The 144,179-nt window shown below is 42.8% G+C and overlaps 1 protein-coding gene across 1 annotated transcript; it reads left to right on the forward strand.

The window, feature by feature from the left end:
- Positions 1–9,634: 9,634 nt before the first annotated feature.
- Positions 9,635–96,815, forward strand: LOC142681683 (uncharacterized). The gene is made up of 4 exons (XM_075847298.1): positions 9,635–10,055; positions 87,604–87,842; positions 96,458–96,666; positions 96,750–96,815. The coding sequence occupies exons 1-4, from the start codon at positions 9,850–9,852 to the stop codon at positions 96,813–96,815; spliced, it is 720 nt and encodes a 239-aa protein (XP_075703413.1). The 5' UTR covers positions 9,635–9,849.
- Positions 96,816–144,179: the final 47,364 nt, after the last annotated feature.

The following is a 144,179-nucleotide window of genomic DNA, read 5'->3' on the forward strand; positions in this document are numbered from 1 at the left end:
GTCGAGTATGCAGTACAGAAGGACAATCCTAAAACGTAGTCAGGGGCTAAATGGGTCAAAACAACAAGGCAAGTTCAAAGCAAGATATATCAACCAGGTAGGGAAGAGAAACTAACACCTATAACTGGCATAGAGGCTAGTGTACCAAACTGCACACCTATCGCTCTTGTTGGTGAGACAGCCGCGTGCTCTGCTGTTCCGACGTGGTTGACAAATTGCTTGTTAATAGCCACGTGTTGTTGCAGGTAAAACTGTTTATCTACAAAATCCTGCGGCCATTAACCCCTTCCCGACATTTGAAGTATCCATACGCCAAAGTCGGGCAGGGGAAGTATGGAGCGGGCTCACGGAGTTTAATAGACGCCTGTCAGAATCACGATATACTGCAATACATTAGTATTGCAGTATATCGTGCAAGCGATCTGACGATCGCTGATTGAAGTCCCCTAGGTGGACTAATAAAAAAAGTAAAAATGAGTTAACGTTTTTTTTGGTGAAAAAAAAAAATATATATTAAAAGTTAAAAAAATAAACCCTTTTCCCATTTTCCCCCTAGAGCATAGTAAATTTTTTTTATAAATAAACATAATTGGTATCGCCGCGTCCGTAAAAGTCTGAACTATTACAATATATCATTATTTAACCCGTACAGTGAACGCCGTAAAAAAAAGAAATTGTAAACACCAGAATCTCTATTTTTTGGTCACCTAATCTCCAACACAAAATTAAATAAAAAGTGATCAAACCGTCGCATGTACACCAAAATGGTATTATTAAATACTACAGCTTATCCCGCAAAAAATAAGCCCTCATACCACTTAATCGACGAAAAAATGAAAAAGTTATGTCTCTCGGAATTTGGCGACACAAAATAAATTTTCTTTTTTACACTTAGGTTTTTACTTGTAAAAGTAGTAAAATATAGAAAAAAACTATATATATTTGGTATCGCCGTAATCGGATTGACCCACAGAATAAAGTTAACATGTTGTTTTAATTGCACAGTGAATTTCGTAAAAATGGCGTGCAAAAAACAATGGAGGAATCGCTGTTTTTTCATTTTCTACCCCACAAATAATTTTTTTCCCGTTTCCTAGTACATTATATGGCAAAATAAATTGTGCTACGAAAAACTACAACTCGTCCCGCAAAAATCAAGCCCTCATAGGACTATATCTACGGAAAAAGACGTTATGGCTTTTGGAAGGTGGGGAGGAAAAAACAAAAATCAAAATCTGAAAAAGGGCTGCAGCGGGAAGGGGTTAATAAAGAGATACAACAATTTTGCAGGAAACCAGCAGTTTTATGCGCAACACCACGAGGCCATTAACAAGCAATTTGACACATTAAAATAAGCCTAAGGGCTCGTTTACACGAGCGTGTGCGTTTTGCGCAAGCAAAAAACGCGGCGTTTTGCGTGCGCAAAAGGCACTTAACAGCTCCGTGTGTCATCCCCGTATGATGCGCGGCTGCATGATTTTCGCACAGCCACCATCATTATGACACTTCGTTTGGATGTTTGTAAACAGAAAAGCACGTGGTGCTTTTCTGTTTTCATTCATAGTTTGACAGCTGTTGCGCGAATCACGCTCGTCCCATGGAAGTGCTTCCGTGAGGCATGCGTGATTTTCACCCACCTATTGACTTCAATGGGTGCATGATGCGCGAACAACGCACAAATATAGGACATGTCGTGAGTTTTTCGCAGCGGACTCACGCTGCGCAAAAATCACGGACTGTCTGCACTGCCCCGTACAACACGCGTGAAAATCACGCGCGTTGCACGGATGTATATCACGCTCGTGTAAACGAGCCCTTATGCTGTTCTTGCAGCCTGATCATATTTAGACCTCCAACTACGATAATGGGGAACAATGCACTGAGTGGAATGCTGCACTTAGTAATAGACCAGGCTGCACCCACCATTGAGATGGCATGACCATTGCTCCTGGACTTCAGCAGCTGTCGTGTCAGCCCTGGGTGTGCAAGCTCTGACATTCCACTTTAGCTATAATTCAAACTCCCTTAATATTTACATATATAAATTTGTATATATAAATATTTATATATATCAATTTATATATATAAATATATATATAATAATAATAATCTTTATTTATATATATAGCGGCAACATATTACGCAGCACTTTACAATTTAGAGGGAACATAAACAGACAATATCAGACATTACATAGTGACAAATCTAAATTACAATTCAGAGAGGAGGATTGAGGACCCTGCTCGCAAGAGCTTACAATATACACTACCGTTCAAAAGTTTGGGGTCACTAAAAACAATTTTGTGTTTTCCATGAAAACTCACACTTATATTTATCAAATTAGTTGCAAAATGACTAGAAAATATAGTCAAGACATTGACAAGGTTAGAAATAATGATTTTTATTTGAAATAATAATTTTCTCCTTCAAACTTTGCTTTCGTCAAAGAATGCTCCATTTGCAGCAATTACAGCATTGCAGAGCTTTGGCATTCTAGCTATTAATTTGCTGAGGTAATCGGGAGAAATTTCACCCCATGCTTCCGGAAGCCCCTCCCACAAGTTGGCTTGGCTTGATGGGCACTTCTTGCGTACCATACGGTCAAGCTGCTCCCACAACAGCTCTATGGGGTTGAGATCTGGTGACTGTGCTGGCCACTCCATTACAGATAGAATACCAGCTGCCTGCTTCTTCCCTAAATAGTTCTTGCATCATTTGGAGGTGTGCTTTGGGTCATTGTCCTGTTGTAGAATGAAATTGGCTCCAATCAAGCGCTGTCCACAGGGTATGGCACGGCGTTGCAAAATGGAGTGATAGCCTTCCTTATTCAAAATCCCTTTTACCTTGTACAAATCTCCCACTTTACCAGCACCAAAGCAACCCCAGACCATCACTTTACCTTTATTAAAGTTTTCGTGTAACACAAAGGTAATCAATACGGAAATATATCTCCAAGCCGGTCAACAGTGCAAAGATATATACATAACATACACGCCAAGTATAATGTACAATTCGTGTCACGAGATTTACATTTGAGATATAAAGCCAGGCAGTTGCAGTACATTTGCAGTTCACATCAGTGGATTACACAACGAGAAAGTAAAATAATAGGGAAAAGAAAACAAAAAGAAGAATCAAGAAGAACAACAAACATCGTCCATCCAGAGCTAAAAAAATGTTAGACTTGTTGCACGCCTGTGGAGGAGGCAAAAAAAAACAAAAAAACATGATCTCAACCAATGCAGTTCGTGCCCAGGTATCTTAGTGTCAGAGTACAACTAGTCACACCACCGCAGCGAAGCCCCCGTACCTCAGATGAGAATCTCCAGTAGCTACTTGTAACGGGATCAGATTATGGAACATATAAGAGTCCCTGAGAGAGAGCTCAGGGTTGAGGAGGTCAGATAGGTCTGCCAGGGTTCCCAAAATTTTCGAATTTTAGGCAAGCGGTGTGTCCGCAACGCGTACATGCGTTCCATTGTAAAAGAGACACTCACCAGATTGATAAGTTCAGGAATGGGAATAGTATCATTGCGTTTCCATGACCTAGCAATCAGCAAACGGGCCGCTATAATAATATGACTAGACACCACTCTGGCTAGCGCCGGGATCTCTGACATTTCTAAAAAACACAGAGCCATGGCCGGATTCGGATTAACAATACAGGAGGACACCTGGGATATCATATCGAATACCTTTACCCAAAAAGAGTGAACCTCGGGGCATTGCCACCACATGTGAAAATAAGAACCCTTACATCCACATCCCCTCCAGCATGCCTCTGAGTGAGTACGGTCAGATCTCGCAATCTGCGAAGGGGTCATATACCAACGTAGTAGTAGTTTTTGAGACGATTCCCAGTGCTTCACCCCTTTAGAGATTTTCCTAGTCCAAGTAAAGGCCGAACCCCAATCCTTCACAGTGAAGGAAGAGTGTAATTCTCCCTCCCATTTTTCATAATAAGGAGGCCTGCTGGAGAGAAGGCGAGCGCACAGATCTTCATAAAACATAGAAATACCCTTTTTTTTATTTACAGGACCAAAATAATACTTTTGAGCTACAGAGGGAAATAAGGGCACGTTAACATTCAGAGAGGTGAAGAGATGCCTAATGCATAAGTACTTATAGAAGTCCCTATTCGGGATAGAGTACATCGACACTAGGTCAGAGAATTTCCAACAAAGAGTCACCGGTGAACAGCTTATGTATATGAGATATTCCAGAGGATATCCAATTGTCCAGAGACACCCCCGGCAACTCAGATATCAGAAACCTCAACGGTAAATTTTTTATGGATGTAAGAGCCGTTGGGGGGAGATATGTTGAATAATGCTTCCAAACTTTAATCGAAGCAATAATAGGGGGGGACATCGCCCCAGAAGGCTTAATGTTGACCTTGGGGTTTGCCCTTATAAGTGATAGGAGAGGTTGGTCTACTGTGGCCTGTTCTATATGGGCCCATTATTTTGAGGGCGGGGAAGTGCACCAGAACTGTAGCTGATCAAGGACAGCTGCTCGGTAGTATCTCTGTACATCCGGCACCCCCATCCCACCCCTCCTCCAGTGTCTGTACATCGTATGTATCCTGATTCTGGGCTTTTTGTGTGCCCAAATGAAGTTGTTCAATAACCTTTGGAGGTCTCGCAAATACGAGTTAGGGAGAGGTATTATCACCGTGCGAAATTGGTACAAAATTATGGGTAAAATCATCATTTTAATGACCGCTATCCTGCCCGCCGAGGATGTACTAGCATGGGAGTATGATGCCAACAGTTGTGGAATGGTTTGCATTAGTGGGCTAAAGTTATGTTTAAAAAGGAGATTAGTGGATGTAGTAAGAGAAATACCTAGATACGAAATTTTAAGGGGATTCCATTGAAAGGGGAAGGAGCTCTGTATAGAAATCTGGACATGCAAGGGAAGACCTACAGTCAACAAGTGGGATTTACTGCAGTTTACCTTGTAGTATGACACCTCCCAACATTTTTCCAGAGTCTTCTGAGCTTCTGCCAGAGAAGCTAAGGGGTTCGTTAAGGAGAGGATCACATCGTCAGCGTATAGCCCTATTTTATGAAGGGCATGACCAACTTGAACACCCTGTATAGCAGAGTTTTGTCGGATTGCCTCCGCCAGTGGCTCCATTACCATAGCAAATATTAGAGGGGAGAGTGGGCAGCCCTGTCGAGTACCAATGCTGATGGGGAATGGAGTGGAAAGAAAACCAGAGGCTAGGACTAGGGCGGAAGGGTTAGAATACAACGCGAGGATCGCAGATTTAATCCATCCTGTAAACCCAAATTTGGTGATGATCGCATCCAGATACCCCCAATGAACCCTATCGAATGCATTCTCCACGTCCAGGGCAAGGAGCACAGAAGGTACTCGCCGTTTTTTAGCCCAGTCAATCAGATTAATGTACCGCCTTGTGCCGTCAGGCGCCTGTCTACCTGCAATAAATCCCACTTGATCTTCATGTATAATGGTGGGGAGTAAGTTAACCAATCTATTGGATAATACCTTGGCATAGAGTTTAATATCCACATTCAAAAGTGAAATAGGGCGGAAGTTTGCCGGGGAGTCTGGGGATTTCCCTGGTTTTGGGAGCGTGACTACAGTAGCAGACATCTCTCTTGGGAAAGAGCCAGTCGCTGCTGCTGTATTGAACACACTCACCAAGTATGGAGACAGCACATTCGAATATTTTTTATAATAGTAATTAGTGAACCCGTCAGGGCCCGGGGCCTTATGCTGCTGCAGACTTTTAATGGCTCGGGATAGCTCTATTACCGTAAAGGGTGCTTGTAGGGCAGAACCATCCGTTTCTGAGAGGGAAGGGAGATTCAGGCCGCCCAAGAAGTTGTTTATTTCTTCCGTGGAAGGTTGATGAGTCGATTGATCAGCTTTCAGATTATATAAACTATAATAATAGTTCCTGAATTGTTCACTTATCTCCTGAGGGTGGGTGATACGACCCCCCTGGCGATCTAATAAAAACACAGTTCTCTGTTTAGCATTACGCTTTTTGATCATTTTGGCTAGTAAGGCTCCAGGTCTATTACCCTGGGTATAAAACCCCAACTGCATAGATTTGGACATAGTCAAATATCGTGACATAAGCACACTTTGGAGTTGGCCTCTAAGATCTTTGATACGGAGGGAAATGTCCGGAGTTACTTGTTTTTTATTAAGGGACTCTAAATTGCGTAGTTGGGAGAGAATATCTGCAGTCGTTTTTTCCCAATGCTTTTTTAGTCTGGACGCGGGCTGAATCCCCATTCCCCTCATGTACGCCTTGTGAGCGTTCCATAAAGAGTAGCAGTTATTGGAAGAGGGAGAATTCACCTCGAAGTATAACTTGAGGTGGTCATTCATAAGATCCTTAGTCATTGGGTGATCTAGTACCAGATCGTTTAGCTTCCAGGAAGAAAAGGGAGGGGAGGGGGATGTATCTGAGACTACCACAGTAATCGGGGCGTGGTCAGACCACGATATAGTTCCAATCTGTGATGTGGACATATATCGCAGGCTACGTTTACACACCAGGAGCATATCAATTCTAGAGTACACTTTGCGTGATGCAGAAAAATATGTGAAATCACGCTCGTTCCCGTGTTGTCATATAGCTCCTCCCCATGTACTGTGTTGTGCAATTGGGAGCGTGGCCTAAGCACGTTCGAGGAATCAATTGTAGGGTGCATTGCCTCATTAAAATCGCCGCCGATAATTAGTAATCCCTTCTCCACTTTCCGAACTTTACGAAGAATTTTATGAAAGGCCCTGAGTTGGTGAGTTCGGGAGATATAGGTTTACCAAGGTATACGTTATATGGTTAATATCACATATAAGGATTAGCCTTCTAACACAGTTAGCAAACACAATGTACCATTAGAACACTGGAGTGATGGTTGCTGGAAATGGGCCTCTATACACCTATGTAGATATTGCATTAAAAAACAGATGTTTGCAGCTAGAATAGTCATTTAGCACATTAACAATGTATAGAGTGTATTTCTGATTAATTTAATGTTATATTCATTGAAAAAAACTGTGCTTTTCTTGCAAGAATAAGGAAATTTCTAAGTGACCCTAAACTTTTGAACGGTAGTGTATATATATATATATATATATATATATATATATATATATAAAAATATATTTATGTATATAAATTTATGCTGCGTTTTAGTTGATTTTCCGTTGCGGGTTTTCCCCATTGAATTCAATGGGGATGCAAATCCCGCAACAGAAAGCCAAGTGTTGCAACTTTTGTGGTGTATTCACAGCGATTACGCCGCAAAAATCGCAACTACGGAAAGATACCATACTTACCCAGAAGTCTGTGTTTCTTCGTCCAGTCTGGCCTCCTGGGATGACGTTGCATCCCATGTGACCACTGCTGCAGCCAATCACAGGCTGCAGCCCAGAGTGGACTGCACAGGAGGGATGCGTCGCCATAACAACAGCCTAGGTAATTATGAGCATTTTTTACCGCAGCTTTCCGCAGCAGACAATCCGTCCGAAAAAGAAAGCACCACATTGTGCGATTTTTCAGACAGAATGTACTGCGGGTTCCAGGTCGGACACGCTGCGCGATTTTTACGCAGCGTATCCGCCGCGTAGGAACCCGGTCTTATAAGGTTTCTTTAGACGTTGCGGATTTGTCCATTTGATTGACAGCTGTCACACGTGGTAATGGCCAGGATCTGAGAAAACTCAGATCCTGGCCAATTTACCCATATGATGCCATGATCAATAGCGATTGCAGCAACACAAATGAGGGACAACATTTGTTCCCTGATCGTCAAGCCCGGCAATAGCGATTGACTGGGCTGATGGTGTTAAGGGACAGCCCTGGGTCTAACAAAGTCTCCCAGGGTTGTCTTAAGTTATGGCAAACAGCTGTTTGCAAATTTAATATTCACAGACAGTAATGCATAGGTATTCCAATGCATTATAAGGAAAAAATTTAATGTAAAAGTAAGTGACCCCTTGTGGGACAAAAAAACCAATTAAGTAAAGTTTAAAATAATTTGTTTAAAAAAAACATAAAAATTGACATGAAGAACAAAGAATTAACATGAATATTTTTAATAAAAGCTATTGTTATTAAATAAAAGTCACAAAAAAAAATACATAAATTATATGTGCAATAAATGTAAATCATAATAATTTAGTGTTCAGAGAATGTTGATAACAAAAAAAAAACACAAAAAACAATGGCGGAATACATCTTTTTCATATCAGTTTAAGAAAAAATCTATATACTCAGTAAATTAAATGCAAATTTTTATGTACCAAACGTTATATATAAAAAAAAATACACTTCGATATGAAAAAAAAAAACAGCAATGCCAGTGAAAAAGATAGAAAAGGGCCTCAGGAGGCAGTGAGGCAAAAACTGAAAAATGACCAGCGCCCTTAAGGGGTTAATACAGATAACATCTTATAAAATGTCCATTTAATTTGGGATATGCTAAACTTACAGAGGGAAATAGGGCATATTATCGAGAGCTGAAAGCTGCACTAAAGGGGCTGTCTCAAGATGACAAACCCTGTCCATACGTCCTATGGGGACTTCCCTCTATTAGGCTCTGTTCACATCAGGTTTCAGCTGCTTTTTGATGTAAAAAATAATGTAGCCTGCAGCGGTATTCTTGCTGCAAACAAAATAAAAAATAATAGTAGCCCGATGATCCCATATGTTAGGCTCTGTTCACATCTGCGTTGGAGGCGACGTTAGGGGCCTCTGTCGCAGATCCGGCAGAAATTACCAAAACCACGGACAGAAAGCTGACAGAACCCATTAAATGGGTTTCGTCGGGCGCGGTTTTCTCGGTTGTTCAACAAAATCTGCACTTCTGGCATTTTCGTTGCTCTGCTCCTCTGACGGAGCAGAACAACAGAATGCGCAGATGTGAATAGGGCCTAAGTCCATGGAATCTGTAATTATTTTTTCAAAACGGATCCGTCAAAGCTGTCATGACTCCATTACGACTAGAAGACAAGACTCTAATGTGAATAGAGACAGAGAGGAAAGCCGCTGAATGATCCACTCCTCTGGCGGACTTGCAATAATTTTCACTATGTTGATACTGGACTTCTGGACTTCTGTAGCGAACAGTTTTGCAACTTGATATAATAAATATTATTTATGTGCATTGCTACATTTTCTCATATGATAACTCATATTGGATATTACAATGATAGCATTTAGGCCTCATGCACACGACCGTGATTTTCGGCTCGGACGGCCGCGGAGTTTCAGAATTGTGGCTGCAAAAACACGTTCGTGAGTTTTCTCAACTTGCCAACCCCCGTCCATATACATTATTAGGGTATATACGCGTCATAGTGGGGGTCACCTCTACGACAAACACATTTCATAGGAAGCTAGTAGATCATCAGTAGATTTTGTAGTGTGGAAGGAAACTAATGGACCCAATGAAACTACACTCTCCCCTATAGGGCCGGGCACCCAGCTTTCCTACAGTCCTGAATGGCAATTTTGCCTAGTTATGCAGCCACATCCCATAACGTTGGGTGCCAGTGGTTGTTATCCAGCTTTTGCAGAATCAGATATGAAATGGCTGAATAAGAAGTCATGCACTTGACTTGTATGTAATGAGGATTTCGTGCGCTTTCAGGGGGATGCTCTCTTGCCAGTAGACGTATATGGGTGACAGGCTACTCCCTGACCTCGAGTACCCGCCATGAACTTCTTCTCTCCCTTCGTCACAAGCGAAACAGTTCACCTCAGCGGGAGAGCACAGGGAACGAGAGAGGGTGTGGGAGGGAACCACGGAGGGGACAGCCCCCGAGAGCGAGTAGTGCTGGGCGGGGAACCGGTGGATGTGTCCGCAGCTGGCTCCGGGCTGTTCCACATCTAGCAGTGGGCAGTCTCTGGACGCCCAGTCGTGCACTATGGCGGCTGCTGTGGAAGTAACTGGGAGCAGCAGCTGTAGCGGGAGCAGCGACACCTCGAGCACCGGAGAAGAGGAGAGGATGAGGCGCCTCTTCCAGACCTGCGACGGGGACGGTGACGGCTACATCAGCAGGTAAGGGCGGCAGGAGGGACGAGCAGCTATAACTTTCCAAGTTACTGCTGAAAAGTTGTCTGCAGGGAGGGCATTCATCTCTGTGTGACTGCGGCAGGCCGGGCTGTGAAGCCTCCTGCGGGGCACTGCAACTCTTTGCTGCACTAGTTCGGGCCCTGGGGACATTCTGCAGGGGTCACTGACCATCCCCAGAAATGAGCCAGGAGTTGCAGAGCACATGTGCCCGGTGTGCTGCCCTGCCCACCGCTCCTGGGTATAGGATGGATGGAGAGAATGGTAACTTTCCTGACAGGGTCCAGTTCTCAGGGTAATGTGGCACTGAGTGTCAGCTGCTCCCAGGTGTTGAGTGTAAGAGACAAGCCAGATCTATGGGTAATGATTTTGGGACATTTGTATCAATGTGTTACCATCTAAGCTGCAATACGTACGTCAGTATAAATGGCACGTGGAACGTGCGCCACATTTATAATCATATGACGTTACAAGGCTCTGTTCACACTGGAGTCATTGGTTCTGTTGTTAGAGGATACATGGTGGATATGACGGATCCTGTAAACTGTTAAATTGACGTACGTTTTCTGCCTGGAAAAAAAATAGAAAGGAAAACTTATTGAAGCCTGACCTTATACTGGTGTGAGCCTAAGGGCTTGTCCACACGCACTATTTACGGATGTAATTCAGGCGTTTTACGCCTGGAATTACGGCCGAAAATACTGCTTGAAAGCGTCGGCAAACATCTGCCCATTCATTTGAATGGGTTTTACGACGTACTGTGCAGACGGTCATTTTTTTTACGCGCCACTGTCGAAAGACGGCGCGTAAAAAAGATGCCCGCGTCAAAGAAGTGCAGAACACTTCTTGGGACGTAATTGGAGCTGTTTTCCATTGACTCCATAGAAAAACCGCTCCAATTACGTCCGTAATGGACGCTGCGAAAAACGCCTGCACCTGCCACTGCGTCTGAAATTCAGGAGCTGTTTTCGCCTGAAAACAGCTCCGTAATTCCAGCCGTAACGGATGTGCACGTATGAACATACGCTTAGGCTGGATTCACACGAGCACATTACGTCCGTAATGGACGGAACGTATTTCGGCTGCAAGTCCCGGACCGAACACAGTGCAGGGAGCCGGGCTCCTAGCATCATAGTTATATACGACGCTAGGAGTCCCTGCCTCTCCGTGGAACTACTGTCCCGTACTGAAAACATGATAACAGTACGGGACAGTTGTCCCGCAGCGAGGCAGGGACTCCTAGCGTCGTACATAACTATGATGCTAGGAGCCCGGCTCCCTGCACTGTGTTCGGTCCGGGACTTGCAGCCGAAATACGTTCCGTCCATTACGGACGTAATGTGCTCGTGTGAATCCAGCCTTAGGGTTTGTCCACATGTAGCGGAATTGCTGCGTATTTTCTGTCCGGAATTGCGGAGGGAAAATACGCAGCAGAGTAAAGTAGCAGTACAGTGGGTGTGATTTAACAAATGTCGTCCACACGCCGCGTAAAATCTCTGACCAGAAATTGATCGGTGGTGCATATTTTTTTGTACCGCGGCGTGCCAATTCCTGCTGCAGAAAGTAGACAATTGCTGCGTTTTTCAGAGGAGATGTCACCATCCCCCAGCATTGAGAAAAACGCAGGAAATGGTGCGTTTTTTTTCCACAGCGGAAAGTCTGCTACTTTCAACCAGATTGCTGCAAAAAATTTCTGCTGCAAATCCGTTCCGTCTGGACAATGCCTATAGCTGGCCACATAGTTGTTAGTTTTTTTTTTTTAGTAAAATGGTACATACGTTTTTTGCTAAAAGTGTGGTTTACTATTTTTATTAGGTGATGTTTTTCACATAACAGATCATGTGACGCAAAGATTTATTTTTGCAACATATTCTCTCTTTTCTGAAAACAATGCCGTAAAGAAGGCAACGCAAATTGACGCTTGGGTTTGTTTTAAAGAGGGGGGGGGGGGGGGGAAATGTATGGAGGTCTATGGGACAAAATTGCCACTAAATGATGGAATTAAATGCCAAAGCCAGGCCTGCTGTGATATTGAAAAAAATGCCATTGACTCAAAAAATGCAAGTTAGGCCTTATTCACATGAACGTGTATTACGTCCGTGATACGCGCGTGAAAATCAAGTGCGTCGCACAGACCTATGTTAGTGAATGGGGCTGTTCAGACAGTCCGTGATTTTCACGCAGCGTATGTCCGCTGCTTAAAACTCACGACATGTCCTATACTTGGCCGTTTTTCGCGCATCACGCACCCATTGCAGTCAGTGGGTGTGTGATCGCGCACGGCACACGGAAGCACTTTTGTGTGTCGCGTGTGATTCGCGCAACAGTAAATAAAGAAATGAAGGGGGAAAAAAAGCACTTCCTTCATTTCCTTTTCTAAACTTCAAAACCGCGTGTCATAAGCATGGCATATGCGTGAAAATCACGCAGCCATGCACCATTCACTGATAACACACGGAAGTGCAACGCGCGCGCTCGTGTGAATAAGGCCTTAAAGTTAAAAAAAAAGAGATGTTTGTATGACGTTTTATTTCTCCCCATTGACTTCAAGCTGACATGGGCTAAAAACGTGTCGTTTTTCCTAAAAACGCTCTGTGTAATTCCACCTCTAAAGGGTTATTCCCAACTCAGACGTTTATGGCATATCTGTATGATATGCCATAAATGTCAGATAGATGCCCAGTTCTGGGACCACCACCTATGTTGGGAACAGGGGTCTTGCCTGGTGAGAAAGCTGCTGGCTGTCGATTTCAGGCAGGCACTGGAATTGGCAGCCAGCGACATGGGAGCTATCAGACATGTAGGGCATATCCTGTGGGTATCATCTGAGTTGGGATCTGGTCACACTGTGTTGGGGTGATTCTGAATTATTTCTCATTTGGCCATTTTTTCAATTTGCATATAGAAATAATATATGCAAAAAGTTTTAGTAATGTCGTGAATCTGCATTGTAAGGCTGGGTTCACACGGAGGTTTTTGCAGGAGGAGAATCTGCCTCAAAATTCAGTTTGGAGTTTTGAGGCAGATTTTCCTCTACCTGCACGCCGATTTTCGTAGCGTTTTTCGCCCCGCGGCCATTCTGCGCCACGGGCATAAAACTCTGCGAAATACGCTTTCTCTGCCTCCCATTGATGTCAGAGGCGTAAACGCCCGAAGATGGGACATGTGCCTTTTTTTCCTCTAGCGGGAAAAAACCGCCTCCCATTCAAATTAATGGGAGACGTTTTGCGGCGCAGTTTCCACATCAAAAAACTCATTGTGAACCCAGCCTAATACTTGTTATTTATTTACTGATTCTGACAGCCTGCTTTTAGGCCCCCTGCACACATTCATTGCAGGCCCGTATTCATTGCAGATTTTCCACCCGGAAATTCCACATTGTTTCTGCAACCTAAATTGACATGCTGCAAAATCAGAATCCGCACCGCAGGTCAATTTCCGCACATCTTTTCTGCTAACTTTTTCTGCAGCGTGGGCATAAGATTTGTTAAGATCCCATTCACTTTTCTGCTATTGTAATTCACTGCGGAATTTCAGCACAGAAATTCCACATCAAATATGCAACATGTGCAGGAGACCTTATAGTCCAAAGCTGCATTCACAAATCTGCTGGCTTCAGAGCTGAACTCTTCCATCATTTCTTGCTGCTAACTTTGGTGATTTGCATTCTGGAAAGTGTTTAGTCTTTATGCCAGGCATAAAGTAATAATATTAATAGTAATTTGTTGTGGGAAAAACCTGTCTGTTGTGTTATAGGAGCTCGGCTAAGCTAGTAAAGACTATGTAAGGCCTCATGCACACGACCGTAGCCGTGTGCACGGCCTTGATTTTCGGGTCGGCCGGCTGCGGACTGTCAGCCGCGGGCCGCCCGCAAATCGTAGGACATGCACATGGCCGCCGTCATTGTTTTCAATGAGTCCGGACCGCAGAAGACGGCCTAATAGGACATGCCCGTTCTTTCTGCGGTGCGGGTTCCCGGGCCGTGCAAAGACCGCAAAAACTACGGTCATGTGCATGGCCGCAATTCTCCCGTGGAATTGCGGCCGCAAAAACACGTTCGTGTGAATGTGGCCTTAACCTTGGAAAGCAATCATTATTTTTTTTTAAAAATTAAATCTGTGTGTTTTGTTCAACTTTCTAAATAGTTTCCCTAAAAAAATATTTTTACTTTTTGAGATACAGCTTCTCTGTTTTCTCTATACAGAGCAGCTATATCATGTGCTAAGACCTGAATCTGTCAGGTCCGCGGGACTGACTGGTTTAGGCTGGGTTCACGCGACCTATTTTCAGGCATAAACGAGGCGTATTATGCCTCGTTTTACGCCTGAAAATAGGGGTACAATACGTCGGCAAACATCTGCCCATTCATTTGAATGGGTTTGCCGACGTACTGTGCAGACGACCTGTAATTTACGCGTCGTTTGACAGCTGTCAAACGACGACGCGTAAATTGACTGCCTCGGCAAAGAAGTGCAGGACACTTCTTTGCCACGTAATTTGAGCCGTTCTTCATTGAACTCCAATGAAGAGCAGCTCAAGATTTACGAGCGTCACAAACTCCTCGTATATTACGAGGAGGAGCATTTACGTGTGAAACGAGGCAGCTGTTTTCTCTTGAAAACAGTCTGTCTTTTAACACGTAAATGCCTGCTATCGTGTGCACATACCCTTAGTGTCAGCGGGTCTGTAATCGATCACATCTAAGTTATGAACTTAGATTTGATGGATAGTAGGTGGATCCTGCCCGCCAGAGACACGCAGGACCCGCTGACACTAAACCCATCAGTCCCGCGGACCTGAAGGGTACAGGATTCAGCGTAATATTACAAAACACACTGATTGACCTTTTTAATTTAACCCCTTAATGACCGCCTATACGTGTTTTCACTGCGGCCATTAAGGGTACTTATGCCAGAGCGCCGCCTTTTCACGGTGAAACTTTGGCATAAGATATCGCCCCCAGGAGGCGGTTAAACTCTGTGTACTCAGCGATTAGAGCTGCAAGTCTAAATGTCCCTTTGTGGGAGGAGTAAAAAATAATAAATTTTTTTTTTTTTTTAAAGTGTAAAAATAAGTTATAAGTTACATAAACAAAAAATGCTTTTTTTCCTATAATAAAAAATTACACACATTTGGTATCACTGCGTTCGTAATGACCTCAACTATAAAACTATAATATTATTTTTCCTGCACGATGAACACCGCAACGCAAAAAAATAAGTAAAAAAAACAATGCTGGAATCACTATTTTTTTGGTCACTACCCCTCCCAAAATATACAATAAAAAGTGATCAAAAAGTCGCATGTACGCCAAAATATTACCAATAAAAACGACAACATATCCTGCAAAAACAACAAGCCCTTAGGCCTCATGCACACGAATGTATTTTTGTCCTCCCGTAAATACTGGCGTAAATATGGGTCCTTGGTCACACGTATTCGACCCGTATTGCACCCGTATTTACGGGCACGTTTTCGCTGCAAAATTGCACTGCACTAATCGGCAGCCCTTCTTTATCAGTGCAGGATAGAGAGAAGGGACTGCCCTTTCCGCAGTAAAAGTAAAAGAAATTCATACTTACCCGGCCGTTGTCTTGGTGACATGTCCCTCTCTTGACATCCAGTCCGACCTCCCTGGATGACGCGGCAGTCCATGTGACCGCTGCAGCCTGTGATTGGCTGCAGCGGTCACATGGGCTGAAACGTCATCCCGGGAGGCCGGACTGGAGAAAGAAGAAGATTAAAGGGAATGTTTCGCTAGAAATGTTTTTTGTTTTTTTTCCAGTTAAACAGTTAGTATTTAAGTGATTAAACATTGTTTTAATTTTTTCACAAGTCAGGAAATATTATAAATTAGATTCTAATTTATAACATTTCCATGTGCTGGTCACTAGAGGGAGCAGTTCCGAAAATTGCAGCATTGCAATGTGGTAAAGCAACCTCATTGCTATATGCTGCAAATTTGGTGTAGACACACACGGTCTAGTGAGCTCACACAATCCCCCGTCCCTTATCCTGGCTAGTGCCAGGAGAAGGAGGTGGTTGAATCTTCTAAACCTCCTACACTGTGCATTCGCTCAGAAAATGGCGGCACACAGTGTAGGAGGATTAGATACAGTGGTAATCAGACAGTATAACACGAACATAATACACACATCACATACACAAACATAACTTACCTGCTCCTGCCGCCGCTGCTGCCTCCGATCCTACTCCTCGCGTCTTTGCTGCCTGGAACATATGTCCGGAAGCCGCGACCGGAAGTAGTCATCTTACTGTCCGGCTGCGGCTTCCGGTCCACATGAAAATGGCGCCGGATGTCGCTCTGCTGAAGACCTATCTTTTGGACTGTGTGGGAGCGGCCCCCATAGAGAAGTAAAAGAAAGAAAAAAGTACAACACAAATAAATAAAATGTATTTTAATACCATACTAAAAGCAAATTTATATAAAAAAAAAATTTTCGCGACACCTTCCCTTTAACTTTTAATACTATTAACTCCAGCGGTAGTCACTGTCCCGGGTGCTGAGAGTTACTGCCGATCGTTCAACTCTTTCAGCACCCTGGACAGTCACTATCCCCTGACATCGCCTAGCAACGCTCCCGTAATTACGGGTGCGCACACGTAGCCACCCATAATTACGGGAGCCCCATAGACTTCTATGGGCCTGCCCGTGCCGTTATTACGGCCTGAAATAGGACATGTTCTATATTTTTCAACGGCACGGGCACCTTCCCGTAAGCATACGGGAAGGTATCCGTGGCCAATAGAAGTCTATGGGCCCGTAATTACAGGCGTTTTTACGTTTGTGTGCATGAGTTCTTACACAGCTTTTTTGACTGAAAAATAAAAAAAGTAATGGCTCTCAGAATATGGTGACACAAAAAAGAAATAATTTTATAAATAAGTGATTTTATTGTGCAAACAATGCAAAACCTAAAAAAACGATATACATATGGTATCGCCGTAATCGTATCGACCTGCAGAATAAAGTAAAATGGTCATTTATAGCCCAGGGTGAACGCCGTAAAAAAAAAAAAAACAAAGAATAAAAAACATTGTCAGAATTTATGGTTTTTGGTCACCTTGCTTGCCAAAAAAATTGAATAAAAAGTGATCATAAAAACGACATGTACGCCAAAATGGTACCAATGAAAACCGCATATTGTCCCGCAAAAAATAAGCCCTCACCCAGCTCCGGTGGAGAAAAAATAAAGAAGTTCTGGCTCTCACAATATGGCGATGCAAAATGTGCTGTGTTCCAAAAGCGGATAAGATTGGGCACCGTTTATCAGTGCGACACTGGCCACATATCTGCGGATTATTATTGATTTACCCCATTATTATACCCTCTTATGTCCGGATGTTCTCCGCACAGATTACATATGCCCCCACATTATAAACTGAAATATCAGCAAAACGCCAAACAGAACTACTACCAAGCTAAATCTGCGCTCCAAATGCCACTCCTTCCCTTCTGAGCCGTACAGCGTGCCCAAACAGCAGTGGCATGTAAAACGGCATATCCGTGGAAAATTGCAATTTTCACTCTGCACCATCCGCAGCGCATTAACCCCTTCGCGCACCACGACTTAATAGCATGTCGTGGTGTGGGGGTAATGTATGGAGCGTGCTCACGCGCTGAGCCAGTGCCATACGTTGGGGGTGTCAGCTGTGTATTACAGCTGACACCTGGGACTAACGGACAGGAACCGCGATCGCGCTGTTACAGGAGCCTGTAAAAATGACAATGTACTGCAATACATTAGTATTGTACCAGTGATCTACTGATTGCTGGTTCAAGTCCCCTAGGGGGACTAATAAAATGTGTTTAAACAAAAGTAAATTATTATTAGTGAAAAAAATTGAATAAATATTTAAATTCCCCAAAAAAAACTTTTCACATTTTTTTGTCTAAAGTAATGTAAAAAAAATAATAAAATACACAAAATTGATATTGCTGTGTCTGTAAAAGTCCAAACTATTACAATATACCATTATTTAACTCGCACAGTGAACGCCGTGAAAAATAAAGAATTTTTAAAAAAATGTAATAAAAAGTGCTCAAAAAGTTGTATGTACCAATAAAAACTACAGCCCGTTCCACAAAAAAATAAGCCCTCACACCACTCTGACGGAAAAATAAAAAAAGTTATGGCTTTTGGAAAGCGGGGAGGGAAAAATTGATCCGTCCGAAAAGGGTTGATTACTTTCTAATGAAAAAACATTTATGACCACATGTGGGGTATTGCTGTACTCGGGAGAAATTGCTTTACGAATGTTGGGGTGCTTTTTTTTCCTCTTATCTTTTGTGAAATTGAAAAAATTCAAAATTTTAGTGGAAATAATGTTGATATTCATTTTCACAGCCTAATTCTAATTCTGCAGAAGACCTGTTGGGTCTAAGTGCTCACTATACCCCTAGATCGATTTCTTAAGTGGTGTAGTTTCCCAAATGGGGTCACTTTTGTGTGGTTTCCACTGTTTTGGTCTCTCAGGGGCTTTGCAAATTCTACATGGCACCCGTAAACCATTTCAGTTAAATTTGAGCTCCAAAAGCCAATTAGCGCTCCTTCCCTTCTAAGCCCCTCTGTGGGTCCAAACAGCAGTTTACTACCACATATGGCATATTTATGTTATCGGGAGAAATTGTTTTACAAATGTTGGGGTCCTTTTTCTCCTTTATTCCTTGTAAAAATTAAAAATGGCTTAAATTCCTTGAGGGGCGTAGTTTCCAAAATGGGGGTCACTTTTGGGGGTTCAAAACAGCATCAATTCTTCTAGGTACACTTGCACAAAGTCATGGATTTTGTAGGATTATAGTCAGGTGTATGAGTAACCAATTATACCAAACAAGCGATAATGATCATCATTTTCATATGTAGGTTGAAACACAGTCATTAACTGTAACAGAAACAGCTGTGTAGGAGGCTTAGGCCCCATGCACATGAACGTGCTTTTGCGGCCATAAGGCTGGGTTCACACGACCTATTTTCAGACGTATTGGAGGCATTTTACGCCATGAATTACGCCTCCAATACGTCGGCAAACATCTGCCCATTACTTTCAATGGGTCTTACGATGTACTGTGCCGACGACCTGTCATTTTACGCATCGCTGTCAAAAGACGGCGCGTAAAATAACAGCCTCGTCAAAGAAGTGCAGGACACTTCTTGAGACGTAATTGGAGCCGTTTTTCATTGACTTCAATGAAGAACAGCTCCAAATTGCGTCTGTAAAAGACGTGGCGAAAAACGCCAGTACATGCATTTACGTCTGAAATTCAGGAGCTGTTTTCTCCTGAAAACAGCTCCGTAATTTCAGACGTAATTGCAGTTATCGTGTGCACATACCCTAATTCCCCCGAAAAATCCACAGGAGAATTACGGCCCCATTCATTTCTATGGGGCCATGTACATGACCGTGGTTTCCACGGTTCGTGCATGGCCCAGTAGCCTGGAACGCAGAAAGAACGGGTATGTTTTATTACGGCCGTGTTCTGCGATCCAGGCTCATAGAAAATAATGGACACGGCCATGTGCACGGCCCGCGAATTGCGGGCGGCTCGCGGATGACACTCCTCTGCCGGCCAACCCAAAAATCACGGCCGTGCACATGGCTACGGTTGTGTGCATGAGGCCTTAACTGGGTAATGAACAGCCAAACTGCTACAAAGGTGAGGTTGTGGAAGACCATTTTATGTCACAGGTCCACCATGGCAAGACATAGCACAGCAACAAGACACAAGGTAGTAATACTGCATCAGCAAGATCTCTCCCAGGTAAGATTTCAAAACAGACCGGGATTTCAAAATGTGCTGTTAAAGCTCTTGTGAAGAAGCACAAAGAAACGGGCAACATTGAGAACCATAGACGCAGTTGTGGGCCAAGGAAATTTAGTGCAGCAGATCAGACACATCATGCTCGCTTCCCTTCGGAAGATGTCCAGCAGTGCCATCAGCTCAGAACTGGCAAAAACCAGTGGGACCCAGGTACACCCATCTACTGTTCAGAGAAGTCTGGCCAGAAGGGGTCTTCCTGAAAGAATTGTGGAAAAAAAGCCATCCCTTCAATGTGGAAACAAGGCCAAGCGACTCAACTATGGAGCTAGGGGGCAGGAAAATGGCAGCAGGTGCTCTGGACTGATGAGTCAAAATTTTAAATATTTGGCTGTAACAGAAGGCAGTTTGTTTGCCAAAGGGCTGGAAAGCGGTACAGTAATGAGCATCTACAGGCAACAATGAGGCATGGTGTAGGTTCCTTTCAAGTTTGGGGCTGCATTTCAGCAAATGGAGTTGGGTTTTGGTCAGGATTAAAGGTGTCCTCAATGCTGAGAAATACAGGCAGATACTTCTCCATCATGCAATACCATCAGGGAGGCGTCTGATTGGCTCCAACTTTATTATGCAGCAACGACCCCAAACATACAGCCAATGTCATTAAGAATGATCTTCCCCGTAAAAAAGAACAAGGAGCCCTAGAAGTGATGATATGGTCCCCTACAAAGCCCTGATCTCAACATCATCCAGTTTGTCTGGGATTACACGAAGAGACAGAAGGATTTGAGGAAGTCTACATCTACAGAAGATCTGTGGTTAGTTCTCCAAGATGTTTGGAACAAACTCCCTGCCGAGGTTGTTCAAGTGCACCTACTTTGATGTTGTTTTGAAGGCAAAGGGTGGTCACACCAACTATGGACTTGACTTAGATTTCTCCTATGTTCATTCACTTTGCATATTATGAATTGATAAAAAAAAAATATTAACACTTCTATTTTTGAAAGCATTTTTACTTTGCAGCATTTTTCCACAACTGCCTAAAACTTTTGCATAGTACTGTGTATTTTTTTTTTTTACAATATGTCACATGCAAATAGTACATGCAAGCACTTTAGTTTTTATTAATTTTTTCTTCTTTTCCTATATATTGTTGATCCTGCCCTGAATTTCTCTTCAATGTATTCTTCAGGTCGATGAATGGATGTTACTTGTGCATCTAAAAATAATGTATACAGAATGTTTTTTTTGCTTGTTTCTCGTTATGTTCACATCAGATTTAACCCATTTCAATGTAAAAGGGGTGAAAATCGCAGTACGCAACACGTGCGAAAATGCTGTAGAAAATTCGCAACAAATCCTTTGTGTGTGGGTATCCATAATCATTTCCTTTACAGGGAATGTAGCTAGAATTTTTTTTTATTTTTTTTTTTCAGTTAAACAATTCGTATTTAAGTGATTTACACATTTGTTTTAATTTTTTTTTAATTTTTTCACAAGTCAGGAAATATTATAAATTAGATTCTAATTTATAACATTTCCATGTGCTGGCCACTAGAGGGAGCAGTTTCCAAAATTGCAGCATGGTCCCTGTGGTAAAGCAACCTCATTGATTTATGCTGCAAATTTGGGGTGGGCACACTCCTCTAGTGTCCTCACACAATCCCGCCCCCCTCCATTCTTCTGGCTAGTGCCAGGAGAAGGAGGGGTTTGAATGTCTTCAAACCTCCTACACTGTGTGCCGCCATTTTCTGAGCGAATGCACAGTGTAGGAGGATTAGATACAGGGCTCAGCAGACAGTATAACCCGAACATCCACAAACATAATACACACATCACATACGCAAACATAAATTACCTGCTCCTGCTGCCTCCGCTGGTCTACGCGCCTTCCTTGCGCCTTCGCTTTGTTGAACATATGGCCAGAAGCCGCGGCTGGAAGTCGTCATCTTACTGTCCGGCAGCAGCTTCCGGTCCACATGAAAATGGCGCCGGATTTCGCTCTACGAACTAGCTTCGTTTTGGTCTGTACGCTTCTGAGAATGGTGCCTGGAGAAGGTGGTGGTTGAATCTTCTAATCCTCCTACACTGTGCATTCGCTCAGAAAATGGCGGCACACAGTGTAGGAGGATTAGATACAGTGGTAATCAGACAGTATAACACGAGCATAATACACACATCACAAACATAACTTACCTGCTCCTGCCGCCGCTGCTGCCTCCGATCCTACTCCTCGCGTCTTCACTGCCTGGAACATATGTCCGGAAGCCGCGACCGGAAGTACTGTCCAGCCGCGGCTTCCGGTCCACATGAAAATGGCGCCGGGTGTCGCTCTGCCAAAGACCTTCCTTTTGGACTGTGTGAGAGCGACGCATGCGCCGTTCCCACACAGACGGCGTACACTATAGAGAATGGAACGGCTCCCGTTCGCATTCTCTGTGGGGTTGTATGTGCCGTATTCTATCTCTGTATGTGTCGATTAACGACCCAGAGGTTAAAAAAATAAATAAATGGCAGCCCCCATAGAGAAGTAAAAATACATTAAAAAGTAAAAATGAGAACACCATTAAATAAAATTTTTGTTAATATATTAAAAGCAATATAATAAAAAAAATAAGTAAATCATGACACCTTCCCTTTAAAGGCTTTGGACACCTTTCGACATGGAAAAAAATATTTTTTAAATGGCAGTGGTTAACTGAGGTTAATGGCGCAATTATCCCCAAGTTCTGGCGTAAATGGTTAATGTCGCACAGTAAAATGCAACCTAAAGAAGGCACATATACATTCATAAATGTGGGCCAAATGTTTAGCTTAGAGCCTATGCTTCAGTATTATTTGAGAATCGGATCATGTCTGCTAACATTAACCCCTTCCCGCAATAGGGCGTAGTCACGCCCTGTAGATAAAGCGTGCACAGGAGCTGTGCGCGTTTTATCTTCAGCGGCTGTCATACACAGCTGACATCCCGCTGCAATGGCCGTTACCGCAGATCGCAGCCATTTAACCCCTTCAATGCGGCTGTAAATGACGTCCGCCGCATTGAAGTGGTTGACAGAGGGAGGGAGCTCCCTCTGTGCCCCCCTGGCGATGGATAGTTGGTGGCGATGGTTGCTATGGCAACCTGGAAGCCGTTGCTAGGCTTCCTGGTTGCCCAGGTACGGTAGCCTATTAGGTCCTGCCCGAAGCATGACGTAATAGGCTAACTGTCAAATGAAGAATGACCGTTACAATACACTGCACTACATAAGTAGTGCAGTGTATTGTACCGGGGATCAGAAGACCAGATCTTCAAGTCCCCAGGTAAGTGTATAAAGAAAAAAGTGAAAAAAAATGTTAAAGGAACAGTGTCATGGCAAATAATTTTTTTTATATGTTAAAGATGTTAGTGCTTTAATAAAAACGTTTTTATTCATTTGTGTGTTTGTGTTTTACTTTTTCTTATTTTTACACTTTTTCTTCCCTATGGGGGCTGCCATTTTTTGTTCCATTTCTGTGTGTGTCGATTAACGACACACACAGACATGGAGTACGGCAGCCACAGTCCCATAGGGACTGTGAACGGCTCCCGTCCCATTCACGTCCGTGTACGGCGTCTGTGTGGGAACTGCGCATGCGCCGCTCCCACACAGTCCTATTCGAAATTGGCGCCGTCCGGCGCCATTTTCCTGTGGACCGGAAGTCGCGGCCGGACTGTAATATTACTACTTCCGGTCGCGGCTTCCGGACTTGTGCACATGGAACAGCGGCAGCAAACGGAGCGGACGGGCCAGAGGGAGCCGCGGCGGCAGGAGCAGGTAAGAGATTTCAATGTATGTTAGTGTTTGTGTGTGTTTACTACTATATGTAAACCTACTACACTGTGGGTTACCTCAAAAAATGGCGACACGCAGTGTAGCAGGTTAAACCTTTCAAACCCCTCGTTTATCCCGGCACTAGCCAGGATAAAGGAGGGGGGGATGCTGAGAGCTCACTAGAGCGAGGGCTTTTAACCCAATGTTGCAATGCTGCAATTTTGGGAACAGCCCCATCTAGTGGCCAAAAATGGGTAGTATTATAAATTAGAAATAATTTATAATATTACATGGCTCGTGCCAAAAAAAAAAAAAAAAAATTTGAACAATGTTTAATCACCCACACACTAAATGTTTAATTTTTTTAAAAAAAACATGTTTTTAGGGCAACACCATGCCTTTAAAGGAAAATAAATACAAGTTTTAAAGGGATCCTGTCATCAACATCTTACCTGTTAAACTCGCCTGACCCCTCAATGGCCGCAGCTGTACAGAGTTCGTTCCTGTTCTCTTCTTTCCTGAAGTCCTCCTCTGGCGGTAAATATAGTAGTTTAAACTCTTCCCGCCTTTTTATGGTAATTATTTTTCCCTCTGGGATGCAGCTTCTTAACCCCGCCCACCGCCGCCACCTGTCCGGCCCTGACTGGCTAAGGAGCTGTCAATCAAAAAGGAGGTGGAGTCCACTCTGAGACGATGGAGGAATGAAAATCTGACTCTTTTCGGATGAAGATTTGACTCTTTTCTGCTCATTTGCATACGGCGCGGGACCACTGAAAATACTAAAGCTACAGAGCTTACTTAGAACATATTTATAGCTTAGATGACAATGATTTTTCACCCACTTTCACCAGGTATTGCTGGCTTTATAGCTAAAATGCTGGTGACAGGTTCCCTTTAACCGCTTCCCGACCGCCCACTGTATATTCACGTCGGCATTTGCTGGGCTCTGTGCAGCGCCAACGTGAATTCACGGTGGGTGTTAAAAGCACGATCCGGGTGTCTCAGAGTAGCGCTGACACCCGGATCGCGCTGTTAACCCCTGCCTCTGGTCCCGGAGACATGACCGGGACCTAATTGGTTCAGGTCCCGGTCATGTGATCGCAGGGAAAGCTTGTTGTAGCAACAAACTGTAAAGTTTGTTGCTACAACAAACTTTCCCGGGGACCGATTGCAGGTGCTGCAATCGGTTATAAGGCAGAACCGGAGGCCATACAACGGCCCCCGGGTCTGCCATGCACGGCAGCCTATGAGAACCAGCCGGAGGCCGGTCCTCATAAGCTTCCTGTCAGTGTGACTCTGTAACAGTTTCTAATACGTTACACTACCTATGTAGTGTAATGTATTATAGCAGCGATCAGTGCTGCCAGTCTTCAAGTAAAAAATAAAGTCATAACTTGTTTTTACATTTTTATAAAACATTTTTATTAAAGTTAGAAAAACAAAAAATGCTTTTTTTTCCTAATAATAAGTCTTTTATTATAGGGAAAAAAATGAAAATATTAAAGTACACATATTTGGTATCGCCGCGTTCGTAACGACCCAAACTATAAAACTATAATATTATTTTTCCCGCACGGTGAACAGCGCAAAAAAAATTATTAAAAAACTATGTCAGAATCACTATTTTTTTGGTCCTCAACCCTCCAAAAATATAGAATAAAAAGTGATCAAAAAGTTGCATGTACCCTAAAATAGTACCAATAAAAACGACAACCCGTCCCGCAAAAAACAAGCCCTTACACAGCTTTTTTGACTGAAAAATAAAAAAGCTATGGCTCAGAATATGGTGACACAAAAAATAAATAATTTTATCAAAGTGATTTTATTGCGCAAATGTCACAAAACATAAAAAAAACTATATACATCTGGTATCGCCGTAATCGTATCAACCCGCAGAATGAAGTAAAATTTCATTTATAGCGCACGGTGAAAAGTGTAAAAAAAGACAAAAATCATTGTCAGAATTCGTTTTTCTGTCACTTTGCTTGCCAAAAAAATCGAATAAGTGATAAAAAAAATCACATGTACCCTAAAATGGTACCAATGAAAACTACAGATTGTCCCGCAACAAATAAGTCCTTGCACGGCTCCGGTGAAGAAAAAATAAAAAAAGTTCTGGCTCTCAGAATATAGCGACAGAAATTGTGCAGTGTCCAAAAGCTGATAAGGTTGGGCGCCATTTATCAGTGCGACATTGCCCACATATCTGCGGATTATTATTTATTTACCTAATTATTATACCCTCTTATGTCCTGATGTACTATGCCCAATTTACACATACCCCCACATTATAAACTGAAATACCAGCAAAACCCCAAACAGAACAGTTACCAAGCAAACTCTGCGCTCCAAAAGCCAAATGGCGCTCCCTCCCTTCCGAGCCCCACAGCGTGCCCAAACACCAGCTTACGTCCACATATATGATATTTTATATCCGGGAGAACCTGCTCAACATTGCATGAGGTATTTGTCTTCAGTGGCACAAACTGGGCACAACATATTGTGCGTTAAAATGGCATATCAGTGGAAAATTAATTTTCACTTTGCACCATCCGCTGCGCACCACGACTTAATAGCATGTCGTGGTGCGGGGGGTTATATATGGAGCGGGCTCATGCGCTGCGCCCCCGCCATATTCTGCAGGTGTCCGCTGTGTATTACAGCTGACACCCGGGACTAATGGACAGGAACAGCGATCGCGCTGTTACAGGAGCCAGTTCAAATGATATTATACTGCTATATATTAGCACTGCAGTGTATTGTACCAGCGACCTAATGATCGCTCGTTCCAATCCCCTAAAGGGACTTTTGGGAGGTTTCCACTGTTTTGGTACCTCAGGGACTTTGCAAATGCGACATGACACCCGAAAACCATTCCAGCTAAATTTGAGCTCCAAAAGCCAAATATTGTTCCTTCCCTTCTGAGTCTTGCCGTGGGTCCAAACAGCAGTTTATTACCACATATGGCGTATTGCTGTAATCAGGACAAATTGCTTTACAAATTTTGGGGTGATTTTTCTCCTTTATTCATTGTAAAAACGAAACATTTCTATGTTTTTTCAGAAAAACGTAGATTTTCATTTTCACGGCCTAATTCCACTAAATTCAGCAAAAAAACTGTGGGGTCAAAATGCTAACTATACCCCTAGAAAAATTCCTTGAGGGGTGTAGTCTACAAAATGGGGTTTCCACCGTTTTGCTCCCTCCAGGGCGTTGCAAAAGCGAAATGGCACTGAAAACCAATCCAGCAAAATCTGCGCTTCAAAATCCAAATGGCGCTCCTTCCCTTCTGAGCTCTGCTTTGGGTCCAAACAGCAGTTAAGTTCCACATATGTTGTATTGCTGTAATCGGGAGAAGTAGCTTTACAAGTTTTTGGGTGCTTTTTATTCTTTATTCCTTGCAAATATATATATATATATTTTTATTTTTTTTTAAGAAAAAGAGTAGATTTTCACTTTCACAGGCAAACTCCAATAAATATAGCAGAAGACCTGTGGGGTCAAGATGCTAACTATACCCCTAGATAAATTCCTTGAGGGGTGCAGTTTCCAAAACAGTGTCACTTTTGGGGGATTTCCACTGTTTTGGCACTACAAGACCTCTTCAAACCCGACATGGTGCCTAAAATATATTCTAAAAAAAGGAGGCCACAAAATCCACTATTTGCTCCTTTGCTTCTGAGGCCTGTATTTCAGTCCATTATCGCACTATGGCCACATGTGGGATATTTCTAAAAACTGCAGAATCTGGGCAATAAATATTGTGTTGCGTTTCTCTGGTAAAACCTTCTTTCTTACAGAAAAAAATGTATTACAAATGAATTGCAGCAAAAAAAATAAAATTTGTCAATTTCCCCTCTACATTGCTTTAATTCCTGTGAAACGCCTAAAGGATTAAGAAACTTTCTGAATGCTTTTTTGAATACTTTGAGGGGTGCAGTTTTTAATATGGGGTGATTTATGGGGTCTATCTAGTACATAAGGCCCTCAAAGCCGCTTTAGAACTGAACTGGTCCCTGTAAAAATCGCCTTTTGACATTTTCTTGAAAAATGTGAGAAATTGCTGCTAAAGTTCTAAGCCTTGTAACGTCCTAGAAAAATAAAATAATGTTCAAAAAACAATGCAAATATAAAGTAGACATATGGAATATGTGAAATAGTAACTATTTTGTGTGGTATTACTATCTGTTCTACAAGCAGATACATTTAAAATTAGAAAAATCATAATTTTTGCAAATTTTCTCAATTTAGGTGTTTTTCACAAATAAGCAATGAATTTATTGACAAAATTTTTCCACTAATGTACAATATGTCACGAGAAAACAATCTCAGAATCGCTTGGATAGGCAAAAGCATTCCGGAGTTATTACCACATAAACTAACACATGTCAGATTTGAAAAAATGGGGCTGGTCCTGAAGGCCAAAATGAGCTCAGGCTTGAAAGGGTTAACTAATAAAAAAAAAAAAAAAAAAAAAAAAAAACACTTGCCCTGTTTCCCTCATCAACTCCTTTATAATTAGATAAAAAATGAAAACCTGAAAAAAAACTATACATAATAGGTATCACCGCATTTGGAACGGCCTGATCTATAAAAATATCACATTATTTTTACCGCATGGTGAACACCGTAAAAAAATGTAAAGGACCAGTGTCACGTAAAAATTTTTTTTTAGATCAATTTGACCTATGGGGGCTGCCATTTTTTTTTTCCCATTTCTGTATGTGTCGATTAACGACACATACAGACATGGAATACGGCAGCTACAGTCCCATAGTGAACGCGAACGGGGCCCACACAGTCCAAGTCGAAATGTGCGACGTCCGGCACCATTTTCCTGTGGACCGGAAGTCGCGGCCGGACAGTAAGATTACTACTTCCGGTCGTGGCTTCCGGACTTGTGCACTTGGAGCGGCGGTAGCAGACGGAGCGGACGGACCGGAGGGAGCGGCAGGAGCAGGTAAGTTATTTCTATGTATGTTCGTGTTTCAGCGTGTGTTTACTACTGTATGTTAACCTACTACACTGTGTGTTAGCTCAAAAAATGGCGACACACAGTGTAGGAGGTTTGACCGTTCAATCCCCTCGTTTCTCCCGGCACTAGCCAGGATAAAGGAGGGGGGGGTTCTGAGAGCTCACTAGAGCGAGTGAGTTTTCTCAAATTTTGCAGCATAAAGCAATGTGGTTGCTTTACCACATGCAATGCTGCAATTTTGGGAATTGCTCCATCTAGTGACCAGCGCTGGGAAATACTTAAAATTAGAATCTAATTTATAATATTTCCTGACTCGTGAAAAAAATAAAAAAATTAGAACAATGTCTAATCACCTATACACTAACTATTTAACAAAAAAAAATGTTCTTCTAGCGACACATTACCTTTAATAAAAAACGACAGCATTTTATTTTTTGGTCATCTTGTCTCAAAAATTTTTTAATAAAAAGTGATCAAAAAGTTGCAAGTAATGCAAAATGGTACCAATAGAAACTACAGTTCGTCACGCATAAAACAAGCCCTCCCGCAGCGATATGAACTAAAAAGTTATGGCCGTCAGAAAATGGTGACACTAAAACATGATCTTTTTTTTTTTTTTAGAGAAGAGTATTTTTATTGTGGGAACGTAGTGAAACGTAAAAAAAACGATATAAATTTGGTGTCGCTGTAATCGTATCGACCGGTAGAATAAAGTTGACATGTTGTTTATACTGCACGGTGAACACTAAAAAAAATAAAAAAACAAAACTGCGATCATTGCTGTTTTTTGGTTTCCTCCTCTCCCAAAAAATGGAATAAATAGTGATGAAAAAAATCGCATGTACCCCAAAATGGAACCAACAAAAATTACAGCTCGTTCCACAAAAAACGCACCCTCACACAGCTCTGTTAACGGAAAAATAACACGTTCTGACTCGTAAAACGCAATGATGCTAAATGACGGCCCAGACAAATTTTTTAGGTCCAGTAGAATTTCACTAAATACCCCACATCGTCATTTGCTGGACCCCACAGTTGGACCCTGTAGATGCAGCTGAGATGAGGAAACTTTAGGGCCTTGTGCTGCTTATAGAGCTAGTGAAGAAGTCAAAGATTAGGCAATACTGGAGCGCAGATATTTTGTATAATACCCAATAAACCCGGCCTGTGCATAAAGGATTGGTTCAAAGCATGTACACCAATCCAGGGATTATTCATTCACCCCATTATTACATCATCCTATTATGCACTCCGCCCAGCCTACATATACCCTGATGTATTCTGCCCAGCTTACATATACCCTGATGTACTCCGCCCAGCTCACATATGCCCCCACATTATAAGCTGAAATACCACTAATACACCAAGCCAAATCTGCGCTTCAAAAGCCAAATGGTGGTCCAACTGAGCCTGGCAGTGTGCCCAAACGGCAATTTATGACCACATATGGGGTATTACTGTATTCTGGAGAACCCACTTAACAATTTATGGGATGTCTACGGTGGTACAAGCTGGGCACAACACATTGGGCACTGAAATGGCATATCTGTGGAAAACGGCAATTTTCAATCTGCAACATCTATTGTTTACTCATTTTTGCAAAACACTTGTGCGGTCAAAATGCTCACTACCCCCTAGATAAATTCTTTGAGGGATCTAGTTTCCAAAATGGGGTAATTTCTCAGGGGTACCACTGTACTGGTACTATAGTTCAATGCAACATGGTGTGAAAAAACGAATCTTGTAAAATCTCCACTCCAAATACTAAATGGCGCTCCTACCCTTTAGAGCCTTGCTGTGTGTCCAAATAGCAGTTTATGACCACGTGTGGGGTATTTCCCTACTCGGAAGAAGCTGATTTACAAATGATACGGTGCTTTTTCCCCTTTATTTGTTGAGAAAATGAAAAATGTTGAACTACTGCTACGTCTTATTGGAAAATAATGTAATTTTTAATTTTCACTGCCCATTTCTAATAAAATCTATGAGACACCTGTGGGGTTAAAATGCTCACTCCTCCCCCCCCCCCCCCACCCCCCCAGATGAATTCCTCAATGGGTGTAGTTTGCCAAATAGTGACTTTTGGGTAGTTTCCACTGTACTGGTACCTAAGCGGCTTTGCAAAAGCGACATGTAGCAGAAAAACCAATCCAGCTAAATCTGCTCACCAAAAGCCAAATGGCGCTCCTTCCCTTCTGTGCACTGATGTGTATTCATTCAGTGGTTTATTACTACATATGGGGTATTTCCGTACCCTGGAGAAGTTGCTTTACCAATGTTACGGTGCTTTTTCTCCTTTATTTGATGAGAAAATGAAACATTTTGACCTAAAGCTACGTCTTAGTGGAAAAAAATTTAATTTTTCATTTTTACTGCCGAATTCTAATGAAATCTATGAAACACCTGTGTTGTCAAAATGCTCACTACATCCCTAGATGAATTCCTCTAGGGGTGTAGTTTCCCAAATGGAGTCACTTTTGGGGGGTTTCCTTTGTTTTTGCAGCACAAGACCTCTTCTAACCTGACATGGTGCCTGAAATATAATTTAAGAAAAGGAAGGCCGAAAAATCCACTAGGTGCTCCTTTGCTTCTGGGGCTTTGGTTTCAGGCCTGTAGCACACACAGGCTACATGTGGGATATTTCTAAAAACTGCAGAATCAGGGCAATAAATATTTAGTTGTGTTTCTCTGGTAAAAAACTTGGCTTAAAATGGAATTTCTGCAAAAAAAATGAAATTTGCAAATGTCCCTTCCACTTTGCTTTAATTCTTGTGAAAACGCATAAAGGGTTAAACTTTCTAAATGCTGTTTTGAATACTTTAAGGGGTGCAGTTTTTAACCCCTTCCCGACATCCGCCGTATATATACGGCGCACGCCGGGTGGGGGAATATGGAGCGGGCTCACGGGCTGAGTCCGCTCCATAGAGTGAGTGTGTCAGCTGTGTGTTACAGCCGACACTTCCGGGTTACGAGCGGGATCGCGGCATTTAAATTACTAAAAGCAGGGGGGCGACCCCCTGTAACGTCTCAACGGCACCCCCGCGGCGAGATCAGGGGGAGCCGTTGGTTCACACGGCTGCCTGGGGGTCTGACGAAGTCCCCCAAGTCCGCCATCTTGGTACTCCTATGAAGCTCTGCCTCCGGCAGGGCTTCATAGGAGACTGTCAGAATCACGATATGCTGCAATACATTTGTATTGCTATATCATGCAAGCGATCTAACGATCGCTGGTTGAAGTCCCCTAGGGGGACTAATAAAAAATGTAAATATGAGTTCAATAAAGTTTTGTTGTTTTTTTTTGTGTAAAAAAATAAAAATTAAAAATTAAAAGTTCAAAAAAAAACCATTTTCCCCCTAGAGCATAGTAAAAAATTAAATAAATAAACATAATTGGTATCGCTGCGTCCGTAAAAGTCTGAACTATCACAATATATCATTATTTAACCCGCACGGTGAACGCCGTAAAAAAAATAAAAATTGTAAACGCCAGAATCTCTATTTTTTTTGGTCACCTAATCTCCCACAAAAAATGAAATAAAAAGTGATCAAAGCGTCACATTTAGGGTATGTGCACACACACTAATTACGTCCGTAATTGACGGACGTATTTCAGCCGCAAGTCCCTTACCGAACACAGTGCAGGGAGCCGGGCTCCTAGCATCACAGTTATATACGATGCTAGGAGTCCCTGCCTCTCTGCAGGACAACTGTCCCGTACTGTAATCATGTTTTCAGTACGGGACAGCAGTTCCACGGAGAGGCAGGGACTCCTAGCATCGTACATAAGTATGATTCTAGGAGCCCGGCTCCCTGCACTGTGTTCGGTCCACTACTTGCGGCCGAAATACGTCCGTCAATTACGGACGTAATTAGTGTGTGTGCACATACCCTAACACCAAAATGGTATTATTAAAAACTACAGCTTATCCCGCAAAAAAAATAAGCCCTTATACAACTTAATCGACGGAAAAATAAAGAAGGCTCTCGGAATTTGGCGAAACAAAATACATTTTCTTTTTTACACTTAGGTTTTTACTTGTAAAAGTAGTAAAACATAGAAAAAACTACACATATTTGGTATCGGCGTAATCGTATTGACCCATAGAATAAAATGAACATGTTTTAATTGTACAGTGAATTTCGTAAAAATGTCGCGCAAAAAATTATGGCGGAATCGCTGTTTCATTTTCTACCCAACAAATAATTTTTTTCCCGTTTGCTAGTACATTATACGGCAAAATAAATGGTGCTACGAAAAACTACAACTTGTCACGCAAAAATCAAGCCCTCATAGTACTATATCGACGGAAAAATAAAGGTGTTATGGCCTTTGGAAGGTGGGGAGGGAAAAACGAAAATGAAAATCTGAAAAAGGGCTGCGGCGTGAAAGGGTTAAAATGGGGTGATTTGTGGGGGTTCCTAATATATAAGGCCCTCAAAGCTACTTCAGATCTGAACTGTTCCCTAAAAAAAATAGCCTTTCGAAATTTTCTTGAAAATGTGAGAAATTGCTGCTAAACGTAGAAGCCTGGTAACGTCCTAGAAAAATAAAAGTATGTTCAAAAATTGATGCCAACATAAAGTAGACATATGGGAAATGTTAACAAGTCACTATTTTGTGTGGTATAACTATCTGTCTTACAAGCAGATAAATTTGAATTTAGAAAAATGCTAATTTTTGCAAATTTTCTCAATTTTGGTGTTTTTCACCAAAAATATTGAATTTATCGACCAAATTTATTAACTAACATATAAAGTAAAATATGTCACGAGAAAACAATCTCAGAATCGCTTGGATAGGTAAAAGCATTCCGGAGTTATTACCACATAAAGTGACACATGTCAGATTTAAATATGAGGCTCTGTCAATTGGTCCAAAAGTGGCTGCGTCCTTAAGGGGTTAAACATCCATTGTATAATAAATAGTTATTCAACTTTCTTAGGCCGGAATCACACGAGCGTGTTCTGTCCGTGATATACGGACCGCATGCTGGCAGTATTTCCCGGACCAAACGCACTGCAGGGAGCCGGGCTCCTATAGTCAAAGTTATCTATGATGCCAGGAGTCCCTGCCTCTCTGCGGAAAAACTGTCCCATACTGTAATCATGTTTTCAGTATGGGACAGTTTTCTGCAGTCGGGCAGTAACACCTAGCGTCATAGATAACTATGACGATAGGAGCCCGGCTCCATGCAGTCTGTTCGGTCCGGGAAATATTGCCGGCATACAGTCCGTATATCACGGACCGAACACGCTCGTGTAAATCCAGCCTTAGGCTGTGTTCACATCTTTGTCAGGGCTATGTTGCAGCGTTCCATCAAAATTTTCAGTCGGAACGGAGCCCTGAATGATACAAACGGAAACCAGAGGTTTCCATCACCATTGATTTCAATAGGGACGGATCCGGTGCCAATGGTTTCCGTTTGTCTCAGTTGTGCAGGGGTTCCGTCGTATTGACGGAAAGCTCAGTCAGAACGGAGCCCTGACGCAGATGTGAACGCAGCCTTATATACTTTGTGTATCAAGATCTGTTTGCGGTTTGACCCATACAGTTGAGGTATACATTTTATTTTGTAAATATATACAGCAACCAATTGTTTGCTATTTAAAGATCCTCTGTCACCACATTATAAGTGGCCTGTCTTGTACATAATGTGATCGGCGCTGTAATGTAGATTACAGCAGTGTTTTTATTTAGAAAAACGATCATTTTTGACGGAGTTATGACCTATATAAGCTTTATACTAATGAGTTTCTCAATGGACAACTGGGGGTGTTTTTTTTCTTTTTGACCAAGTGGGCGTTGTGGAGAGAAGTGTATGACGCTGACCAATCAGTGACCAATCAGTGTCATACTCTTCTCCCCATCCATATACACAGCACATAGCGATATAGCTATATCGCTATGTGCAGCCACATAAACACACTGTAACGTTACTGCAGTGTCCTGACAATGAATATACATTAAACATCACATCCTGGCTGGAGGTAGTCAGAATCCTGACACTTCTTAATCTTTTCTGTGAGATTCCAGCAAGGCAAACGTAATCTCGTTTGAAATGACCGGTTACATCGTAATCTCGCAAAATTACGTTTGCCTTGCTGTAAATCTCACAGAGATGCTACAGACATGTCAGGATTCTGAATAAACATCACATCCAGGCTGGTAGTGATGTATATTCATTATCAGGACACTACAGTAATGTTAGTGTATGTAGCTGCACATAACGATATAACTATATCGCTAGTGCAGTGTAAATGAATGGACAGAAGTGTATGACGCTGATTGGTCAGCGTCATACACTCCTCTGTACAACGCCCACTTGGTCTAAAGGAAAAACACGCCCACTTGGGCATTAAGAAACTAATTGGCGTAAAGCTAAAAATCGCTCAAAGTGGTTTAAAATCGTTTTTCGAAATAAAAAGCATTACTGTCACCTACATTATAGCGCCCATCTCCTTATAATGTGGTGACAGAGTCTCTTTAAGCCTCCTTCACGCACAGAATTTTTTTAAGGCAGTTTTGCATTCCAAAGGAGCGCCGCAGGTATTTTCTGCCTCCTATTAATTTAAATTGGAGGTCAGAGGTGGAAACCGCTTGAAGACCATCAGCCCGCCACACAGCCTCCTTGTAGGTAGCGCCACACAGCCCCCTTCCTGTAGATGGCGCCACTGTAGCTCCCTGAAGGAGCGGAATCCCCCCTGTGGCCAGGGATTCTTCTCCTGGACCGAGCGCTTGATGTCTGTCCATGTACTGACAGTGACATATGGGGCCACTCCTGAAGTGGAATCCCCGTCCACAGCTTTGCTGATGCAGCGTCGGGGATTCCACTCCAGGGGAAGCCGCTAACGTCTCTATCCATTTATGGACCGTGACGTCAAGGGCTCCATCAAGGAGCGGAATCACCGGCCACATGGGGATTCCTCTCCTTCAAAGAGCTACAATCACTCTAATAGATAGCAGAGCAGGGAGATACCTCCCTTCTCTGCTATAGTATTCGATAGTATGGCACAGGTGTCCTCGTGCCCGGTTTCTACAGTGGTAGCGATGCCACTGAGAGAAGAAGCACCCGGGCTGAAAGGCAGCTGCTGAGTCGCCGAGTCCTAGCTCTTCTGAAACAAGCAGGTGAAGGGAGACACCGGACCTCCCCCTTCCACCTGCTGGAGTGCTGCGCCCTGTGCAATGGCACAGGTCGCACACCCCTAAGGCCGGCCCTGGTTGTAATCAAAGCGCAGGATGTGTTTTTGTTTTTTTTGCCCCCCAGGTGTTTTCCTTCTATAGGCTTTTCCATATAACGTTATGGACAGTCACGTCAGGAGCTTTCCCAGGGCCGGAATCTACGGGTTGAGCACTACCTGATGCTTTTCTCGGGAACTCGGCCATGAGGAAGCTCTGCGACGTATACGTATGACAGATGCCATTCAGTGGCATCCGTCACACGTAGGCTCCCACGTTAAAAAAAAGGTTCAAAAATGGGGTCACTTCTGGGGGGTTTCCACTGTTTTGTTCTCACAGGGGCTTTGCAAATGCTACATAGCGACCAGAAACCAATCCAGCAAAATCTGCACTCCAAAAGCCAAGTGCCGCTCCTTCCTTTCTGAGCCCTACTGTGTGCACAAACAGCAGTTTATGACCAAATATGGGGCATTTCCGTACTCGGGAGAAATTGCTTTACAAATGTTGGTTCTTTTTTTTTTTCCTTTGTTGAGAAAATGAAAAATGTTAAACTAAAGCTACGTCTTATTGAAGAAGGGGATTGTTTTTCTTTTCACTGCCCAATTCTAATTCTATGAAACTCCTGTGGGGTCAAAATGCCCACTACACCACTAGATGAATTCCTCAAGGGGTGCAGTTTCCTTCGGTAAAGTTGCCCTAACAGGAAATATGGTCAGACAGCCCAGGGGTCCTTTCGTGGTGTGTTTTTCGCAGTTTTTTTACTGACATTTTTGGAGCGGTTTTCATTGGAGTCTATGAGAAAACTGCTCCAAAAACGTCCCAAGAAGTGTCCTGCACTTCTTTTGACGAGGCTCTAATTTTACGAGCCGTCTTTTGACAGCGACGCGTAAAATGACAGGTCGTCGGCACAGTACATCGTAAAGCCAATTGAAAGTAATGGGCAGATGTTTGCCGACGTATTGGAGCCGTTTTTTCAGACGTAATGGAGGCGTTTTACGCCTCGAATTAAGTCTGAAAATAGGCTGGGTTCACACGACCTAAGTGCGCGCGCGGTCAGCCTGAGGTGATGCGGCCGGCGCTGCACTAATGAGCGGCGGTTCAGGCACTGAAGACAGAACATGGCGGGTGCACTGCAAAACACCCCCATGTTCTGTCTTCAGTGCCGTCGCTCATTAGTGCAGCGCTGGCTGCATCGCAATCATCCTGACGGCGCACACTTGCCAGGACTCGGGAGCAGAGCAATGGCTGTATTACACAGCCACGCTCTCATACATTCATGTGTTACAATGCTAAGCAGTGTGGCCGCACAGCTTAGTATCGAAATACATGAAATAACTGTATCAAACCGTTTCGGGATGCACAGTTTCGAGACAGTATCGAAGTTTCGATGCTTCGTGCATCCCTTTACTGAATAATACCCCCATATTGTTATTGAATAATACTGTCACACCATAACCACATAGTGACTGAATAATACCCCCATACTGTAAATGAATAATGCCACCACACAGGGGCATAGCTAAAGGCTCATGGGCCCCGATGTAAAGGTTCTTCTTGGGGGGCCCCCCCCCCCTCAATCTCTTCTCATGGCCGACGACCCGCAGCTTTCAGCTGCATCGCTGGGTCTCCTAAGTGACCTAACAATGTAGCACTAGCAGCAAGGGGCGTCACTAAGGTCTTGAAATCGCCAGGGGAAATAGCCCCAATACATATACCCCCCAAAAAATGTGTATGTGTATATAGGAGACAGCATAACTATAGCATTACGACCCTATAGCTATGGATCGGATTAGATACAGTGGCTCAGCAGACCGTATCACACATAATAGGATTAGATATAAGGCCCAGCAGACCTCTGACATCAGACATCAGTCGACTGCGCTATTGGTTGTGTCAAAAACAACGGAACCCTGTCACAACGGTGACAAACGGAAACCTTTAGCAACGTTTCCGTCAGCATGGAGCTCAATGGCGAGGGAAACAAAAGCTGAGGTTTCAGTTTGCCGTTCCGTTGAGGGGTTAGCTGACGGAAACCTCAGACGGAAGGGCAGCGGTGATGTGAACACAGCTTCCTAACACATATGGTAGGCTTAGATACAGGGCCCATGTGCAGGTGTGATACTGTTTGTTGGACCCAGTATCTAAGCCTAAGGTAGGCTTAGATACAGGGTCCAGCAGACAGTATCTTATACAGCATAATCTGGGGCCCTGTATCTAAGGCTACCACATGGTAGGCTTAAAAGGGGTTGTCCAGACACTAAACATTGATGGCCTATCCTCAAGGATAGTCCATCAATAACTGATGGGTTGGGGTCAGACTCCCGGGACCCCGCCAATCAGCTGTTTTGAACGGGGTGCAGTGCTCGTACGAGTGCTGCTTCCCCTTCATTTCCCTTACTTACTCACACTCCGAATCGTTGACACGTCCGTGTTGGCGTTTCACAGTGTGAGAAAGTGACCGGAATGAAGGGGGGGTAGCGCTCGTACGTGCACGGCACCCCCTTCAAAACATCTGATTGGCAGGGTCCCGGGAGTCGGACCCTTGACCTATCAGCTCCAGCAGAGTGGTATAGTACTTACCCTCCTCTCCGGCCGCAGCGGAGCTCCTGACTCCATCCAGTGTCGGGATGTTGTGCCTCCATGTTCTGTCTTCAGTGCCTGTGCCGCGATCAAGGGACATACCATATATGGGCAGACAGCCCAGGGTCCATTGAAGGACCCCAGGGCTGTCTGACCAGATTTCCTGTTAGGGCATAAGTTGGGTATGTCCTAACAACTGCCTGTGTACAATCAGTACACAGGCTAATATATATATGCGAGTACATTATAGTTTAAAAATAAAAAAGTAAAATAAAACAAAGTAATGTTAGGCTATGTTCACACGGGGTATTTTGCCGAGTTTTTTGACGCGGAAACCGCGTCGCAAAACTCGGCAGAAACGGCCCGAGAACGCCTCCCATTGATTTCAATGGGAGGCGTCGGCATCTTTTTCCCGCGAGCAGTAAAACTGCCTCGCGGGAAAAAGAAGCGACATGCCCTATCTTCAGGCGCTTCCGCCTCGGACCTCCCATTGACTTCAATGGGAGGCAGGAGAAAGCGTATATCTCGCTGTTTTATGCCCGCGGCGCACAATGGCCGCGGGCAAAAAACGGCGCGATAATTGCCGCGAAAATCGGCGTGCAGGGAGAGGAATATCTGCCTCAAAGTTCCAAACGGAATTTTGAGGCAGATATTCCTCCCCCAAAATACTCCGTGTGAACATAGCCTTAAATAATAAAAAAAATACACACATTTTTTTACAATAAACATTAACTCCTTCCCGTCGCAGCCCTTTTTCAGATTTTCATTTTCGTTTTTTCCTCCCCACCTTCCCAAAGCCATAACTTTTTTTATTTTTTTATTTTTCCGTTGATCTAGTCCTATGAGGGCTTGATTTTTGCGGGACGAGTTGTAGTTTTTCGTAGCACCATTTATTGTGCCATATAATTTACGGGGAAACGGGGAGAAAATTATTTGTGGGGTAGAAAATGAAAAAAACAGCGATTCCTGCACTGTTTTTACGGAATTCACTGTGCAATTAAAACATGTTAACTTTATTCTGTGGGTCAATACGATTACGGCGATACCGTATGTACGTACGTGTGTTTTTGTTTTTTTTCTATATTTTACTACTTTTACAAGTAAAAACCGAAGTGTAAAGAATAAATATTTTGTGTCGCCAAATTCTGAGAGCCATAACTTTTTTATTTTTCTGTCGATTTAAGTGGTATGAGGGCTTAGTTTTTGCAGGATAAGCTGTAATTTTTAATGATACCATTTTGATCACTTTTTTTTTTTTTTTTTTTTGTGGGAAGTGAGGTGACCAAAAAATAAAGATTCTGGCGTTTATAATTTATTTATTTTTTACGGCGTTCACCGTGCGGGTTAAATAATGATATATTATAATAGTTCAGACTTTTACAGATGCGGCGACACCAATTAGGTTTATTTATGTTTTTTTTTTTTTTTTTTTTTACTATGCTCTAGGGGGAAATGGGAAAAGGGGGGTTTTTTTGAACTTTTTTTTTAATTTTTTTTACATAAAAAGCCCTTTTATTTTACTAATTTTATCCATTAGTCCCCCTAGGGGACTTCAACCAGCGATCGTTGCAATATATTGTGATTCTGACAGGCTTAATAGGAGCACAAAGATGATGGACCTGGGGGCCTTCATTAGGTCCCCAGGCAGCCATAGCAACCATCGCCACCCCGCGATTGCATTGCGGGGGGCGCGATGAGCTGTTAGAGGGGGTCGCCCCCTCTTTATAACGCTTTAAATGCTGCGGTCGCTATTGACAGCGGCATTTAACTAGTTAAAGAGGCTCTGTCACCACATTATAAGTGCCCTATCTCCTACATAAGGAGATCGGCGCTATAATGTAGGTGACACCAGTGCTTTTTATTTAGAAAAAGATCATTTTTCACCACGTTATTAGCGATTCTAGCTTTATGCTAATGAGTTTCTCAATGGACAACTGGGCATGTTACTATTGACCAAGTGGGCGTTGTACAGAGGAGTGTATGACGCTGACCAATCAGCGTCATACACTTCTCTGCATTCATTTAGTCAGCGCATAGGGATCTTTTTAGATTCACACGAGCATATTACGTCCGTAATGGACGGACGTATTTCGGCCGCAAGTCCCGGACCGAACACACTGCAGAGAGCCTGACTCCTAGCATCATACTTCTGTACGATGCTAGGAGTCCCTGCATCTCCGTGGAACTACTGTCCCGTACTGAAAACATGATTACAGTACGGGACAGTTGTCCGGCAGCGAGGCAGGGACTTCTAGCATCGTACATAAGTATGATGCTAGGAGCCCGGCTCCCTGCAGTGTGTTCGGTCCGGGACTTCCGGCCGAAATACGTCCGTCCCTTACAGACGTAATGTGCTCGTGTGAATCCAGCCTTATACTAACACATTAACGATACTAAGTGTTTAGACAGTGAATAGACATTCGACGGGATGTCTATTCACAATCCCGACACTTCGTTAATGTTTCTGTGGTAGTTACAGCAGAGCAAGCGTAGTCTCGCAAGATCACGCTGTAAATGACAGGTTACAGCGAGATTACGCTTGCTCTGCTGTAACTACCACAGCCGTGCACCTTATAGGGAACACTGCTCAAAGCCACTTCACAACTGAACTGGCCCCTGTAAATATAGCCTTTTGAAATTTTCTTGAAAATGTGAGAAATTGCTGCTAAAGTTCAAAAAAACTATGTTGATCTAAAGTAGACATATGGGGGATGTTAATTGGCAACAATTTTTTGTGGTATAACTGCTTGTCTTACAAGCAGATACATTAAAATTTTAAAATGCTAATTTTTCACGAAATTTCTGTGTTTTACAATTAAACGATTGTGAATGTATCAAGCAAATTTTGCCAGTAACAAAGTCCAATGTGTCGCGAGAAAACAATCTCCGCATCGATTGGATAGGTAAAACATTCCGAAGTTATTCCCACGTAAAGTGAAACATGTCAGTCAGAAATATGAGGCTCTGTCAGGAAGGTCAAAAGTGGCCTAAGGGGTTTAAAAAAAATAAATATATATAAATATGGCTGATCTGAAAGTTTTTTTAGTTTACTGAACAGTAGCAGGAGTCTGTAAACTACATAAAGATGTATTTCAAATCTCAAGCTATAATTTCTAAATGAATTGCATTGTGTAGATGCCTCCGTTCTCTGATATACTGTGTCTGCTGATTATACTGTAGGGACTTTCCAGGCTGTGCTGTTAAGACCGAGGCAGCAGAAGATGTCCTCAGAGGATATGGCTTACTAACAAGAAAGGTCATGTCTATTAAAACATAATATGCATGGAATTATAGGCTGAGTAGACCAAGCATATTGCTAATTTTCAGGTTCATTTTACAATCGGGAATTAACACTTATTTAATTTTTATTTTATTTTTATGCTTCGTTCACATATGCGTCAGGGCTCCGATCAAGGGTTCCGTCGGAGCTTTCCGTCAGGGTGACCAGTCGGGGGAACCCATGAACGGAACCCTGACTGAAACAAACGGAAACTATAGGTTTCTGTTTGCATCACCATTGATTTCAATGGTGACCGATGTGGTGCCAATGGTTTCTGTTTGTCACCGTTGTGCAAGGGTTCCGTCGTTTTGGCACACTCGACGGAAACTTTGCACGACGGAGACAAACATAAACCATGTGAACCGGAGCCGTCACCATTGAAATGAATGGTGATGCAAACGAAAACCTATGGTTTCCGTTTGTTTCAGTCAGGGCTGCGACAAAACCCCTGAATGGAGCCCTGACGTAGATGTGAACGAAGCCTTAGTAGGTTACTGCTAATGGCTGGTAATGGCTAGTTACTGCTAGCAGGCCGGCCTCCTGGGATGACGTTTCATCCTAGGAGACCACTGCAGCATGTGATTGGCTGCAGCGGCGATCACTGGGGATGAAGCATCATCCAAGGAGGCCGGCCTTCTGATGTCACCCAAGCTGGCCTCCTGGGATGCTTCATCCCATGTGACTGCTGCAACAGCCTGTGATTGGCTGCAGCGGTCACGTGGGATGAAATGTCATCCCAGAAGGCCACGCTGTAGGAACAAATTCATACTTCTGGGTAAGTATCAGGCTTTTGTTTTTTTCCTGAGTTGCATTTTTTTCAACTGCTATTTTGTTGTGGAATTTAGCTTCCCATTGAATTCGATGGAGAATTCCCACAAAACAAATAAGCAGCCTTTATGCAAATACAATTGACATGCTGCGGAATGAAGTTCCGCGCCGCAAGTCAATTTCTAAGCGTTTTTTCCGCTCAGTATTTACGCAGTTCGTGGATGACATTTGTTCAATCTCATCCACTTTGCTGCTACTGTATTCTGCTGCGTTTTTTCCGTCCGTCATTCCGGACGGAAAAAACGCAGCAATTCCGCTACGTGTGGACAAACCCTTATGATAGTGTATCATGGTGTATTCACGTATTGCGGTTAAATGTAGGTTTTTGACGCTATGTTGTGCAAAATAACTTTGCAAAACTGCAATTCAACTGCAAAGTGTCAATACACCCTTATAATCGGCAACTTGGAGTTGATTTTGCTATTTTTTATTTTTTTTTTGTGTTCAAATCGAACACCGCTGAAGGTATAATGGGGAAATGATCATTCCTTAAAGCAGTGTTTTCCAACTAGGGTTTCTTCTTACCCTTATCAAGGGGTTCTCCATAAGAAAACAACAAGAAGTGTTGTCGCTTTAAGGGCCAGTTCACACGCCGCGGAATCATTCCTGCTGGTGGCAGGAAGTTTTCTCTCTCCCATTTATATCAATGGGAGGTTCAGGCGTAATCCGCCCCAAGAACGAGCAGGATGCTTCTTTCTCCAAAAATGATCAGCTAGCGGGAGAATGAAGTGTCCGACTCCCATTGAAATGAATGACTGGCACAATTCACTGCCAAATTCCTCTGTGTGAACATAACCTAATAGTAGGGATGGCAAAATAATTTCAGCCTGCTCAAAGATGCTAGGTATGGGGAGAAGCAAAGCAGTCTGCAAATCTTGGCCGAAATATAGGTAACAGAGTGATTTACGGTGAGAATGGGTTTAGGGGTTCCCTGATAGTGGAAACATTCCCCTATGCGGATAACGTTAGGTAGCTCTGCCCTAAGATTTGAGCCTGGTACCTCCCTAACCAGTGGTATGCTTTAAAGTGCAATTGAGGTGCTGTGTTTGTAGCGTTCCTGACATTTTAGTACCTTGATTTACAAATAGTTTCTAAGCCTTTAGGCCCCATGCACACGAACGTATTTTTTACTGTCCGTAAATACTGGCGTAAATACGGGTTCTTGGTCACACGTATTCGACCCGTATTGCATCAGTATTTACGGGCACGTTTTTGCTGCAAAATTGCACTGCACTAATCGGCAGCCCTTCTCTCTATGAGTGCAGGATAGAGAGAAGGGACAGCCCTTTCCGTAATAAAAGTAAAATAAATTCATACTTACCCGGCCGTTGTCTTGGTGACACGTCCCTCTTTCGACGTCCAGCCCGACCTCCCTGGATGACGCGTCAGTCTGTGACCGCAGCAGCCTGTGATTGGCTGCAGCGATCACATGGGCTGAAACGTCATCCCAGGAGGCCGGACTGGAGGAAGAAGCAGGGAGTTTTGGGTAAGTATGAACATCTTTTTTATTTTTTACACAATCTATATTGTGATCGGTAGCACTATCCAGCGTGCTGAAAGAGTTACTGCCGATCGTTTAACTCTTTCAGCACCCTGGACAGTGACTATCCACTGACGTCGCCTAGCAACGCTCCCGTAATTACGGGTGCACACACGTAGTCACCCGTAATTACGGGAGCCCCATAGACTTCTATGGGCCTGCCCGTGCTGTAATTACGGCCTAAAATAGGACATGTTCTATATTTTTTAACGGCCCGGGCACCTTCCCGTAAGCATACGGGGAGGTACCCGTGGCCAATAGAAGTCTATGGGCCCGTGATTACGTGCGTTTTTACGTTCGTTTGCATGGGGCCTTAGTTTGCCACTTATGTCTACATTTTCACATGGACACATGAAATCCTGTCCTCGTGAACACCGTATATTTAGCCCATACGCTTGTGTGTTTTTAACTAAAGGTATGTTTATCCATCAAAGCTGGTGTTCCGGTGAAGAGCTCTGTATTAGAACGACCTCTGGTGAACACAGGTGACTGTGTGCTATGACATTCAATGGTTTTGCTTAAAGATCTATCTTCTTGTCCACAGTATTCAGTGACTTAGTTGCGGATTTGTCATCCACCAGTCAGAAGAATAAAAAGTGATTTCAATCTTATCCCAGCTATCCGCCACCCATTGAACAGGCATGGGTCATTTGTCAGATTTGGTGCAGCAGGTGTTGAACGTGGTATTTCACACTTTATCGGTGTCTTTATCGGTTTAAAGCAGGCACTGTTCTAATTTAGAGTACCAGGGAAATCATTAATATTAACTGTAATCTTGAGTTTAGTATCTTAAAGATTGATACTTTATCTTCTTCCTTGAATCCTTTTAAATACATCTGTAATTGTATGAATAAGCAATGCACTCTGGGTTTTAAACATGCTTCGCGTGTGTGCGTGTGTGCGTGTGTGCGTGTGTGCGTGTGTGTGTGTGTGTGTGTGTGGTCTCATGTACATTGTAAATATCACAAAGACGCTACAGAAGTGACAGGATTCTGAATACACATCACGTCCTGGCTGGAGGTAATGTATATTCATTGTCAGGACACTGCAGTAACGTTATAGTGTGTTTGTGTCTGCACATAGCGATATCGCTATGTGCTGTGTAATTGAATGGGGAGAAGTGTATGACGCTGATTGGTCAGCATCATACACTTCTCTCCAATAGGCCCACTTGGTCAAAAAGTAAAACCCGTCCAGTTGGTCATTAAGAAACTCATTAGCATAAAGTTAAATAGGTCATAACTCCATCAAAAATGATAGTTTTTCTAAATAAAAAACGGCTGTAATCTACATTACAGCGCCGATGACATCATGTACAATATAGGCCACTTATAATGTGGTGACAGAGCCTCTTTAACAAATCTCCTCCATGCTGCGTAAGGTTTCCAAGCTGTAATTGACCTGTGGTGCGTATTTTTCGGACCGCAGCATGTCAATTCCTGCTACAGAAAGTGTGCAGAATTGCTGCGTTTTTCAGAGCTGTCGTCTCCATCTCCTAACATTGTGAAAAACACCGCAATTTCCGCACCATTTTCTTCCGTAAAAACCGCAGGAAAGGTGCATTTTTGCCACAGCAGAAAGCCTTTGACTTTCAACGGAATTGCTGCAGAAATTTCTACAGCAATTCCTTTGTGTGTGGACAAGCCCTTAAAGGCTATCAAAGCGATTTTATTATAATTTTTTTTCTTTAATGGATATTATTGATGAAAAATAAGTCTGCTATTAATAGAGTGAACTTACTGCAAGGAGGCCGAAGGTATTCGACATTCCAGTTGCATTGACCTTAGGGAAGTTTAAAGACTTGGGGTATGTGCACACGACGACGCCAAATACGTCTGAATTTATGAAGCTGTTTTCAGGAGAAAACCGCTCCAGAATTTTAAGACTTTTTTTACAAGTGCACGCGATTTTCGCGGCGTCTTTTACGGACGTAATTGGAGCTGGTTTTCATTGGAGTCAATGAAAAACGGCTCCAATTACGTCCCAAGAGGTGTCCTGCACTTTTTTGAGGCGGCCGTAATTTTACGCGCCGTCTTTTGACAGCAACGCGTAAAATGACAGCTCGTCTGCAGAGAACATCGTAAGACCCATTGCAAGCAATGGGCAGATGTTTGCTGACGTAATGGAGCCGTCTTTTCAGGCGTAATTCGAGGCGTAAAACGCCTCCATTACGTCTGAAAAGAGGTCAGGTGCACATACCCTTCGGTGGATAAAATATTATCCTGCTCCTGAGTTGCACATTTCACATGTAATTTTGACTTCTATCTTCAGTATTGTATGCCTAGATTAAGGTGTTAAATATTTCTTAAAGGGGATCTATGCCTTGCAGGGCCCTGTTCACACAAGTACAGATGTGTCCTTCCTTCCGTTTCTTCATATCTCAACATCCGCTCTATTCAATGTCAATGGTACTGCCAGAAACAGAGTACTGCTGGAAACAGGGGGGACCCCCAGTGATCATATATTCATCACTTACTTATGGATAGGTGATAAATGTTCTTACTGGGAATGGGGATACATATAAATTACTGTGCAATTTTATATAATTTTTTTGTAGCATAGATAAATAAAACTATTTTTCTCCCTTTTACTATTAATGTTTCACATTTCAGGGTATTACGGTCTTGTGGATAGCTAAAAAGTTTTTTTTATTTAATTTATAAACAAGAAAATTTATTTTATACTAAATATTTTCATTGTTTGTAAAAAAAACTGATCTTTTTCTTTAATACATTTTTTGTCATTTTTTTTATTGCATCAATTTTAACCTCTTCCCGTGCGGCGCCGCAACTGTACGTTCTGGAGAGGGTTTGCTTCCCGCACCAGAACGTACCGTTGCGGAGCGGTTCCCAGCGCACACTGTCTTAACGGACAGTGTCCTGAACTGGGAGGTCAGCTGTCCCCGACAACTGACACTCCGGTTTTGCCGGGCAGCGCACCATCGCCGCTGATTTAGGCAATTAACCCCATAAATGCGGCGACTGATTGCGATCGTCGCATTTAAGGGGTTTGAAGCACATCGGCATCCCCCACAAAGTGATTGGGGGGGGCTGCCGATGCTTGTCGTGGCAATCGGAGTTGCCATGTACGGAAGCCTCGGAGGAGCAGCTTCCGGCTGGTCCTCCTAGGATTCCTGTCAGTGTAACTGTCACGTCACAAAGACCGTAAGAATACATTACACTACGTAGGTAGTGTAATGTACTCTAGCAGCGATCAAAGCTACAAGTCTAAATATCCCCTAGTGGGACAAGTAAAAAAAAAAGTAGTAAAAATGTTTTAATAAAAGTTATAAGTTCTATAAACAAAAAATTCATTTTTTCCATTATAGAAAAAAAATGAACACGTTAAAGTACACATCTGGTATCAATGCGTTCGTAACGACCCCAACCATAAAACTATGTTGTTTTTCCCGCACGATGAACACCCCAAAAAAAATTAAAAACTACGCCAAAATCGCTGTTTCTTGGTCACCACCCCTCCCAAAATAGAGAATAAATAGTGATCAAAAAGTCGCATGCACCCGAAAATAGTGCCGATAAAAACTACAACCCGTCCTGCAAAAAACACGCCCTTCCACAGATTTTTTGACTAAAAAATAAAAATGTTATGGCTCTCGGAATATGGTGACACAGAAAATTATTTTATAAAAAAGTGATTTTATTGCGCAAACGCTGTAAAACATATAGAAACCTATATACATATGGTATCGCCGTAATCGTATCGACCTGCAAATAAAGTAAAATTGTCATTTATAGCGCACGGTGAACGCTGCAAAAAAATAAACTAAAAAACATTGTCAGAATTGCTTGTTTTTGGTCACCCGGCATGCCAAAAAGTGAAATAAAAAGTGATCAAAAAATCGCATATACCCCAAAATGGTACCAATGAAAACTACAGATTATCCCGCAATAAATATGCCCTCACGCAGCTCCGGTAGAGAAAAATAAAGAAGTTCTGGCTCTCTGCATACTTTGCATCGCTATATTCTGAGTGTTCAAAAAGCGGATAACATCGGGCGCCATTTATCAGTGCGACACCGGCCACATATCTATGAATTATTTATTTACTGCATTATTATACCCTCTAATGGAACTATTACCAAGCAAAATCTGTGCTCCGAAAGCAAAATGGCGCTCCCTCCCTTCTGACCCCTGCAGCGTACCCAAACAGTAGTTTGCGCCCACATATATGGCATCGCAATACCCGGGAGAACCTGCTTAATGTTTTATGAGGTATTTGTCTTCAGTGGTACAAACTGGGCACAACATGTTATGCACTAAGATGGCATATCAGTGGAAAATTGCAATTTTCACTTTGAACCATCTGCTGTGCATTAACCCCTTTGCGCACTATGACTTAATTGCACGTCATGGTGTGGGGGTTGATGTATGGAGTGAGCTCACGTGCTGAACCCGCTCCAAACGCTGCGGGTGTCAGCTGTGTATTACAGCTGACACCCGGGACTAACGGACAGGAACAGCGATCGTGCGGTTACAGAAGCCTGTAAAGATTACCAGCGATCCAATCGCTGGTTCAAGTCTCCTAAGGGAGACTACGTCCGTAAAAGGCCAAACTATTACAATATACCACTATTTAACTCGCATGGCGAACACCGTAAAAAAACTTAAATTTAAACCACCAAAATCGCTGTTTTGTTTTTTTTTTTGTCACCTTAGCTCTCAAAAAAAAAATGGAATACAACTTTTAGATCACTTTTTATGTACCAAAAAATGGTACCAATAAAAACTACAGCTCGTCCCGCAAAAAATAAGACCTCCCACCAATCAACCGAAAAATAAAAAAGTTATGGCTCTCAGAATGTGGTGAAACAAAACAATTTTTTATTTTAACAATTAGATTTTTCTTTGTAAAAGTAGTATAATATAAATAAAACGATATACGTTTGGTATCACCGTAATTGTATTGAGCCGCAGAATAAAGTAAAGTTTTCGTTTTTATCGCACGGCGAAAGCTGTAAAAACGAACCCCCCCCCCCAAAAAAAATGGAATCAGATTTTTTTCCAATTTCAGTTTCCCAGTACATTTTATGGTTCTTTAAATGGTGTCAATAGTAACTACAACTCCTCCCGCAAGAAATTAAGCCCTCACGCCGCTCTATTGATGGAAAAATAAAAAAGTTATGGCTGTTGGAAGGCGGAGAGTGAAAAACGAAAATAAGCAAAAAATTGATCAGTCCTGAAAGGGTTAATTCATTTCTAATTAAAAAAATATGTATGACCACATGTGGGGTATTTCCGTACTTGGGAAAAAATTGCTTTACAAATATTGGTTGTGGTTTTTTTCTCCTTTTTATCCCTTGTGAAAATGAGAAAATGCAACATTTTAGTGGAAAAAATGGTGATATTAATTTTCGAGACCAAATTCGAATAAATTCTGCAAAAAAACCGTAGGGGTCTAAATGTTAACTATACCACTAGAAATTCCTTGAGGTGTGTTTTTCCCAAAATGGGGTAACTTTTGGGGGGTTTACACTGTTTAGGTCCCTCCAGGGCGTTGCAAACGCGACCTGGCACCGAAAACCAATCCAGCAAAATCCGTGCTCCAAAATCCAAATGGCGCTCCTTCCATTCTGAGCGCTGCCATGGGTCCAATCAGGAGTTTATTACCACATATGGGGTATTGCTGTAATCGGGAGAAAATTCTTTACAAATGTTGTGGTTCTTTTTTTCCTTTATTCCTTGTAAAAATGTAAAATGTTTTAAAATTTTCATTTTCACGGTCTGATTTCACTAAATTCTGCAAGAAACCTGTGTGGTCAAAATGCTAACTAAACCCCTAGATAAATTCCTTGAGAGGTGTAGTTTCCAAAATGGAGTCACTTTTGGGGGGTTTCCACTGTTTTGGTCCCTCCAGGGCGTTGCAAAAGCGACATGGCACCGAAAACCAATCCATTCTTCAAAATCCAAATGGCGCTCCTTCCCTTCTGAGCGCTGCCATGGATCCTATCAGCAGTTTATTACCACATGTTGGGTATTGCTGTAACCGGGAGACATTGCTTTACAAATGTTGGGGTGCATTTTCTTCGTTATTCCTTTTAAATATTAAAAATTTCTATGTTTATATACCAAGTGGGCGTTGTACAGAGGAGTGTATGACGCTGACCAATCAGCGTCATGCACTCCTCTCCATTCATTTCCTCAGCATATAGGGATCCTTTTAGATCGCTATGTGCTGTCTTATACTAACACATTAACGATACTGAAGTGTTTAGACAGTGAATAGACATTCCACTGGATGTCTATTCACAATCTCTGCACTTCGTTACTGTTTCTATGTAGTTACAGCAGAGGAAGCGTAATCTCGTTGTAACCTGTCATCTACAGCGTAATCTCGCGAGATTACGCTTCCTCTGCTGTAACTACCACAGAAACCGTAACGAAGTGCAGAGCTTGTGAATAGTCATCCCATGGAATGTCTATTCACTGTCTAAACACTTCAGTTTTGTTAATGTGTTAGTATAAGACAGCACATAGCGATCTAAAAGGATCCCTATATGCTGAGGAAATGAATGGAGAGGAGTGCATGACGCTGATTGGTCAGCGTCATACACTCCTCTACAACGCCCACTTGGTCTAAAGTAAAAAAACGCCCACTTGGGCATTAAGCAACTCATTAGCATAAATCTAAAATCGCTAATAAAGTGGTGAAAACAGATCGTTTTTTTAAAAATAAAAAGCACTGCTGTCACCTACATTATAGCGCCCATCTCCTTATGTAGGAGACAGGGCACTTATAATGTGGTGACAGAGCCTCTTTAAGCTAACCAGACAGCATATCATCCTTGGTACCGTTCAAGCATTCAGTTTAAAATGCTTGCCTTGTGGTCAAGTGTCTGTGTATTTTAGGAAGGTGGGTTTATTTGCTTCCATTATTCCTCCTTTTACCTTAGTACCCTGATGCTTTTATTAGAAACACTATAATCATATTCTGCTTTAACCCTTTAATGACCGCCTATACGTGTTTTCACGGCGGCCGTCTAGGGTACTTATGCCAGAGCACCGCCTTTTCACGGCGCTTTGGCATAAGACCGCGCCTCCGGGAGGCGCTTAAACTCTGTGTACTCAGCTACGGAGGTAGCTGAGGCCTCGGAGAACAGACCAAGGACCGTTTTGTCCGGTCCTCCGTCACGTGATTGCCGTTATTCACCGAATAACGGTGATCGCTGTAACAACAGCGGCGGTTAGTTCTCTCTCTTCTCTCACAGAATATATTCTGTGAGAGAAGAGAGAAATGGTCAAAATAAGGGCCAGCACCCCCTATTGGACCCCCGATCACCCCCCCCCCCCATCTGCTCCCACGTACCTGATCATCAAGATGGTGTCCCTGACAATGGCAGAACACATTACACTACGTAGGTAGTGTAATGTGTTCTAGCAGCGATCAGAGCTGCAAGTCCAAATGTCCCCTAGTGGGACAAGTAAAATAAAAAAAAAAGATAATAAAAATGTTTTAAAGTGTAAACGTTATAAGTTACTTACAAAATGTTTTTTTTCCCTATAATTCTTTTATTTTAGGGAAAAAATGAACACGTTAAAAAATGTACACATATTTGGTATCACCGATTTCGTAATGACCCCAACTATAAAACTATAATATTCTTTTTCCGGCACAATGAACACCATAAAAAAATAAGTAGAAAAAAACAATGCTAGAATCCAAATTTTTGTGGTCCCCTCCCCTCTCAAAATATACAATTAAAAGTGATCAAAGCATGTACGCCAAAATAGTACCAATAAAAACTACAACCTGTCCCGCAAAAAACAAGCCCTTACACAGCTTTTTTGACTGAAAAATAAAAAAGTTATGGCTCTCAGAATATGGTGACACAAAATTAATTATTTTATAAATAAGTGATTTTATTGCACAAACGCTGCTAAACATAAAAAAACGATATACATATGGTATCGCCATAATCGTATCAACCTGCAGAATAAAGTAAAATGGTAATTTTATAGCCCCAGGTTGAACGCCGTAAAAAAATAAATAAAAATTTGTCAGAATTGCTGTTTTTTGGTCACCTTGCTTGCCAAAAAATGAAATAAAAAGTGATCAAAAAAATCGCATGTACCCCAAAATGTTACCAATGAAAACTACAGATTGTCCCGCAACAAATAAGCCCTCACACTGTTCCGGTGGAAAAAAAATAAAGAAGTTCTGGCTCTCAGAATATGGCGATGCAAAATCTGTAGTTTTCAAAAGCGGATAAGATGAGGTGCCATTTATCAGTGCGACACTGGCCACATATCTGCGGATTATTATTTATTTGCCCCATTATTATACCCTCTTTTTATGCCCTGATGTTCTCCGCACAGATTACATGTGTCCCCACATTATAAACTGCAATACCAGCAAAGCGCCAACTATTGCCAAGCAAAATCTGCGCTCCAAATGCCACTCCCTCCCTTTTGAGCCCTACAGCGTGCCCAAACAGCAGTTTACGTCCACAGATATGGCATCGCCATACCCGGGAGAACCCGGTTAATATTTTGAGGTATTTGTCTTCCGTGGCACAAACTAGGCGTAACATATATTGCACTAAAATGGCAAATCAGTGGAAAATTGAAATTTTCACTCCGCACCAGACGCTGCACATTAACCCTTTCGCGCACCACGACTTAATAGCATGTCGTGGTGTGGGGGGGGGTGGTGTATGGAGCAGGGCTAACGCGCTGAGTCCCGCGAAATACGCTCCGGGTGTCAGCTGTGTATTATAGCTGGCACCCGGGACTAACGGACAGGAACAGCGATCCGCGCTGTCACAGGAGCATGTAAAAATGACAATATGCTGCAATACATTAGTATTGCAGTGTATTGTACCAGCTATCTACCGATTGCTGGTTCAAATCCCCTAGGGGGACTAATAAAATTAGTAAAATCTAAAGTAAATTATTAGTGAAAAAAATTAAATATTTAAAGTCCAAAAGAAAAAAACCTTTTAAATTTTTTTTCTCTAAAGTAATGTCAAAAAAATACACAACTGGTATCGCTGTGTCTGTAAAAGTCCAAACTATTACAATATACCATTATTTAACTCGCACGGTGAGCGCTGTGAAAAATAAAGAATTTAAACCGGCAAAATTGCTGTTTTTTGATCACCTTGGCTCTACCAAAAAATGTAATAAAAAGTGCTCAAAAGGTTGTATGTACCAACAAATGGTACCAATAAAAACTACAGCTCGTTCTGCAACAAATAAACCCACCACTCTTGACGGAGAAATAGAAATGTTTTATGGCTCTTGGAATGCGGGGAGGGGAAAAAGAAAAAGAAAAGATGAGTCAGTCCGGAAAGGGTTAATTACTTTCGAATGAAAAAAAGATAGCAACCCCCCCCCCCCGTGCTGTAGATAGCGCCACCTGAATTCCCTTTAAGAGCGGAATCCCCGGTGTCAGATATCACTGGCCGGGGGTTCTGCTTCTAGAGAGAGCCCCAGACGTCACTGTCCATTTGGACAGTGATGTTCGTGGCTCTCGGAGCGGAATCCCCGGCCGACACTCTGGCCGGGGATTCCGCTAATGGAGAAGCCCGTTGTGTCACTATCTATATATGGACCGTGACGTCAGGGGATACTCCGGGAGCGTAATCCCTGCTCTGGCAGGGGATTCCGCTATGTGCGGTAACCCCTCACATCACTGTCCGTATATGGACAGAGACATCAGGGGCTGCCTGTAGGAGCGGAATCCCCGGCCAGAGTGATTCCGCTCCTACAGGGAGCTACGGTGGGGCTATTTACAGGAATGGGGTGCCATTTACGGGGAGGGGGTGGCGCTATCTTCAGGGGGGATATCTCTAAATACAGGGGGATGTCGCAATCTACAGGTGGGTGGCGCTATGTACAGGCAGAGTGGCGCTATTTGCGGGAAGTGGCACTATATATAAAGGGGGTGTGGTGCTATTTACAGGTGCGTGCTATATACAGGGTGTGTGGCACTCTATATGGGCACTGTGGCATTATATTGGCACTACCTACAGGGGCACTGGCGCTGTGTGGCACTGTGGGCACTATCTACAGGGAGAACTTTGGCACTATGGGCACAGTGGCACTATTTACAGAGGGCACTGGCACTATGTGGGCAATGTGGCACTATCTACATGGGCACTGTGGTGTTTTCAGGGGTTTGGGACAAAAAAACACAATTTATGAATTTTAACGTCCATGAAAAACGGATGGCAAATGGTGGTTAAAAATCAGACGGTCGGGAAATGGTTTCAAATTTTGAGACACATTGATGCAAAACAGATATGAAAAACTGATAGTTGATCCGCTGTTGACTGCCAATTTTTTCACTGTCGTGTATGTATATAGCCCACTTCACTCTCGCATCACAGCGATGCGATCCATCCAGGGTGACTGAGAGATACGACTAATTGCATATAATTATACAAAAGTGTTTGGTTTTTTTTTCTCACATTTTTTGTGATTTGTCTGCTTATAATAAAAATTAAAAACATGGAATTAATTAACTCCTTCCCGACATCCGGCGTATATATACGGCGCTGTCGGGAGGTGCTTCCCGCAAAGCGCCGTTTAGGTACTGCGCAACGGGAAACTGTCATCAGTGCTAATTGCACCGTGACAAAGTAAAGATGGCTGCTGTCCCTGACAGCAGGCCATCTCTACTACTCGCCCAGGGTGCCGTTTCGCCCCCGCATCGGCGATCGCTTCTATTGGTCAGTCAATGCTGACCGGCCAATAGCAGGCATTTTTGTTAAAACTGTGCCTTGGAGTCACAGGGCACAGTTAGACAGTGGTGATTGGTGCTGTCTAAGACCACACCGATCACCACCAACGTCACCTAGGGAGGTGGCAGTGATTCCACCTCTAGGAGCGCTCTGACTGGTCGGTCTATAATGACCGACCAATCAGCATCGGCGGGTGTTTTGAGCATAGAGACCGCGTGCAGAGCTGTGTGTCTGCTGTGGCTTTGCTGGGATTTGTAGTGTGATCTGCACTACTGTGTATAAAAAAATGTGTTGCTACTTCTGTCTGATCACCAGCAGACTTTTTTATTTTATTTGTGATCTGACGATTCTTTTTGGCCCTTTCCCTGTCCTTGTCCCTGTCCTAATCTACACCCCCCCTTCCCACCCCACCCCCTCCCTGTCCGAGTCCTGCTCCCACTGAGCGCTGATCAGTAACCACCATCACTGATCAGCATCTGTTCTCAATTTTTGGTGCAGGATTTTTTTTTTTTTTAATTTGCACCATCTCACTGTGTGCGCCCTGCGGCCACGAAGTGCTGGTTAGTGACCGCCATCACTGATCAGCATCCGTGTTCTTTCTTTGTACCTTTTTTCACCCACACCAATTACCTGTGTATCCTGCGACTGCTGATTAGTGACCGCCATCACTGATCGGCATTTGTGCTCAACTTTTGGTCCAGGAATTATTTATTTTTTTTCCATTTATTTCCAATTATAAATTTGTACCATCTACCTGTGTGCACCCTGCGGCCACAGTCTGCTGATTAGTTATCAACATCTGTGGTAATTTGTTGACGCATGTTTTTTTTAGGTCTTTTTTTCACCCGCACCTTTCCATAGTGTGCGTACTGCGCTGCGCGCTGATCAGTGACGCACATCACTGAACAGCATATTTTCTGGCTCAGGTTTTTTGTTTTTTTTTCACACGATAAAGTTTTAAATATAATAGTAGTTAGGTGTAGGTAGGGAGTTAGGGTAGCATATGCCAGTGTTCGAAACGTTAATTTAGTTTTAGATCTAGATAGATATATCTAGCAATTTTTTTTTCTGCAGCTTTAGTAGAAATTTACCGTAGTTCAGTTTGACTACAGTTTTTTTAGTAATAGATAGCGTCAGTTTCTGATGGCCGTTCAGTTGTTTTTTTTTTAACTGACAATCTAAATTCTATTCTTCTTTTTTTTTTTTTTTTTTTTTTTTCCTTTTCCCTCTTTTTTTTAAAAAAAATTAAAATATTCTTATCTTCTAATTTCTGTTCACTATACACACACACACACACTCCCCTTTGTAAAAATAAAAGTTGATTACACGTGTAAAAACACCACGCAACCCCCTGTAATAAATCAAAATGTCTCAATCGTCCAGAAGGATGTATTCAGTCGAGGAGGCGTACGCCATCATTGCCTCTGACATGGATTCGGCCAGCGAGGAAGACGAGGAATATGCCCCACTCCTTTTAGTTTGCTCCTCCTCCAGTGATGAGGAACCCCCCCCCCCCAAAGGCAATCCAGGAGAGCAGCTGAGGCAACCCCAATGATTGATCCCGTGTGGACTCCACTCCCCGAAAATTATGAGCCTCAAATTCCTGATTTTATAGGCAGCTCAGGAACTCCGTTTGAGACTGAAGGCCTCACAGAAATTTACTTTTTCAAGGTCTTTTTCTCTGAGGAGTTTGATAATTTAATGGTGGCCCAGACAAATCTGTACGCCCAACAATTTTTAACCCAAAACCCCACTTCATCATTTGTTAGGTGGACCCCAGTAGATGCAGCGGAGATGACGACATTTTGGGGCCTTGTGCTGCATATCAGACTAGTGAGGAAGCCAGAGGTTAGGCAATACTGGAGTGCGGATATTTTGTACAACACCCCAATTTACCACATGGCCATGACCCGGACTTGCTTTGAAGCGATTTTAAAATTCTTGCATTATAATGATAATGCACAGTGCCTGCCTAAGGACGACCCCACATTTGACCGTCTATTTAAAATCAGGCCACTCATTGATCATTTCAGCACCAAATTTTCACAAGTGTACGCTCCCGATAATTCTATTTCCATAGAAGAAACTGTTCATTTTAAGGGGAGGCTTAAATTCCGCCACAAGGTATGGAATTAAATTGTACAAACTGAGAGTACATCTGGGTATACACACAGGTTTAGGGTTTACGAAGGGAAGGACTCTATTATTGAACCCCAAGAATGCCCCCCATCCTGGGAGTTAGTGGGAAAATAGTGTTGGATTTAATACACCCATTGCTGGACAAGGGTTATCACCTTTTACGTGGATAACTTCTATACCAGCATCCCACTATTTAGGTGCCTTTCTGCCAGAAGTACTGTAGCATGCGGTACTGTGCGCAAAAATCAGAGAGGCCTCCCTAAAACACTGCTTAGCCAAAGCCTCAAAAGGGGTGCAGCGAGAACATGCTGTTCGTCAAATATAAGGACAAGAGGGATGTCCTTATATTGACCACAATTGACGGCAGCGGCAGCACCCCTGTCCCTGAACGACGTACCACCACAGTGACCCAGAAGCCAAATTGCATCCTGGGCTACAATAAGAACATGGGCACGGTTGATCTCTCTGATCAAGTACTCAAGCCTTATAGTGCACTACGGAAAACAAAGACATGGTACAAAAAGGTGGTTGTGCACATTATACAGATTGCAATGTATAACGCTTACGTGCTATCCCGATGTGCAGGCCGGACAGGGACATTCCTTAACTTTCAAGAGGTGGTGATCAAGGCACTTCTATTTGGGAACCAGGCAGTGGAGGGCCCAAGCACATCTGCTGGTAGCGATGGTCCAAGTATTGTACCAGGGCAACATTTCCCCAATGAAGTGCCCCAAATTGCAAAGAAAGGTGCAGAGTGTGTTCCAAAAGGGGAATTAGAAAAGACACTACCACTGTGAAACCTGCCCCGAAAAACCAGGCCTGTGTATCAAGGATTGCTTCAAAGAGTACCATACATCCATAAATTAGTAATTTCATTCTTCATTAACCCCTTTATTTTACCAAAAGTAACATTGCATCCACACACATATCTAGCTAAATCCTAGTTCCAAAAGTCAAATGGCGCTTCTGAGCCCTGTCGTGTGTCCAAACAGCCATTTATGACCACATGTGGGGTACTGTTTTACTCGGGAGAAATTGCTTTACAAATGTGGAACTTTTTCTCCTTTAGTCCTCGTGGAAATGAGAAAAAAATTAGCTAGACCTACATTTTCTTTGAAAAAATTTAGATTTTCATTTTCACTGCCTACTTCCAAAAATTTCTGCAAAAAACCTGTGGGGTCAAAACGCTCACTACACCCCTAGATAATTTCCTCAGGGGGTGTAATTTCCAAAATGGGGTCACTTTTGTAAGGTTTGCTCTATTTTGGCCCCTCAGGTTCTTTGCACATGTGACATGGCCTCCCAAAACCATCCCTGTCAAATTTGAGCTCCAAATTGTGCTCTTTCTCTTCTGAGCCCTGCCGTGTGTCCAAACATCCGTTTATGACCACAGGTGGGATATTGTTTTACTCGGGAGAAATTGATTTACAAATGTTGTGGAGCTTTTTCTCCTTTAGTCCTCGTTGAAATGAGAAAAAATAAGCTAAACCTACATTTTCTTTGGAAAAATTTAGATTTTCATGTTCACGGCCTACTTCCAATAATTTCTGCAAAAAAACTGTGGCGTCAAAATGCTCACTATACCCCTAGATAATTTCCTCAAGGGGTGTAGTTTCCAAAATGGGGTCACTTGTGGGGGTTTCCACTGTTTTGGCCCCTCAGGGGCTTTGCAAATGTGACATGGCCTCCACAAACTATTCCTGCTAAATTTGAGCTCCAAAAGCCAAATGGCGCTCTTTCCCTTCTAAGCCCTGCCGTGTGTCCAAACAGTCGTTTTGTGAGCACATGTGGGGCATTGTTTTACTCGGGAGAGATTGCTTTACAAATGTTGTGGAGATTTTTCTCCTTTCGTCCTCGTGGAAATGAGAAAATATTATCTAAACCTACAGTGAAGGAAATAAGTATTTGATCCCTTGCTGATTTTGTAAGTTTGCCCACTGTCAAAGCCATGAACAGTCTAGAATTTGTAGGCTAGGTTAATTTTACCAGTGAGAGATAGATTATATTTAAAAAAAACAAAACAGAAAATCACATTGTCAAAATTATATATATTTATTTGCATTGTGCACAGAGAAATAAGTATTTGATCCCTTTGGCAAACAAGACTTAATACTTGGTGGCAAAACCCTTTTTGTCAAGCACAGCAGTCAGACATTTTTTGTAGTTGATGATGAGGTTTGCACACATGTTAGATGGAATTTTGGCCCGCTCCTCTTTGCAGATCATCTGTAAATCATTAAGATTTCGAGGCTGTCGTTTGGCAACTCGGCTCTTCAGCTCCCTCCATAAGTTTTCGATGGGATTAAGGTCTGGAGACTGGCTAGGCCACTCCATGACCTTAATGTGCTTCTTTTTGAGCCACTCCTTTGTTGCGTTGGCTGTATGTTTCGGGTCATTGTCGTGCTGAAAGACCCAGCCACGAGCCATTTTTAATGTCCTGGTGGAGGGAAGGAGGTTGTCACTCAGGATTTGACGGTACATGGCTCCATCCATTCTCCCATTGATGCGGTGAAGTAGTCCTGTGCCCTTAGCAGAGAAACACCCCCAAAACATAATGTTTCCACCTCCATGCTGGACAGTGGGGACGGTGTTCTTTGGGTCATAGGCAGCATTTCTCTTCCTCCAAACACGGCGAGTTGAGTTAATGCCAAAGAGCTCAATTTTAGTCTCCTCTGACCACAGCACCTTCTCCCAATCACTCTCAGAATCATCCAGATGTTCATTTGCAAACTTCAGATGGGCCTGCACATGTGCATTCTTGAGCAGGGGGACCTTGTGGGCACTGCAGGATTTTAATCGATTACGGCGTAATGTTACCAATGGTTTTCTTGGTGACTGTGGTCCCAGCTGCCTTGAGATCATTAACAAGTTCCCCCGTGTAGTTTTCGGCTGAGCTCTCACCTTCCTCAGGATCAAGGATACCCCACGAGGTGAGATTTTGCATGGAGCCCCAGATCGATGTCAATTGACAGTCATTTTGTACGTCTTCCATTTTCTTACTATTGCACCAACAGTTGTCTCCTTCTCACCCAGCGTCTTACTTATGGTTTTGTAGCCCATTCCAGCCTTGTGCAGGTCTATGATCTTGTCCCTGACATCCTTAGAAAGCTCTTTGGTCTTGCCCATGCTGTAGAGGTTAGAGTCAGACTGATTAATTGAGTCTGTGGACAGGAGTCTTTTATACAGGTGACCATGTAAGACAGCTGTCTTTAATGCAGGCACCAAGTTGATTTGGAGCGTGTAACTGGTCTGGAGGAGGCTGAACTCTTAATGGTTGGTAGGGGATCAAATACTTATTTCTCTGTGCACATTGCAAATAAATATATATAATTTTGACTGTGATTTTCTGTTTTTTTTTAAAAATATTATCTATCTCTCACTGGTAAAATTAACCTAGCCTAAAAATTCTAGACTGTTCATGACTTTGACAGTGGGCAAACTTACAAAATCAGCAAGGGATCAAATACTTATTTCCTTCACTGTACATTTTCTTTGAATTTCTACAATACTATTTCCAATAATTTCTGCAAAAAACCTGTGGGGTCAAAAATGCTCACTATACCCCTAGATAATTTCCTCAAGGGGTGTAGTTTCCAAAATAGTGCCACTTGTGGGGGGTTTCCACTGTTTTGGCACCGCAAGAGCCCTGCAAACTTGACATGGTGCCTAAAATATTTTCTAATAAAAAGGAGGCACCAAAATCCACTAGGTGCTCTTTGCTTCTGAGGCCTGTGCTTCAATCCATAAGCACACTAGGGTCACATGTGGGATATTTCCTAAAACTGCAGAATCTGGGCAATAAATATTGAGTTGCATTTATCTGGTAAAACCTTCTGTGTTACAAAAAAAAATGGATCAAAAATGAATTTCTGCAAAAAAAAATGAAATTTGTAAATTTCACCTCTACTTTGCTTTAAGTCCTGTGAAACGTCTAAAGGGTTGATAAATGTTCTAAATGCTGTTTTGAATACTTTGAAGGGTGCAATTTTTAAAATGGGGTGACTTGTGGGGGTTTGTATTGTGTAGGCGCCTCAAAACCACTTCACAACTGAACTGGTCCCTGTAAAAATAGCCTTTTGAAATTTTCTTGAAAATGTGAGAAATTGCTGCTAAAGTTCTAAGCCTTGTAACGTCCTAGAAAAATAAAAGGATTTTCAAAAAACGATGCCAATCTAAAGAAGACATATGGGGGATGTTAATTAGCAACAATTTTGTGTGCTATAACTGCCATTCTAACAAGCAGATACATTTAAATTGAGAAAAATTGAAATTTTTCACTAAATTTTGGGGTTTTTCACAATTAAATACTAAACATATCGAGCAAGTTTTGCCAGTAACATAAAGTCCAATGTGTCACGAGAAAACAGTCTCCGAATTGCTCGGATAGGTAAAAGCATTCCGACGTTATTACCCCATAAATTGAAACCTGTCAGATTTGAAAAATGAGGCTCTGTCAGGAAGGTCAAAAGTGGCCAAAGCGGGAAGAGGTTAAATTAATCTAGAAAATGAAAGCCTTATAAGTCTTGTAAAACTAGTTGTGATATTCATAGCAGTTGCAAAGATATTATCGTTTAAAGTGCATATCAAAAATTTTAATTTGACCTGGATACTGGCATCAATGACCCTTGGTCATGAAAGGGTTAATCAATGAACATGAGGTTGTTGGTTAACGTTTTGATCAAAACGTTGCTACTAACTGGGGACCTCTGATAAGTGGGTTCCTACTCTATTGGTTGCAGCATTGGTTGAAGCACCCCTGCTTCCAGGCCAAGCCACCTTGGCTCTGGGCTACGCAAATATGCACCCTTGGTAATAGTGTCCCTTTTGTGCCCCCACAGAGTAATAATGTCCCCTTTGTGCCTACATACAGAAGCAATACCTCCTTTTTTTGACCCCATAAAGTAATAATGCCTCTTTTGGTGGCTCCATACATAACTTTTCCTACTTCACATAAACATTGTTCACCGTGCCGCCGCCTCCTGTATGCTGACGTCCTCTGCATCCTGGCTTCTGTAAAATGTGGATCGTCCCGCTGGCCCCCTTCTCCTAATTTGGTTGCGGCCGCAGGGGGGCCCAGAGGGGAAGGGGGCCTGCCGGTGGCAGCAGACTGAACTTATTACACCTCTAGCAGGGGCCCAGTTTCCCCCCCTAACGGTGGCCCTGATTACTTTCTATAGACATACTTTGGTGTCCACTGATGACTGCTTGGAAAAGCCCTATCGTGAGGGCTGAAACATTACTGCATGGGTGAAAAAAAAACACGTTTTTTTCATCTTTATTCCTTCAAGTGCTGTTTCTATTTTCTGATTTAATAGATAAGATCAAAGTTCCACATTTAACTTGTTAGAACTACATATCATTACAAATCCCTTGTATTGTCCTCAGAGTGCAGTGTATCCCCATCCCCCCCCCCCCCCACCATTGTTTTATTTGCAACCTCATGAATGACTCAAAATTGTGATTTTATTTATTTTTTATTTTGTAGTGGCTTTTCAGCAATAAAGTCTCACAGACATTGGCTATATATGCAGAGTGATTACAAGCCAGGCATGAGGAAGACTGTGGTGGAGTGAGTCACTGAATGAGGCGCGGATAGTTCTACTTAGTGTCTGAGTGTTGGGGAAGCAAACAGTGACAGAAATTTGCGCAGATTATATAGGGCATCATCTGGGAGCCTGTCAGACTTTTACTAGATATTTGTCTGGTAATAAAGATCTTTGTTCAAATTTCATTTAGATTTTCCATCTGGTTATTTTGCGCGTTTTAACCAGTCAGTAAGAGAGAAGGGAATTTGTCGTCCACTTTTAAAAATGCCAAGATGATATGTCAAGATGATTTGTAAGCATGTTTTCTGCTGCTAGCTGTTTAGTCTTGATCAGCTTGCTATAGTATATCTGCTTACTATACACTGACTATGCCCCCAAAACCGCCTTCCCCTCATTGTACATTGCTGTGAAAAAGTATTTGCTCCTGACCCGATTTCTTCTGTTTTTTGCTAATTTTGTTTTTAAATGTTTCAGCTCATTTTCTAATTTTAATTTAAGATTAAGGCTAAGTTCACACTAGTGTTAGTATACATTTCCTCTTTTCTATCCGAGGAAGAGCGGATTAAAAGATCAAACCAAAAGCAACAGTTCCATTAGAATTACCATTGATTTCAATAGTAATTCTTTTGTTTCAGTTGCTTTCGGTTTGTCTCCGTTCACTAGTTTTAGTTCACAAGTGCAGTCTGCAGAACTTTTGTTTCTTTGAAAAAAAGAACGGAAATCTAGCAAACTGAGAAAGCAACAGAAGTAAAAGAATTACCATTGAAATCAATGGTAATTCTAACGGAACCGTTGCTTTCTGTTTTAGTGTTTCGGTCCTTTCTTCATCTGACGAAAGAGGGATAAATGTATACGAATGCTAGTGTGAAGGAAGCCCAACAACGACGGTAAACACAAGATGCAGCTGTTAAATGATCAATACGTTTTATTGAGGATAAAAATTTATTCAAAACCTATATCCCACAAGGGAAAAAGTAATTGCCCCCTGAACCTAATAACTAGTTGTGCCACCTTCTGGCAATAACCACTGCAATCAAACGTTTTCAATCTTTTACATCGCTGTGGGGGACGTTTTGCCCACTCTCTTCTTTGCAGAATTGTTTTAATTTGGCGACATTGGAGGGTTTTCAAGCATGATCTGCCCGTTTAAGATCTTGCCACAGCATATCAATGGGATTCAAGACTTTGACTTGGGAACCTTAATTTTGTTTCCTTTGAGCCTCTTAGAAATGGACTTTCTTGTGTGCTTAGGATCATTGTCCTGCTGCATAATCTTACTGCACTTGAGTTTTAGGTTACGAACAGACAAGCCGGCGTTCTCCTTCAGGATTTTCTGATACAGAGCATAATTCATAGTTCCAACAATTATGTCAAGTAGTCTAGGTCCTGCAGAAGCAAAGCAGCCCCAGACCATCACATCACCACCACCATGTTTCACTGTTGGTACGATTTTGTTATGTGGAATGCGGTGTTAGCTCTATGCCGAATGTAACCGGACCAATTTTTTTCCAAAAATTTCCACCTTTATTCAATGTGAGTCAAGCCTTTGTGTTTTTTTTGGTCAGCAGTAGTTTGTGCCGTGCAACTCCCATGGATGCCATTTTTTGTTCAGTGTCTTTGTTATTGTGGATTCGTGTACCTTGACCTCAAAGAGGCTCTGTCACCAGATTTTGCAACCCCTATCTCCTATTGCAGCAGATCGGCGCTGCAATGTAGATAAGAGTAACGTTTTGTTTTTTTTAAAAACGAGCATTTTTGGCCAAGTTATGACCATTTTTATATTTATGCAAATGAGGCTTTCTAAAGTACAACTGGGCCTGTTTAAAGTTAAAGTACAACTGGGCGTGTATTGTGTGTGTACATCTGGGCGTTTTTACTTCTTTTACTAGCTGGGCGTTGTGAATAGAAGTATCAGCCACTTCTCTTTACAACGCCCAGCTTCTGGCAGTGCAGACACACAGCGTGTTCTCGAGAGATCACGCTGTGACGTCACTCACTTCCTGCCCCAGGTCCTGCATCGTGTCGGACGAGCGAGGACACATCGGCACCAGAGGCTACAGTTGATTCTGCAGCAGCATCAGCGTTTGCAGGTAAGTAGCTACATCGACTTACCTGCAAACGCTGATGTTGCTGCAGAATCAAATGTAGCCTCTGGTGCCGATGTGTCCTCGCTCGTCCGACACGATGCAGGACCTGGGGCAGGAAGTGAGTGACGTCACAGCGTGATCTCTCGAACACGCTGTGTGTCTGCACTGCCAGAAGCTGGGCGTTGTGAAGAGAAGTGGATGATGCTGATTCGTCAGCATCATACGCTTCTATTCACAACGCCCAGCTAGTAAAAGAAGTAAACACGCCCAGATGTAACACACATAATACACGCCCAGTTGTACTTTAGAAAGCCTAATTTGCATAAATATTAAAATGGTCATAACTTGGCCAAAAATGCTCGTTTAAAAAAAAAAAAAAAAAACGTTACTCTTATCTACATTGCAGCGCCAATCTGCTGCAATAGGAGATAGGGGTTGCAAAATCTGGTGACAGAGCCTCTTTAACCCCTTCCCGCTTTGGCCACTTTTGACCTTCCTGACAGAGCCTCATTTTTCAAATCCGACATGTTTCACTTTATGTGGTAATAACTTCGGAATGCTTTTACCTAGCCAAGCGATTCTGAGGTTGTTTGCTCGTGACACATTGGACTTTGTTACTGGCAAAATTTACTCGACACATTCAGTATTTAGTTGTGAAAAATTGCAAAGATTACAATTTTTCTAGCTTTAAATGTATCTGCTTGTAAGACAGGCAGTTATATCACACAAATTTGTTGCTAATTAGCATCCTCCATATGTCTCCTTTAGATTGGCATCGTTTTTATTGTGAATATCGTTTTATTTTTTTGGACGTTAAAAGGCTTAGGACTTTAGCTGCAATTTCTCACATTTTCAAGAAAATTTCAAAAAGCAATTTTTACAGGGGCCAGTTTAGTTGTGAAGTGGCTTTGAGGGCCTTATATATTAGAAACCCAAAAAAAGTCACCCCATTTTAAAAAACTTCACCCTCAAAGTATTCAAAACAGCATTTAGAAAGTTTCTCAACCCTTTAGACGTTTCACAGGAATTAACGCAAAGTAGAGGGGACACGGCCGAGATGAGCGTAAGTGAGCGCTGTCGTCTCCTGAGGAGGAGACTGGGGCCAGTGCTCGCAGGTCCATGGCTGCGGGCGTCAGGAGGTGAGTGAGGCTGACGGCCCGCGGCCATGGGCATGACAATATTTTAGGCACCATGTCAGGTTTGAAGGGCTCTTGCGGTGACACATCGGCACCAGGCGACAGAGGCTACAGTTGATTCTGCAGCAGCATCGGCGTTTGCAGGTAAGTCGATGTAGCCTCTGGTGCCGATGTGTCCTCACTCGTCCGACACGATGCAGGACCTGGGGCAGGAAGTGACGTCACAGCGTGATCTCTCGAGAACACGCTGTGTGTCTGTGCACTGCCAGAAGCTGGGTGTTAACGAAGAGAAGTGGATGATGCTGATTCGTCAGCATCATACACTTCTATTCACAACGCCTAGCTAGTAAAACAAGTAAACACGCCCAGATGTACACACACAATACACGCCCACTTGGACTTAACTTTAAACACGCCCAGTTGTACTTAAGAAAGGCTCATTTGCATAAATATAAAAACGCTCATAACTTGGCCAAAAATGCTCGTTTTTGAAAAAAAAAAAACGTTACTGTAATCTACATTGCAGCGCCGATCTGCTGCAATACGAGATAGGGGTTTGAAAATCTGGTGACAGAGCCTCTTTAAGGGGTGTAGTGAGCATTTTCACCCCACAGGTCTTTTCCATAAATTTAATGCGCTGCGGATGTTGCAAAGTAAAAATTTAAAATTTTCCCTAGATGTGACATTTCAGTGGGAAATATGTCGTACCCAGCCAATGCCACTGGGGAGACACACCCCAAAAATTGTTAAAAGGGTTCTCCCGGGTATGGCGATGCCATATATGTGGAAGTAAACTGCTGTATGGGCACACTGTAGGGCTCAGAAGGGAAGGAGCGCCATTTAGCTTTTGGAGCGTGGATTTTTCTTGGTAGTAGTTTTGTTTGGAGTTTTATTGGTATTTCAGTTTATAATGTGGGGGTACATGTCAGGTGGGCAGAGCACATCAAGGGCATAGTCATGTGGCATAATAATGGGGTAAACCATAAAATTATCCATAAATATTTGTTACGCTGTGAAGCAATCCTTTTATGCACAGGGCAGTGTCACACTGATAAATTGTCCTTTCTTATTCCCTTTTGGCGCACACTTCGCACCTTTGCCGTTTGGGGAATTTTGCTGGGAAAGTGTTGTCCTGGTATAATACGGGCACCCTCGCTTCCAGCAGATATGTTTGGGCCCTACCCTTCCTGGTTCCCTAATTTTAGGGCCTTGATAAATCGCGACTTGAAACAGAAGAAATGTTCCCCTTGGGCCTGCACCACTGCATATTTTTTATTTCCTGACTTTTTGGAGCCTTAACTAATTTTATTTTTTCATAGACGTAGTGGTATGAGGGCTGTTTTTTTGCGGGACGAGCTGTAGTTATTATTGGTACCATTTTGGGGTACATGCGACTTTTTGATCACTTTTTATCCTTTGTTTATTTTGGGAGGCAAGGATCAAAAAACCGCAATTCGGGAATAGTCTTATTTTAATTTTTTTATATAGCGTTCACCACGCGTCATAAATTAAATGTTAACTTTATTATGCGGGTAGGTACGAATCCGTCGATACCAAATTTATAGCTGTTTTTTATAATGTTTTACAACTTTTTGCACAATAATATTATTTTTGTAAAAAGAATGTATATTTTGTGTCGCCATGTTGAGAGCCATAACTTTTTTTATTTTTTCGTCGACGGAGCTGTATGAGGGCTTGTTTTTTGCGAGACGAGCAAGTTTTTATAGGTACCATTTTGGATACATGCGACTTTTTGATCACGATTTATTTCAATTTTTGGAAGACAAAGTGACACAAAAAACGGCAATTATCTTAGTATTTTTTAGTATTTTTTACGGCGTTCACTGCGCGGGATAAATAACATAATTTTATAGTTCAGGTCGTTATGGACACGGCGATACCAAATATGCATAGTTTTATTTTATTTTTTTGACTTGATAAGGAAAGAAGGCGATTAGTGTTTTATTTTATTACTTGAAACTTATTTTTTTTTACCCTTTTTTTTACCCTTTTTTTAAATTTAAAGAGGCTCTGTCACCAGATTTTGCAACCCCTATCTGCTATTGCAGCAGATAGGCGCTGCAATGTAGATTACAGTAACGTTTTTATTTTTAAAAAACGAGCATTTTTGGCCAAGTTATGACCATTTTTGTAGTTATGCAAATGAGGCTTGCAAAAGTCCAAGTGGGCGTGTATTATGTGCGTACATCGGGGCGTTTTTAATACTTTTACTAGCTGGGCGTTCTGATGAGACGTATCATCCACTTCTCTTCAGAACGCCCAGCTTCTGCCAGATCACGCTGTGACGTCACTCACAGGTCCTGCATCGTGTCAGACGAGCGAGGACACATCGGCACCAGAGGCTTCAGTTGATTCTGCAGCAGCATCGGCGTTAGCAGGTAAGTCGATGTAGCTACTTACCTGCAAACGCTGAGGCTGCTGCAGAATCAACTGTAGCCTCTGGTGCCGATGTGGCCGACACGATGCAGGACCTGTGAGTGACGTCACAGATCTGCACTGCCAGAAGCTGGGCGTTCTGAAGAGAAGTGGATGATACTTCTCATCAGAATGCCCAGCTAGTAAAAGTATTAAAACCGCCCCGATGTACGCACATAATACACACCCACTTGGACTTTTGCAAGCCTCATTTGCATAACTACAAAAATGGTCATAACTTGGCCAAAAATGCTCGTTTTTTAAAAATAAAAACGTTACTTTAATCTACATTGCAGCGCCTATCTGCTGCAATAGCAGATAGGGGTTGCAAAATCTGGTGACAGAGCCTCTTTAATTTACACTTTTCTTTAGTCCCACTAGGAGACTTGAAGGTTCAACTGTTTGTTTGATGTTTTAATACATTGCACTACCTATGTAGAACTGTAAGTTGTTAACTGACAGCAAGCCGATCAGGCTCCGACTCCGTTGTTAGGCATCCTGTTGCCATAGTAGCAGTCTGCATCCTTGCCATCGCATGGCAGGCTGCCGATTTGCTACAAGCCACTAAGATGCAGCGATCACTTTTGACCTCTGCATCGAAGTGGTTAAAGGCAGGAATTTGAGCTCGCTCCGGTTTCTGCCGTTGCAGCGGGGTGTCCGCTGTAACATACAGCGGACACCCACTGCTGATGACGCCGGCTTAGCTTCTGAGCTCGAAGCTGAGCCAGCGCCATCTAGGCCGATGGTACTGGAAGCCTTTTAGGCCCCACCTCCGAGCGGGGCATAGGCAAACCAAGAGGCCAGTATTAGGCCTCCGGTTGCCGTTGCAGCCACTGGCAAACCAGTGATTACGTTGCTGGGGTGCTGGCGGCTAAAAACCCCTAACATTCTGTGATCTCTATTGAACGCAGTATCTGAGGGGTTAATCGGCCGGATTGGAGACTAGCACTGGTCCTAGCTGTTACATCAGGATGCCAGCTGTAACATACAGCTGGCACCCGGCAGTGGTGGTGCGGGCTCCGCTCCTGAGCCCGCACTATCACGGCAACGTAATAGTACTGCGCTTTGCGGGAAGCCCTGTACGACAGCGCCGTATATATACGGCGGATGTAGGGAAGGGGTTAAAGAGGACCGGTCAGCTCTCCTGATGTCTGTGTTTTTTAGTGAATACTTCAATTCTTCATAAAAACTGCGGCAATATGGCTGGCTGGCAGTTCTTTAGATGTTCGTATGTGTTCTTTTGTGACCTCTTGAGTTAATCAAATACTCCTATCAAAAAATACAGGTAGGATGACCAGTAAAATACAACATCTCTATTAGATATAAAATACAGAATATAAAATGGAACGACAAACCCATGATGCAAGGATCCCCACACGTAAATACTAAAAACGTCCTAAAATTGTCCAGACTTCCTTTTATATACCCTTCCTTAAGATAGTTAGGTTAAGACCCCTGGACGAAGCAGGTGGCGAAAGACGTGTGTCATTACGGCAGCGTTGCTAGGCGATGTCCGTAAATAGTCACTGTCCAGGGTGCTGAAAGAGTTAACTGATCGGCAGTAACTCTTTCAGCACCCTGGACAGTGAATTCCGATCAGAATATAGAGCAACCTGTAAAAAAAAAAAAAGACGTTCATACTTACCGAGAACTTCCTGCTTCTTCCTCCAGTCCGGTCTCCCGGCCGTTGCCTTGGTGACGCGTCCCTCTCGACATCCCTGGATGACGTTTCAGCCCATGTGACCGCTGCAGCCAATCACAGGCCAATCGCATGCTGCAGCGGTCACATGGACTGCCGCGTCATCCAGGGATGTCGGGCTGGATGTCAAGAGAGGGACGCGTCACCAAGGCAACGGCCGGGTAAGTATGAATTTCTTTTACTTTTACCTCGGAAAGGGCTGCCCCTTCTCTCTATCCTGCACTGAGAGAAGGGGCTGCCGATTTAGTGCAGTGCAATTTTGCATCGAAAACGTGCCCGTAAATACCGGTGGAATACTGGTGAAACCGGAACTTTATTTACGGGCACGGGTCCGTAAATACTGGTGCAAAACGGGTCGAATACGTGTGACACCGGACCCGTATTTACGCCAGTATTTACGGGAGGGAAAAAATACGTTTGTGTGCATGAGGCCTAACTGGTTGATTTTAGTAGCTAAGGGGGCAATTACTTTTTTACATAAGAGCCAGGTAGGACTGAATAGCATTTTTCCTTCGATAAATAAAATCATCATTTTGTGTTTACTTGGGTTAGATTTGTCTAATTAAAAGTAGTTTTATCTGAAACATTCAAGTGTGACGAATATGCAAATATAGAATTGGGAAATGGGCAAAAACTTTTTCACAGCACTGTATAAAAAAAAACTTGTAAATGAAAAGATCATTCAGGATGACCTCCAAAAACACAATGGGAAAGATTAATGGGGTTATTCCAAGATCAACATTTATCACCTAGTCACAGGATAGGTCTGATTGAACTAACTGCAGCGTTTAGACTCTACCAAGGACTAACCACAGCTTTTACACTAGACAGTGGACTGATTAACTGCAGGATTTACATTAGACTGGACTAAGGACCCTCTTGCACGGCCAGACATGGGCCATGTAATTGAGCGCTGATCAAAGAGGCAGCTCGTTGATAGGTGCTTGTGGGAACTACTACAATCGCTTATCCCCATACATTTTCTATCCTGTCGGCAGCACATCTCCCCCTTTACATAGGGAGATGTGCTGCTGAAATCTACAATATTTCTTACAACATCAATGATACGACCAGCCGATAAAAGAGGATTTACTCAAAGCAATGATCGGAAACGAGCGTTCAGATGAACGCTCGTTTGCCCAATAATTGACCCAAGTAAACGTGCCTTAACCCCTTCCCGCAAATGGGCGTTACTTTACGTCCTTTTCAGCGGTGCGTTCCAGCAAATGGGTGTACAGTAATGCGCTGAGGATGAAGCAGGCACAGGAGTTGTGCGCGCTTCATCTTCAGCAGGTGTCGGATGTAATGTACAGCCAACATCCCGCTGCAACGGCGGTGATCATCGCCGCCATTTAACCCCTTATATCAGTTTCATTAGTGACATTGGCATTAAAGTGATTGACACAGAGAGAGGGGGCTCCCTCTGTACCTCGTTGGCCCCCCGTGAAAAATCGCAGGGTGCCGATGGTAGCTATGGCAACCAGGAAGCCTTGCAACGGCTTCCTGGTTGCCAGGTACGGAAGGCTATTAGGTCCTGCCCAAGGCAGGACGTAAAAGGCTTTAACTGTCAGTTGTAAAATGACAGTTACAATACACTGCACTACATAAGTACATACATAAGTAGTGCAGTGTATTACATAGTTACATAGTTACATAGTTAGTACGGCTGAAAAAAGACACATGTCCATCAAGTTCAACCAAGGGAAGGGAAAAGGAAGGAAAAATTTCTACACATAGGAGCTAATATTTTTTTTGTTCTAGGAAATTATCTAACCCTTTTTTAAAGCCATCTACTGTCCCTGCTGTGACCAGCTCCTGCGGTAGGCTATTCCATAAATTCACAGTTCTCACTGTAAAGAAGCCTTGTCGCCTCTGCAGCTTGAACCTTTTTTTCTCCAGACGGAGGGAGTGCTCCCTTGTTTTTTGAGGGGGTTTTACAAGGAACAGGATTTCACCATATTTTTTGTATGTGCCATTAATATATTTATATAAGTTAATCATGTCCCCCCTTAGTCTTCTTTTTTCAAGGCTAAATAGGTTTAATTCTTTCAATCTTTCCTCATAACTTAAATTCTCCATGCCCCTTATTAGCTTCGTTGCTCTTCTTTGTATTTTTTCCAACTCCAGGGCATCCTTTCTATGAACTGGAGCCCAGAACTGAACTGCATATTCTAGATGAGGCCTCACTAATGCTTTGTAAAGTGGCATTATTACATCCCTGTCCCGCGAGTCCATGCCTCTTTTAATCCACGACAATATCCTGCTGGCCTTTGAAGCAGCTGATTGACACTGCATGCTGTTATTGAGTTTATGATTTACAAGTACACCCAGATCCTTCTCAACAAGTGAATCCGCCAGTGTAGCGCCCCCTAGGACATATGATGCATGCAGGTTGTTGGTACCAAGATGCATAACTTTACATTTATCTACATTAAACTTCATTTGCCAAGTGGACGCCCAAACACTTAGTTTGTTTAAATCTGCCTGTAATTCATGAACATCTTCCATAGTCTGAACTATATTACATAGCTTGGTGTCATCTGCAAAAATAGAAATAGTGCTATTAATCCCATCCTCTATATCATTAATAAATAAGTTGAATAATAGTGGTCCCAGCACTGAACCCTGGGGTACACCACTTATAACCGGGGACCATTCAGAGAAGGAATCATTGACCACAACCCTCTGGATACGGTCCTTGAGCCAATTCTCAATCCAATTACAAACTATATTTTCTAAACCTATAGTCCTTAATTTACCCATTAGGCGTCTATGGGGGACAGTGTCAAATGCCTTTGCAAAGTCCAAAAACACTAAATCCACAGCGGCCCCTCTGTCTAGACTTCTGCTCACCTCTTCATAAAAACAGATTAGGTTAGTTTGACAACTTCTGTCCTTAGTAAAACCGTGCTGGCTGTCACTTATAATGCTATTTATTGTCACATAATCCTGTATATAGTCCCTCAATAGCCCCTCAAACATTTTCCCCACGATGGATGTTAAGCTTACTGGTCTATAATTACCCGGGGAAGACCTAGAGCCCTTTTTGAAAATAGGCACCACATTTGCCCTGCGCCAGTCCCTTGGCACTATACCAGTCACTAGAGATTCTCTGAATATTATGAAAAGGGGGACAGAAATAACTGAACTAAGCTCTTTAAGAATTCTAGGGTGTAACCCATCTGGTCCCGGAGCCTTGTGCACATTTATTTTATTTAATTTAGCTTGGACCATCTCTACATTCATCCAATTCAGTATATCAACTGATATATTAACAGCACTGGCACCGGCTACATCAGCTGCTCTTTCTTCTGTTGTATATACAGAGCTAAAGAACCCATTTAGTAACTCTGCCTTCTCTTGATCCCCCTGTGATCAACTCCCCATTACCATTATCTAGGGGTCCTACATGTTCAGACCTTGGCTTTTTTGCATTTATATGCTTGAAGAATTTTTTAGGATTTGTTTTACTATCCTTGGCCACCTGCCTTTCATTTTGTATTTTTGCTAATTTTATTACATTTTTACAGATTTTATTAAGCTCTTTATATTTTACAAAGGCTACAGCTGTACCCTCAGATTTGTATTTTTTAAATGCCCTTTTTTTGTCATGTATTGCCCCTTTCACAGAAGGTGTAAGCCATGTGGGGTTTAATTTGAGTCGTTTATACTTATTACCTGTAGGAATAAATTTTGCACTATAATAACTCAAAGTAGATTTGAAAATCTCCCATTTATCATTTGTTCCATTATTTGACATTAGTTCTTCCCAGTCTATATCCTGAATTGCAGCCCTCATCCTGGGGAAATTGGCTTTCTTAAAATTAAATGTTTTTGCCCTCCCAGCCTGCGTTTGTTTTTTACAGTATAGGTAAAATGTAACTATATTATGATCACTGTTACCGAGGTTTTCACGAACATTGACATTCCCAACAAGATCTGCATTATTAGAAATGACCAGATCCAACAGAGCTTCACCTCTAGTCGGGTCTTCCACAAACTGGCCCATAAAATTTTCCTGCAACAGGTTGAGGAAATGTCTCCCCTTTGCAGTTGAAGCCGAACCATGACACCAATTAATATCCCGGAAATTAAAATCTCCCATTATCACTACAGTACCCGCCTGTGCAGCCCGCTCCATCTGTTTATATATCTGACCTTCCATCTCCTCAGTTATATTGGGGGGTCTATAGATTACACCAAAAGTAATTTTTTCAGTGTTTACCTCCCTTTCTAGTTCCACCCACAAGGTTTCAACCTCCTCACAGTCTTCACCCACTATTGTCTCTTTCACACTCGCCTTCATATCACTTCTCACATACAGACATACACCACCACCTTTCCTATTTGTCCTGTCTTTACGAAAAAGTGTAAAACCCTGTAGATTTACAGCCCAGTCATGTGAAGAGTCCAGCCATGTTTCAGCAACACCAACTATATCTATATTTTCTTCCAGTATCAAGGCCTCCAGCTCCCCCATTTTGCTTGCTAGACTTCTGGCATTTGTGAACATACACTTTAACTTGCCTGTCAGTTTTTCACTTTTATTATCAGAAATGTGATTTGACATTAATCGGTCCTTTTTATTTACACTGATGTTTTGTAACGAAAGGATCTCCTTATCTTGTTGTCTAGTCCTCTCCCCACATTCTGTTTCTCCCCCCACCAATATAGTCTGACCCCTCTCTAACCTGGCTACCCCTTTTTTTTCTACATTTACCTCCCTCCTCAGCCCTAGTTTAAATACTCCGCCACCCCAGCTAGAATTCTCTCCCCCAGCACAGCGGACCCCCTTCCATTTAGGTGCAAATCATCTGCAGAATACAGTTTGTACCCCAATGAAAAGTCAGCCCAGTGCTCTAGGAACCCAAATCCTTCTCCTCTACACCAAGACTTCAGCCATGCATTTAACTCCCTAAGCTCCCGCTGTCTTTCCTGTGATGCGCATGGCACAGGCAGTATTCCTGAGAATACAACCTTGGAGGTCCTTCCCTTCAGCTTGTAGCCTAGTTCTTTAAAATTATTCTTAAGGCTCCTCCACCTACCATTTATTCTGTCTTTGGTACCGACATGGACCACGACAGCTGGATCATCACCAGCCCCTCCCAGCAATTTGTCCACCCGTTCCACCACATGCCGAACCCTGGCACCAGGGAGACAGCAAACCATTCGGTTGAGGCGGTCTTGGCGACAAATTATTCTATCCGTCTTCCTGATTATAGAATCCCCTACAACTATCAATTGTCTTGGCTTGCCTGCATTACCATCCCGCCGACTACTAGCTGGGCTGTTCTCCCGGCTGTTAGGGAGATCAGTATCCACTAGGGCTGCCTTTTCTGAGACTGACACCCTCGCATCATCACCCAACCTGGCAATTTTGCTTGGAATGCCAGAAACCGGATCGGCCTTCCTTGTCTTTGACCCCTTTCTACTGCCCCTAACTACATTAACCCAGCTACTTACCTGATCCTGCTCACCCATGTCTTCACCCTCCAGTTCTAACCCACTAACTGCATGCTCTGTGAGCAGCAAGCTCCGCTCAAAATTGTCTATCCTCCTCAGTGTTGCATTCTGCTCCTCCAGATCTCTAATACGAGCTTCCAGGTGAACAACATGCTCACATCTGCCACAGAGATATTCACCCTGGAACTCCGGCTCCAGTCGTGTATACATATGACAAACTGTGCACTGAAGAAAACCTCCAATCTTGCTATCCATTATCCAAGTTACACCAAAACAGCGAACAATTGTCAAAGAAAAAGAAGAGTACTTACTGGGGCTTCAACTCCTCTTTTCCACTCCGGTTTTAGAACTCCACTTAGTTCACAAGCCACTTAAACCACCAAGCTCAGAAAGAGCAAGCTCAAAATGAGGTCTGATGACTAATTTATACCACCTGTGTCCAGTTAACTGGGGATCAGAGGAGCAGACCTTCAAGTCCCCTAGCAAGTGTAAAAAAACGAAATAAAAAAAGTTTTAGATAAAATAAAAGTTTTACGTAATAAAAACAAGAATCGCCCTGTTTCCCTGATAAATTCCGTTATAATTAAATTTTTTATTTTTTTTAAAAACTATACATAATCAGTATTGCGGTGTTCGGATCGGCCTGACCTATAAAAATATCCTATTATTTATCCTGCATGGTGAACACTAAAAAAATAAAATAAACCATTGCAGAATTTCCTTTTTTGATCATGTTTCCAAAAAAATGGAATAACAAGTGATCAAGAAGTCACAAGTACCTCAAAATTGTACCAATAGAAACTACAGTTCGTCACACAAAAAACAAGCCCGCACACAGCTCCGTCGACAAAAAAATAAAGTTATGGCTCTCAGGATATAGTGACACAAACATTATTATTTTATTTAGAAAAGTGTTTTTATTGTGTAAAAGTACTAAAACATATAAAAACTATATAAATTTGGTATTGCCATAATCGTATCGAACCGCAGAATAAAGTAAACCTGTTTATACTGCACAGAGAACACCGTTAAAAATGTATAAAAAAAGTTTGAGAATTTCAGTTTTTTGGTCTTCTCACCTCCCAAAAAATATTGAATAAAAACTGATCAAAAAATCACGTGTACCCCAAAATGATACTAATAAAAACTACAGCTCGTTCCATGAAAATCAAGCACTCACGCACTCGTCAACAGAAAAATAAAGTTATGACTCTTAGAACGCAATAATGCAAAACAACGGCCCAGACTAATTTTATATGTGCAGCAGTTCCTCACCTAAAACCCTTTATCCTCGTTTCCCACTGGTAGAGCCTGTAAATGCAGCTGAAACTATGACATTTTGGGGTCTGTGCTACATATGGGGCTAGTGAAGAAGTCAAAGATTAGGCAATGCTGGAGTGCAGATATTTTGTACAACACCACAGACACCCTTTAGAAGTGCGACTCCTGCGCCAAAAAATCTGGCCTGTGCATAAAGGATTGGTTCAAAGCAAACGTCACTATCCATGGATAATTAATTTTATTATTAATTTAACCCATTATTACATCATCCTATTATGACCCGATGCACTCCGCCTAGCTTACATATACCGTGATGTTCTTCCGTCCAGCTGATATATACCTTGATGTACTCCGCCCAGCTTACATATACCCTGATGTACTCCGCCCAGCTTACATATACCGTGATGTTCTTCCGTCCAGCTGATATATACCTTTATGTACTCCACACAGCTTACATATACCCTGATGTACTCCGCACAGATTACATATGCCCCCACGTTGTAATCTGAAATACCAGTAAAACCCGAAACAAAACTACTACCAAGCAAAATCTGCGCTCCAAATGGCAGGGGAACGACTGCCATTTGGAGCGCAGATTTTGCTTGGTAGTAGTGCCGTGGGTCCAAACAGCGACTTCTTACCAAATATGGGGTATTTCCGTAATCGGGAGAAATTGCTTTACAAATGTTGGTTTGCTTTTTCTCCTTTTATTCCTTGCAAAAATTCGAAAATTCTATGTTTTTCCAGAAAAAAGGGAGATTTTCATTGTCACAGACTAATTCAAATAAATTTAGCAAAAAACCTGTGGGGTCAAAATGCTAACTATACCCCTAGATAAATTCCCTGAGGGGTGTAGTTTCAAAAATGGGGTCACTTTTGGGGTGTTTCCACTGTTTTGGCACCACAAGACCTCTTCAAACCGGACATGGTACCTAAAATATATTCTAATAAAAAGAATGCCACAAAATCCACTAGGTGCTCCTTTGCTTGTGAGGCCTGTGTTTCCGTCCATTACCACACTAGGGCCACATGGGGGATATTTCTAAAAACTGCAGAATCTGGGCAATAAATATTGAGATGCATCTCTCGGGTAAAACCTTCTGTGTTAAAGATTTTTTTTTATTACAAATCAATTTTGGCAAAAAAAAATGAAATTTTTACATTTCGCTTCTACTTTGCTTCAATTCCTGTAAAACGTCTAAAGGGTTAAAACACTTTCTGAATGCTGTTTTGAATTCTTTGAGGGGTGCAGTTTTTTAAATGGGGTGTTTTATGAGGGTTTCTAATATATAGGGCCCATCAAGGCCACTTCAGAACTGAACTCGTCCCTGTAAAAATAGCCTTTTGAAATTTTCTTAAAAATGTGAGAAATTGCTGCTGAAGCCCTAGAAAAATAAAAGGACGTTCAAAAAACGATGCAAACATAAAGTAGACAAATGGGAAATGTTAATTAGTAACTATTTTTTGTGTGGTATAAGGCTGGGTTCACACGACCTATTTTTAGGCGTTTTACGCCTAGAATTACGCCTGAAAACACGGCTCAAATACGTCAGCAAACATCTGCCCATTAATTTCAATGGGTTTGCCGACGTACTGTGCCGACGACCTGTAATTTTTCGCGTCGCGTAAAATAACAGCGTCGTCAAAGAAGTGCAGGACACTTCTTGGGACGTAATTTGAGCCATTTTTCATTGACTTCCATGAAGAACAGCTCCAAATTACGGCCGTAATTGACGCCTCGCAAAACGTGAGTACGAGCAGTTACGTCTGAAATGCAGGAGCTGTTTTCTCCTGAAAACCGCTCCATACTTTCAGCCGTAATTGTCGTTATCGTGTGCACATACCCTTACAATCTGTTTTCCAAGCAGATGCATTTAAACTTAGAAAAATCATAATTTCTTCAAATTTCCCTAAAAATGTTGGTATTTTTCACAAATAAGCATGAATTTATCGACCACATTTTTTCACTAACAAAGTACAATATGTCACCAGAAAACAAACACCGAATCACTTGGATAGGTAAGAGCATTCCAAAGTTATTGCCACATAAATTGACACATGTCAGATTTGAAGAAATGGGGCTGGTCCCGAAGGCCAAAATGAGCTTGCTCCAGAAGGGGTTAACCGACTCCAGCATTTACACTAGACTGACTGATTGTGGGGGAAGTGTCCTCTCATTTCAGCCCTATACATAAGGGAGAATGAATGAGTGATCATAGCACCCATATGCCGCTTCCTCTCTGCTAAGCTTGACCGGTGTCTGTATGAGCTGGCATGGCAGATGCTGGTTCCACAGTGGAGGAGGCAGGGGAAAAGGTCTGTGTGGGCGTCTTCTTATATACTTATTCTCTAGTAGTGATCCGTCATCGCAGAACCTCTGGGCGTCTTCAGTATACCTTATGTGCCAGTTGAAGCAGTCCTGCTCTGATGGCGCAGTGCAACTGTATTGAACGTAAATCCGGCAATACTTGTCCCAAATGGCGACCACAACTAAATTCCTAATAAGTAAAAAATGTGGACTTGCAACTGCTCAAATCTTACTATGAACAAGTTATGATAAATCTCACCCAATATTAAGTCAGTCCTCCTAGTAGGACAGACCCTATCCATATGCCTCATTAACCTTATATTGACTAAAGAAAGCCTAAACTATATTCTCAGTTATTTGTTCTATACGGTCAGCACCTCTAGCTGCCTCCAACTATTAATCTTTCTGCTTACTCTATATTCCGCATTCAATGTGTCGCTGCCTTTGTGTTGTGGAATTTGTAAAACTTTGCATCATTACATCTATTATATCCTGAGGTTTTAGTAGCCTAGTGAGGTTCCCAGCAGGGAAGCTGCCTTAAATACCTTCATTAGAATACTGGAAGTAAATTGCCACTAAAGTGTTAATGCCATTACAAAGTGGTGGCGGCATGTTCTGCTGGATGGTCTGGAGTGTGACAATAAACATAAAAGGTTTACTTGGCATTCTCAAATGCATGTTAAAAATAGCTCCTTTTATGCCTTTTACACGTCTTCGAGGACTAGTGTTCACATGGCCGAATACAATTATGCCTTCATTTCTGCCTTTTGGAGATGAGTAAATCAAAGGACTCGTAGGCTGGGTTAACAGAGTTTTTTGACGCAGAAACCGCGTCCGAAAACGCGCCAAAAGACGGCCGAAAATCCCTCCCTTTGATTCCAATGGGAGGCGGAGGCATTTTTTTCCCGTTAGCGGAAAACCCGGCTCGCATGAAAAAGAAGGGACATGCCCTATTTTCGAGCGTTTACGCCTCTGACCTCCCATTGACATCAATGGGAGGCAGAAAAAGCGTATTTTGCAGCGTTTTATGCCCGCGGTGCTCAATGGCCGTGGGTGAAAATCGCAGCGAAAATCGGCGTGCAGGCAGAGGAAAATCTGCCTCAAAATTCCAAACAGAATTTTGAGGCAGATTTTCCTCCTGCAAAAAACTCCGCGTGAACCCTGCCTTAGGCCACATGCACACGACCGTGCTCGTAATTACGAGCATGACCGCGCACAAAGTATAGTAGCATAAAGTATAGTAGCACGGCCCGTAAAAGAAAAAAATAGAACATGTTCTATCTTTTTCAACGGCACGGGCACCTTCCCGTGAGAAAACGGGAAGGTACCTGTGGCCAACAGAAGTCTATGGGCCCGTTATTTCGGGTCGTAATTACGACCCGTAATAACGGGTGTTTTTACGGTCGTGTGCATGAGGCCTTATAGGCTGGATTCACACGGGACTGAAATGCTGCATTTTTTTGCAGCCTTTCTACAGCTTACGTGTTACGTGCAGATTTTGCTGCCAATTTCACCCCTTAACCCCTTCCCTCTTTGGCCGCTTTTGACCTTCCTGACAGAGCCTCATTTTTCAAATCTGACATGTTTCACTTTATGTGGTAATAACTCCGGAATGCTTTTACCTATCCAAGTGATTCTGAGATTGTTTTCTCGTGACACATTGGACTTTATGTTACTGGCAAAATTTGCCCGATACATTCAGTATTTAATTGTGAAAAACACCAAAATTTTGTGAAAAATTGCAAAAATTTGCATTTTTCTCAATTTAAATGTATCTGCTTGTAAGACAGGCAGTTATACCACACAAAAATGTTGCTAACTAACATCCCCCATATGTCTACTTTAGATTGGCATCGTTTTTTGAACATCATTTTATTTTTCTAGGACGTTACAAGTCTTAGAACTTTAGCAGCAATTTCTCACATTTTCAAGAAAATTTCAAAATGCTATTTTTACAGGGGCCAGTTCAGTTGTGAAGTGGCTTTGAGGTCCTTAGATATTAGAAACCCCCAATAAGTCACCCCATTTTAAAAACTGCACCCCTCAAAGTATTCAAAACAGCATTTAGAAAGTTTCTTAACCCTTTAGACATTGCGCAGGAATTAAGGCAAAGTAGAGGTGAAATTTACAAAGTTCATTATTTTTTTCCAGAAATTCATTTTGAATCCATTTTTTTTGTACCACAGAATGTTTTACCCAAGAAATGCAACTCAATATTTATTGCCCGGGTTCTGCAGATTTAGGAAATATCCCACATGTGGCTCTAGTGTGCTACTGGACTGAAGCACCGGCCTCAGAAGCAAAGGAGCACCTGGTGGATTTTGGGCCTCCTTTTTATTAGAATATATTTTAGGCACCATGTCAGCTTTGAACAGGTCTTGTGGAACTAAAACAGTGGAAACCCCCCAAAAGTGACCCCATTTGGGAAACTACACCCCACGAGGAATTTATCTAGGGGTGTAGCAAGCATTTTGACCGGCCAGTTTTTTTGCAAAAATTTTTGGAACTAGGCCATGAAAATGAAAATCTACATTTTTTCAAATAAAATGTAGGTTTAGCTAATTTTTTTTCATTTCCAAAAGAACTAAAGTAGAAAAAGCACCACAACATTTGTAGAGCAATTTCTCCCGAGTAAAACAATACCCCACATGTGGTAATAAACGGTTATTTGGACACACAGCAGGGCTTAGAAGGGAAAGAGCGCCATTTGGCTCTTGGAGCTCAAATTTAGCAGGAATGGTTTGCGGAGGCCATGTTGCATTTGCAAAGCCCCTGAGGGGACAAAACAGTGGAAACCCCCAACAAGTGACCCCATTTTGGAAACTATACCCCTTGAGGAAATTATCTAGGGGTATAGTGAGCATTTTGACCCCACAGGTTTTTTGCAGAAATTTTTGGAAGTAGGCTGTGAAAATGAAAATCTACATTTTTTTTTCAAATAAAATGTAGGTTTAGCTAATTTTTTTTTCATCTCCACAAGGACTAAAGGAGAAAAAGCACCATAAAATTAGTAAAGCAACTTCTCCCGAGTAAAACAATACCCCACATGTGGTCATAAACGGCTGTTTGGACACACGGTAGGGCTCAGAATGGAACTAGCACCATTTGGATTTTGGATAGTGTCTGGGCGCCATGTCACATTTTCTGAGCCCCTGTAGTACTAGTACAGTGGAAACGCCCCAAAATTGACTCCATTTGGAAAACTGCACCCCCTGAGGAATCATCTAGGGGTATAGTGAAAATTTTGATCCCAAAGGTTTTTTGCTGAATTAATTAGAATTAAGCTATGAAAATGAAAAATAATTTTTTTTTTCCAACAAGATGTAGTTTTAGATCAACATTTTTCATTTTTACAAGGAATAGAGAAGAAAAAGCACCCCAACATTTGTAAAGTAATTTCTCCCGAGTACGGTAACACCCCATATGTGGTTATAATAAGCTGTTTACGTATATGGGAGCATTCAGAAGAAAAGGAGCGGTATTTATCTTTTGGAGCGTAGATTTTGCTGGAATGGTTTGCGGACGCCATGTTGCATTTGCAAAACCCCTGATGTACCAAACAAAAGTGACCCCGGTTTAGAAACTACACCCCTAAAGGCATTTATCAAGGGGTGTAGTGAGAATTTAGACTCCACAGGTGTTTTTCAGAAATGAATACGCAGTGGATGGTGCAAAGTGAAAATTGCAATTTTTCCACTGATCTGCCCATTCACCGCACAAGATGTTGTGTCCCTGGAGAATCTCACCCCATAAATTGTTAAGCGGGTTCTCCCGGGTATGGTAATGCCTTACTTGTGGCCATAAATTGCTGTTTGGGCACGCTGTAGGGCTAAGAAGGAATAGACCGCCATTTTGAGCATGGATTTTGCTTGGTAGTTCTGTTTGGGGTTTTGCTGGTATTTCCGTTTATAATGTGGTGGCATATGTAATCTATGCGGAGTACATCAGGGCATAATAAGAGGGTATAATAATGGGGTAAATAATACAATTATCCATAGATGTGTGTTACGCTGTGAAGCGATCCGTTATGCACCGGCCGGTGTCACACTGATAAACGGTTTTCTTTCTTATCCCCCTTTTGTAACACTCTGCACCTTTTGGGGAATTTTTCTCCTTCGTAGTTTGGGAAATATTGCTGGGAAAGTTTTGCGCTGGTATAATACGGGCGCCCTCGCTTCCAGCGGATGTGCTATGTCCATTCCCTTTCCTAGTTCCTACATACTAGGGCCCTGAAACTGAAGGAATGTTCCCCTCCGGCCTGCGCATTGAGATGTTTTTTCATCACCGCATTACTAGTGCCATAACTTTTTTGTTTTTCAGTTGATTGAGCGGTGTGCGGGCTTGTTTTTTGCGAGACGGGCTGTAGATTTTATTGGTGCCATTTTAGAACGCATACGACTTTTTGATCATTTTTTATTTCATTTTTTGGTAAAGGAAATTACCAAAAACAAGCAATTCTGGAATAGTTTTTTATTGTTTTTTTTATCGGCATCCACAGTGCGCCCTAAATTACATGTTCTCTTTATTCTACGGGTCAATACGATTACGGCGATACCAAATTTATATAGTTTTTTTTATGTATTGCGGCTTTTGCACAATAAAATCACTTTTTTTTATAAAATCATTTGTTTTCTGTGTCGCCATATTCTAAGACCCATAACTTTTTTTTATTTTTGCGCGCACAAAACGGTGTCAGGGAATATTTTTTGCGGGACGGATTGTCATTTTTATTAGTACTATTTTGGAGTAAATGTGACTTTTTGATCACTTTTTATAGCATTTTTTGGAAGGAGATGTGACCTAAAAACAAAGATTCTGGCGTTGTTTTTCATGGTTTTTTTTTACGGCGTTTACCGTGCGGGATAAATTACATAATAGTTTTGTAGTTTGGGTCGTTACGGACGCGGCGATACCAATTATGTATAGTTTTTTTAATTTTTATGGTTTTTCCCATAATAAAAGGCTTACTATGGGAAAAAAGTCAATTTAGCTTTATTTTTATTTGAAATGTGTGTGTTTTTATTGTTTTACCACATTTTTATTAACTTTTTTTTACTTTTCTGACTTGTCCCACTACGGGACATGAGGGCCTGATGCCCCAATCGCTACTCTAATACACTGCACTACATACGTAGTGCAGTGTATTAGCGCTGTCAGTTATTCACTGACAGCAAGCCTATGAGGACACGCCGCAGGCGGGTCCTCATCGGCTCCCGTACAAGGCAGACTCGGACGCCATTTTCTGGCGTCCGATTGCCACAGCAACCCAGCGATTGCATCACTGGGTTGCCGGTAGGGTGAAAACCTATCAGATGCTGCGCTCTATTGAGCGCAGCATCTGAGGGGTTAATCTGCCGGATCGGAGAATAGCTCCGGTCCTGGCAGTTACAGGAGGGTGCCAGCTGTATAATACAGCTGTCACCCCGCGGTGATGGTGCCGGCTCTGCTTCTGAGCCCCCACAATCACTGCGCCGTACATGTATGGCGCTTTGCGGGAAGCACCTCCCGACAGCGCCGTACATGCACGGCGCATGTCGGGAAGGGGTTAAAGGTGAAATCTGAACATCCAGAACAGAATGAGCATGCTGTGGACTTGATGTTCTGCAGCATTCTATGATTTCTATCTGTAAAACATTAAGCAGCATGTGGATGAGAGTTGTTTAAAGATGCTCTGTCACCACATTATAAGTGCCCTATCTCCTACATAAGGAGATGGGCGCTATAATGTAGATGACTGCAGTGGTTTTTTATTTAGAAAAACAATCTATTTTTACCACTTTATGAGCGATTTTTAGCTTTATGCTAATTAGTTTCTTAATGCCCAAGTGGGCGTGTTTTTACTTTAGACCAAGTGGGCGTTGTACAGAGTGTATGACGCTGACCAATGAGTGTCATGCACTTCTCTCCATTCATTTACACAGCACTAGCGATATAGCTATATCGCTTTGTGCAGCCACATAAACACACTATAACGCTACTCATGTGTCATGATAATGAATATACATTACCTCCAGCAAGGACGTGATGTGTATTGAGAATCCTGACACTTCTGAATCTTTTCTGTGAGATTTCCAGCAAGGCAAACGTAATCTCGTTTGAAATGACAAGTTACATCGTAATCTTGCGAGATTACGTTTGCCTTGCTGGAGATCTCATAGAAAAGATTCAGACGTGTCAGCATTCTGAATACACATCACATCCTGGCTGGAGGTAATGTCTATTCATTATAAGAACACTGCAGTAATGTTAGTGTTTGTGTATGTGGCTGCACATAGAGATATAATTATATCGCTAGTGCAGTGTAAATGAATGGAGAGGAGTGTATGACGCTGATTGGTCAGCGTCATACACTCCTCTGTACAACGTCTAAAGTAAAAACACGCCCAGTTGGGCATTAAGAAACTAATTAGCATAAAGCTTAAAATCGCTCATAAAGTGGTAAAAATAGATTGTTTTTTAAAAAAAAAAAAATATTACTGTCACCTACATTATAGCGCCGATCTCCTTATGTAGGAGATAGGCCACTTATAATGTGGTGACAGAGTCTCTTTAAATCTCATACACATAGCTGGGACTGTAATCCGCTGCATATTTTCACGCACAGGAAATCTACAGCATTTTCATCCAATGTAAATCCACCCTTAAAATAAAGTTAACTGACACCTGTTGGGGAAGGGCAATGCCAAGATGGTTGCATTGAGAGCTGGCCATGTTTTTTTTTGCCCACGCGTCCTTAAGCTCTGTCACCAGATTATAAATGCCCTATCTCCTACATAATGTGATCGGTGCTGTAATGTAGAGAACAGTGGTTTATTATTTAGAAAATCAATCAATTTTGATGGAGTTATGACCTATTTTAGCTTTATGCTAATGACTTTCTTAATAGACAACTGGGTGTGTTTTTACTTTTTGACCACATGGGCGTTGTAAAGAGAAGTGTATGACGCTGACCAATCAGTGACCAATCTGCGTCATACGCTTCTCTCCATTCATTTATTCAGCACATAGTGATCTTACTAGATCATGATGTGCAGTCACATACTCACACATTAACGTTACTGAAGCGTCTTGAGAGTTAATAGACATCGCTTCCAGCCAGGACGCGATGTCTATTCACAATCCCGACACTTCGGTAACGTTTGTGGGGAATTTACAGCACAGCAAGCGTAATCTCGCGAGATCTCGCTGTAAATGACAGCTTCCCTTAATTTCTTGTTGCATTTTTTAAACCCTTAGTGACCACCCATACGCCTTTTCATGGCGGTCATTTAGGATACATATGCCACAGCGCCTTGATAAAGGGCTTCAGTGTTTTTAGATCTTTTAGGGCAGATTTACACGAACGTGATATACGTCCGTGCAACGTGCGTGATTTTCACGCGCCTCGCACGGACCTATATTAGTCTATGGGGCTGTGCAGACAGTCCGTGATTTTTACGCAGCGGGCGTCCGCTGCGTAAAACTCACGATGTCCTATATTTCTGCGTTTCTTGCGCATCACACACCCATTGAAGTCAATAGGTGCGTGAAAATCACGTGCACCACACGGAAGCACTTCCGTGGGACGTGCGTGATTCACGCAACAGCAGTAAGAAGTATGACTGAAAACAGAAAAGCACCACGTGCTTTTCTGTTTACAAACATACAGAGTGTCATAATGATGGAATCCTATGGTGATGAAACACGGAGCTGTTAAGTGCCTATTGCTCGCGCAAAACGCCGCGTTTTTGCGCGCGCAAAACGCCGCGTTTAGTCAGATGTTTCTATGGTATACTGAAGAACAATTAGAAGCATTTCATAAGTTTTTAAAAAATACATCAAGTTCATGTATGTTCAATATTTACAGTGTAGACCCTTCTTTTTCAAGACTTCTGGAATTTGCCCGGGCATGCTGGATATCCGCTTCTGGGCCAAATCCTGACTGATGGCAAACCATTCTTGCCTAATCAGTGCTTGGAGTTTATCACAATTTCTGTGTTTTTTGTTTGTCCACCTGGATTGACCACAGGTTCTCAGTAGAATTGCGGTCTGGGGAGTTTGTTTTGGGCATGGACCTAAAATGTCAATGTTTTGTTCACCGAGCCGCTTAGTTATCACTTTTGCCTTGTGACATGGTGCAACAACGGACAGCACGTGGACCTATGCAACTCAATGTGGCTATTCAGACATCAGTGATTTTTCACGCAGCGTGTTTCTGTTGAAACTCACTGCATGTCCTATTCTGGTACATTTTTGTGGTCAATGGGTGCAGGAAACTCACGGAGAGCCCACAGACGTCTTACGTGTGCGGTCCGTGATTCACGCACCAGTTGCTAAAGAAATGTAGAGAAAAAAAATAAGTAAAGAAATGTGCACTAACACGGACATCAAAAACTGATGCCACATGGAACAAACACCGATGGCACACGGAACTGCAACGCAGGAAAAACGCTGCGTATTTTGCAGACGCAAAACAGACACGTTCATGTGAATAAGGCCTTACAATGTTGAGTTAATGCAAGTTGTCGCGATAAAAACTGAAGCCCCAAACTTTGAAAACCTAAATTTGTCTCAATCTCAAAACGTTTGGCTAGGACTGTAAGTTTTGTGGCAAAGATGTCTAGCTGTAGACCACAGAATGAGTGTAAACCAGTTTTGGTTTTCATTGCTCAGGCCTCATTTTATATGGGATAAGTATTTAGGTACCCCTAGAGGTTTATAGCTTCAGTAATCTATTGTAGGGGAGCTTACACTAGTGTTCAACACTTGCTTCCCTCCAGTAACCATACTTCCACTTCATTTTGTTTTCAGGAATGATTTGTTAATGGTTTGCCGACAGCTGAACATGGAGGACTCTGTAGCAGAAATCATGCATCAGCTTGGGGCCGATGAGAGTGGGAAAATCTCATTTCATGATTTTTCCAAATGTCGTATGCAACTTGTGCGAGAGATCAGAAAGGAGGAAGTGGATTTGTCTGACGACTTATGTAAGAAAAAAAAGCTGCATGACCGAATAACCTCTTGGCCGACTGGAAGTGACCACAGCCTAGGTGAGACGTTTATACTGCAGGTGATTTAAACATTGGAAGTTATGATGTGCGGATTGCATTTAAATCCAATATTTTTTTTATTTTTCTCCTTTTTTATCATTGAGGTCAATAGGTGATGGGATAAAAAAAATAAAATCAGTGTTGCAGATCGAAAAAAATGCATAATGTAAACTCCGCCAATGTCTGCTGGGAGGCCATATGGAATTTGAATTTCTTGCAACTTCCAAGTTTTATCATTTCTAGTTTCCATGGGAAACTTCAAAATGGGAATATACTAGTACATTTAGAAGTAGTAGTGACTTTAACTAACCAAAATCTGCACTTCCTGTTGTCCCTCTTGCAAAAATAGCCTCCGCAATGGGACAATAAGAGTTCACACAGAGTTTTTTTGCAGGAGAAAAATCTGCCACAAAATTCCGTTTGGAAGTTTGAGGCAGATTTTCCTCTGCCTGCACACAGATTTTCGCAGCGTTTTTCGCAGCAAAGTACGCTTTTTCTGCCTCCCATTGATGTCAATGGGAGGTCAGAGGCGTAAATGCCCGAAGATAGGGCATGTCCCTTCTTTCTCCCGCGAGCCGGTTTTCCCGCTCGCGGGCAAAAAACGCCTCCGTCTCCCATTGAAATCAATGGGAGGCATTTTTGGCGCGTTTTGCGGTGTGGTTTCTGCGCCAAAAAAAAAAATCGCCAAAAAACTCCGTGTGAACTGGCCCTAAAAGTGTCTATAAGGGCTTATTCGGACGAACGTATAATACGTCCATGCAACGCGCGTCATTTTCACGTGCATCGCACGGACCTATGTTAGTTAATGGGGCCGTTCAGACTGTCCGTGAAACTCATGACGCCCTATATTTGCCCGTTTTTCGCGTATCACGCACCCATTGAAGTCAATAGGTGCGTGAAACCGCGCACGGCACACGTACGCACTTCCGTGTGATGCGCGCTACAGTAGTCAAAACTATGAATGAAAACATAAAAGCACCACGTGCTTTTCTGTTTACAAACATAAAAACAGAGTGTCATAATGATGGCGGCTGCGCATCATATGCTGCTGACACACGGAGCGTTTATGTACCTTTTGTGCGCGCAAAACGCACACGCTCGTGTGAATCCGGCCTAACGCTCCAGTGAATGTTTTTTTTTTTTATTGCGGCCCCGTTTGGAAAGTGCACTTTATAAACGGTAGGGCAGATCATACTCTTACCAGGCGCTTTGGTGACAAAGTTTATGCTCCGTTCACGGGCCACCTTGATGTCTTGTGATCGCAATGTGCCTGTCTGATTCCTACAGAGTTTGCTGTGTGGACCGGAAGTCTCTTTTAGGGTATGTTCACACGGCCTATTTTCAGCCGTTTTTCAGGCCGTAAACTCCCCGAAAAACTGCTGAAAATACGGGGGCCGAACGCATCCAAACATCTGCCTATTGATTTCAATGAGAAAAACAGTTTCGTTCCCACGGGGCGGTTTTTTACGCGCCGGTTGTGAAAAAGGCGCGTACAAAAATGCCCCGTAAAAAAGTGCATGTCGCTTCTTGAGCCGTCTTTGGAGCTGTTTTTCATTGTCTGAATAGAAAACGGCCATAAAAAACACATAAAAAAAACGCGTGATGCATAAAAAAAACGGCTGTAAATCAGAGGCTGTTTTCCCTTGAAAACAGCTCTGTGTTTTACAGCCGTTTTTCATTAAGCGTGTGAACATACCCTTACTATGAATTCCTATGAGACGCTCAATGTGAGTCTCATAGGAATGCATAGTGAGACTTCCGGTCCACACAGCAGATGCTGTAGGAATCGGGCAGGTACATTGCGATCACGTGACTTACCGGTGGCCCGGGAATGGAGCATATACTTTGGCAACAAAGCGCCTGGTAAGAGGATGACCTGCCCTACCTTTTACCAAGCGCGTTTTCCAAACTGGGGCCTCGATAAGAAAAAAATTCACCGGATTGTTCCTGAAGTATAAACTAAGGCGGGATTCACACGACCGGGTCGCGCCCGAGCGTCGGCCGGTAAAATCGGCCATTTTGCCCGGCCGGTTTGCATTAAGTTTTGCATCCGTGCCGGGCCGGGCAGATCTGGACAGTGACATCAGCGGCAACTCCTGAAGGGGAATCCCCATGTGTTCGGGGATTCCGCTTCAGGAGTTTCCCCTGATGTCACTCCCAAGATATGGACAGAGACATCAAGCGCTCTGTCCAGGAGCGGAATCCCCGAAAACACAGGGATTCCGCTCCTTCAAGGAGCTAAAGTGCAGCTAGCACATAGCAGAGCGGGGAGATACCTCCCCGCTCTGCTATAGTGGCGTCGCTACAGTAGTAGCAGCAGCAGCAGCTGCTAGCGGCGCCATCGAAGGTGTCGCCGGGCCAGGGCGCTTTTAAAACAAGCAGGGGAAGGGAGCCAGCGCAGCACTCCCTTCCACCTGCTGTACACCCCGGCCCTGCCACACAGTGTACAGCGATGCCATTCGTCCGAATGGCATCAACTCCTCCTCCTCACATGCACTCTGCGCTGTGAGGAGGAGGAGATAGAGCGCAAGCGCCGGAAAACCCGGCCATCACTCGGGACACATCCCGGTGATGGCCGTGTATTACCCGGCCCCATAGACTTCTATGGGAGCCGGGCGGCCGGTTACCCGGCCGAAGATAGAGCATGTCCTATTTTTTGACGGCCGGTTTCCCCGGCCGTCAAAAAGTCGGTCGTGTGAATAGCCCCATTAGGGGTCTATTATTCCTAATGCAGCCGGGTGCCGGCCGATTTATGAACGGCCGGCACCCGGCCGGGAAAACCTGCCGTGTGAATGAGGCCTTATTCTGAGATGTTTGTATGCTCTATTTTTATTTACTAATAAAATTGTTGATCAAGAAAAAAAAAAAAACAGTTCCTTTTTAAAACGTATTTTCACACAAAATGTAAAAAAATTACCATATACTAGTAAAATGGAAATTTCACACGACAGGATTTCCCGGCCGGGTGCCGGCCGTTAATAAATCGGCCGGCACCCGGCTACATTAGGAATAATAGAACCCTAATGGGGCTATTCACACGAGTGATTTTTTGACGGCCGGGAAAATTGGCCGTCAAAAAATAGGACATGCTCTATTTTCGGCCGGGTACACGGCCATCACCGGAATGTGTCCCGAGTGATGGCCGGGTTTTCCGTAGCTTGCGCTCTATCTCCTCCTCCTCACAGCGCAGAGTGCATGTGAAGAGGAGGAGTTTATGCCATTCGGACGAATGGCTGTACACTGTGTGGCAGGGCCGGGGTGTACAGCAGGTGGAAGGGAGCACTGCGCTGGCTCCCTTCCCCTGCTTGTTTTAAAAGCACCCTGGCCCCGGAGACACCTTCCATGGCGCCGCTAGCTGCTGCTGCGGCTGCTACTACTGTAGCGACGCCACTATAGCAGAGCAGGGAGGTATCTCCCCGCTCTGCTATGTGCTAGCTCCATTTTAGCTCCCTGAAGGAGCGGAATCCCCGTGTGTTCGGGGATTCCGCTCCTGGACAGAGCGCTTGATGTCTCTGTCCATATCTGGGCAGTGACATCAGGGGAAACTCCTGAAGCGGAATCCCCGAACACATGGGGATTCCCCTTCAGGAGTTGCCGCTGATGTCACTGCCCAGATCTGCCCGGCCCGGAACGGAAATAATGCATACTCGGGCTCGGGCGGGACCCTGTCGTGTGAATCCCGCCTAAGTCAAAATATTACATTCAATGTAATGAAATAAAAAATATATATTTTTACAATACGTTCTTGTAAGGACATAAAGAAATAATTTAGGAGGTATCCTCCCTTACATCATGGAAAACGGCAAAAACAAATAGAAATAAAAAAGGAACAGCCAATGGTAAAGATCAGCACTATAACCCATACAAAAGTAGTGTAACATGTAGGGAGCCAGTCCCCACATACTATTGCCATGGGTATATTAAATTGTTAAAGTACAACAAACAAAGGTACATAAAAAAACAAAACAGAAGACCTAAAACATAAAGACGAGGCAACAAAAGGGAAACACAAGCAGAAGAAACGGCAGAAAATAGCAGAAATTATGCGGTCTGAGTATTCAAAATTCAATAAAGGCCATCCAACCAGAGAGACAAGTCAGCGCCATCCCGAAACAATGACAACACTGTCCAATTTCGAACAAAGCTTTCGAGCTTACCCCGATTGGCAGACATCAACTCCTCCATTCTCATAATAATGTTCATCTAATTTACCCACTACTGTACAGAAGGAACAGTTTTTTTTTTTTGTTTTTTTTTTACTAAATCTTTGTATTACCCACATAATAACAATTCTGGAGCATCGTTCAGTCTGTATTGTGCTGTTCCTCTATAAGGGTATGTTCATACGTAGTGACCAAAAACGTCTAAAAATACGGAGCTCCTGATTTTCAGAAATTTTTGTAGCCACTAGTGATTTTTGTGGTGATTTTCGCTGCGTTTTTCACGGCCGTTTTTGGAGCTGTTTTCCATAGTCAATGAAAAACGGCTCCAAAAAGTGACATGCACTTCTTTTTCATGGGCGTCTTTTTACGCGCCGTATTCTGACAGCGACGCGTAAAATAACACCTCGTGGGAACAGAACATTGTAAAACCCATTGAAAGCAGTGGAGGGGGGTGCGGGCTTGCCGGAGTTTAAGCGTTACCATCAAGCTGCGATTCTCATGAGGTTGGTGGATTGGTTCCGCTCGGCTGCGGGTAATCAATGGGTGCGCATTGAGAAAGGTATGTCCTCACTTGCATTGTCTTCTCTGCCTTGGTTGCCTGGTTCCCAGCGACCAACGTCTTTGCCTTTCCTCACACGTCAGTTTCTTGTAGTCTGGGAGCGGATCATTGGTACCATGGACCTTGCTCACCGTCCGGGTTCTTTTGACTCCTCTGTTTGATAACCCTCCAGCGGTGGGTGTAGACACCTTCCTGTGTTGGGGGAGACAGGACGGCGGATACCTAGCTCAGACCCTTAGGTCCGATGGTGCTATTTTGTCACTTGCTGCTGTCTCTGAGGCCTGCCCGGGGAGACTATCAATATGGTGGTCTTATGTCCAGCTACGTTCGTATCGCTCTTCCATTAGCGATTGTTTGGTATTGCTTAAGGATAAGACTCCTTTGGAACTTTATCTGTCCTTGACTTCTGCTCCCTCTCACATAATCTGCATGGGATTCTCTGCCCTAGCTATTCTTTTTCTCAATTGGTGTTCACTGCAGCATGGGATGAGCAAAATGGGGGTTCGACACTCTGTAGAGGATTGGGGGACTTCCTTTTTCTTGGCTCACAAATTGCTGACTTGTTGTTTTGCTCAGGAAAAAAATTATAAAATCCTTACCAGATAGTACCATTGTCCTTCCTTCCTTCCTGCATAGGATATTTCCTGATGTGTCGGCTGATTGTTGGAGGTGCGGGGAGGCTCCTGGAACCACGTTGCACATTTGGTGGGATTGCCCCAATCTCCGTCCCTTTTGGGGAAAAATTTTTGACCTCGGGAACAAGCTGTTTGTTTGACACTGACGTTCCTACATCTCCTTCTATTGGCTTGCTTTCCATGGTTCCTGGATCACTCCCACGCCTCAAAAAAGGTATCTTTCGACATTTTTTGGCTGCTGCTCGCACTGTCATACCTCGTCACTGGAAGTCCATTCATGTGCCTTCTTTGCAGGAATGGGTAACTGAAATGAACGGGATTATGAGGATGGAGGAGTTTGTCTGTTCGGGGTAAATCTGACATCTTTGTTCAAAATTGGTCAGTCGGGTCTGTGTTTCGGGGTGGTGCTGATTTGCATCTCTGGTTGGATGGCATCTTTTGAACGTTCCTATCGCCAACTCTGTGTGCTTTTGTTTGTTTGTGCTTCCTTCGGTTGTCTTGTGTTATTTTGTGTTGGAATTAACACTTAAAATTGTCATTCTTGTTTTTTGGGACTGGTTTCCCTACATATTGCACTACTTTTGAATATGGATATTGTGCTGTTATTTGCCATTGGATGTTATTATTTCCTCTTTTCTAGGGTTTTTTTTTTTTAATTAATTTATTTATTTGTTGCTACCTTTGATATAATGCACTTGTATCTTTTATACAGCTTGAATTTATTGCACTGCGTACAAAATTTTGAAATGTCGTATGATGTCTTTTTTGCTATTTTGTATTCTAATAAAAACTGTTGATAAAGAAAAAAAAGAAAGCAATGGGCAGATGTTTGTAGGCATATTAGGGGCATTTTTTCAGGCGTAAAATTCCCGAATTACTTCTGAAACCACTGCGTGTGAACATATATATATATATATATATATATATATATATAAATATATAAATATAAACCTATAAGATATAGGGCACAATTAACACAAATATATTGAAAAATATATAAATTTTATTGAATATTACAACATTAAAAAATGAGTCATACTGAGCAAAAAAACACAAGAGACATCTGACACATACAGAGAACATACAAGAAAAAATGGTAAATAACAATGTCACGGCCACCCCCGGACGAAGGCATTTCGCCGAAGCGCGCGTCGGGACTGACGTTCTCTCCATGCAGAGGACTACAAATGGGTACGTTACACACTCTCTCTTCCTAGGTATCTGTTTATTCCAATTGCCTTTATTATCATTGCAGGCACGCTGTGTTCTTTACACCAGACCTCCGCCTCAAGCCTGCAGTTTGTTGCCATATCTGTGCACTGGGTACATATGTCTGACATTCAAGCCTCTTCTTAGCTGTATACACACATCTTCTCCACTTGGTAAATTTTGATGCTTAAATATATAGAGGCTTCAATTACTACCTTATCAGGCTAATATTACCTAGGGATAGATATATATCGATATCCGTGACATTGTTATTTACCATTTTTTCTTGTATGTTCTCTGTATGTGTCAGATGTCTCTTGTGTTTTTTTGCTCAGTATGACTCATTTTTTAATGTTGTAATATTCAATAAAATTTATATATTTTTCAAGATATTTGTGTTAATTGTGCCCTATATCTTATAGGTTTATACTAGTTGTTTAGGGCAACACACCAAGGGTTACTTGGCTTTACTGAGGTCTAGCCTTTATGTATAGGCATTAGTATAGCATATATTCATATGTATACCAATTAGACCTCTCTCCTGTATGTACCAATAGGTTTATGCGTGTGAACATAACCTTACTCCTCCTGGAAATCAAGGAATACATTGAAAACTGGGCATTACCATTACCCTTGTTAATGGGGCGTGTCCCTACAAACTGACAGTGTTATATTATTTTGAATATTTACAAAAACTGACATGAATTTAAGGGAATGGTTCGGATTTTTAAATTACCATGCGGTCTTAGGCTAGGGCTACACGCCAACTTTGTGGTTGCGTAATGTAAGATTGAAATTTTGCGCTGCTGCATCGTAACTAATAATTGTGAATGTGGTCGTGTTTAGACCGGCAACTGATCAAAACGGTCGGCAGATATACAAACCTGCCTGATTTCAGTGCAATCACATTCACTATAATTAGTTGCGGTTTTAACAGTGCGACATTGCGATCTTATGTTGCGCGGCCACAAGTCACCATGTAGCCCTAGTCTACAAGGGGGTTACTGACAACCCCCTTATTATAGTAGATATGATGGAGATTAGCTGATCAGCATGTGTTCATCTCCTGAGACCCTGGAACACCGTTAAGGCTATATTCACATCTGCGTCAGGGCTCCATTCCGATGTTCCGTCGGAACGGAGCCCTGACTGACACAAACTGAATCCAAAGGTTTCCGTTTCCATCACCATTGATTTAAATGGTGACGGATCCGGTACCAATGGTTTCAGTTTGTCTTCGTTGTGCAAGGGTTCCGTCGTTTTGACGGGATGAATACCGTAGTGGACTACGCTATTCATCCCATCAAAATGTCGGAACGGAGCCTTGACGCAGACGTGAACGAAGCCTTATTTCAGTCTGCCAGAGCAAGAGCTGCAGCTTGTTAGTGACTCTCTGCCCTGACTCTTAGGGTATGTGCACACGATAACGACCATTACGTCGGAAATGATGGAGCTGTTTTCAGGAGAAAACGGCTCCGTAATTTCAGACGTAATTGCATGTACTCGCGTTTTGCGAGGCGTCAATTACGCCCGTAATTTGGAGCTGTTCTTCATTGGAATCAATGACAAACGGCTCAAATTACGTCTCAAGAAGTGTCCTGCACTTCTTTTGACGAGCCATCTTTTTTACGCGTCATCGTTTGACAGCGAAGCGTAAATGACAGGTCGTCGGCAAACCCATTCAAATGAATGGGCAGATGTTTGCCGAGGTATTGGAGCCGTATTTTAAGACGTAAATTGAGGCTTAAATGCCTCGTTTACGTCTGAAAATAGGTCGTGTGAACCCAGCCATAGAGGGTGGTGCTGAGCAGGGGGGTCACCTCTGATGTCCATATGCCCTCATGCAGCTATTGGGACCTCCCCTTTTAAGTGCAGATTTTTCAGGACACCCCTTTTGAACAAATCTGTAACTTCTAAATATATTTTAATAATTTCAGTGTAGTATTTCCAATCAAGAGTTACACTTGTTAATGACCATTCCTGGATAATAATACTAGGTGATGAAGTGTGGTTTCTTTTATTTATTTATTTATTTTTAACATCTTAAAGGTGCCTTATCTGGAGCTCGGGAGAGCTGGGAATATGATTCTGGAGCACGAGATCTGCAAAGTCCCGATCCACAGAACCATTCAGTAATGCAGACATTTTTGGCGTTTGGGGGTAAGGCCACCACTCAAGCAGCCCTGCAGAGACTACTTTCTCAAAGCTCATGTCTTACCAGCGATGTGGGTGGAAGCTACCTGGAGCTAGCTAACACTGTAAGTAATAGATGTTTACTGTGATTTCTGGTCTGTGTGTTTCTGTTGGCAAAGCACAGCTTGCCTTTTTTATCTCTTAAAAGGAGACGATTACATTTGTGGTACATTTAAATGAGTGTGATAAAACCGAGCCAGTGCAGGAATTATGACAGGTACAAGTGCTTTTGCCCTGTACTTATGCAGAACCGTTTGTTGTATGTACTTGGGTTATGTGATCAAGTGACTACAGGGTGCTGCTGCCAGCTATGTCTAAACTCTTTGTAAACCAAAGCTAGAATTATGTGTTTATGTGCATGAATTATTTTTTAGGAGCATGCAAAAATACAATGCAAAAATTCTGACTTTCAGGGTTGGGATTGATGCTAGGACCCATCTGCTGTTTAAATAGAAAATGCAGAAGAAATCTGTAGTGCGAATCCGCTGCAAATTTGCGACATAAGAAGGGGGTTCGGAGAAAAGTAAATGTTACAACACTATTTTGTCCTCGAAGCCTTTTGGCTTTAGCTGATGGAAAGGTAGAGAGGGAGCAGGTGACCTATCTGTATCCGCTGCAAACCTCTAATAGGCATATGCCATGGGATTTTCTCTAGCTGAAAGCCCTTTTATAATGTGTCCAGCTAATCTATTAATCTATTCCTTCACAAACCCAGGTACAGATGCTGGCCTGCACACACGTTAAAACCGCTGCTATTTTCTTTCGTACTCTACTTTTTATTTTGCGTTTTCTATTTTATGTATTGTGAAACAAATATACACTCGGCTGCGTTCAACCGTCACTATTATAACCACAGCTTTTGCAAACGGCAGCCTTTTCTGACGCTTTTGTGAATATTGCGATAAAGCGTGATATAACCATAACATATGAACACAGCCTTATTGGAATTTCTTAGAGCGATAATTGCATCCAAATGAAAGCACTCATTACACGTGTGGCAATTAAAATGTATTTGTGAAGGACCTCGTAAAGTTAGGCTTGGTTCACACATTGTGGTAGTGTGCCACGGCAAAAAATCAGTGCCGCACTTTCCCCTGCAAAATTGGTATGAGATAGCAGAAAGATATATTTATTGCATACATGGTCTGATATGTGGCTAGTCAGCGCGTTTAGTTAAAAAACTTGGACATGTATGGCTACCATGCCTGACTGGGCTTGCTTTCAATTGACCCTTCACAAGAGTCCATCTTGGATGTCTGTGTGCGGCTACTGCTGGAAGGAGCCTCAAATCTGAAAAAAAAGCATGCACTGGGTAATATAGTGCTAAATGAGGTAATACCAAAATTAAAAATTCTCACCTATCCACAGGATAGGTAACTTTTTGATCCTGAACCATCTGTTCCTCCTCGCTGTTGGACCGCATTGAGGACATTGAATGGAACAGTGGTCGAGGATGCGAACTGCTGCTTAATTCACTGTTGATGAGAATGACACAGACGAGCGCTGTTTCCGTCATTTCCATTGACTTTTTGAATAGAGTGGCAGCGCACATCCTCAACCGCCGCTCCAATTTCCATATCACTGCGGTTGAGCAGTGGAGGAGGATCTGGGGGTGCGCAAGCACCGTTCTCGCGATCGGTGGGGTCCCGGCGTACAGTAAATTATCACCTATCCTACGGATAGTTAAAAATTTATGATTTTTGGGAAAACCTCTTTAAAGTATTTAATTTATAAATCTCAATTTCCAATGGCATTAAATCAATCATTGGTTACAGGCCTTCATAGTCTTACTGATGTATAAAATAAAACATTTTGTCGCATACACACTAATGTCTCATGACTAAACTTTATGGGGAAAAAAAAAAATTCCACACGATTTGTTTAAATGACGGTAGTAATTTTCTGCAGTGAACATTTCTGTCTATTAGGACATATTTAAATTATAGTGAACATCGAGCTGGGCAAGTCTCTTTTCATTTTGGGGACTTAAAGTTAAAATTCATCTGTGAATCCCTGAGGACGGCAGCTTTAAATGATATGTGCCAGAAGTCTAATTAACACAGAACAGATCGTAATTGCCAGACTGAAGTCAAGAAGGCAAAAACGATGTGGTGTTGTAAATTTTCCTTTTCATCTTCCTTTCAGTATTAATGTCTATCCCATCATCCAGCAAACTCCGGGATGACCCCATTACACAGATTGTGATGGATTTCCGTACAGTGTTCTGGGAAGTGGCAGAATTTGCTGATATGTTTCCTGCATATATAGTGTATTTAGTTATACTGTGTCATAAAGTATGGGATTTAGGTGACTTTCAATAAAACTTTCTGAAAGTTTAGACTGATCCTTTGTACAATATCGTAATATAGAAATGTAGCTTCACAAACAGCACTTGGCCAAAATATGGCCATTATTGGAAATGCTTCCCTTATGGGCGGTTTCTCTGTTAGTCTATTTGTAGACACAAGGGGAGATTTATTAAGACTGCTGTTTCATACGCCAATCTCGAACTGAACTACGTCAAAGTTCGCCTCTTAACCCCTTTCTTTCCTTCCCGCAATCTAGAAGCCATAAGTTTTCTCTTCGGTCAACATAGCCATATAGGTTTGTTTTTTGTGGGACAAGTTGCACACTAGTGAACCGCCTTCAAACAGCTTCCCGTTGAAATCAATGGGAAATACGGCGTTTAGTTCAGATGAGGCGTATTTTATTTTATTTTTTGGGGGGAGGCAAGGCGACCAGAAAAACAGCAATACTGGTGTTTTTAAATTTTGTTTTTTACAGCATTCACAGTGCAGATTAAATAACATTATATTTTAATAGTACATACTTTTACGCACACCGCGATACCAAGATTTTTTTTTACTTCTCTATTGCAGTGTGTGGTGCTTTTTAACCCCTTCCCGCCGCAGCCCTTTTTCAGATTTTCGTTTTAGTTTTTTCCTGACCACATTCCAGAAGCCATAACATCTTTATTTTTCCGTCTATATAGTACTATGAGGGCTTGATTTTTGTGTGACGAGTTGTAGTTTTTCGTAGCACCGTTTATTTTGCCGTATAATGTACTAGGAAACGGGAAACAAATTATTTGTGGGGTAGAAAATGAAAAAAACAGCGATTCCTCCATGGTTTTTTGCGCGCCGTTTTTACGGAATTCACTGTGCAATTAAAACAACAAGTTAACTTTATTCTGTGGGTCAATACGATTACGGCGATACTAAACATATATAGTTTTTTCTATATTTTACTACTTTTACATGTAAAAACCTAAGTGTAAAAAAGAAAATGTATTTTGCGTCGCCAAATTCCGAGAGCCATACGTTTTTTAATTTTCCGTCGATTAAGTGGTATGAGGGCTTATTTTTTGCGGCATAAGCTGTAGTTTTTAATAATACCACTTTGATGTACATGCGACGGTTTGATCACTTTTTATTTCATTCTTTTGTGGGAGATTAGGTGATCAAAAAATAGCCATTCTGACGTTTACATTTTTTTGTTTTTTACGACGTTCACCGTGCGGGTTAAATAATGACATATTGTAATAGTTCAGACTTTTACGGACGCGGCGATACCAATTATGTTTGTTTATTTTTTTACTATGCTTTAGGGGGAAAATGGGAAAGGGGTTTTTTTTTGAACTTTTAAGTTTTAAATTTTTTTTACACAAAAAAATAACTAACTCCTTTTTATTTTTATTTTTTTATTAGTCCCCCTAGGGGACTTCAACCAGCGATCGTTGGATCGCTTGCACAAAATACTGCAATACTAATGTATTGTAGTATATTGTGATTCTGACAAGCTTCTATTAAGCCCTGGGCTTAATAGGTGTACAAAGATGGCGGACCTGGGGCGTTCATTAAGCCCCAGGCAGCCATAGCAACCATTGCCCCTCCCCGCGATTGCGTTTTGGGGGACGCGATGAGCTGTTAGAGGGGGTCGCCCCCTCTTTCTGACGATTTAAATGCTGCGGTCGGTATTGACAGCAGCATTTAACGAGTTAAACTAGCGGGATCGCGCTCGAGCGCGATGACGCTAGTTACTCTGAAATGTCGGCTGTAACATACAGCCGACACCGGCATCGTATGGAGCGAGCTCACTGTGTGAGCTCGCTCCATACTTCCCCTACCCGACTTTGGCGTATGGATACGTCAAATGTCGGGAAGGGGTTAACAGTCTACTATTAAGCCCTGCCAATGGCCAGGCTTACTAGGAAGAGTAACTAGGCAGACCTGGGGGCACCCAGCTGCCATGACGACCCAACAGCACGTTGCGATCACGTCGCGGGGGCCTATAGGATGACAGAGGGGGCCCCCACTCTGCCTAAGGTCTTAGATGCGGCATTCGCTATTTTGCCGCTTCATCTGAGTGGTTAAACAGCCGAGAATGTAGTTTTCTTCGATCCCAACCGTTAGTGAGGTGCCAGCTCTGTATTCCCCACTCCCTCTCCCAACTATGATGTACATGTATGTCAAATGTTGGGAAAGTGTTAAGAAATTTTCTGCATCTGGGACAGTACAAAAGACAAAAAATGAAATTCATGCCTGGATTTAACATGACGTGACAAAATGTTTGACTTTTTAACGACAGAAAATTTGTGTAAATCTTTTAATTCCCCCACAAGCGCTTTTTTTCTACTTCGTCCACCACATCCAGCTTGCTTGATATTGCGGATGTGAGGAACTTTTCCTGTTGAATTTTTATCCGGACCATACAGTGTGTAGCCCTATTGTATATAATCTTTATATATGTATTTGAGTGGATTGCTGGACTTTATTCACTGCAGTTTGGTGCTCCACTAAATACAGAATAGTGCAAACCATATGTCACTAGATTATTTACACTGTTCTCTAATGTACTCTATATGGAAACTCCAAAAGTGGGACTTTGCTTTACAGTAAGTGATTCCTTGCCATCCCCAGTTGCTTTTGCTTACAGGAGTTTGCAAGAGAGGATATAGGCATTGACAACATGGGGCATTTAGCTTACGGGCGCAGCTGGTGATCTCACTCATCAATGTCTGCGCCCTCACTCCATTCTGATGCAGTTGCTGGAACAGGAGCTGCGTGGAATGAAGGCTAAATTTGTATTTTATTATTATTATTATTATTATTATTATTATTATTATTATTATTATTAATAATTTATGTTAACCTTACCAACATTTAACACACATCCTATAGGGGGAACAAAATCACTATCCAGTCAGGTAGTTGGACTGTCACTTTAAATATTGAGGTGAGAATATTTCAGTGAGTAGCGCGGTGGTTCGCATTGTTGCCTTGCAGTACCGAAGTCCTGGATTCTAATCCGTCAATCCAACAACAACTGCGTGGAGTTTGAATGTTCTCGCCTTTTTGTCTTTTCTTCGGGGAGTGAGGGAGGAAACATTGCAAACCTACTGGTTGATGGATAAACTGCATGTGAATGGAGTTTTGGTAACATTTTAAAGGGCCCACAGTTTTACCTCTACTGCGACGTGTGAACAGGGCCTTCCAATTCTTATTTATTTGTAATGTGAAAATCTGCATTTTGTTTTCAGCAACCTGTTTGCTGTTCTGCTTTTGAAACCCTTACAGAAAATCTAGTTGTAATTAAAATAAGTTGCCATCCTATCCTTCTCTTGTTAGCATGAAATAACCGAAGGAGCTTTTTCCATTTTTATGGCTTGTAGACCTTGCTAAGGATCTGCAAATCGTAAAAATATCTCCTTTAATTACCCGGCTGATTAATATTGCATTGGGCGGCACAGAGCACCGTATGTGCGTAGTAATAAATTTTTGGATTGTTGTTGAGGGTAAAAATGATATCCTGCTGCAATGCCGCCGACTTTGGAACCATGCCTCGCACCAATATTAATAAGACATTTCTAGTGTTATCCAATATCCAATTTCCTTTTGCAGTAATATTATTCTGTGGATGGGGTGGGAAAAGCTTTGCCTTTGTTTAATGAGAAAATATCCTTTCAAAACCTCATTTACCGAATTCATCCCTGCAGAGTTATTAAAAATAACAAAAATCAAATTTAGTTGTTTGTGGGCAAAGATTCAAGAACACGTTTTTAAAAGAAACCTTTTCTTTTACACTATTGATTTCAGACTTTGTGGAGAATAAGGATCCTCTTGGGGCTTGTCCACACGTAACGGAATTGCTGCAAAGAATTTCTGCAGCAATTCCGTTGAAAGGAGCAGACATTCCGCTGCGGAAAAAAACGTACCATTTCCTGTGTTTTTTACGGCACAAAATGGTGCGTATTTTGCTGCGTTTTTCTCAATGCAGGGAGATGGTGACACGGGGCGATTCAGGCCACTTTTTGCAGCAGGAATTAACATGCTGCGGTACGAATGCTACGCACCGCAGGTCAATTTCTGGTCGAATTTTTACACCGCGTGTGGATGAGATTTGTTAACTCTCACCCACTTTACTGCTTCTGTATTCTGCTGTGTATTTTCCGTCCGCAATTCCAGATGGAAAATATGCAGCAATTCCGCGACGTGTGGACAAGCCCTTACACGGCCTGACGCGTTGATCCACGCTAGTTTGCTCTCTTCACAAGGAGCTATGTACAGGGACGAGCGGTCGTTTCTAGGATTGCTCGTTCCCATACATTTCTATCATGTCGGCAGCACGTCTCCTTGTTTATACAGGGAGATGTGCTGCCAACAAGGATAATATTTTCGGCTGCATAAGCGATACAATCAGCCGATGAACGAGTGTTTGTTCTTTCATGGGTTGATCGTTGCCCTGTTTACACAAGACAATGATCCGGAACGAGCGTTCTGTGAACACTCGTTTGCACGATAATTGGCCTGTGTAAAAAGGGCTTTAAAGGAGTTTTACGAGTTAAAACTTTTATGTGTTAGTGCTTTTAACTTGGGAATGTGCTTACATTTGTAATGTAATTAGTTTCAAAATTGGCCCCGTTTCCCGATGCTGCCGTGGGGCACATGACTGGTGAAGGCACTCTCTGCCCCCTGTGTTTATCAGCCGTATACCTGTTACGTAGTCCAATTATTACAATTTTCTTCCTGGTATACTACAAGTCACTAGTGCAGTGTATGACCGGTTCTGTTATACTGCCAGGAACGCGCATGTGCCGTCTCTGCTGTTCTCCCGTTTGACAAGCGGACAAATGAGAGAACACTGACTGCGCATATGCGTTCCTGGCTGTATAACTGAACAGCCCATACACAGCACGTCACTAGCAACATGTCGTATACCAGGAATAAAACTGTAATAATTTGACCACGTAACAGGTATATGGCTGATAAACACAGGGGGCAGAGAGTGATGTCACCAGTCATGTGCCCCACGGCAGTATCGGGAAACAGGGCCAATTTTGAAACTATAAGCACATTCCCAAGTTAAAAACACAAACACATAAAAGTTTTAACTCGGAAAACTCCTTTTAAGGCTATGTTCGCAGTTTAGATAGGCAGCGGACTTCTCCTCAGCATATCTGACCCAGAACCTGCAGGGAAATCCAGACGAATATTTGCGCCAAGTGGTGTGCGGATATTCAGTCAGATTAACCGCTGCAGAAAAACATCTGACAGATAAATAGACTATACTTGCTTCGCCTGACGCATCCGTGGTGCCCTGGCCAATCTCTGTACAGCCGGTCTCTTCTGATGATGATTATCACATGTGACTGCTGCAGGGTGTGATTGGCTGCAGCGGTGACATGTGATGAAACTTCATCACAGGAGGTAGTCTGTGCACAGACCAGTCTGAAGAGCAAGAACGTGTTGCCATTGAAGGGCCACGAGAGGTGAGTAGACTATTTATTTATTTATTTTTTTTGTTTCAAATTTTGAAAATATGTTGTGTTTTTTGTGAACTTGGGGAAATTTGCTGTGAAAATGCGGTGTGATCACAGAGATTTCTCAACAATTAAAATTTAGTGCAGAATTTGACATGCCACATTGATATTAAGGTGAAATTTGTGCAACATATAAGCAGCGACTCCAAGATAAATTGACATGCTGCAATTTATAAACGTGTTCTCGACATCTTTTTTTCTGTAGCGTGTGGATGAGATTACTTGAAATCTCATCCACTTTGCTGCTACTGTATTCTGCTGCTGATTGGTCCTCAAATCCGGGTGGAAAAATCTGTTGTGTATTCGCTACATGTGGACATACCCTTAAACAAGCAAGATATAGTTTCTATGTCCATTCAGGTGCAAGAACCATGAAGATGACTTTGAGCTGCCTTACGCTGGGTTCGCACATTCATTGCAAAGGGTGAAATCCGCTGCAAAAATCCAGCACAATCCTGGCATATATAGAGCATGCTGGGATTTGAAAATCTGTTGCATGCCCTAAAATCTGCATTGAATTCTGCAGTGAGGTTTTGTAAAATTCTATTCACTTGCATTGTACAGTATTCTGTTGCAGAGTTCTGCGCAGAAAATCTTCAACAATGAAGCCATGGCTGAACTCTGTTTTATAAGTGCAGAATAATGACATGCAAAGGGTTCTAGGTTCTAGGCCTTGGTGACACCAATTTTTTATTTTTTTTTTAAATGTCATCATGGTGTCCCGAGAGCCATAACTTTTAAATGTTTCCGTCGATGTAGCTGTTTGATGGCTTGTTGTATTCTTTAATGGCACCATTTTAGGGTACTTGCGAGAATGGAGTTGTTACAATTATGGCGATACCAAGTAAAATAGAAAAATAAAAAAATATCTATATATAATGTGTGTGCTTTTTTTTCCCTTTTTTACTGCTTTTGCTAAAAAAAAACAAAAAACACTATAAAACAGAATTGTCTTTTAGTTGCCGTATTCTGAGAGCCAGAACCGTCTTTTTTTTTTTTTGTATTTATTTTTTACCATCAGCGCGGCTTGATTTTTGCGGCATGAGTTGTAGTTTTCATTGATATCATTTTGGCGTAAAAGGGTGTTTTTTGTTTTTTTCTGAACATTTTTAGCGAGTTTTTTTTTTTTTTTTTTTTTTTTTTTTGTAAACCTATATATATTTATCTATGTTTTTTTAGTTGAAGTTGAGAACTTGACCATGCAATTTTTTTTGAACGCCTATGCAATACACTGCAGTTCTTATGTAGTGCAGTGTAAAAAATGCAGGCTACAGCCATAAACACATGGCGGACATGGGGGCCTCCTTTAGGCCATATAACCCATCAGAACACTGCGGTTGCATTGCGGGGACACCACTTAAATGCCGTGGTCACTATTATCTGAGGCATCTGATGGGTTAAACAGCCTGGATCGGAGTCCTCTCCGATCCCGCTTGATGAAGCAGAGAGTCAGCTGTAATATACAGATGGCACTTGCTGCGGATGGCGCAGTGACATCTCCTGTGTATGCACCATACCATCCCTGAGCTGTACGTTTACTTCACTTTCCGCAATCTACTTCGTAGTAACGCTGTGAATGTATGGTATATGACCATAACCTGTAATAATGGATGAGGAAAATCGTACCCTGTGTATAGTTTCTGAAAATGTACAACATTGACACTATTTCTCGGCACATATATAATAATAATGAACATTCTTTATAGCCGTAAATGTGGGCATATAAAGTGTGATCTTGTTCTACAGGTGACGAATGTCTGGTGGCGCTGCTGCTGTGAACTTGTGTGTATTCTCGCCATGTTTCAATGGGTTTTCACAAGTTATTTATGTTTTCCCAAATCACTTTACTAATTACATTTAATATGTATGGCGGATTTTTGTTTTTTTTCTAGTGTAGATAGAGGATGTATAATTTTTGCAGATGTGCTGGGAGTGATCACCCATTTTTCCCTGAGATATAGATAATATAATAAAGAAATAGCTGACCCAGAACTTCACACGAAAGGACAATAGAAGGATTTATCCAGTTGGCAATTTTTCAATTGAAGAAGGGGGAGGGGGCTCATTAATGGATTTTATGCTGTTTGGTCCATTTTTCCATTCTTGATAAAGTGAAACACTTGTGCTTGTGAAAAACATAGCAGAAATGTGTTGCTGCTAAGATTCAATTTTGGCATGTTTTTCTGCAGCTAGCTGGTGTCTTTTCCTTTGCTTTTCCATGACTGGTCATGTGGGGGGAGTGCTCAGACAGATTAATGGGCCAGTCTATCTCCAGCACAGCCGCCTTCCGTGTTCTCTCCCTTGGCAGTCTGAGGACATGGTGCCAAAGTCACCATACACTAGAGACATGCTTCCCGTACGATGATACAAAGCCCTGCTGCCAAGTAGCCCTTCAGGAATTATCTGTGTAGTAAAATGTGACATGAATTGTCCTTACATACAGGGATGTTTTATCACTGATCTCTGGATTTTTATGTGTTAGAAGCTAAACTGGATACATGGGTATTTAACCATTTGATTTAAAATGCAGCGTTACAAGAATTTATTGACAAATGGACATATGCAGGCAGGAGTCAATGAAAAGAGTGTGTGTGGTGAAATGGAAAAGGCCTGCCGAATTCCTCTGCTAAAATGTGTAGGTGCTGCTTGCTGTCATTGTTTATGTAGGAGCCTATGTACTATGTATTTTATTACTGAGCTTTTAATATTCATGGGTTTTACGACTATGTAAGTTAGAAGTTTGCTTTGTTAATTTGTAACACATATGCTGGTTTTAGCGACAGTGTTTACTTTTAGAAAGCGAGCATCTGTTTATACCATATGCAGTATAAATTACATAGCTGTTAAACTCTCCATACACGAAGTGGCAAGAATGGCCAATTTCATCAATATGACCCATCTCGGTAAGTGGTATGCAAAGCACACGTTTGGTTGTTTAGCATATAAAGTAAATCTCTAATTTCATGGTTAATAAATATAAGCATGTATCCGAATAGCAGCTAATAATGTGCTCGCCACCGAAAGACGTGTTCTCAAATAGAGCGGTTAAAGAGCATTCCTCTTTAAATTCAAAATGATTACATTTAAATAGAAGTGTTTGAGGATTTATTTTGAAATTTTTATGAATAGTCTACTTACTATATGGGTCCTACAGTTTTTGGATGACTACCTTAAAGGGAATGTCGTGAATTAAAAAAAAAAAAATTCAAGCAGGCTACTTATTTTTGGGTGTACCTTTTTTTTTTTTTTTTTTTTTTTTTTTTTTTTTTTCCTTCCACAAATTGGACAGTATTACAAATTAAATAATAAATTGACATGTTTTTCTATGTTGGCCACCAGAGGGAGCTCTTCCAAGAATTACAGTAAGGTGAATCAGGCAGAAGCGACCTGACTCTCAGCTGTTGTAAATGTGGGAGGGAGACTCACCCCCTCTCCCTATTTTTGGCTGCAAGCCAGGAAAAGGTGTCTTCAAATTGCTTAGCAGTGTCCATCTCCATTTTCTAAGAGATTGTACAAGGCAGCTGGCAGAATCTATAGAACACACCAAAAGTCTGAATGATGAGTCAAGAGGGAAGACTCTGGTAAATGACTTATCAGTTGACCGGTTCACACGGTGTGTATTTTACGTGGTTTTTGGTGCATTTTAACGCTTGATTAAGCTTCTCATTTATATAAATGGTAAAGCTCGCTGTTAGTACATGCAACACACTTTTTTACTCGAGCGTTGTTAAAAAGTGTGTTACGTAAAAGGGAGGCGTTGGGCCAATTCTTTTTTTTTTTTTTTTTTTTTTTAAATTCGGTTTATTTATAAGATTTAGATGCAAACAAATAGGCTAAGTCGCCAAACAATTCAACCTGGATAACCAAGCTGTATACATCTTTACATTTCAGACATAGTTTCACAGTGTATAGACGGGGAATAAGCATAACACATTAGTAAGGGTATGTTCACACATAGTGACCAAAAACATCTGAAAATACAGAGCTGTTTTCAGGCGAAAACGGCTCCTGATTTTCAGCCGTTTTTGTATCAACTCGCGTTTTTCACGGCCGTTTTTGGAGCGGTTTTTCAATGGAATCAATGAAAAATGCCTCCAAAAACATCCGAAGAAGTGTCCTGCACTTCTTTTGACGAGCCCTCATTTTACGCACCATATTTTGACAGCGACGTGTAAAATAAAGGCTCGTGGGAACAGAACATCGTAATTCCCATTGAAAGCAATGGGCAGATGTTTGTAGGCGTATTAGGGGCGTTTTTTCAGGCGTAATTCAAGGCATAAAACGCCCGAATTACGTTTGAAAACACTGCGTGTGAACATACCCTCAGTGTCAACATGCATCTGCACAGTCACTCAGTCAGTAGCGTCAGAGATAGCACAACAGGAGTCCCATATCTTGGCAAAAATTTTTAGGACATTTACGCTGTTGATCTAAATCTTTCTCATATGGTAGTATACCATTTACCAAAGACTTCCACTGGATCAAAGTAGGTACCACAGGCGGCATCCATCTCAGCGCAATGGCCTTCCGGTCCATAAACAGAGCCTAGCGGAGAAAATATTTTTGATGGTGTCAAAGTAGGAGTTCTTATTAGTCCGGTCAAAATAGCGAGTCCTGAGGAACAGGGGCCCCCATCACCCTAGAAAGATAAAACAAAACCTCACCCAAAAAGGATGCAATATACGGACATGTCCAGATCATATGCCAAAAATCAGCGGCCTCCTGGTGACATCTCAGGCACTCAGTGGATTGGATTACTCCCATTCTGTGCAGACGAGTCGGTGTTAAATAAGCACGGTGAGTGATCTATAACTGCGTGAGCCTATTATTAGCAGCCAGTGTGACCAGGAGATGAGAAGACAACATATTCCCCAAATTGTCATCATAAGGATATAAGGGGAAGAACCCCCAACCATCCCGCTTTAGCAGATGGGATAAGTTTGGAGCATGTTTTTTGCACCAGAGGTCTATAAAGACCAGACATTCACCCAAGTCTGCCCCCAGCAGAAAATATATCAATGATCTCAAGTGTTTGCAACGCATGGTAAGGATACCCTGGAAATTGCATAGTGAGGGCGTGTCTGAGCTGCAGATACCTGTAAAAGGATCGAGGGGAAAAGTCAACCACAAATCGCCCTCTATCAAATGTGTGATGTGGGTAACACCAAGGCCCTCCCAGAATTTAGCACCTTTAAGCTGATGCTGCTCACGGAGCATGGGGTTGTGCCATAAAGGCCAAGATCTAAAGGGTCCCGTAATATCATACAACACCTTAACTGCGGTCCACACCTGTTTCGCCACTTGATGCAGTGGAGTCAGTATGAGCCCTGATGCTGAAGCTCCCCCTCAAGGTATACGAGCAGGTCCGACACTTCCCCCCTCCCCCCCCCCGAAACCTCTCATTTCCAGCATAAGGCCTTATTCACACGAACGTGTATTACGTCCGTGATACGCGCATGAAAATCACGCGCATCACACGGACCTATTTTAGTGAATGGGGCCGTTCAGACAGTCCGTGATTTTCACGCAGCGTATGTCCGCTGCGTAAAACTCACGACATGTCCTATACTTGGCCATTTTTCGCGCATCACGCACCCATTGAAGTCAGAGGGTGCGTGAAAATCCCGCACGGCACACGGAAGCACTTCCGTGTGACGCGAGTGATTCACGCAACAGTAGATAAAGAAATGAAGGAAAAAATAAAAGCACTTCCTTAATTTCTTTTTCTAAACTTCAAAACCGTGTGTCATAAGCATGGCATATGCGTGAAAATCACGCAGCCACGCAGCACATACTGATGACACGTGCAACTGCAACGCGCAAAAAATGCACACGTTCATGTGAATAAGGCCTAAGTCTCTGCTGACAACCAGGGACCCAGATACCTCAGCTGGGAGGCCAAATAGTACAAAAAGAAGTTGGGAAGGGCTATACCCCCCAGCTCTTTAAGGCATTTCAACAGGTCGGCTGAAAACCACATCTAAAAAATTGCCGTAAAACGCATGCATTTTTCAATGCGGTTTTCGGGCATGTGGGAAAAACTAGGCAAAACCGCACTGTGTGCAATACACTCTTAGGTCCTTTTCACGCACTTTTTTGCAGGCACAAAAAAAATCAGCCTCAGATTTCCTTCAGGAATTTTGAGGTACATTTTGAACTGCCTGCGCTTTCTTTTTTTGTCCGGTTTTCGGTGCGTTTTTTGCTCGCGGCCATTGAATCTAATGCACGGACCGCAGGTAAAAACGCTTGAAAACGAGCGCCACAGGTTTTTTCTTCCTCACATTAATTTCAATAGGAGCTCAGGGGCAGAAGCTGCGCCAAGAAAGGACACGCTACTTATTTTTCTGCGAGCAGCCAAATGAAGAAGACGCCTCTGAATCACATTGAAATCAGTGCGGGGCAATTGCGGGGGTTCTATGGCGCGGATTCAGACGTGGTTTCCGCGCTAAAAATCTGTGTGAACAGGCAGTTGTCTGTTGGATGACGTCCATTACTAAGGCGGGGTTTAGTGCTAGCCAGTAAAAAGGCTAAGACTAACCCCCCCCCATTATTATCCCAGTACCCACCGCCACCAGATGTATCAGGAAGAGCTGGGTATAATCCGGTACCCGACCATCTGTAGCGATGTCGGGCACCGGGCTGGCCGCAGGCCGGTATTGGGCTGGGAAGGGCCAAAAACAGTGGCCCTTCCCACGCTGGTAATGCTAGCCTGCTGCAGTTATGTTGTATCTGGCTGGTTATGAAAATGAGGGGGACCCCACATCTTTTTCGTCAACTATTTTTTATTGATTTAAAAAAAACAAAAAAAAACACGACGTGGGGCCCCCCCATTTTTCATAACCAGCCAGATACAATAAAGCAGCCACAGCCTAGCATTTACTAAGACGCTAATAAAGTATTAAAAAAAAGACATAAAATAGTTTTTTATTGATCTAAAAACTCCCACACAAGACCCTCATTAACCACTGCTTAGAACTGTACTATATATCAACACATATGAGAGATATAGATATTTTTTTTAAACAAGGTGTTGTATTACTATTCTCCCTCTCCTGACAGCCTACCAAGAGAGGGAGGAGTTACATAGGTCTGCGGGAGGGGTTGGGCCCGACAGCCCAAACATGCGCGCGCAGACACATACACCTTACCTGCAGTTTGACCGGTCTCCAAAATGGCGCCGGCTTTCCCCCTATAAACCAGCTTCTATGCTGGTCGCTCTGAACTGCGCATGCGCAGTACGGAGCTAGACGGCAGAAGCACAGGACATGCGAACGGGAGTTGTTCGTATAGCCTGTAGCTGCCATATTTCATCTGTAAGTGTCGGGAAGAGACACATACACAGATGAAATAAAAAATGGCAGCTCCCAGTTAAGTAAAAAAGTTGAATATAAAAACATTTTTGGGCAAAACAAAGTAAATATATTTTATTAAATAAAAACACATAAATTGATAAAAAAAAATCATGACACCTTTCCTTTAAATGGTAGCCATTACAGTGTCTGTTTGAGGTAGTCATCTAGTTTTCCACAGATCCTGTTACAGATAATGGTGCATTGACTGTGCTCCTTTTCTTATATTGCTATAAGAGTAAGGCCACACTGTGTGGCCCCGTTGCGTTTATGTTGTGTTTTTAAACCGCAGCCATTTTTTTTTTTCAATAGAAGTCAATGGTGACATTTTTGTTATGGATGGACTGCTGCTATTATATTACAATGTGTTTTTTGTGCGGTTGACGGCATCTTCATAATGTCCGACCGCATGCAGTTAATGACCGCGCTGCAAAAGTTGTTGCTGAACTGCTTGCGTTTTTGCTAACCGTTCTGCAATGCCTTGTAATGAACTATATACAGAAAGCACCTCACAAACTTCAACACGGGCGAAAGCTATGTGCTTAAAAAAACGCAACAGAACTGCAGCGTTACAGAGACATAAAACGCGGCAAAACCGCGTCGATGCACCGTGAGGCCTTACCCTTAGTGTCTTTTGTAGCTTTAGCATTATTTTGATGAACTAGGGAGGACTGGATGAGCAGTACAATAAATGCTTCCCAGATGTATTTATAGATTATTTTTTTGTATTCATTTTTTATACATTTTTTTTATGGTCAATTTAAGTGATTAATATGAAATAGAACCCAGTAATGTTGCCTCTGTAACGTAAAAAAAAAAAAAGATTGTTTTCATTATATGTTGCTTTTGTAATTCCAACAACAACCTTTCTAAACTTTTTTTTGTTCCTTTTTTTTCAACTTTTTTATAGAAGAACTTGAGACATGTGGCTACTGTTTAAATAGATTTGTCCACAATAGACAATTATTTATGTGACTGCTACAGGTCACAAGGTTCAATGTAAGTCTGCCAGCTGGGATCCCTCATGATGGGGGCGAGAATGTCAATTTAGTGTTCTATAATAGTCTACAAAAGTTACCTCTGTAACTATATTTGGTTTTATTACCCATAAATCTCTTTGCGCGCGTGTCGCTGTGTGTAAAATTCAGGAACCTCTACAGTGTCTCCATTTGTCCCATTTGCACAAACAACAAAGAGGAATAGTCTTTTATTTGGCATTGCCGTAGTTTAATGTGTTGGGGTTACTGGCACTGTCAAGCTGCTCTGGTAAGTAATAGCGTATGACGTCATAGGAAAGATGATGATTCTCATGGTAGTAAGGGCTTGGTTATTTAATAGAATTTTGATGATGGATGATGCGGGGTTGCATTTACTCTAACGTGCTTTAGTCCTTATAGCTGTTACTTAGTGTGTGCTTTGTTCAGCATTAGCTGAGAAGTCATCTTCTAAGTGGCTTATTAGATGTGATCAGAAAGTGATGAGTCTCTCGTTTGATTTATCTTTTAAAGAGGTATTGTTTAGTAATTCTAAAGTACTTAAAGAGGCTCTGTCACCAGATTTTGCAACCCCTATCTGCTATTGCAGCAGATAGGCGCTGCAATGTAGATTACAGTAACGTTTTTATTTTTAAAAAAACGAGCATTTTTGGCCAAGTTATGACCATTTTTTTATTTATGCAAATGAGGCTTGCAAAAGTCCAAGTGGGCGTGTATTATGTGCGTACATCGGGGCGTTTTTACTACTTTTACTAGCTGGGCGTTCTGACGAGAAGTGTCATCCACTTCTCTTCAGAACGCCCAGCTTCTGGCAGTGCAGACACACAGCGTGTTCTCGGGAGATCACGCTGTGACACTCCCTTCCTGCCCCAGGTCCTGCATCGTTTCGGACACATCGGCACCAGAGGCTACAGTTGATTCTGCAGCAGCATCAGCGTTTGCAGGTAAGTAGCTACATAGACTTACCTGCAAACGCTGATGCTGCTGCAGAATCAACTGTAGCCTCTGGTGCCGATGTGTCCTCGCTCGTCTGACACGATGCAGGACCTGTGAGTGACGACACAGCGTGATCTCTCGAGAACACGCTGTGTCTGCACTGCCAGAAGCTGGGCGTTGTGAAGAGAAGTGGATGATACTTCTCGTCAGAACGTCCAGCTAGTAAAAGTAGTAAAAACGCCCCGATGTACGCACATAATACACGCCCACTTGGACTTTTGCAAGCCTCATTTGCATAAATACAAAAATGGTCATAACTTGGCCAAAAATGCTCGTTATTTAAAAATAAAAATGTTACTCTTATCTACATTTCAGCGCCGATCTGCTGCAATAGGAGATAGGGGTTGCAAAATCTGGTGACAGAGCCTCTTTAAATGATTATATACATTAATTGCTCTCTTTTAAGATACATACTGTATAAATTGTACATCTAACGTATAAATACACAATGTATATATAGATAACTATATGGTTCTAACACTATGGCCACTTATCTGCGTTGTCTATCAATTACTTTTGCAGACGATAAAAAGCATTTCGACCTATAGTCAGAAAGATGTCCAGGGTATTTAATTTTCAGCTAAAGTTTACATTTTTTCAGATGTGTGGAGTCTAGTGGTTGGTTTTGAGGGTTACTTTTGAGAAGTTGAGCATTAACAGGAGCATATTAGTGACGTACAATGTCAAGAAAATGAGAGCATCATGTGTCCTCAGTGAAGGAAACTATACATGGCCTAGGCCTGAGAGATTATGATCAAAATCACGATTAATTGAACATGAAACCTCGAATACAAATAATGAACTATTATTTAGGCCACATCCCTTTTGCATGCCACACCCCCTATTTACATGCTATTCCATTGAATTAATATGTATCCCTCAGCCTCCTGTATGCTAATGTGTATATAATATAAGCCCTGACACTGCCCCATAGTGCTCCCAAACCGTATAATACCCCACACATCATAATTCCTTTATAACTGGCATCCACACAGTATAATGCCCCCATAACTGCCATCCACACAGTATAATGCCATCCACACAGTATAATGCCCCCATAACTGCGATCCACATAGTATAATGCCCCCAAAGCTGCCCCCCAGACAGTATAATGCCCACATAGCTGAATCTGCACAGTATAATACCCCAATAGTGCCTGATCAAAATAATAATATACATACTCCCCTAAACCCATTCAAACGATAAATGGAGGAAATCCCTCTACTCCTCCGGTCTGTGTGGCTCGGCGCAGACAGGCGTGATGACATCACTGCCTTGCGTCTGGCGATACATAGTGAATGTGGTGCGACCTTACGGCCCCTTGCTCTACTATTGGATTCAACTGTATCTGCGTCCTGCAGATACAGTTTAAACCGGGGAAATTTTTTTTTAAAATGCTTAAGATGACGTTGGTTAATTGCACTGAATTTCGGTTTATTTATCTTCCGATTAATTGCCCAGCCCTAAACTGGCCCTTAGTAAATGTGTTTCATCTTTTTATTAGTTTGCTTTATGTAGAAAAGATTAAAAGATGGTCTTACGTGAGCGCTTCTCACACAATTTCTGAAGTTCCTGGAACTTACGTATTCATTCAGCAAATGGATGATAATTTAGAGCAGACTTGCAGTAAGCACATTTTTCTTAAGTAAATGTATTCACAGTTCCAGTTTAATAGTCCCAACACACAGGTCTCGGGATGCTTCATCATCAAGTCCCAAAGCATATCAGAGATGGTAGTGTCTTATAAATATTTAAACCTGCCCATCATATAAATGCTTACTCAGCTCATAAACATACAAACATAGCATATCTCGCTTCAAAATGTGAAATTCTAATAAAATGCATGCATTCAAGTAGGGTACACTGGGCAGTTAAAGCATACCTCCAGTAATCCACTTAAAACCTCTTAGGCCTTATTCACACGACAGGGTTTCCTGGCCGTGTGACGGCCGTTCAAAAAACGTCCATCACACGGCCGCAGTAGGAACAATAGACCCTAAATGGGGCTATTCACATGACCAATTTTTTGAAGGCCCGGGAAACCCGACCGTCAAAAAATGGGACATGCCCTGTCTTCGGCCGTTCTCCCGGCTCCCATAGAAGTCTATGGGGTCGGGTAATACACGGCCATAACTGGAATGTGTTCAGAGTGACGGCCGTGTCTTCTGTCGCTCGCTCTTTGCTCCTCACAGTGCAAAGTGCATGTGAGAAGGAGGGTATTGTTTTGCTCCCTGTAGGAGCAGAATCCACAATCCCCGGCCACCGCTTCAGCAACGCTGTTGCCGGGGATTGGGGATTCAGCTCCAGGAGAAGTCCCTGACTTCACTGTCCATGTATGGACATTGAAGTCAGGGACTTCTCCTGGAACGGTGGCACTACCTACAAGGGGGGGCTGTGTGGCACTACCTACAAGGGGGGGCTGTGTGGCACTACCTACAAGGGGGGGCTGTGTGGCACTACCTACAAGGGGGGGCCTTGTGGCACTACCTACAGGGGGGCTGTGTGGCACTACCTACAGGGGGGCTGTGTGGCACTACCTAAAGGGGGGCTGTGTGGCACTACCTACAAGGGGGGCCTTGTGGCACTACCTACAGGGTGCTATGGCAGTATCTACAGAGGGACGTGTATGAAATTCATCCATTTTTAAAACTGACAGGGAAAAAAACGGATGCAAAAGGGGTTAAAATCGGCCGTTAAAAACGGAAACACGGCCCGGAACAGAAACGGAATGGATGAAAAACGGACAAAGAACTGCCGTTTTTATCGGCCGACACTGTGAATAGAGCCTTAGGAGATGCACCTTAGCGTGTAAATTCAAGTTTCTAATCCCCCATTAAATATGCAGTGCTCTTTTTATTGTGCCTGTGAATCTGTGGCAATCAGACTAAACTAATATTTGCCTGCACATGGAGCTAGGTTTTGTGACAAATAACATCTGACATTTCAGGCACTTGTGAACGAGTGTACGCTGACTGTTTATATCACACACTCTTCATTGTGCGTCCTGGATCTTTTGGCACTCTGTGCCCTACTAATTGTAATAAATTTTGTCAAATATTTATTTTAAATGTTTATACAGGCAGAATAGTTGTACTCTAGCAATTTAAACGTATACCTTTACTAAGCTGTTTTTGGAATTGCTCTTTTTATTAACTTCATTCACTTGCAGGCTACACACCCCATTAAAACTTAATGCCTTTACGACGAAGGACAGATATATCCGTCCTATGCAGGAGCTAGTTTCCGAATAACGATGGATATATCCGTCCTCTGATCGCGTGGGTACTGCCACTGTTCCCACGCGATCAGCGGCAGAAGCATGGCTTTTATACACAGCCAGGCTCCTGCTCTAACTTCCGGAATCGAAGCGCTCTCCGATTCCGGTAGTTTAACCCATTGGATGCGGCTGTCAATAGCGACAGCGGCATCTAATGTGTTTGACAGAGGGAGAGAGCTCCCTCGGTCACCCCATCGGCATCCCCACAAAGAAATCGCGGGGCGCCGTAAGCTTTTCATGGCAGCCGGGGGCCTAAAAAAGGCCCCCAAGTCTGCCTTCAGAAACTGTCTATTAACCCGTTCCCGCTCCTGGACGTACTATTAGGTCATGATAACTGCATCGTTCTCGTTTCATGACCTAATAGTACGTCACGGGAGGAACGGCCATTTCTGCCGTCATCCCGACACATACAGGGAGTTGTGACAGCTGCTGTCTCATACAGCAGTTGCCGCAGCTCCTTCAGCGGGGACCGATCGCGGTGTCCCTGCTGATTAACCCCTTAGAAGCTGCGTTCAATAGCGATCGCGGCTTCTTAGGGGGTTAAACCACCATCGACGGCCCGCTACATGATAGCGGGCGGCGATGGTGCCTATGGCAACCAGAGGCCTAATAATTGCCTCCGGCTATGCCATCTATGGAAGCCTAGTGGGTCCTGACCAAGTCGGGGCCCAATATGCTTGCTGTCAGCGAGGAGCTCACAGCTCTAATACACTGCACTACGCATGTGGTGCAGTGTATTAGAATTGCGATCAGGACCTCCTGGCCTCCAGTCCCCAATGGGACGAAGTAAAAAAGTAAATAAAAAAAAGTTGTGTAAAAATAAAAAAATAAAGTTTTAAAAGTAATAAGTAAAAATCCCCCTTTTTCCCTTATTAGTCCTTTTTATTATTAATAAAAATAAACAAATATTTGGTATCGCCGCATCTGTAACGGCCTGAAATACAAAAGTATTTTGTTATTTATCCCACGCGGTGAACGCCATAAAAGAAAAATAATAAACCATACCAGAATCCCAATTTTTGGTCACGTCACCTCCCAAAAAATTGAATAAAACGAGATCAAAAAGTCGCATCTACCTAAAAATGGTACTGATTGAAACTACAGTTCGTTACGCAAAAAATAAGTCCTTGCACGGCTTTCCTGATGAAAAATAAAAAAGTTATGGCTCTTCGAATATGGCAGCACAAAAGTAAATGATTTTTCATAAAAAGTATTTTATTGTGCAAACGCCCTAAGACCTAAAAAAAAACTATAAACCTATGGTATCGCCGTAATCGTATTGCCACGCAGAATAAAGTGCACGGTTAACGCTGTTAAAAAAAAAAGAAAAAGAAAAAAGGAATAAAAAAACAATAGTAGAATTGCTGTTTTTTAGTCACCACGCCTCTTAAAAATAGAATAAAAACTGATCAAAAAGTCGCATGCACCCCATGAAAACTACAATGAATTCCTCAAGGGGTCTAGTTTCCAAAATCGGGTCATTTTTAAGGGGTTTCCCTTGTTCTGGTACCTCAGAAGCTGCAAATGCGACATGGCGCCCAGGAACCAATTCAGCAAACTCTACATGCCAAATAGCTCTCCTGCCTTTTTGAGCCCTGCCGTTTGTCCAACCAGCAGTTTATGACCACATATGTGGTATTGCCGTAATCGAGAGAAATTGCTTTACAAATGTTGGCGTGCTTTTTCTCCTTTATTCCTTGTCAAAATTAAAAATTCGTACCTTTTATCGGAAAAATTTGATTTTCAAAATGCAGCAAAAAACCTGTGGGATCTAAATGCTCACCATACCCCTCGATAAGTTCCTTGAGGGGTGTAGTTTGCCAAATAGGGTCACTTTTGGGGGCTTTCCACTGTTTTGGCACCACAAGACCTCTTCATACCGGACATGGTGCCTAATAAAAAGGACTCAAAATCCACTAGGTGTGCTTCTGAGGCCAGTGCTTCAGTCCATTAGCGTACTAGGGCCACATGTGGGATATTTCTCAAAACTGAAGAATCTGGGCAATAAGGATTGAGTTGCGTTTCTCAGGTAAAACCTTCTGTTTTACAGAAAAAAAATTGAATAAACAGGATTTTCTGAAAAAAAAATAATAATTTGTACATTTCACCACTACTTTGCTTTAAATTTCTGTGAAACACCTAAAGGGTTAATAAATTTCTAAATGCTGTTTTTGAATACTTTGAGGGGTCTAGTTTCTAAAATGGGGGGTTTTATGGGGGGTTTCTAATATATGGGCCCCTCAAAGCCACTTAAGAACTGAACTGGTACCTAAAAGAAGAAGCTTTTGAAATGTTATTCAAAATATGAGAAATTGCTGCTTCTGTTCTAAGCCTTGTAACGTCCTAGAAAAAGACAGTACAAAAAATGATGCCAACATATAGTAGACATATGGTAAATGTGAACTATTAACTATTTGGAGTGGTATAACCCTCTGTCTTAAAAGCAGATGCATTTAAATTCAGAAAAATTAAGTTTTTTCAAATTTTCTCTAAATTTTGCTATTTTTCGCAAATAAACACAATGTATCGACCACATTTTACCACTAACATAAAGCCCAATGTGTCACAAGAAAACAATCTCAGAATCACTTGGAGAAGTTTAAAGAAGCTCTGTCACCACATTATAAGTGCCCTATCTCCTACATAAGGGATGTGGTGACAGAGCCTCTTTAAGCATTCTGAAGTTATTACCACATAAAGTGAAATGTGTCAGATTTGAAAAATGGGCCCTGAGCCTTCAGGCCAAAACTAGGCTGCGTCCTTAAGGGGTTAAATAGATTGCCTGTCAGTTTTTGGGTATGTGCACACACAAAACTCAAAAACTTCTGAAAATACGGAGCGGTTTTCAAGGAATTTTCAGACATTTTTTAAGCCACTTGACATTTTCGCTGCGTTTTTTACACCCATTTTTGGAGCTGTTTTCCTATAGTCTATGAAAAACGGCTCCAAAAACGGCTGAAGAAGTGACATGCACTTCTTTTTCTCAGCCGTTTTTTTACGCGGCCGTTTTTCAACAGAACGCCGTTTTTCCCATTGAAATCAATCGGCAGATGTTTGGAGGCATTCTGCTTCCGATTTTCAGCCGTTTTTTGGGGCGTTTACGGCCCGAAACACTGCTGAAAACACTCCATGTAACCATACCCTTACACTGACAGGCAATAATGCTTTGGTATACTAGGTATACCAAAGCATTATATCTGTGATCAGAAGATAGCGAAGTCCCGTAGAAGTAGAATAGTTTAACCCTTTCACGACCAAGGACGAAAATGAACGTCCTGGTCGGCTGCTAGTTCCCGCACCAGGACGTTCATTTTCGTCAGCATTTCAAACTGTCACTCTGTGTAAACACAGAGTGACAAGCGCGCGCTGACAGCTGTCCTAGACAGCTGACACATCAGTCTCGCCGGACAGCGGACCATCGCCGCTGCTTTCGGCAATTAACCCCTTAAGTGCGGCCACGGATTGCCGTCGCCGTATTTAAGTGGTTTGAAGCACATCGGCAGCCCCCACGAAGTGATCGTGGGGGCTACCGATGCTTGTCACGGCAATCGGAGGTCAGATAATGACCTCCAGGTTGCCATGTACGGATGCCTCGGAGGAGCAGCCTCCGGCCGGTCCTCCGACGCTTCCTGTCAGTGTGACTGTCACGTCACAATGACAGGAGTACATTACACTACGTGTGTAGTGTAATGTACTCTAGCAGCGATCAAAGCTGCAAGTCTAAGTGTCCCCTAGTGGGACAAGTGAAAAAAGTTAAAAAAAAGTAGTAAAAATGTTTTAAAAAAAGTGTAAAAATAAAAGTTATAAGTTCTATAAACACTAAATGCTTTTTTCCCCTATAATAAGACTTTTATTATAGAAAAAAAATGACCACGTTAAAAAAATACACATATTTTGTATCACCGCGTTCGTAACGACCCCAACTATAAAACTGTAATGTTATTTTTCCCGCACGATGAACACCCCAAAAAAAATCAATAAAAAACTACGACAGAATCACAATTTTTTTGGTCACCATCGCTCCCTAAATAAAGAATAAAAAGTGATCAAAAAGTTGCATGTGCCCAAAAATAGTACCAATAAAAACTTCTATCCGTCCCGCAAAAAACAAGCTCTTACACAGCTTTGTTGACTAAAAAATAAAAAAATTATGTCTCTCAGAATATGGTGACACAGAATTTTTTTTTTTTCATAAATAAGTGATTTTATTGTGCAAACGCTAAAAAAAAAGGACCAAACCTATATACATATGGTATCGCCGTAATCGTACAAACACGCAGAATAAAGTAAAAATTTAATTTATAGCATACGGTGAGCGCCGCAAAAAGAAAACCTAAAAAACGGTGTCAGAATTCCTGTTTTTTGCTCAGGATTGCAAAAAACTTGAATAAAAAGTGATCAAAAAAAATCGCATGTACCCCAAAATGGTACCAATGAAAACTACAGATTGTCCCGCAACAAATAAGCCCTCACAGGGCTCCGGTGGTGAAAAAATAAAAAAGTTCTGGCTTTCAGAATATGGTGATGCAAAATGTGCAGAGTGTCCAAAAGTGGATAAGATCGGGTGCCATTTATCAGTGCGACACAGGCCACACATCTATGAAATATTATTTATTTACCCCATTATTATACCCTCTTATTATGCCCTGATGTACTCCGCACAGATTACACATGCCCCCACATTATAAACTGAAATACCAGCGAAACCCAAAACAGAAAAACTACCAAGCAAAATCTGCGCTCCAAAAGCAAAATGGCGCTCCCTCCCTTCTGAGCCCTGCAGCGTGCCCAAGCAGCAGTTTGCGCCCACACATATGGCGTCGCCATACCCGAGAGAACTCGCTTAACGTTTTATGAGGTATTTGTCTTCTGTGGCACAAACTGGGCACAACACATTATGCACTAAAATGGCGTGTCAGTGGAAAATTGCAATTTTCACTTTGAACCATCCGCTGCGCATTAACCCCTTTGCGCACTATGACTTAATTGCCCGTCATGGTGCGGCGGTTGATGTATGGAGCCGGCTCACGTGCTGAGCCCGCTCCATACACCTCGGGTGTCGGCTGTGTATTACAGCAGGCCCCCTCGGTACTAACGGACAGGTACAGCGATCGCTCTGTTACAGAAGCCTGTAAGAATAACAATATACTGCAATACATTAGTACCAGTGATCCAATGATCGCTGGATCAAGTCCCGTAAGGGGATTGATTAATAAAATGTGTAGAAGAATTATAGTTATTAGTAGTGAGAATTTTTTTTTTTAAGTTAAAAAAACAAAACACCTTTTCGCATTTTTCTTCTAAAGTAATGTAAAAAAATGAACAAAATTGGTATCACTACGTCCGTAAAAGTCCGAACTATTACAATATACCATTATTTAATTTGCACAGTGCACACCTTAAAAAAAATTAATAATTGAAGCCGCCAAAATCGTTGTTTTTTTTTTTGTCACCTTCGCTCTAAAAAAAAAATGTAATACAACTTTTGAATCACTTTTTATGTACCAAAAAATGGTACCAATAAAAACTGCAGCTCCTCCCGCAAGAAATAAGCCCTCACACCACTCCATTGATGGAAAAATAAAAAAGTTATGGCTCTTGGAAAGCGGGGAGTGAAAATCTAAAATATGAAAGCAAAAAATGGATCAGTCCTGAAAGGGTTAATTCATTTCTAATGAAAAAACATATGATCACATGTGGGGTATTTCCGTACTCTGGAGAAATTGCTTTATAAAAAATGGTTGTTTTTTTTCCTCCTTTGTCCCTTGTGAAAATGAGAAAATTCAACATTTTAGTGGAAAAAATGTTGATATTAATTTTCGCGCCCTAATTCTAATAAACTCTGCAAAAGACCCATGGGGTGTAAATGCTCACTATACCACTAGAAAAATTCCTTGAAGGTTTTTCCAAAATGGGTCACTTTTGGTGGGTTTCCACTGTTTTGGTCCCTCCAGTGCATTGCAAATGCGACATGGCACCGAAAACCATTCCAGCAAAATCATAAATCCAAATGGCGCTCCTTCCATTCTGAGCCCTGCTGTGGGTCCAAACAGCAGTTTATTACCACATATGGGGTATTGTCGTAATCGGGAGACATTGCTTTACAAATGTTGGGGTGCATTTTCTTCGTTATTCCTTGTAAATAATAAAAATTTCTATGTTTCAGAAAAAAGTACATTTTAATTTTTACAGACTAATTCCAATATATTTAGCGAAAAACCTGTGTGGTCAAAATGCTAACTATACCCCTAGATAAATACCTTAAGGGGTCTAGTTTTCTAAATGGGGTCGTTTATGGGGAGTTTCTATCGTTCTGGCAGCTCAAAGCCTCTCCAAATGTACAGTGGGGCCTAAAACATTTTCAAGCAAAATATGAGTCCTGAAAGCCTCCGGGTGCTCCCTTCCTTTTGGGCCCTGCCGTGTGTCCAGGCAGCGCATTAGGGCCACAATGTGGGTATTTTTGAAAACAGGAGAAACAGGGTGATAGATTTTGTGGTGTGTTTCTTCATTCTCATGTTCGCTTTACAAAGAAATCGGTCTTCAAACTTATACTTTTATGAAAAAAGTGAAATAATATTTTTTTTCACCTGTTATGCATTAAATTTAGCAAAAAACTGTGGGGTCAAAATACTTACTATACCCCTAAATAAATACCTTATGGGGTCTAGTTTTCTAAATGGGGTCGTTTATGGGGGTTTCCATCACTCTGAGACCTATGAGCCTCTGAAAACCTGGCTTGGTGCAGGAAAACAAAATGTACTTCAAAATTTATAAAATTATTATTCAATTTGTAAGTCCTCTAAATTGCTGAAAATGTATTTTATTTTTTCAAAAGTGCTGCCAAAATAGAGTAAAGAGAGAAATATATATTTAATTAAAAAAATTGTACAGTATGTGTGTACATATGTGACATATTGCAGTTAAAAATAGGGGAAAATTGTAATTTTTACAAAATTTCTTAAATTTTTCTATTTTTTTTTATTAATTTCTGCAAATTGTATCAGTCTACTTTTACCACTAAAATAAAGTACAACATGTGACGAAAAAACATTGTCAGAATTACTTGGATATTCAAAACTTTCACAGAGTTACTCTCTGATAAAGTCAGACATACCAGATTTGACAAATCTGGCTTGGTCATTAAGGTACAAACATGCCCGGTCATTAAGGGGTTAAATAAAGTTTATGGGGAAAACAAAATATCAAATAACAGTAAAAATAAGATAAACCCCCCCCCCCCCAAAAGTGGTTACATTTAGTAAAAGTGTCAAAACACATACACATATCTGGTATCGCCGCAAACGTAACGACTCAAACAATAAAATTAACATATTAATCTGCCGGATGAACGGTGAGTAAAAAAAAAAGTTACGAATCTTGGAGTTCGACCGTGAAAAAAACAAAAAATAATCCTTGGTCATGGACGTGCAAAAAGGCCTGGTCATTAAGGGGTTAAGGTACTTTTAGCGACCTGAGCCATGTAAATGAGCGCCGATCAACGAGACAGCTCATTGATAGGTTCTTGTTTGCTCCTTTCACAAGGAGCTAGAATAGGGACTAGCGCTCGTTTCGCCGATCATTCGTCCCCATCCATTATCATCATGTTAGCAGCGACAACGATAATATTTTCAGTATTTAACCGCTTCCCGACCGCCCACAGTAAATTCATATCGGCGCTTGCGGGCTCTGTGCAGCGCCGACGTGAATTCACGGTGGGTGTTAAAATCGCAGTCCGGGTGTCTCAGAGTAGCGCTGACACCCGGATCACGCTGTTAATCCCTGCCTCTGGTCCCGGAGACATGATTGGTTTCGGTCCCGATCACGTGATCGCAGGGAACGTTGTAGCAAGAAACTGGAAAGTTTACTATAACAAACTGGAAAGTTTGTTTCTGCAACAAACTTTCCCGTGGACCGATTACGGGTGCTGTAGTCGGTTGCATGGCAAAACCGCAGGCCATACAATAGCCTCCGGGTCTGCCATGCACCGCAGCCTATGAGGACCAGCCCGAGGCCGGTCCTCATAGGCTTCCTGTCAGTGTGACTGTCAGCGTCACACTGACCGTTTATAATACATTATAATACCTTGGTAGTGTAATGTATTATAGCAGCTATCAGTTCTGCAGGTCTTCAAGTAAAAAAAGTAAACCGTAAAAAAAAAAAGTTATAATGTTTTATAAAAGTGTAAGGCCTCATGCACACGAGCGTTTTTTTGTCCTCCCGTAAATACTGGCGTAAATACGGGTCCTTGGTCACACGTATTCGACCCGTATTGCACCAGTATTTACGGACCCGTGCCCGTAAATACGGGTCCGGTGTCACCAGTATTCCACCCGGGCACGTTTTCGCTGCAAAATAGCACTGCACTAATCGGCAGCCCTTCTCTCTATCAATGCAGGATAGAGAGAAGGGCCAGCCCTTTCCGCAGTAAAAGTAAAAGAAATTCATACTTGCCCGGCCGTTGTCTTGGTGATGCGTCCCTCTCTTGACATCCAGGCCGACCTCCCTAGATGACGCGGCAGTCCATGTGACCGCTGCAGCCAGTGATTGGCTGCAGCGGTCACATGGGATGAAACGTCATCCCGGGAGGCCGGACTGGAGGAAGAAGAAGAGTTCTGGGTAAGTTAACTTTTAATACTTTTAATTAACTGATCGGCAGTAATTCTTTCAGCACCCTGGACATTGACTATCCCCTGACGTCGCCTAGCAACGCTCCCGTAATTACGGGTGCACATACGTAGCCACCCGTAATTACGGGAGCCCCATAGACTTCTATGGGTCTGCCCGTGCCGTTATTACGGCCTGAAATAGTACATGTTCCATGTTTTTCAACGGTACGGGCACCTTCCCGTAAGCATCACCGCGTTCGTAACGACCCAAACTATAAAACTATAATATTATTTTTCTCGCACGGTGAACACTGCAAAAAAAAATATTAAAACACAATGCCAGAATCACAATTTTTTTGGGTCATCACTGCTCCCAAAATATAGAATAAAAAGTGATCAAAAAGTCGCATGTACCCCAAAATTTGACCAATAAAAACTACAACCCGTTGTGCAAAAAACAAGCCCTTACACAGCTTTTTTGACTGAATACTAAAAAAAGTTATGGCGCTCAGAATATGGGGACACAAAAAATAAATACCTTTATCGAAAAGTGATTTTATTGCACAAACGCCACAAAACATAAAAAAAAGTATATACATATGGTATCGCCGTAATCGTATCGACCCGCAGAATAAAGTAAAAGTTCATTTATAGTGCATGGTGAACACTGTAAAAAATAAATAAAAAATGTTGTTTATTTGTAACTTTACTTGCCCAAAAAATAGAATAAAACGTGATGAAAAAAAAATCACATGTACCAATGAAAATTACAGCTTGTCCCGCAACAAATAAGCCCTCACACAGCTCCGGTGGAGAAAAAATAAAGTTCTGGCTCTCCGCATATAGCGACAGAAATTGTGCAGCGTTTCCTAAAGCAGATAAGATTGGGCACCATTTATCAGTGCGACACTGGCCACATATCTATGAATTATTATTTATTTACCGCATTATTATACCCTCTTATTATGCCCTGATGTACTCTGCCCAACTTACATATGCCCCCACATTATAAACTGAAATACCAGCAAAATCCCAAACAGAACTGCTACCAAGCAAAATCTGCGCTACAAATGGTTCTCCCTCCCTCCTGAGCCCTACAGCGTGCCCAAACACCTGCTTACGTCCACATATGATATTTTATATCCGGGACAACCCCCACAACATTGTATGAGGTCTTTGTCTTCAGTGGCGGAAACTGGGCACAATATAGTGGCTGGTCCTCATAGGCTTCCATACATGGCAGAGTGACTGTGACGTCACACTGACAGTTGAATACGTTACACTACCTAGGTAGTGTAATGTATTCTAGCAGCGATCAGAGCTGCAGGTAAAAAAAATAAAACATTTTGGTAAAAGTAAAAAAATTGGTAATAAAAATGTTTTATAAAAGTGTAAAAATAAAAGTTTTTGTTTTCCTATAATAAGTCATTTATTATAGGGAAAAAATGAAAACGTTAAAAAAAACTACACATATTTGGTATCACCGTGTTCGTAACGACCCAAACTATGAAACTATAATGTTGTTTTTTCCGCACGGTGAACGCCGCAAACAAAATAAACGGAAAACTATGCCAGCATCTCTATTTTTTTGGTCACCACCCCTCCCAAGATATAGAATAAAAAGTGATCAAAAAGTCACATTTACCCCAAAATAGTACCAATAAAAACTACAACCCGTCCTGCAAAAAACAAGACCTCCCACAGCTTTTTTGACGAAAAAAGAAAAAAGTTACAGCTCAGAATATGGTGTCTCAGAAAATAAATTATTTTATAGAAACGTAATTTTATTGTGCAAACGCTGCAAAACTTAAAAAAAACTTTACACATATGGTATAGGTGTAATCGTACCGACCGGCAGAATAAAGTAAAACGTAACTTATTGCGCACGTAAGAAATAAAGAATTTAAAGTGCCCAAATTACTTTTTTTTGGTCACCTTAGGGTATGTTCACACGTAGTCAACCAAAACGTCTGAAAATCCAGAGCTGTTTTCAAGGGAAAACAGACCCTGCTTTTCAGACGTTTTTTACCAACTCGCATTTTTACCAACTAATTTTTTTACCAACTCGTTTTTGGAGCTGTTTTCATTGGAGTCTATGAGAAAACAGCTCCAAAAACGTCTGAAAGAAGTGTCCTGCACTTCTTTTGACGAGGCTGTATTTTTACGCGTCGTCGTTTGACAGCTGTCAAACGACGACGCGTAAATAACAGGTCGTCTGCACAGTACGTCGGCAAACCCATTCAAATGAATGGGCAGATGTTTGCCGACGTATTTGAGACGTATTTCCAGACGTAAAACGAGGCATAATACGCCTCGTATACGTCTGAAATTTGGCCGTGTGAACATACCCTTAGCTCTAATATATCCTGTGGGGTCAAAATGCTCACTATACCCCTAGAAAAATTCCTTGAGGGGTGTAGTTTCCAAAATAGGGTCACTTTTGGGGGGTTTCCTCTGTTTTGGTCCTCCAAACCCGACATGGCACTGAAAACCAATCCAGCAAAATCTGCGCTCCAAAATCCAAAAGGCGCTCCTTCCCTCCTAAGCCCTGCTGTGGGTCCAAACATCAGTTTATGAACACATATGGGGTATTGCCGTAATCGGAAGAAATTGCTTTACAAATGTTGGGGTTCTTTTTCGCCTTTATTCCTTGTAAAAATGAAAAAATTCTATGTTTCCAAAGAAAAAAGGGTGATTTTCATCTTCACAGACTAATTCCATTAAATTCTGCAAAACAACTGTGGGGTCAAAATGCTAACTATACCCCTAAAAAAATGCCTTGAGGGGTGTAGTTTCCAAAATGGTGTCACTTTTGGGGAGTTTCGACTGTTTAGGTACCACAAGACCTCTTCAAACCTGACATGGTGCCTAAAATATATTCCTAAAAAAAGGAGGCCCCAAAATCCACTAGGTGCTCCTTTGCTACTGAGGCCGGTGTTTCAGTCCATTAGGACACTAAGGTCACATGTGGGATATTTCTAAAAACTGCAGAATCTGGGCAATAAATATTGAGTTGCGTTTCTCTGGTAAAACCTTCTGTGATACAGATTTTTTTTATTACAAATGAATTTCGGCAAAAAAAATGAAATATGTAAATTTCCCCTCTACTTTGCCTTAATTCCTGTGAAACGCCTAAAGGGCTAAAGTACTTTCTGAATGTGGTTTTGAATACCTTGAGGGGTGCAGTTTTCAAATTGGGGTAATTTATGGGGACTTTCTAATATAGAAGGCCCTCAAAGCCACTTCAGAACTGAACTGGTCCCTGAAAAAATGGCCTATTGACATTTTCTTGAAAATATGAGAAATTGCTGCTGAAGTTCTAAGCTTTGTAACGTCCTAGAAAAATAAAAGGACGTGAAAAAAAATGATGCAAACATAAAGTAGACATATGGGAAATGGTAACTAGTGACTATTTTGTGTGGTATTAATATCTGTTTTACAAGCAAATACATTTAAATTTAGAAAAATGCTAATTTTTGCTAAAATTTGACGTTTTTCACAAATAAATATTGAATTTATCGACCAAATTTTTTCAATAGCATAGTACAATATGTCACGAGAAAACAATCTCAATCGCTTGGATAGGCAAAAGCATTCCGGAGTTATTACCACATAAAGTGACACATGTCAGATTTGAAAAATCCTCTGTGTCCACAAGGCCAAAACAGGCTGTGTACTAAAGGGGTTAAGGGGTGTAGTTTGCCAAATGGGGTCAGTTTTGGGCTGTTTCCACTGTTTTTGGCCTCTCAGGGGCTTTGCAAATGCGACACGACACTAGGGATGCACGATGCATCGAAACTTCGATACGGTTTCGATACCGTGCACCCCCAAACGGTTCGATACCGTTATTTCATGTATTTCGATACTAAGTTGTGCGGCCGCACAGCTTAGCATTGTAACACATGAATGTATGACAGCGGGGCTGTGTGATACAGCTATTGCCCTGCACCAGAGTCCTGACAAGTGAGCGCTGTCAGGATGATGCGATGCGGCCAGTGCTGCACTGATGAGCGGTGGCACTGAAGACAGAACATGGCGGGCGCACTACATAACACCCCCATGTTATGTCTTCAGCGCCTGAACCGCCTCTCATTAGTGCAGCGCCAGCCGCATCACCTCATGCTGACCGCGCGCGCACTTGTCAGGAGCAGGGCAATAACTGTATTACACAGCCGCAGCCCTGCTCTATAACGGCAGAGATCAGAGAAGGCCTCTGCTAATGCCAGTCTGTGTTGCAGTGTATTGCAGGCAACTGTATTTTAGGTGGGTCGCATGCTTGTACTTTTTGTTTCCATTCTCTGGGACTGCTTTAGGACATTCCATGGTGCGGTGTCCCCCAATAATGGTAACGAGAGAGATTTTTGTACTCCGCGAAAAATCTATTTCTTGTTGAATTCATTGGGTGAACACAGATCCCACCCTCTAATTTTTGTTTGTTCCATGCCCGGAACCTGTTTTTCTGACTGACTGGCTAAGTTTTCTCTGTGGATATGTTTTTGTTCCCCCCCCACTGCTTCTGTGAAAACTGAATTATCCACTGTCTGTAGGAAAAGGCATGCCCTTCCAAAACTCCTTCCTACCTAGTGTCGCCTCCTAGTAGCAGAGGCCTATACCCATGGTTTGAAATCAACAAAAAATAGATTTTACGACGAGTACAAAAGTCGAGTTTTGTAAATAGTGTCCCAATCCACTGAAAACACCCGCAGGAAGGTCACATTATTGGTCACATATAATTCCTGTCGTTTTCACAGCAGGAACGGATGCGTGAGAGCTTGACCGCACACGTATGGCATCTGCGTGCTTTTCGTTTTCTTCACGCTACAAGAGACTTTAATGGGCGAGTCTGGTCAGCAAATCTAGGGCCGGATTCACACGAGCGTGTGCGTTTTGCGCACGCAAAAGGTCCATAAAAGCTCCATGTGTCAGCAGCCTATGATGCGTGGCTGCGTGATTTTTGCGCAGCGGCCATCATTATGACTCTCTCTGTTTTTATGTCTGTAAACCGAAAAGCACGTGGTGCTTTTCTGTTTCCATTCACAGTTTTGACTACTGTAGCGCGGATCACGCGCGGCACACGGAAGTGCTTCCGTGTGCCGTGCGCGGTTTTCACGCACCCATTGACTTCAATGGGTGCGTGATGCGCGAAAAACGGGCAAATATAGGACATGTCGTGAGTTTTACGCAGCGGACATACGCTGCGTGAAAATCACGGACAGTCTGAACGGCCTCATTTACTAACATAGGTCCGTGCGACGCGCGTAGCACGGACGTATTATACGTTCGTCTGAATAAGCCCTAACTTGTATGGTTCAGTGTGCTGTCCGTTGTTACATTTAAACTTCTGAGGGTCCCACACAAAGCTGCTTAACTCGCAAGCGTGAATAGTAGAGGAGCCTCCAGCCTGCATAATCCTCAGTGGCAGGGAGAAGCAGACATTGTTCTCTGCCTATGAACAATTCTTTTTCTTCATGCTCGCTACAAAGGTTTCTTCCCCAAGCGTCCCTGGCAGGGCCCCTCTAAACCTCCCTTTCTCACTCCCTCCTGGCTGTCCTGTAGTCACTTGTAGAGGAGAAACATCCCTCCTGTTCTGCAGCCGCACCTAAGTGCACTCACATGCTGCTCAAGCAGACAAGGGACGTTCCTCCTTCACTACCCAATCTTCCACACTGCGCTGCTTAGATATAACACTGCTTTCCTCCTGGTCCGGACAGCTGGCGTCCGCAGTCAGGCTTCGGACCGCGGTCCACCAGTTGAGTCCCCCTTTCTTTAAATTATATTTAATGGTGGAACAACCCTTTTAATATAGCTATCTTGCATCCATTTTCCGTCTGTACCACATTTAGCTATGTTTGTATTGCACAGAAAACATTAATCTTATGAGGGTTTTCACATGGCCTAAAATGCACGCACTTGCATATCCATATTAGGGCATTGCCAGACGTGGCGGCGTTTTTCCGCTGCAAATGTTGGTGCAGATTTGGGGCAATTACGCAACGAATCTGCACCAACATTTGCATATTTGACAGGTAATTCAGACGTTGCCGAAAAGACAGCGGACGTGCCACAGATTTCAGTTTTTGCATTGCAATGGCTGAAATCCGCAGTGAAATTCCGCTTCTTCTCCGCAAGTGTTAGTTCATGCTGCGGAGGGAAAATTCCGCACCACAGCCTATGGTCCGCAGCAGAGTTTTCCGCAACGTCTGAACTTAACTTGCCTAAAAATGTATAGAAACAAATGTAAAAAACGGCCGTTGGAGAATTCCACTGCGGACTGTCCTCAGTGGAATTCCACAGCAATTCCGCCACGTCTGGCCGTGCCCTTACTGATCTGGGAAACTTAATTAAAAAGCCACCTTCCTCAAAATCGCTCATTTCACATCAATATCAGTTTTTAGCATTATTACTAAAGGTTATTCATGAATACAAACGTGGATGCTATATGATATGTTATGGATGTATGGTAAATCCACATTTCGCATACGATCAGAGACATCTGACAACTGCTTACCGTATATACCACTCCTTATAGAAATAAACAGGCTTGATAGATTAAAGCATTTATGTTGATGGGGGAGTACTGGGGAAACAGCTGTCAGTGGAACACATGTTTGGCTGACTACTATCTAAGGTTCTGTTGACATCACGATTGTGAACTATGTTTGGTGTATGCACCAGGAAATCTTCTGGTGCATACGCTGAGCGTTTCCATAGGGCCACGTTCACACAGTTTGTCAAGTGTGCTTTTGGCATACACCAGGACAGTATACATCTGCATACCCTTTTTCCCCTGTATAGAATAGCGTAGTAGACACTCTACGTGCAGTACTGTGCAAAAGTTTTAGGCAAATATAGAAGTGTTAATATATATATATATATATATATATATATATATATATATATATATATTATCAATTGACAAAAGGCAAAGTGAATGAACAGAAGAGAACTCTAAATCAAATCAATATTTGGTGTGACCACCCATTGCCTTCAAAATAGCATAAATTCTGCTAGGTAAACTTGCACACAGTTTTTGAAGGAACTCTTCTGTGGATGTGGTTCTTCTCAAATTATTGTCTCTTGATGTAATCCCAGGCAGACTCGATGTTGAGATTAAAGGGGTTTTCCAAGATAAAATGACTGTTAATGTTTGTAATTTATTAATGTAAATGCATTTGTAATATACTTACATTTTCCAAATTGGCCCCGTTTCCAGATGGTGCCGTGGGCTACTTGACGGGTGACGTCACTCTGGCCGCTGTGTTGATCTTCAATTTTCTTCCGGATAAATGACAAATCACTTGTGACGTGCTGTGTATGGGCTGTTCTGTTGTACCGCCCGTAACACGCGTGCACGGTCCCTGCTGTTTGGAACAATAGCAACATCTGCTATTTGTTGCAGGTTTTACTCCACATTTAATTCAATGGGGGAAACCCGCAACAAAAAAGCAACGATTACGCAAATACAATTGACATGGTGCGGATTAGAAAACTGCATCGCAGGTCAATTTCTGAGCGTTTTTTCTCATTATTTACGCAGCGTGTAGATGAGACTTGTTCAAATCTCATCCACTTTACTGCTGCTGTATAATGCTGTAGATATTCCGCAACAAAATCTCTGTTGCGGAAAATCGGCAGTATGTACGCTACATGTGAACTTACCCTTTGGCTCTGTGGGGCCATATTATCACTTCCAGGGCTCCTTGTTCTTTATGCTGAAGATCGTTCTTAATGACATTGGCTGTTTGTTTGGGGTCGTTGTCCTACTGCAGAATAAATTTGGAGCTAATCAGACGCCTCCCTGATGGTATTTCATGATGGATAAGTATCTGCCTGTACTTCTCAGCATTGACGACACCATTAATCCTGACCAAATCCCCAACGCCATTTGCTGAAATGTAGCCCCAAACTTGCAAGGAACCTCCACCATGCCTCACTGCTGCCTGCAGACGCTCATTATTGTACCGCTCTCCAGCCCTTCAGCGAACAAACTACCTTCTGTTACAGCCAAATATTAAAATTTTGACTCATCAGTCCAGAGCACCTGCTGCCATTTTTCTCCACCCCAGTTCCTATGTTTTTGTGCATAGTTGTCACTTGACCTTGTTTCAACGTCGAAGGATATGTCTTTTTGGCTGCAATTCTTCCATGGAGACCACTACTGGTCAGACTTCTCCAAACAGTAGATGGGTGTACCTGGGTCCCACTGGTTTCTGCCAGTTCTGAGCTGATGGCACTGCTGGACATAATCCGATTTCTAAAGGGAGTAAGCATGATGTGTCTTTGATCTGCTGCATTAAGTTTCCTTGGCTAACTACTGTGTCTACTGTCCCAAACATTGCACATTTCTTTGTGCTTCTTCAAAAGAATAGCAGATTTTGAAACCCCAGTCTGCTTTGAAATTTTTGCCTGGGAGAGATCTTGCTGACCTAGTGTCTTGTTGCTGTGCTCAGTCTTGCCGTGGTAGAACTGTGACATGAAACGGTTTCCACAACCTCATCTTTGTAACAGAGTTTGGCTATTCCTTACCCAGTGTCATCAGGAGAAGTCGCCATAGCGGTCTGTGTCAGATGGAAAAGAAAAGAGAACGACTCCCATCAGAGAAGACGTCACTCGTGAGTCACTGGATCTATAGAGGATCTGTCCGCTCTCCTGACATGCCTGTTGTAGGAAATCCTTGTATTCCACATAAAGTCTGTGTACTCATAGGGCAGCACGGTGGCTCAGTGGTTAGCACTATTGCCTTGCAGCGCTGGGGTTCAAATCCAACCAAGGACAACATCTGCATGGAGTTTGTATGTTCTCCCCGTGTTTGCGTGGGTTTCCTCCGGGTACTCCTGTTTCCTCCCACACCCCAAAAACATACCAATAGGGAATTTAGATTGTGAGCCCAAATGGGGACAGTAAAAAAAAGAGGACCTCTGTACAGCGCTGCGTAATATGTTGGCGCTATATAAGTAACTGAAATAAATGGACAGATGCGTGTTGCCATTGTCCCATGTGTCCCTATACAGTGTTATACTGTCAGCGATGGTTGCTGACTGTCAGCCCTTTGACTAGAGGAATCACATCACCCAATGCTCGCACAAAAAGGTGGTGATCACTATAAACACGGCAGGGCAGTGGTGAAGGGTGGTCCAAGTTTGTGGCTCAGCCCAGGGCCTATGGTCTACTGAGCCATGGTGCCACTGAGCACATTCCGTCCGGAAAAAACATGGCTGTAGTCATGGCGTCTCGTCCCTCAGTTGTCAGTGCAGTATGACCTCCTGGGATGAGGCTGAAGCCCATGTGATCGCTGCAGCCTGTCATTGGCAAGCCTGGATGATCAGAAGAAAGCGTCATAGTTTTTTTTTTTATTCATTTTAAACCCAAAACTTTTTGTTTTTTTTTAGGCGGAATCGCATTGGTTATTTGTTGTGGGTTTTATATCTCCATTGAATTAAAAACGCAGCATAAATTAACACGCTTCAGATTTAAAACATGTCAATTGATGAACTTTTTACGCTGCGTTTATTTTCCGCAGCGTGGGCATGAGATTTTCTAAATCTCATTCACTTTGCTGCTACTGTAAATGCTGCCGAAAATTCCGCACACAATTCTGCCTCTTTTACACTACTTGGGAACCCAGCCGAAAAAGGATTGTTAACAGATTGCAGCCATTAAGTCACGCTGTTATGGAGATTCTCCTGTACTTCTAGCTTAACAGATTTGTTTGAATATTTACTGCAGTCTTAATGAGCATTCCCTGTTGAGAACTAATCAGGAGGTTGAGGTTTCTGGTTTTTTTCCTTAGTTTTCTCTTGTTTTTTTTGAGCATTACAAAGACACCATGGACGTTCTGACCTATTACATGATTTTGCTCAGCATGTAAGAACTTTTTTAAAAAATATTTAAATATTTCAAACTCTAGTAAATGTCCAACTATAGAATGCAGATTTTCATAGATTACTTCAGGCATAATTGGGTATGTTCAAACTACTTATTTTCAAACGCTTGTATTATGCTCCGCAATACACTTGTAGTTACACTTATTGATTTTAAAGGGAAATATGGGGGTTCATATGGGGCGTATTTTTACACTGCTGAATTAAAAAAGTGCCTCACAAAAAAGAAGTGATCTTTCCCATTGACAAAAAAACGCTTAGAAAATACGCTTCGAAATGCTTGTTGAAAATCCGTTCCAAAAAGGCCTGGATTCAGAGACTGTTTTATCTTGCAATATAAGCCGTGTGAACATGCCCTTAGAAGGGATGTCGTCTTTTCAACAACACATCTCTAAGTACACTAAGGCAACCAAAAGCTAGTAGAAAATAAAACTTTCTCTTATAGATGTGTTTTTATAATTATTTTTTTTACATTTATTAATTTTTAAGACCCATTTAGATGTATGGAACTGTTGCATACATTTTTGCATCAAATCTGGCAAGTGTGAATGTACACTAAGGCCTCATTTACACGACCGGGTCAGAGTGTCGGCCGGGAAAGTCGGCCGGTTTGCATCCGGTTGGCATCCGTTCCGATTCAGTTCCGGGCCGTGTTGCCATTTTTACCGGCCGATTTGGACCCGATTTTCATCCGTTTTTTCCCTGTCCGTTTTAAAATCGGATGAATTTCATTTAAATTTGTTGCCACACACAGCTCTCTGTAGATAATGCCACCCAGACCCCTGTAGGTAATGCCACCATTGCCCCCTGTAGGTAATGCCACCCTGCCCCCTATAGGTAATGCCACCTTGCCCCCTGTAGGTAATGCCACCCTGCCCCTTGTAGGTAATGCCACCCTGCCCCTTGTAAGTAATGCCACCGAGCTCCCTGTTGGTAATGCCACCCTGCCCCTTGTAGGTAATGACACCCTGCCCCTTGTAGGTGATGACACCCTGCCCCTTGTAGGTGATGCCACACAGCCCCCTGTAGGTGATGCCACACAGCCCCCTGTAGGTGATGCCACCCAGCCCCCTGTAGGGGTTGCCCCCATCCCCCCCCCACATTCCAGGAGAAGTCACTGACTTCAATGTCCATATATGGACAGTGTAGTCACTGACTTCTCCTGGAGAGGAGTTCCCTGCCACAGGTCGGGAATTCCGCTTCAGAAGTGAGTGACGTCACTGTGTCCATATATGGACAGTGTAGTCACTCACTTCTCCTGTAGTGGAATCCCCGGGGGCCATAGCGTCGGGGATTCCACTGCAGAAGTGAGTGACATCGCTGTGTCCATATATGGACAGTGTAGTCACGCACTTCTGCCATGTGTGCGTTTGGTGGAAATCAGGGTCTTTTCATACGTGCAGAATGGCAGTCTTTTTTTTTTTTTTTTTCCGTGTGACTAATTGTGCATTTGCTATTCCGTTTTTGGCAGCACATATTCTACAGGTGAAACAAGTTATTTCGTTTAGGTCAAAACTGGATAACCACTCCACAAATTTTGGCAAACAGAAGAGGCTCTGTCACCACATTATAAGTGGCCTATATTGTACATGATGTGATCGGCGCTGTAATGTAGATTACAGCAGTGTTTTTTTCATTTAGAAAACAATAATTTTTGACGGAATTATGACCTATATTAGCTTTTTGCTAATGACTTTCTTAATGGACAACTGGGCGGGTTTTACTTTTTGACCAAGTGGGCGTTGTGGAGAGAAGTGTATGACGCTGACCAATCAGTGTCATGCACTTCTCCCCATTCATTTACACAGCACAGCGTGTGCTGTCACTTACACCCACATTAACGTTACTCAAGTGTCCTGACAATGAATAGGCATCACCTCCAGCCAGGACGTGATGTGTATTCAGAATCCTGAAACTTCGCTAACGTTTGTGTGAGATTTACAGCAAGGCAAGCGTAATCTCGCGAGATTACGCTGTAAACTGTAATTTAAAATGAGATTACGCTTGCCTTGCTGTAAATCGCACACAAACGTTACCGAAGTGTCAGGATTCTGAATAGACGTCCTGTCCTAGCTGGAGGTGATGCCTATTCATTGTCAGGACACTTGAGTAACGTTAATGTGGGTGCAGGGGCGTAACTAGGAAAGACTGGGCCCCATAGCAAACTTTTGACTGGGGCCCCCCCTCCCCCGCGTGTCACACAACCCGCCCCCCCCTTGTAGATAGTGCCTTTTTTACAAACCCCCCCCCCTTTTGATAACGCCATACACCCCCCTGTAGATAACTCCATACAGCCCCCTTTGTAGATAGCGCCATACAGCCCCCTCTGTAGATATCTACAGAGGGGGCTGTATGGCGTGATCTACGGGGGGACTGTATGGCGTTCCCTACAGGGTGGGACGTGTATGGCGTTTCCTACAGGGTGGGGACTGTATGGCGTTTCCTACAGGGTGGGGACTGTATGGCGTTCCCTACAGGGGGGGACGTATGGCGTTCCCTACAGGGGGGGGTGTATGGCGTTCCCTACAGGGGGGGGTGTATGGCGTTCCCTACAGGGGGGGGTGTATGGCGTTCCCTACAGGGGGGGGCTGTATGGCGTTCCCTACAGGGGGGTCTGTATGGCGTTCCCTACAGGGGGGTCTGTATGGCGTTCCCTACAGGGGGGACTGTATGGCGTTCCCTACAGGGGGGGACTGTATGGCGTTCCCTACAGGGGGGACTGTATGGCATTCCCTACAGGGGGGCCTGTATGGCGTTCCCTACAGGGGGGGCCTGTATGGCGTTCCCTACAGGGGGGGACTGTATGGCGTTCCCTACAGGGGGGGACTGTATGGCGTTCCCTACAGGGGGGGACTGTATGGCGTTCCCTACAGGGTGGGACTGTATGGCGCTATCTACAGGGGGGGCTTTATGGCGCTATCTACAGGGGGGGCTGTATGGCGCTATCTACAGGGGGGGGCTGTATGGCGCTATCTACAGGGGGGGCTGTATGGCGCCATCTACAGGGGGGGCTGTATGGCGCCATCTACAGGGGGGGCTGTATGGCGCCATCTACAGGGGGGGCTGTATGGCGCCATCTACAGGGGGGGCTGTATGGCGCCATCTACAGGGGGGGCTGTATGGCGCCATCTACAGGGGGGGCTGTATGGCGCCATCTACAGGGGGGGCTGTATGGCGCCATCTACAGGGGGGGCTGTATGGCGCCATCTACAGGGGGGGCTGTATGGCGCCATCTACAGGGGGGGCTGTATGGCGCCATCTACAGGGGGGGCTGTATGGCGCCATCTACAGGGGGGGCTGTATGGCGCCATCTACAGGGGGGGCTGTATGGCGCTATCTACAGGGGGGGCTGTATGGCGCTATCTACAGGGGGGACTGTATGGCGTTCCCTACGGGGGGGGTCTGTAGGGAACGCCATACAGCCCCCCCCTGTAGGGAACGCCATACAGCGTCGTCGTCCTGTAGGGAACGCCATATAACGTCCCTCCCCCCCCCCTGTAGGGAACGCCATACAGCTCCCCCCCCCTGTAGGGAACGCCATACAGCCCCCCCTGTAGGGAACGCCATACAGTATCCCCCCTCCCAAAAAAATGCGACCTACAGTGTGTCCTAATAAAAGACATGTATCCTTTATCCACAGGATAGGGGAGACATGTGTGATCGCTGGCAGCTTCCGGCGTCTGCGCAGCTCGCTAAAAATGAAAGGAGCGCTGGTCACGCATGCGCACAAGCGGGACCGGCGCTCCATTAATTTCTCCGGAGCTGCCGACACAGACCCCGGAACTAAGTCCGAGGTTTGTGATGGAGAACTTCAGGGGACTTTCAGTCCCCCGTTCTCCCTATCGCTGCCAGCGATCACACATGTATCCCCTGTCCTGTGGATAGGGGATACATGTCTTCTGTTTAATGGCAGAGCGGGGCGATACCTCCCTGCTCTGCCGTAGTGTTCATTGGCGTCGCGCTGTAGCAGCCATAGCGGCTGCTAGCGGAGCCTCCGGCCATGGTGGGGGCCCGTGCCGGCGGGCGACACGGGCCCCCTCATGCCGCGGGCCCCGTAGCAGCCGCTACTGCTGCTACGGCGGTAGTTACGCCACTGTGTGGGTGTAAGTGGCAGTACACGCTGTGCTGTGTAAATGAATGGGGGAGAAGTGTATGACGCTGATTGGTCAGCATCATACACTTCTCTGCCTCGTTTTTTGTACTTAAAGAGGCTCTGTCACAACATTATAAGTGGCCTATATTGCACATGATGTGATCGGCACTGTAATGTAGATTACAGCAGTGTTTTTTTTATTTAGAAAAACTATCATTTTTGACGGAGTTATGACCTATATTAGCTTTTTGCTAATGACTTTCTCAATGGACAACTGGGCATGTTTTACTATATGGCCAAGTGGGCGTTGTGGAGAGAAGTGTATGACGCTGACCAATCAGCGTCATACACTTCTCTCCATTCATTTACACTGCAGATAGCGATATAGCTATATCGCTATTTGCAGCCACATAAACACACTATAACATTGCTCAAGTGTCCTGACAATGAATATACATTACCTCCAGCCAGCCAGCCAGACTACAGCACAGCACAGCGAGATCTCGCTGTAAATGACAGTTTACAGCGTAATCTCGCGAGACTACGCCTGCTATGCTGTAAATCACAGAGAAGTGTCAGGATTCTGAATACACATCACGTCCTGGCTGGAGGTAATGTATATTCATTGTCGGGACACTGCAGTAACGTTACAGTGTGTTTATGTGGCTGCACATAGTGATATAGCAATAGCGATATGTGCTGTATAAATGAATGGAGAGAAGTGTATGACGCTGATTGGTCAGCGCCATACACTTCTCTCCACAACGGCCACTTGACCATATAGTAAAACACGCCCAGTTGTCTATTGAGAAACTCATTAGCATAAAGCTAATATAGGTCATAACTACGTAAAAAAATGATCGTTTTTCTAAATGAAAAAAACACTGCTGTAATCTACATTACAGCACCGATCATATTATGTACAAGATAGGCCACTTATAATGTGGTGACAGAGCCTCTTTAAGTACAAGAGACGAGGCAGAATATTCATTTTAAGAATACCCACACGGCCAAACCAAAAAAAAGTGCCCCTCGTCCACCGGTTCCAAGTCACTCTTCACAGGTTGCATAAGAGGTATAAAGTTGAGTTTTTAAATGTCTGCTCTACGTGACACGGTAATTGGATGCCCAGATACTTGATCGAGTCCGTGTGTCCACTTAAAAGGAAAGCAAGAACTCAGTCATCCTCTCTGGTCTTGGGGAATATTTAGTGTCATCGCCTCCAACTTCCGGAAATTTATTTTAAAGTATGAAGAGGAACCATATTTCCAAAACTCCTCCATAAGGTTAGGGATGGATACACGAGGGGAGGCCAAGAAGAACAACAAATCATCTGCATACGCAGCTATTTTAACCAGTTCAGGACTGGGCTATTTTGAGCCTTCAGGACCAGACACCGTTTAGCCATTTTTAGCACGCGTTAGTTAAATGGCTATAACTTTTTTTATTTGTTGGGCTAACTACGTGATTTTTGCGATGTTTTTTCCATAGACAATGTAGGTTTCTTTTTTTCTTTTTACCCTAAAATAGACCTTTTATTTGTGATTGTCATTGTCTACCGTAAATTTTAATATATTACATGTCTATATTAGGGTAATTTGGTGAGCGCTAGCGTTACAACAATGATCGGCAGGGGGGAACCCTTTTTTTTCGTTTGGCGTGGGTATTTTCTGTGTATTTATAAAAAAATTTTTTGCACTTTTCTATTTTTTTTTTATTACCATGGTCTGTCCCTCAAAGGTCAAAAAAGACCTTTGAGGAACGTTATATATTTTTTTTCTTTGTTTTACACCATCTTTTCCACTGTAACTGGAGCTGCACAGCCCGACCAGTCACATGAACACCAGGAGCAATAGAGACAGCGGCGCGGCTGCTGCCTCTATTCCAATACACAGCGCGCATTGAGCGCTCTGTACAATAATGAAAAAAATAAATAAATCATGACACCTTCCCTTTAAGCAATGAGATCGGCCTGTAACTAGCACAGGAGGACGGATGCTTAACTTCTTTTGGGATAACTACTTAGCTTTTAATGAGTCTGAGGGGATTGAGCTGCCTGATGCCACTGCGTTAGCCATCAAGAAATGGTCTGAGAGCTGATCTATAAACATTCTATAGTAGCCAACAGTCAATCCGTCGGGACCTGGAGCTTTCCCCAATGAGGTGTCTTTCAAAGCTCTCAAGTTCCACAAGAGTAATTGGATGATCTAGTGTGGAACATGCCTCTTAAGAGAACTGAGGGAAACCTGATGAGGATATATAGTCATGTATATCCACATGGGTGGGTGGTCTATCTGGCTCCAACTGATATAGAGAGGAGTAGAACTCTTCAAAGGAGTGGGCGATGTCCCTTGGGAAGGTAACTCTTATGCCCATCGGGGAAGTGATATGGGGGACGTACGTGAATGCTATTTGTGTTCTCAGGGCATTTGCCAAGATTTTTCCAGGTTTATTGCCACGTTTGTAGAATGCTTTACGCAGGGGCGTAACTAGGAAAGACTGGGCCCCATAGCAAACATTTGACTGGGGCCCCCCCCTCCCCTGGGTGTCACACAACCCCCCCCCCCTTGTAGATAGTGCCTTCTTTACAGCCCCCCCTGTAGATAACGCCATACAGCCCCCCCTCTGTAGATAGCGCCATACATCCCCCTGTAGAGAACGCCATACAGCCCCCCTGTAGATAACGCCATACAGCCCCCCCTGTAGGGAACGCCATACAGCCCCCCCCCCTGTAGGGAACGCCATACAGCCCCCCCCTGTAGGGAACGCCATACAGCTCCCCCCCTGTAGGGAACGCCATACAGCTCCCCCCCTGTAGGGAACGCCATACAGCTCCCCCCCTGTAGGGAACGCCATACAGCTCCCCCCCTGTAGGGAACGCCATACAGCCACCCCCCCCCCTGTAGGGAACGCCATACAGCGTTCCCCCCCCCCTGTAGGGAACGCCATACAGCGTCCCCCCTCCCCAAAAAATGCGACCTACAGTGTGTCCTACAAAATACATGTATCCCCTCTCCACAGGATCTCCACAGGATAGGGGATACATGAGTGATCGCTGGCAGCGATAGGGAGAACGGGGGACTGAAAGTCCCCTAAACTTCTCCATGACAAACCTCTGACTTCCGGCGTCTGCGCAGCTCAATAAAAATGAAAGGAGCGCTGGTCACGCATGCGCACAAGGACAACCGGCGCTCCATTCATTTCTACGGAGCTGCCGACACATTCCCCGGAAGTCCGAGGTTTGTGATGGAGAACTTCAGGGGACTTTCAGTCCCCCGTTCTCCCTATCAGTCCCAGCGATCACACATGTATCCCCTGTCCTGTGGAGATCCTGTGGAGAGGGGATACATGTATTTTGCTCTATTTTGCGCCTTCAGGACCAGACACCGTTTAGCCATTTTTAGCACGTGTTAGTTAAATGGCTATAACTTTTTTATTTGTTGGGCTAACGACGTGATTTTTGCGATGTTTTTTTCCGTAGACAATGCAGGTTTCTTTTTTTATCGTTTTTATACACACCTTTTTTGCTATTTTAGAATTTTTATTCATAAAGTTTGAAAATAATAGTAAAAAAATAAGCTTTTTTACATTTCAGCAATTTTTTTTTGGTAATAACATAGTTTTACCCTAAAATAGACCTTTTATTTGTGATCGCCATTGTCTACCGTAAATTTTTATATATTACATGTCTATATTAGGGTAATTGGGTCAGCGCTAGCGTTACAACAATGATTGGCGGGGGGGAACGTTTTTTTTTGGGGTGGGTATTTTATGTGTATTTATTATTTACATTTTTTTTGCACTTTACTTTATTATTTTTTTATTACTATGGTCTGTCCCCCAAAGGTCAAAGAAGACCTTTGGGGAACTTTATATATTTTTTTTTCTTTCTTTTACACCATGTTTTTCCACTGTAACTGGAGCTGCACAGCAGCCCCAGTTACAGGGGAAATCAGCCCTCTCATAGTGACGATTGTCACTTATAGGGCTGTGCTGGGTCTAGTAAGACCCAGCAACAGTCTGCCACTAACGGCACCCGGCGATCATGTGACCAGTCACATGATCACTGGGAGGAATAGAGACAGCGCCGCTGCTGCTGTCTCTATTCCTGTACACAGCGCGCATTCAGCGCTGTGTACAAGTCATCAGAGAAGACAGAAGCAGCGACAGCTGCTTCTATCCTCTCCTCAGGGTCCCCGGCAGTCACTGACAGCCGGAGACCCGACATTCAGCTGCCCGATCGCGCAGCAAGTTAAAACCCGAGCCGTAGAAAGTCTATGGCTCGGGTTTTAAGGACCCTGACCGCTGGCCGTAAAAATACAGCCAGCGGTCGGGAACCAGTTAATGGCAGAGCGGGGAGATACCTCCCTGCTCTGCCGTAGTGTTCAGTGGCGTCCCGCTGTAGCAGCCATAGCGGCTGCTAGCGGAGCCTCCGGCCATGGTGGGGGCCCGTGCCGGCGGGCGATACGGGCCCCCTCATGCCACGGGCCCCGTAGCAGCTGCTACTGCTGCTACGGCGGTAGTTACGCCACTGGCTTTACGGCATTTAAGCAAGGCTTCTT

This window comes from Rhinoderma darwinii, chromosome 1, assembly GCF_050947455.1.
Source record: "Rhinoderma darwinii isolate aRhiDar2 chromosome 1, aRhiDar2.hap1, whole genome shotgun sequence".
Classification (NCBI taxonomy): Eukaryota; Metazoa; Chordata; class Amphibia; order Anura; family Rhinodermatidae; genus Rhinoderma; species Rhinoderma darwinii.

Coding starts and splice junctions, on each gene's coding strand:
- LOC142681683 (XM_075847298.1), top strand. CDS start 9,850: ATGTGTCCGCAGCTGGCTCCGGGCTGTTCCACATCTAGCAGTGGGCAG. Junction 87,843..96,457: donor TGGAAGTGACCACAGCCTAG/GTGAGACGTTTA, acceptor AACATCTTAAAG/GTGCCTTATCTGGAGCTCGG. Junction 96,667..96,749: donor ACCTGGAGCTAGCTAACACT/GTAAGTAATAGA, acceptor ATCTCTTAAAAG/GAGACGATTACATTTGTGGT.